General features: G+C 38.0%; 3 protein-coding genes across 9 annotated transcripts; 2 read left to right on the top strand and 1 right to left on the bottom strand.

Moving 5' to 3' along the window:
- The first annotated feature begins 13446 nt into the window (after nt 1-13446).
- On the top strand, nt 13447-21126 carry csrnp1a (cysteine-serine-rich nuclear protein 1a). Of its 3 annotated transcripts, none has more exons than XM_051701068.1 (6): nt 13484-13609; nt 14393-14545; nt 15920-16106; nt 17883-18145; nt 18340-18636; nt 19245-21126. In XM_051701068.1, the coding sequence occupies exons 3-6, from the start codon at nt 15926-15928 to the stop codon at nt 20154-20156; spliced, it is 1653 nt and encodes a 550-aa protein (XP_051557028.1). In that variant the 5' UTR covers nt 13484-13609; nt 14393-14545; nt 15920-15925; the 3' UTR covers nt 20157-21126. The 3 variants fall into 3 exon arrangements, with proteins under 3 accessions (XP_051557027.1, XP_051557028.1, XP_051557029.1); XM_051701069.1 differs by having other exon boundaries at nt 13491-13609; nt 14416-14545; XM_051701067.1 differs by lacking the exon at nt 14393-14545 and having other exon boundaries at nt 13447-13609; nt 15916-16106; nt 19245-21124.
- A 2701-nt stretch (nt 21127-23827) lies between these two features.
- Nucleotides 23828-39373, top strand: LOC127442843 (Golgi reassembly-stacking protein 1-like). 4 transcript variants are annotated; one of them, XM_051701074.1, is made up of 9 exons: nt 23829-24019; nt 32736-32816; nt 32997-33200; nt 33318-33404; nt 33532-33662; nt 34302-34443; nt 36252-36387; nt 37126-37266; nt 37363-39373. In XM_051701074.1, the coding sequence occupies exons 1-9, from the start codon at nt 23957-23959 to the stop codon at nt 37842-37844; spliced, it is 1467 nt and encodes a 488-aa protein (XP_051557034.1). In that variant the 5' UTR covers nt 23829-23956; the 3' UTR covers nt 37845-39373. The 4 variants fall into 4 exon arrangements, with proteins under 4 accessions (XP_051557036.1, XP_051557034.1, XP_051557035.1 ...); XM_051701075.1 differs by having other exon boundaries at nt 36252-36342; XM_051701076.1 differs by lacking the exons at nt 33532-33662; nt 34302-34443 and having other exon boundaries at nt 23828-24019.
- A 12264-nt stretch (nt 39374-51637) lies between these two features.
- tgfbr1a (transforming growth factor, beta receptor 1 a) lies at nt 51638-120381 on the bottom strand. 2 transcript variants are annotated; one of them, XM_051701071.1, is made up of 9 exons: nt 120235-120381; nt 96002-96235; nt 82922-83161; nt 80038-80268; nt 65381-65548; nt 65070-65226; nt 61669-61793; nt 58717-58847; nt 51638-52949 (listed from the first exon to the last, which is right to left on the bottom strand). In XM_051701071.1, exons 1-9 carry the CDS (start codon nt 120308-120310, stop codon nt 52824-52826), a joined length of 1488 nt encoding a protein of 495 aa, XP_051557031.1. In that variant the 5' UTR covers nt 120311-120381; the 3' UTR covers nt 51638-52823. The 2 variants fall into 2 exon arrangements, with proteins under 2 accessions (XP_051557031.1, XP_051557032.1); XM_051701072.1 differs by lacking the exon at nt 120235-120381 and adding an exon at nt 97263-98031.
- Nucleotides 120382-127002: the final 6621 nt, after the last annotated feature.

The following is a 127002-nucleotide window of genomic DNA, read 5'->3' on the forward strand; positions in this document are numbered from 1 at the left end:
CCAGAAGCTGTGAGGTGTGTCAAGGTGTTGTCGGGCATATTGTAACCAGGCTTTTTTGTGGCATTGGCGCAGTAAAGGCTTCTTTCTGGCAACTCGACCATGCAGCTCATATTTGTTCAAGTATCGTCATATTGTGCTCTTTGAAACAACCACACCGTCTTTTTCCAGAACAGCCTGTAGTTCTCCTGAGGTTACCTGTGGGTTTTTCTTTGTATCCTGAACAATTCTTCTGGCAGTTGTGACTGAAATCTTTCTTGGTCTACCTGACCTTGGCTTGGTATCAAGAGATCCCTGAATTTTCCACTTCTTAATAAGTGATTGAACAGTACTGACTGGCATTTTCAAGGCTTTGGATATCTTTTTATATCCTTTTCCATCTTTATAAAGTTCCATTACCTTGTTACACAGGTCTTTTGACAGGTTTTTTTTTTTTCTGCTCCCCATGGCTCAGTATCTAGCCTGCTCAATGCATCCACGTGAGAGCTAACAAACTCATTGACTGTTTATACACAGACACTAATTGCAATTTAAAAAGCCACAGGTGTGGGAAATTAACCTTTAATTGCCATTTAAACCTGTGTGTGTCACCTTGTGTGTCTGTAACAAGGCCAAACATCCAAGGGTATGTAAACTTTTGATCAGGGCCATTTGGGTGATTTCTGTTATCATTATGATTTAAAAAGGAGCCAAACAACTATGTGATAATAAATGGCTTCATATGATCACTATCCTTAAATAAAAGACAGATTATTTGCATGATCAGTCATATTTTCAAGATCAATGCCAAAATTTCACAATTTCTGCCAGGGTATGCAAACTTTTGAGCACAACTGTATTTGTAATATTTCTTTTTGCACTGCCTTAGATAATACAAACTCAAAAAGCATGAAATTATAATAAGAAGGCTTCATAAAAAATATATACTGTATCCAGGAAGTAGCAAAATATTACCAGTACAGAATTGTGTCAATTTATGCATTACACAAGTACAAAGATCAAATGACCAAAAAAGTGTATATATAAAAAAAAATATCACAGTTAATGTGTTTCAGTTAATGTTTACTAAATGCTCAATAAATCCATCACCAGTAAATACTCTTCTAATTGCAAACTTTTATCAGCTACTTGATTATACTTTCAAACGTGTTATTTTGTAGGGCATGATCACAAATGCAATATTTGAGATAATTAAACCATACAAAATTATTTAAAAAGTATTTTAGAATGGAAAAATGGAAAATTATTGACAATCCAGGCTAACAAAGTACCACTAAAAAGTTGTTTAAATGGCTCCGGGCACATGACCCACCTGCTTGTCAGCAGTTCCCTCATCTGACTCAGTTAATGTTTATCATTCCTAAGCTCAGTTACATTACACATTGAAAGCTTTGCAGTATTGTGTCATTTTCACATAAAATGTGCAAAGGCAAAAAGTGGAGATCTGTTTTAATAACCATGCACACAGAAAAAGTACCAAAGTGAAAACATTAAATGTCAGGGAAAATAAATCACAGTCAGTATACATTATACATTACACAGTCACTGCAGTTCGCTCATGGTGACTAAATGGTCAATTAGTCATTAGTCTAAATTTGTGCAATTAGCATAAGCATGAATGCACTGCTTTAATTGCTTAAAAAAAATAACTGACAAAATATATCAATTAACCTTTAGTTGGAGAGTTACCTTAAGCGATCTGTCTTGCACTCCTCATTGCCTTCTGTAATGCTGTGCAATGTGAACTTGAGCATCACTCACAAGACACTGCTATTCACACTGGCCAAAGTCCTTTCATTTACAGCCTGAGCGCAGGTATGCAGAAAAGTACCTGATCACTTACATGTATTTCTCACCCAATCCTTCTAGATAAGGGTTGAATAAAAGGCAAAATAGTGTCTTTAAACATTGCAGTTACAGTGTTTATCATAGTGTTTATGATTTAGGATGCAAGAAAAAAAAAAAAGATTACTTCATCCTTTTATGTAAGCACATTCATACTCAACTTTGAGCTAATCATTCATTCCCTCATCAGGAAGGTTTTAAAATTATGGTCATCTGCTAGATGTTAACTAAAGTCTAAACAAAACACTTAAGGAATGTAAAGGTTAGCAAGCACTCACGAGGTCATGGAAGCTCTGGACACAATCGTACTATTTATAGATGCTGAATGAATGCATGCCAGACATTTTCAGCACGTTTCATGCATTATAGTTTTTAATGCATTGACAAGATGCATTAAAGTGCTATGCCCTGAGGAGTATGGTTAACCATTTATTATGTAATAATATGGAAGCCCATACACATCACATAGAAAAAAATTAATGCTTGTTAAGTCACAATTATAAGATACAATGTCATAATTTTGAGATAAAAAGCCATGGTTATGAGACACTAAATCATAATTATGAGAGGACTTTTATCTCATAATTCAGACTTTTTATCTCATAATTATGACTTATCATCTATTAATTTTGACTTATTATCTCAAAATGATAACTTTTTAATCTCATAATAATGACTTAGTATCTCATAAATTTGACTTTTTATTTCAACATAAAGACTTTTTATCTCATAATTTTGACTTTTTATTTCAACATAAAGACTTTTTATCTCATAATTTTGACTTAGTATCATAAACATATGGAAGCACATTTCTGCCACATAGACAAACAAAATCGTGCTTTGGTAAATGAAAATTATGAGAATAATTTTGAGATAAAAGTCAGAATTATGAGACTCAAAGTCAGAATTATGAGAAGACTTTTTATCTCAAAATTTTGACTTTTCAATCTCATAAATATGACTAAGCATTTCATAATTTTGACTTAGTATATCTTCACTTTGACTCGTTATCTCAAAATTATGACTTTGTATCTCATAATTGTGATTTACCATAGCACTTTTTATTTAGTATGCGGCGGAAATGGGCTTGTCTTTTTTATCTCATAATTATTTTCTTTTTTTTTATATCTCAGTCACATTGTATCTCATCATTTTGACTTTTTATTTCAATATAATTACTTTGTATCTCATAATTATGACTTTTTAATTTCTTAATTATGACATCATAAAATTATGACTTTCTATTTTGATTTACCAAAACACGATTTTTAAAGTGGCTAAAACGGGCTTCCATACTTTTACGTTTTATTAGATTGCCTTTTCCCCACAAGCCCTTAAGTCTTGGAGATCCTAAACTCCAAAAGCAGAATAGTAAACCAGTATATAGTGTGGATTATAGGCACGCTATGCAAAAACCACAATACTAACAAATACATTAATTTTATATTTACTATATAGCGCATTACATAAAGTTTTTTTTTTTTTTTTTTTACTTTGCTGTTGTGAGATCTACTATGCACCTTTACTCGTGTGGATATTGTTCATTAAACGTTTCTTCGTACGTAAGCCTTAAATAATTTACCACTGCTTTTCAAACTTTCTCCTTTCATGCATCTCTTCAAGCTTCTTTCTGTTTTCCTCGTGGTAACTTGCACTGCAAACTGCTCCTGAGTTTCTAGTGTCCCAATATAAATCAATACCTCTTATTCACCACTAGATGACGATATCGTTACCATAAACGTACGATTTATTTGTGTAAATGTTCTGTATCCAGAGACAATATGTGTCTTTGAATCATGTGCATATTTATTGGTTTGTTGACCTGAGATTAATGTATCTGTATAGGACAAATAAACAGTAAGCCTATATGACTGTGCTATCTGATGAAGAAAACGACACATTAGAGATGAGGTATGGTGGTGTTGTAGGAATGAAGCAAAACTACATTGTGATATAGTGAGTTTATTTGACTCTCTTTAAATATGACGTTGCATACGCCTACACGAAACTTCTTTTTGTGTACATTTATTTTTTGTTCTTTCTTACATTGAAATGTTGTCTCTCTGCTCTTTTTTTTTTTTTTTTTTTTTTTTCACAAAAACTCAAAATTCAGAATTTGTTTTCACACGTTTGGGTCTTCAGCATGTTTTTAAATTAGGACGTACATCCTGCATTTTCATTTAGCCCTTGTGGTGACGAGTCCTCCAGCATCAGCTGGTCGCTGTTCACATGGTGACGTCATAGTAGCGTCAAAGGATGAGTGCTTTAATATGACCCTTTTGTGTAGTGAATGATAAGGGGGGTGAAATAGCGAATGACGTTAAGTCATCGGTCTTGTTCCTATATGTGGTGCTTTTATGACTCACTATTGCAATTATTACTGATTTATCACTTATCATTTGGACCACTGTGCATTCAAATAAAAAAAATGTGATGTTACCTTTTAAAACCTGCATAAAGCAACTATGCATTATAAGTGCAATATGTAGGCATTTTGGATTCTATTAACAATTACCAATGAATACATTTGTTAGTTTGGAAACAAGGAGTTATTCGGTTTACATGTATCTTTTAAAACATATGTAATAACACCATTTGGTCTCTGTGCTATTTATCTGTTTTATTATATCATTGAATGTATGTCATTATACAACGTTTTAAATGGCAAGCTTTCTAAAATTTTTGCTGTCTGTCTTTGCTTGATCTTTCTTTGTCCACAGCTGTATGAAAACATCTTGGAATTGATTTTAACAAATTAAGTGAGAAACATGTTTTCTACTGCTTTCAAACGAGCATGTACAACAAACCTTTCATAGACAGATAGCTATACTTAGAAACAGAATAACCCCAGGAGAATCCTCAGTAGCCCAGTGGAAATTATTGTAGCTGAGATGTACAAATCAAATTGGACTTTGATCACTTAGAAGGGAACATATTAGTTTATTACTTGAGTTTTCCAAAGCTTTAAAACTGACATGATAAAAATGCCTAGTTAGTTATTTAAAAAAAGAAAAGAAAATGGCTTGGTTTCTATACCATTTTCTTACCATGTAAAGCAACACATCTGCCTCACTAAATTGCTATGGCAACACAAGAAAAAGCACAAACAGTCTTGCAAAAATCAACAGTTCAGTCTTTTCAGAATGATGGGTAAACACCATAGGATAGATGTATAAATAAATATGGCTGTTGAAATGCGCTGCCATTAGATTTGCATCTTGTATTTGCATTAAAACCAGCATCAGCCATCTGCTTAAAAGTCTTTATTCTCTGTTGCCCCAAGTCATAAACAAATATTAGCTATGGAAATTTGGTATGCAGTATTACATGCTAAATTAGAGTTAGGATGTCTAAAAGCAATGTAGCTGAACTGATTCGATTTTTATGAGTTATCTCCTAGTTAAAGATGCATTACCACAGAGCACAACTATATATTTCACAGTATATCCCCTCTCACTATGTCAGCAGAGAGTAGCTGAGCGGATGTGACTTTCTTGGACTGAATTCAGTAAAGGATGAGAAATTAGGCCAGTGTTTTTGTGCCAACAGCTTTGTAAAGTTTGTCAGAATCTCCTTGAATGTAGACCAGTTCTTGACGAAAACAAAATGGTCCTGACAAAAAAAATGACCACAAGTGCTAGTGGCAGCAACCTGAGAGCGAGAGGGAAAACGTCTAGGTTACTGTTGTAACCCCCGTTCCCTGATGGAGGGAACAAGACGTTGTGTCGATGTTGTGATACTGGGGGTTGCCCTAGGGAGCCCCAAACACCTCTGATGTTTGAGAAAAGGCCAATGAAAATTGGCGAGAGGAATTTGCATGCCACTCCCCCGGACATACGGGTATAAAAGGAGCTGGTGTGCAACCACTCATTCAGGTTTTTGATGAGGAGCCGAGACAGAGTCCCGGCGATCACAGCGGGTAGTTCAGTGTTGTGGCAGGAGGGACACAACGTCTTGTTCCCTCCATCAGGGAACGGGGGTTACAACATTAACCTAGACGTTCCCTATCTGTCACTCACTCGACGTTGTTTCGATGCAGTGACACTAGGGGTCCCTATACGAAACGCCACAACCAGCTGAACTGTGTTACGTGGATCGGCAGTGTAGGTGCAGGCAGGCAGGCCACTGCGTGCCAAGTAACAAGTGCACTGGCCCAATCGTAACCTTCCCAACGCCCCGTGCACGTTATATGGACCCTCGACCCCCGAAAGCATAAAAGGGGGGCTCAGACTTGCCCACAATGGGAACAGGCCACACCAACAGGCCTTTTCTCTTCTTTCTTCTCCCGGAGGGCCAACTCCAGCTGGGGCCAAAACATATTCGTATCGGGGTAGGTGTACTTGGAAAAAGACACTGCGGAGACTACACCCTGCCTGAAGGGGAGGTATTTGCGTGGAAATACATCACATGGGCTTACCGATTCTTTATCGGCAGTATCGCATGTAGAGGAAGTCCCCGTGGTAGGTCCTTCCTGGAGGGGACGGAGCTCTACAAACACGGCGACCGTGGCAGAGGGGACTCTGCCCAAGGGGAGACATGGGTCTACCATTAGCGAGACCGTACCGTGGAAGATTACGTCATATGGGGTTACCGACAGGGAATCAGCGCATATGGAGCACCTATCCCAGTACAGGGGCTGACCTGAACAGGGCATACTGACACACATACTGGGCCTGGTGTCAAATTCCTCCGCCAAATTTGCTTGCCGCAGGTGCTGAGGGAGGAATCCAGGGTTCACTGATCCCGGATGAAACGTGGATGAAAGAGCGCATATCTTCCCCTCAGAAGAGGAAAGGCGCTTGTGTGCCAGTGGTACACCCGGCCAGCTGCCTGCATCCTTTCCTGTTTGTACCTACCACCACACGGGACGAAACTGGCTCAACCCGGAGATTATAAAATCTCGCGAAAGTATTGGTTGTTGCCCTGCTCGCTGCCCTACAGATGTCTGTTAGAGAGGCGCTGTTGGCCAAGGCCCAGCAGGAGGCTACGCTCATGGTAGAGTGCGCTCATAGTACCAAAGGGGATAGTGCACCCTGGGCCTGGTATGCCAACACGATGGCAATCCTCTGTTTGGAGACAACGTTCCCCCGAAACAGACAAAGAGCTGCTTGTAGCGTCTAAAGCTCTCCGTGTGGTCCAAATAGATGCGCAAAGTGCCTACCGGACAAAGCAACAACAAGGCTGGGTCTGCCTCCTCCCGGGTCAGCGCTTGCAGGTTCACCACCTGATCTTTAAAGGGGGTAGTGGTAACCTTGGGCACATAGCCCCGGCTGTGGTCTCAGGATCACACGAGAGTACGCCAGGCTGAACTCTAGGCACGTATCGCTGACAGAGAATGCTTGCTGGTCCCCAACCCTCTTGATGGAGGTGAGCGCAGTCAGGAGGGCCGTCTTCAAGGAGAGGGCTTTCAGCTCAACTGACTCTAAGGGCTCGAAAGGGGCTCTCTGTAGGACCAGCAGGACCACAGAGAGGTTCCCATGAGGGAACGAGGTGCGGCTTAGGAGGATTCAACCTCCTGGTGCCTCTAAGGAACCTGATGATCAGGTCGTGCCTCTCTAAATACTTACCGTCCACTGCATCGTGGTGTGCCGCTATAGCGGCTACATACACCTTCAAGATGGAGGGGGACAGCCACCCTTCCAACCTCTCCTGCAGGAAGGAAAGTACCGACCCGACTGCACAACTCTGTGGGTCTTCGCCTCGGGAAGAACACCAATTTGCGAACAGGTGCCACTTCAAGGCATACAGTCACCTGGTAGAAGGGGCCCTGGCTTGAGTGATAGTGTCTACAACCATGGGTGGTAGGCCAATCAGATCTTCCGCGTCCCGTCCAAGGGCCAGACGTGGAGGTTCCATGGGTCTGGTCGCAGGTGCCAGATCGTGCCTCGTCCCTGAGAAAGAAGGTACTTCCTCAGGGGAATTTGCCAGGGAGGGGCTGTCGCGAGGAGCGTGAGTTCCGAGAACCAAGCCTGGGTGGGGCGCTACCAACAGGACCTGTTCCTCGTCCTCCCTGACCTTGCACAATGTCTGTACAAGTAGGCTGACTGGGGGAAACGCATATTTACACAGACCCCGGGGCCAGCTGTGTGCCAGTGCATCCATGCCAAGGTGGGCCTCGATCAGGGAATACCACAGCGGGCAATGGGAGGATTCCTGGGAGGCAAACAGGTCTGCCAAGGAAGGCAAACCGAAGGAACGGTCTGTGACGAGGCAGGATCGAGACATGAAAGTATGCATCTTCAGTGCTAACCGTCGTGGTCTTGTGCCCGTGGGCAGAAGAACTGGGGCGAGGAGCAGCTGGCGTGGCTTTCCCTCTGAGGAAGGAAAGCCGTGATCGCAACGTGGCCCTGGTCATGCTCTCGCAGTGCGGATATGAACCATCCACGAACGCTGTCTCAGCGTGTCTGGAGCCCAGACATGTAAGGCAGCGATCATGACCGTCAGAAGCGGAGAGATAACGACTGCAACCAGGAACTGCACATAACCGGAAAGGCATCTTTAAAAAGACACTTTCCGTCAGTGCCCACTCTTTTAGGGAATATATACACTTTTAGGGAGAAATATACTCTTTTAGCATTCAACGTGCGCTGTCGAAGTGCCCAGGGGCGTTCTCCGCACTTATCTGTTTTCTATGGGGGGAAACGGCAGCATGCCTCAGATCCTCGGCGGCTGGCAGTGATGTCTCTGACCCTGGGCGGACGGCCGCGGCTGCTCCTCGGTTGGCTGGTAGTGGCGAGGACTCCATGACAGCGCATCCCTCCTCCTTCCCGGGTTTCGGCACCAATGTAACAAGGTTACTAGCTTCATGGGAAAGGAGGAGGCGGGAGCTGGCTGAACCATCAAAATAATGGTTTAATGAAAACTTAAACAAAAAGACACAGAACACAAATGCACACACTGCAGCTGCGTGTGGCTCTCTCTCTCCTGAACTGCCGTATTCCGCTGCACTTATCCCTCTCCTTGGCTGATTAGCCCGATTGGGGGCCAGGCGTGTGTAGTCACGGCCCGGCCCCACCCTCCTCCTCATCACACTCCTCCCTCCTTTGCCTCAGGCTGGGGAAACCGGCAGGCTTTTCCTTGCCTCTCTAGGGTTGGGGAGGGGGATGAGGGGAGGGAAAAACAAAAAACAAAAAAGAGGAGAGGGAAAGGGAAAGGGAAAGGGGAAAGCGGAGCGAGAGAGAGAGAGGAGAGAGGAATAACCTGGTTCGCCGGCACCCAGATACGCTGTCGCCTGGCCCTCAGCCACTCCCCAACCTCTGGCAGACGACAGCTTGCTCCTCCCCCGGTGCATGGTAATGGGTCCTCTGGCCCCGGGCAGACAGTCATGCTCCTCCCCCTCTTTTCTCTCTTTTCTTTTTCCTCTATTCTTTTTTCTATGGGGGGAAACGGCAGCGTGCCTCAGATCCTCGGCGGCCGGCAGTGATGTCTCCGTCCCCGGGCGGACGGACACGGCTGCTCTTCGTTTGGCTGGTAGTGGCGAGGAATCCAAGACAGTGCATCCCTCCTCCTTCCCGGGTTTCGGCACCAATGTAACAAGGTTACTAGCTTCATGGGAAAGGAGGAGGCGGGAGCTGGCTGAACCATCAAAATAATGGTTTAATGAAAACTTAAACAAAAAGACACAGAACATAAATGCACACACTGCAGCTGCGTGTGGCTCTCTCTCTCTCCTGAACTGCCGTATTCCGCTGCACTTATCCCTTTCCTGGCTGATTAGCCCGATTGGGGGCTGGGTGTGCATAGTCAGGGCCCGGCCCCACCCTCCTCCTTGTCACATCCCTTTAAACACATCAAAAAAGAATGGAAATTTTGTTCTTCCAGTGCTTAATGCTCCAATGTGCAGTTTGTGAGATGCTTGTTGCCACCTCTCCATTCTACCCTTTTCACTGTGCAGACTAGAGTTTATGGTCTGTGCTTTAAATTGATTTGCTTATGTTGTGCAATATCTATGGTGTACAATAAAAATAAGTTGTGGAGAGACACTGGAGATCGCTCCCCTCACTGACATTCTTCACTTATTGTCACTAGTCTCTCAATACTGTTGCTAATCCTTAAAATAGCTAATGACCACAATATCTTTCAAATGAAAGACTGAACTCCTCAGCAAGTGGATGTGTTATGTTTAAGCTAATTCCGGTGTATTATTGGCATGTTTTAACCTGCTTTCTAGAGCTCTGTGGTTCTATTGAATGCCTGTCTTGCGACCAGGTAAGAAGGTGGGGTTGATATGTGCCCTGTGGGTTCATTACCAAACAGAAATAATTCAGGTGATATAGTCAGTGTGTGTGTGTGTGTGTGTGTGAGAGAGAGAGAGAGAGAGAGAGAGAGAGAGAGAGAGAGAGAGAGAGAGAGAGAGAGAGAGAGAGAGACAGACAGAGAGAGAGGAAGAGAAAAAAAAAGAGAGAAAGATGCACAATAATGTTACCATCTGCTTTTGAAACAGTGATGTACCTGAGTAGTCTCCTGTGATGGATGTTTCACAGTGTCATTGCCATGGAGAAGCTCTTTGGTATCCAGGGAGTGTTTCTCTAGTGATTGGCTGAGTGGCTGAAACAGCAGTCTTATGTTTTTTCCCTCTACCTTTTGTCTGACCCCTATCGCTGCCTTTTTTCTCATCCTCAACATAAGCTGGAAAAGATTTAATTAGAAGTAATCTACAGAAAGCTCTAGTGTAAAACCTGCTTCTGTTTGTATTTTGTTTTTGTGGCTTTCCCATTCCCAGATAGCACATGTACAGCAGATGTCTGTTTAAGAGGCTTTCATCTGGAAAGCATCACATTCTAATGAACATCTGCTAAACATCTTAAAAAGATCAGATTTACAAACATTCTAAATCATAAATGTCTTAAAGACATCTGCTGAATATCTTATTGACATCTGAGAGGAAACGTCTTATAGATGTGTTGCAGATGAGCAAACAACCTAAAAAATACATCTTCCAGATGCAAACACACACATCAAATAGACATCTTGGTAATATACAGTACATGTACTATCAGGGTTAAAGGGATAGTTCACCCAAAAATGAAAATTCTCTCATCATTTACTCACTCTCAGGCAGCATAAAAGACTCCAGTTGTTAAATCCATATCTTCAGAAGCAATATAATAGGTGTTGGTGAGAAACAGATCAATATTTATGCCCCCCCCCCTTTTTTTTTTTTTTTTTTACAATAAATCTCCACTTTCTCTTTCACATTCTGAATGTGAAAGTAAAAATGAGATACATAGTGAAAAGGATAGAAATATTAATCTGTCTCTAACCCAAAGTGATTGCATCACTTCAGAAGACATATATAAAACCACTGGAGATGTATGATTACTTTTATGCTGCCTTTATGTGATTTTTGGAGCTTGAAAGGTTTAGTCACCATTCACTTGCATTATATGGACCTACAGAGCTGAGATATTCTTCTAAAAATCTTTGTTTGTGTTCTGCAGAAGAAAGATATTCATACACATCTGGGATGTCATGAGGGTGAGCAAATGATCTGAAGTGGTTCATTTTGGGGTGAACTATCCCTTTAAGTATAACTTCCATTGCACAGTATTGCAGAAAGCATTAAATATGTCAACAAAGATCAAATAAATTCTGTTTAAGGACTCAGGCAACATTCATGACATTGTGTATTTCCCAAAATAAGCTCAGTTGCTTACACATTGCCTATGACATTTTTTTTTCCCCAAACCATGACACAGATGGCAACTTCTTCATTTTAGTAGTGTTCGTTGTGAGAAAAAAAAACAAAAAAAACAATCAATTCACAATATGATCTTATGATCAACTCATCCGCAGTTGTAATCACCATCTAGACATTAAAGAAATAGTTCACCCAAAAATGAATATTCTCATCATTTACTCACCCATCCCATATGTGTGATTTTCTTTCTTCTGCTGAACACAAACGAAGATTTTTTAGAAGAATATTTCAGATCTGTAGGTCCATACAATGCAAGTTAATGGTGACCAAAATTTTGAAGGTCCAAAAAGCATATAAAGGCAGCGCAAAAGTAATCCATAAGACTCCAGTGGTTTAATCCATATCTTCCGAAGCGATATGATAATGGGCCAAAATTCCAGCAACTTATTGTGAGAAGCTTGTGGAAGGCTACCCAAAACATTTGACCCTAGTTAAACAATATAAAGGCAATGCTACCAAATACTAACAGTGTATGTAAACTTCTGACCCACTGGGAATGTGATGAAAGAAATAAAAGCTGAAATAAAACATTCTCTCTATTATTATTCTGACATTTTACATTCTTAAAATAAAGTAGTGATCCTAACTGACCTAAGACAGGCAATGTTTTCTACGATTAAATGACAGGAATTGTGAAAAACTGAGTTTAAATGTATTTGGCTAAGATGTATGTGAACTTCTGACTTCAAATGTATGTGCTTTTTGGAGCTTCAAAGTTTTTGTTACATTTCAATTGTATGGACAGAGGGTGAGAAAATAATGAGAGAATTTTCCTTTTTGGGTAAACCAGCACAATCTCATGAAAATTCGTACATAATTTACGAGTTGGCTATTTCGTATGGTCTCATCTCGCACGATGCTGTTTGCATAAACTCGTACGACTTCATCACGTGCAAATTCCTGGATGTCTAATGCAGAAGTAAGAGTGAGTTCCGCACACGAGGCGTTAAGGACATACTTTCCTGTTAGCACACGAACATCACCCAGATGTCTAGTTGATGTGTGTTTACATCTGGAAGATGTATTTTTTAGGTTGTTTGCTCATCTGCAATATGTCTATAAGATATTTCCTAATGTTAATTCCTGATGTCAATAAGACATTCAGCAGATTTATCACGTTTATGATTTAGAATGTTTGTAAATCTGATCTTTTTAAGATGTTTAGCAGATGTTAATTAGACTGTGATGCTTTCCAGGTGAAAAGATCTAAAACAGACATCTCGGAGATGTACGTGTGCTATCTGAGTTATTAATATTATGCCCTTATCCAAACCCCTTATCTAAACTTAACCAATCAGTAGAGTGTGTAAACATGATAGGAAGCTGTTGTGTGTGACAGAATCAAGTAATTGTTGTGTATATTAAATGGAAACGATGTCCAGCGACGTCATTGGCTGTAGTGAAAGTCATAGGAGTTCAAAGGAGTGCAGGCAGGATATCATACGAATTAGCCAAATTTAGAAAAGTCGTACGAATTCTTACGATTTCGCCGTCAGAGTGTGTTGGGTAAACTATCCCTTTAAGGTGACATGACCCCAAATATTCTGATTAGTGGTTGAGCAATGAGTTTTTCAAGGACAGATCCCTTGAACACATCTAAAATATTGTGATGTTAAATGATAGAGAGAAATGTTTTAAGTTCCTAGAAGCCTCTGACCTCTGCACTTTGAACTGAGTAACCCAGTTTGAATGATACGTGTATACATATCAAAGGAAGTACGCTCAGTACATTAGAATTTTGGCACAATATGATTAAGTTGTGTATTTTCGTCATTAACACGTTTTTTGTTGTTGTTCCACTGTTCCAGCTAATTATTACTCTCTGGTTGGGTCACTCTCTGTGTGTGTGTCTGCGTGCACGCATAGAGTTGTGTTTTTGTCCTCATATTTCTGTTTACGTCATGCACTGTGGGGGGAGTTTTCCACTGACGAGCACACCACACACACCTCAACAACAGCTGATCGCAAAGATAGCGTTATGTGAATCGGAGGACGTTGGTTCTATCTTGATGACTTTTAAGAGTCGTATTCTCTTCCACTCATGATACACGGAAACACGATTACTGGGTGAGTTCACGTTTGTTTTCATTCAAGCTGCTTTGTAATGCTGTAAATCTCAACCAATGAAACACAATCTTTTAATAAACCGCCACAAAGGTAAACTCATTTTTTTATTATTATTACAATAAAAACTAGCATACTATGCGGTTCAATCCCTTATTGTTACTGTGGATGTTGTCGTTCTTGTTATCAAGTTGGTTGTGTTGTGGTCACTTAGGTCCGTAAATAAATGTAACTTGACCGCGACAAACTCCGCTACGGAAGTTAAACTTCTGCACGACTAAAAGTTACATTTTCATCGCGTTTTAAACAGTCGCCCGATGGTCAGACTTTCCAAGTGTCTCAAACATCTCTAAACCGAAACGAAGTACACTGAAGTAGATTTGTAAACTAGTATCGCTTTTGAATGGGAGTAAATTAGAAATATGTTTGGATATCTATTATGTTTGATTATTAAATAAGTGCGCTTCAGCTACAGTACTGTAACAGTGGATGTTATATGAAGGATTGTGACTGGCTGGCAATATTAACTGTACAGTAAGTGCACCTATATGTGTCACTGCATATTATCTTCACAAAACCTCTAATAATGGAGTGATGACTGTAATGGAAGGGACACATGCTTACTAAGGCCAAGAGAAAGTTACAGTGGGTGTGACTACTACTTTTCTATTTTCTATTTCGCATATACATTATGCAATATGTTTGTTGCATGGGAAAGGTAAGCAAAAGTCAGGTTGTTTTTGTGTGCTTAGGACAGGGTGATAACCTATTTTCCCCACCTGACAGCTGTCTGCTCCCTGCTCTCACAGTACACAAACCCCAACTCCTCCTCCTCCTGCCTACATGTAGGGAACACATGTGCAGTTGCATAGTTGGAGTCTGGCCAGGTGTCACTGACAGTCCATGTTGTGATCAAGTCTACTTGGGTTTCAGAGGAAAGTTGTGTTTGTTTTGCTTGTTTACAAAATGTTACATGCACTTGTAATCATTTGCTCTCCAGTCTTACTCCTACATTTCATAAACACACTCCCACGTCATCGCATACATACATAAAGGTTGCAATGAATATATTAATGGGCTTGAAGCAACTGTCTGTTGTTGATCTTTGTCACTTTTCGCACAGTTACAGGAAGCAGTAAGTCACACATGTCCCATTGAGAATATGTTATGAAATTATTTGCTATGCAGCTGTTAGATGTGAAAGTGAAACATATGCTTAATCTCTCATGCACATATGGGGAAAACAAAACAGTACTGAAATTAATGTGCAGCACTGCTTTCAGAGTCTCATTTACTTAATGCAGAATGTTCTAATTGCTGCAACCTTTCACATAGTTGATTATGAGGGTTTGCACTGTGTTTGTGGCATCTGGGATTACAGTGCAGGTGTTTACATAACACTATCCAAAGAAAGCCAAACCTGTGTGAAAAGAGGTGAGAGAGAGTTAAGGTCCAGGATACAGGTAGTGTGCACAGGGGCACATAGTGTTCTTGGCATGTGAGCCATTTGTGTGGGTTGGGCTTGACTGGATGCACTTGGAACAAGAACCAGGTGATCTGTGATGCAGATCGCTCCGTCCTGTGGTGTGAGGTACATGGTGTTGTTCTGTCATTCGAGGTACACAGAGTCCTCTGTGTGTGTGCATGTTTTTGTTTTTTTTTTTCCCATTGCACACCCACTCAAGCAGAACGACTTTAGTAAATTTTTTGTTTCCTCTTTTGTTTAGTTTTGCACAGTCTGTGCAAAGCTTTGATATGGAGTTTGACAAAAGGTATCATAAGCTTTCATGATTCTGAAATAAAAACAAGTATTGGGTTAAATATTTGGTCATGCATTGTAGCATGTTTGGGATGTTAAGCTGAGCTTGTTCTTGAAGAACTCAAAACATATCAGGAGGAATGTTAATTACTCAACTGAGAGATAGAAAGAACCAGTGATTCCCCACTGCTTGCATAATGCACACTTATGTGTATGCTTTGCATAACATGATTGATGACAATGACTATTTCACTCAGAAACAAGCAATGTTTAGTGTATAATTTCAAGTTTTGGTCTTGGTGGGAAGTTAGACCTGTTAAACATGATTTTGCCCAAAGTGAAGGTGTGAACCTGTTGTACTGATTGTCACAGAATAATGGCTACTGAACCTTCACAAAATCTTTTTTCAAACAGCCAAAATCATGACGTGTATTTCAAGTCAGTCATTATCTCTTTTAGACTATTACATGCCAGATTACAGCAATTGCTAGATACATTTCAATTGATTGATATTTATCTAATCTTATGCTTTAATTTCTCCTATTTTCAGACAGATCACCATGGCCACAATGCAATGTGGGGGTTTAAAGAGAAAATATCGGTTCTCAGACGAGGATGCCATTTACTCTTCCTCCTCCCCTTCATCACACTCTGAGTGGGACTCTGAAGAAGACAGTGCCCAAAGTGATACCGTGGACTTTGGCCCCATTGGTCCTTTCCCTTCCAGCCTTCACATGCCAAGTGAGTTTGTTTTGTAGATGTAAGTCATGCGTAGTGGCTGTGCATTTTTCAAAGCATGCAAACCAACAGCGTTTAAGCACACAGAAGGAGGTCCCTTTCTTATCTGCCCTAAGCATTATTGTGCAGTGCAACTGATAAGAAGAGAAACCATTATTGTTAGAAAAAAAGTCTCTTGGGTTATGGGTGTTTCTCTTTTGTTTGTCATTTACATAGCTTTGTGGTCCATATTAAAGTAAAGGGTTGGTCAAATCATTGTTTGTCACGAGAAGTTACAGTCATTTTAAACCTGAAAACCTCAATGTAAGCACAACAGTTATCAAGCTATAATCAGTTGCACTGTCCTGACCTGGAAAGAGCATATCTATTGTGTAAGTGTTTTCCTTTGCAGGTTGTGTTATTACATTGTTTTGTTTATGGAGGGATTTATGCTAAGAATAGCCTGGCTCACCATGTGTTTTTCATTGTTGATAAACAGTGAAAATTGCAAGTTTGCAATAGGAATGGGCACAAGTAATTGGCTAATCCAGTACTTGTTCTGCACCATCTAGATGACTATTAAAAACACTACTCGAATTGATTTTCCTTTATGTATTTGCTTGTCATGGGCAAAGCATACTGACCAGACGGCCAGATAAAAACGGGACAGTCATGATTTTACAAGCCGTGTCTTCTGTCCCGACGAGTTAAAGCCAGGAAACCTTTTGTCCAGTTAATTAGTCTTAGCTATAGTTTGATTACTTTAAATAAGCGTTTTAAATTGACATGGCTGTGCTTTGTGTGTTTTCTGTCATAAGAAAAAAGTGGAGAGTAATGAAAGAATCACTAATTCACGCAATTAGATTTCTATAGGGTAATTTTCTCTGTGCAGCGCCATGCGTAAAGCTTCTCTCACCTCCGCCCCTCCCACCACTGCCTCTATCCAAGGAAGTGTGGCAATACTTGTAATATTTTGATTCTTATTTAATTATACTGTATTGGTATTCAGTTCTTTTTAGAGTCATGCATACCAACGGACAAGGATCTACTTTTATGTTGGCTTTATGGAGTCTGCATGTCTACTAAGAGACTTCAGCAGAGTTTTTAAGCATGATGAGCATTTCCACGCAAATGAAATCAAAGCATATATTTCATAGTTGTGCATGACTATCAAGCTATAAAAAAAGACAACAATATTAGCCTAAAAATAATTACAGTTTTAATTATGTCCAACAATGCCTATGGGCTAGAGTACTCTACTACAAAATGCCTGTCACTAGTTTGCTTATTTACTAATAGCTACGACTGTGCAAACAGGCATGCATTTGCAACTGGTAGCAAGAAATCCCTTGTTAAGAAAACCCTTAGTGACAACTGCCTTAAATTATAACTAAGGGTTTTCTTAACTTTGGGGGTTTCTTGCAACTGGGCCCTGATGTAAAACCTTCGCCAGTTATCCTTATTCATAGATTGATACTGGCACTGCAGAAATAGAGGAAAGCATGCAGTACACTGATAACTCTAGACTTTTCTAAACTTTGCATTCTTAAAGAAACATTGTTCTTTGTATAACTGCATATGTAAAATTGCTAGGTCATTGAATTGATCACTGTTATTTTTTCCTCATTGTCTCATCAGTGCACTCTAGTGTTGAGTACAGTTTACTTATTGACAGAGCTGACTGAGGTACCCTCTAGTGGCAACTGGAACAATGACAGCTACCTTTAAAACAATACATTAGACACTTTTTGGAAAAGAACAACCTCTCAAATATTAAATATCTTCATCTTTTTCTTTCAGTTTCATCCATCCTGAAGAAGACGAAATATACTCAGTCTAAAGGCAGTGTTCACTTTGGCCTGGTTACAGTGTTCTTCTTCCAGCGGTGTCAAGGCTGCAGCAGTGTGCCCAGTCATGGTGGCTGCACACTGAGCATGGTTAAACGGCATGCTGCCTGTCAGCAGTTCACCCTGAGAGAGCATGCGGAGGAGCAGCAGCGCTTGCAATTGAAGAGACTCCGTGAGCGACACCAAGAGGACAGGCTGGAGGCCTTGAGACAGAGGGTGAGTTCATAAGTATCAAATATACAACTCCAGTATGATCTGTTTATATCGTATCAAGGGCCTTTAGCCCCGTTATTCGTTCCATTCATCCATCCATCCATCCAGTTTACATGAACACATTGTCAGGTTATTAAATTGGTGTAAGATTGTGCATGTAAATGCTCTCCATGTCTTCATATCTTCTCCTTTCGCAGTTGATCAGCAGTGGCACTCTCACAATGGCAGAAGCAGCCAGCTTGACATTGAAAGATGTCCCAGATGAGGATGATGACCTCAGCAATGCCAAGCTGAAGGATGGGGGATTCCTCCGTCCCTACTCATCCAAACGGAGACGTGCATTGCTGAAAGCTGCGGGTGTGGGGAGAATCGACCGAGAGGAGAAGAGGCAGCTGCAGGAGCTACGACGGTGGCGGGAAGACTGTGGCTGCCACTGCCAGGGCTTCTGTTATCCAGAGAGTTGTGCCTGCAGTCAGGCAGGCATCAAGTGCCAGGTAATGGATTCAAGTAATCGGTTGTCTATTAATTATGTTGCAGTTGTCATGTTATTTTTGTGGTCTCGCAGAGGAAATTTCTGTTGCGTAAAGATTGTTCTTTCATAGGTTCTTAGAATTAATGGAGTTCTCAGCTGTTTCATTTAGGTATCAACTTTGTCTCAGATGTTTCTCCTAAAACTTCTTAGGAGAACTAAAATATTCACAAATGAGACTATTGTTGATATACAGTAATGGGATAGAGCTATGAAATTAATGTAGATAGAATAGCTCAGATAACTTGGTTTTGTAATTATTTGAAATGTCCGGGTTCATATTGAAATTTGACTTTTGATTGCAGACCTTGGTATCTGCAAATTTGAGCACAGTTTGTGACATTGTTGAGATCTCTTCTAAAACTCCAGATGAGACACGTGAGATTACTGGGGTATTTTTCTAAGGAAAAGGTTTAGAAGTCTCCATGTGTTCTTTATTTAATCTTATACTTTAAAGGAAAAACAATTGAGATATTAAAGATAACTCAGCAGTTGAAATAATGAGAATTGAGGTATTGATGGTGCAGTATTTGTTGTTTGTTGTTGTTAAATGTCATCTGTTAATATTAACAGATGGATCGCACCAATTTTCCCTGTGGATGTTCAAAGGAAGGCTGTGGGAACCCAGCGGGCCGCATTGAGTTCAACTCCAGTCGTGTACAGAGCCACTATATACACACGCACATGAAGTTAGAGCTGGAAAAGAGGCTGCTGGATGAGGAGTTTGACCAAAAGCAGCTAATTACCTCTGAGCAGCAATCTGCAGAGGAGAATAGAGCTATTACATTTACTATAGAAAATGACACCTCCCCATTCCCTTTTCTGCCGCCCAGTCCAGCCTTTCAACTGAGTTTGGATCTCTGTAGGGAGGCAGAAAACAGCTCTAGCAGTGACATGACTGACACCTCTTGCTCCTCAACTCTGAGTCTGGACTCTGAGATGGATGGAAGCCCTCCATCAGTGCGACCCACACTAGATGTGGACGACAGAGGGCTGGCTCACATTCTCAGCTTTTCAGACTCTGATGGGGACGAATGCCCATACATCAAACAGTATAATCGCACCAATATGCAACAGTCATTTAGCAAGGATCTATCCACAGAACCTGCTGGCTGCGTATTGGGCCTATCCACAAAGGATAATACACAGTCTGAAAGCAACCCCAGTACATCTCAATTGAAATATCTGGATGAAAATGCTAATCAGGCCACACTGGAGTTTGTAAATGACTCCTTTGATATCCCCAATACACCTTCTCCATCCACTGATAATACAGCAGACTGTTACATAGACCTTAGTCTGTCCTCAGACTCTGACCTGGTCTTCTTTGACAGTTTCCATGAGTACAGTCCAAGTTACAACCATTTTAAAGTGTACAGTCATATGGACTACATGTCACACATTCAGTTTCCCAGCTGTCCCAGCCCTGCCCAAACAGAGGACTCTAGTGTTGGTCTTCTGGAATCTCTAATAGGTATTTCTTAGTTTGTATCAGAGCAGATCAGTATTTGTACTGATGTTTTAAATGAGCCTTGTTTATTTGGAATTTATACAGTATGAAATTTTCTTTGAGAAATAATGTAAATAGTTTCTGAATTTAAGGATATTCCTTAAAAATATATTTTGGATATTAATATAGACTGTAACAATTATTGGTCACAGTGTAAATACAGTTCAAAACCACTCATTGAAAATTATTGTGAAGTCGTATGCCAATTTCAAGTGCACACTTTGTTGCTAAAACTCACGGAGAGTTTGTGATTTCAGGTCCAATTTTATATTTATAATTTATAAGCTAAAGGTGTTCAGGTACTGGAATCTTGTCCCTCTTTTTTCAGAAAACTACACTGTCTTCTTCATTACATTATTAGGCCATAATTCTGATTTAAAATGAAATTTGACCTTTTTATAAGGTTACATGTAAGTAAATATTCATATTTAAGTGTTAAATGTGTTTTGCTTCAAATGATCATGCAAATCAAAGTTTTGTTTTTGTGTAGCATGTTAAATGTATTTGCTAAGAAGCATAATGGCTCTGCCATAGTGTTTCTTTTTTCATTTAAAAGAATTATATGTATGTATGTATGTGTGTGTGTGTGTGTGTGTGTGTGTGTATATATATATATATATATATATATATATATATATATATATATATATATATATATATATATATATATAAAAATCCAGGCTACATTTGCTTTGAGAATATTTCACTCTGTCAGTGGTAGGCCACTCTATATTTATGTTTTTGGACTTTTATAATGTGTACAATTAGTTTTTTCTTTGTTGAATAACTTCAATAAATTTTATTTCACAAAACTAATGAGAAATACTTATTTGAAGAAGAAGAAGAAGAAAAAAAGATTCTGGAAGAGCTATTGTAATTCAAAGAATACACAGCAAAATCTTGAAAATGGATAATAAAATCTTGTGGAGGATAAAATCTATTTTATTAAAGCATTATTAAACTCTTAAACTTATCCAGTACTCTTAACCTATTGATTTAGGTACTCATTATTTGGATTTTTTAATGTTTCTAAAAATGGACACAAATTTGGGATCAAGAGGGTATTATTAGGTTTCATACTCCATATTACAACGTACAGTACATGATTGCTGTTTAGGCTTTCTAATTGTTCACAACCTGGCATCAAGGCCTGAAAATAATTTAAAGTTATCAATAAATTGCTTTATTCCAAATACAAGGACAAGTGCATTAATGTTTTTAGTAACACTTTACAATAAGGTTCTATTTGTTAACAGTATATAATGTATTAGGTATCATGAAGTAACATTGAACTATATATTTTATACAGCATTTATTAATTTCTGTTAACCCTAGTTAACAAAAAAATACTATTGTTCATTGTTAGTTCATGTTAATTTATAATGCATTAACTAATGTTATCATATACAACTTTTGATTTTAAAAATGTATTAATATATGTTGAAATTAACATTAACCAAGATTAATAAATGCTGTAAAAGAATTGCTCATTGTTAGTTCATCTTAACTAATGTAGTTAACTAATGTTAAAGGTGCACTCAGTAACTTTTGTCTTTGTGTCATCTTGGACTTACACTGACACCTAGTGGCTTGGATGCAGCATCATTTAAAATCAATAGTTTGCAGTTTCAGATGCCATTGTAGAAATGTAGTATTCACAGTCAGCCATGATTATTTTAATCAGTGAGTGAATGTGTCAAATAACAGGACGGTAACTGAGATTAAGTGAGTAGTGTTCGGCTCGTCATGTGATTCTAACATGGCAGCCCCCATGTGCGGATCATCTCCATGTAGAATAAAACAGCTTTTATAAGGTTACTGATATGACTGGAGTCTTCATTTTAATGTGAGTGGTCATGATTTCCTACATATATTGCAAACTTAGAATTCATGTATTTTGGAGTTAAACTGTCTTAATGAGGAAAATGTTTTGAGTGCACCTTTAACAAATGGAAATTTATTGTATATTGTTACTGATTTTTTCATAGAAAAAAAAAAAGAAACCAAACAAAATTGTTAAGCACAGAATGAAGGTACCTATGTTTGAACACAAAAATAGCTTTTGTTTTGCGTTAAAGGAACCATCAGCAGTCTCATTGGTGATCCTGATTTCAAGCTCGATTACATTTCTTAGCGCCATCTAGCGCTGTGCACATGCGTCATACACTAGGAAGTGTAATCAAACTTGAAATCATGATCGTGCTCAGAGACTGCAATAGCAAGATGCACAGTAAAAAAAATATTTTGTTCTGTTCTCACCCAAAACCCATTGGATCGCTTCAGAAGACATTGATTAAACCACATTGATTACATGTATGCTGCTTTTATGTGCTTCTTAGAGCTTCAAAGTTTGGTCACCATTCACTTGCATTATAAGGACCTATAGAGCTGAAATATTCTTCTAAAAATCTTCTGCAGAAGAAAGTTATATTAATCTGGGATGGCATGTGTGTGAGTAAGTGAAGATAGAAATGTAATTTTTGGGTGAACTATCCCTTTAAACATTTTGTATTATAATTAAGCAGTTTAGTAATTAACAAAAATAGCCACAATATTTTAACAATAGTAGAATAGCAGGTGTATGTGTAGAGGGGTCCATATTAGTTATTTTCTGTGGGACACATGGGACCTCACAGGAATATGACAATCTAAACATTGGCAGTGTTGGGGAGTAACGGAATACATGTAATGGGATTACGTATTTAAAATACAAAATATAAGTAACTGTATTCCACTGCAGTTACAATTTAAATAATTGGTATTTAGAATACAGTTACATTCAAAAAGTATTTTGATTACTGAAGAGATTACTTTGCATTTTATTGTCATTTGTTTCATTTAATATTTAGTCCTTTCAGAACATTTATACATACAAATGATGCGATCCAAAGTGCATCTGAACAGCAGTGAAACACTTTCTTATGATGTGTTACATTCATACGAGTCGACAGAGAAGTACGTTTGGAGCAGAAGAAATAGAAATAAACCTTGTGTAAATTGTCAGTTTTACGCTAAGCTAAAATGCTATTTCTAGCCATTTTACATGCACGTTACCAGGTACGATATATTTTTCATATTTTTTTATCAAGAAAATTCACATTGGATCATAATTTCATTTTTTCTAGTAAGACTTTTGATATTAGGGCAAAAATCATATTTTTCATAATTTTTGTATTGTTTTCCTGTAAAAATATCTAAAAATCCTTAAAACAAGATCAATTTGATTTATCTTGTTTTAGAAACAACACTGCATAAGATATTTATGTTTTTCAGAGAATGTATTTTTAACGTGTATTTTGTCTTACTGTACTGGCAGTGTTTTTATAGTCAAAACAAGTGAAAAAATCTACCAGTGCTGAAGAAGTAATCCAAAGTATTTAGAATACGTTACTGACCTTGAATAATCTAATGGAATATGTTACAAATGACATTTTACAGCATGTATTCTGTAATCTGTAGTGGAATACATTTCAAAAGTAACCCTCCCAACCCTGAACATTGGTATAACAAGTTTTCAAATAAGATTACATTTAGAGTTAAATAAGAGTAACTGTTACACTGGCTGTCAAGACTGAGGTTCGAGTTTTAGACATAAGAGTGGGTTTAGGTGACAAACTTAAAAGAAGACAAACTGGCATCATGTTCGATTGCTCATGCCTGCCTCCAGGCACGCATAATGGACAACATGGCCACGATGTGATGAGTAATATCTGTTGTTTCGGATAGCAAAACATTACAAAATTACAATACATTAAGGTATTCAAGAGAAAGAGCAATGGGTTTATCGCAGAGCAACGGTGCACCTGAGGGTGGTACAGAAGGCTATCATGTTCATGGGGTAAATAACTTAAATTTAGCTGGCTTTGGTTTTGACAACGAGCAGATTTGCTTGCTAGCTATTGTTTCAATGATACATTTTTCATGTCCGCATAGCTTTAGAATTTGAAAGATTTACCGTAAGAGAATACATAGTCTATCAGACTGTTCAGACTTGTTTTTTAAACCACGGTAAAAATAGTTTGTGGTTTGAAATTCAGACTTTGATTGGATATAAACCCGCTATGCGCTGTCCTAGACATGTAAATAATGTCGCATTTTATTCTTTATGATTTGTGAATTCAGATGACATAATCCTTTGCTCTGCAATCAGTCGTTTACATTTTACAACTTCATTTTCTAATGCAAATAGCTCCAAAAGTTGAACTCCTAGAAGAATGAAAACACTCTCACCTGATTTGTGAATTTTTTTCACAGCAGTTTGTTTTCCTGTCAACACTTTTTAAGTCCATGAGTCCGGACGGTGACAAATAAGCGCTCTTCAATTTTCGCTCTTAACTTTAACATTTCTAGCAAACACGCAGTCTGGGTTCATGCAAATGTACTTGTTTTCGATAGAGCCTGATTTGTGAAAACTTTCACAATCACATTTGGCGACGTTTGATTGCGTCTTATTGCTCTACCCCCATTGCCTTGAGTAATAATAGGAAATCAGCTTATAATTCTAAAAACTGACCATCTTCAGAGGTCACAGTAGGCTCAAAAAGACCTTGATGATTTGTGAATTTTTTCACAGATCAGTTTTTGTGTCTCAACCATTTTTTGGGTTCTGGAGTCAACAGTTTACATAAATAAAAATAAAAATCAGTGTTAAATCACTATAATAATTTTTTTTTATTTATCACACATATACAGTGAAATTCTTCTTTTTCACATATCCCAGCTAGGCTGGGGTCAGAGTCAGCCATGATACAGCACCCCTGGAGCAGATAGGGTCAAGGGCCTTGCTCAAGGGCCCAACAGTGGCATCTTGGTGGTGCTGGGGCTTGAACCCCTGACCTTCTGATCAGTAACCCAGAGCCTTAACTGCTGAGCTACCACTGCCCCTTAGAATTTAGGGAGTTCTAATGGTTCCACAAAATTTCTAATTTCACTAGTTTCACACAGAACTGGATTTGTGAAAACTTTCACATATTGATTTTACTCAGTTTGATGGCTTCATGCATATTGGCATTTTGAATCATTCATAAACTAAGCCGTAAAACCAATGAACTTCTAACAATTCTAAAAAATGTTCAACTAGATGGGTCACACTAGGTTTAAATAGACAATCCTGATTTGTGAAATTTTTTCACAGATCAGTTTTTGTCATTTAACCCTTTTTTGAATCCACGTCTTCGTGTACTGATGAAGATATTAGAAACTTTGTGGAACCATTAGAACTCCCTAAATTCTAAATTCTGAGATAACCTTCGAGGAGCTTGACAAGGTAATTAAGGCCCTGCCTACAGGCACACTATTTTGAGTCAGCATTTTACCTGAAAAATCAGAGTTATAGGCTTAGTGTTGTAATTGCTCTGTTTTTTAGTCTTTCCCATTTATTTCCTATGGTGGGTCAGAAATGACCTGGAACACCACGAGTGTTAGTTTTTTGTCACGTGTCCTAAACTCATTGAATACAGTCCAATTTTTGTGTGTGTTCAGATGGCAAATGTAGGAAAAGTAACCAAGCCTTGACCCAGCGAGATGAAGGATACCATTTTTATTAAAGAAACTAAATCAAGAGAGGTTACGTGACGCCATGCAAGAAGCAGACGTGTGAGCGACGAGCTCTGCGCACTTTGCTAATTTTTTATTATTCTCATGTTATAATCTGGTGAAATTCGATACACCCAGTTACACATTTGCTCTTTGAGGTAAAACATGGCAAAGAAGTCAAAATCCTCGGGCTCTGGAGACATTAAAAGACACTTATGTGTTCAGGATGAAAGCCCTGACAGGCCTATAGACCGGGGACTCGATTTAGATGGCGCGGCAGGAGAGGAGATCCAGCGTCAGTTGTCCAACATGTCAGTGATGCTGACGAAGGTTCTTGCTGACTTGGAGGATCTCATTGTAATATGTCGATCGATTACGGTGGTGGAAATAAAATTCTCTGAGTTAGTTACAAGAGTGACTGATGTTGAGTGACAAATCGATTGTCTGGAATCTTTGGAGAGGGAATCATCCGCTAATCCGCCCGTGACCAAAGTTGATTTGGGACGGGTTCTTGAAAAGCTTGAAGATCTTGAGAATAGAAGCCGCAGGAATAACGTTTGAATAGTTGGAATTCCTGAGCATGAGTTGGGCAGAGATATGGTGAAATTCCTGGATGAGCTCTTCCCGAGTCTGCTCGACATAACAGGCCACAAGCTGGAAATCGAGCGAGCTCACAGAGGCCCTGCTCGCAGATCTGCTGAGGGAGACAGGCCCCGATCAATCCTAGCCAGATTTCTGAGATCATCCGATAAAGATCTTGTGTTGCGCCAGGCGAGGAGCAAAGGAAAGCTTTCTTGGAAGAATCATAATATTTTCTTGTTCCCGGACTTTGCAAGTTTGACGAGCGAAACGCGATCGGTTCAGGGAATGGAAGAAACACTTACATCAACGTAAGATCACTTTTGCATTGATGTTTCCGGCCAAGCTGAGAATAGAAGCGAAGGAGGGTCACAAAGTATTTACATGTCCCAATCAGGCAATGTCAGGCAAAGTATTTTCTGTTATGTAATTTTGCCTCACAAATTTGGTCGGATCATACAGTATGCCTCATTCATCAAAAAATCCAAAGCACGAGAATTTGTGGAGTTGGAAGGAAATATTAAAAGTGCAGAGGCAGAGCTGAAGTGCCATTTGTCATCTGAAGGCCTCAATTGACCCGATTGAAATATAGATATAATACTATTTTGTTGTGGAAAGTGGAGTTTTGGTTATTCAGGGCAAGACAGTCATACTTTGAGTTGGGGAACAAAGCAGGAAAACTTTTGGCTAGATATATAAAGCAGAGAGAGTCTTTTTCTACCATTCCCTCAGTGAAGTCTACTGGTGGTGAAATATTTACCTTGGCCATTGATATTAATAATGCTTTTAAAGAATTGTACCTTGATCTCTATAGTTCCACGTCTTCGTCTACTGATGAAGATATTAGAAACTTTGTGGAACCATTAGAACTCCCTAAATTCTAAATTCTGAGATAACCTTGGAGGAGCTTGATGAGGTAATTAAGGCCCTGCCTACAGGCAAGGCTCCGGGGCCTGACGGCTTTGCCGCTGAGTTTTTCAAAACTTATGCTACGGAACTGGCTACACTTTTGTTAGAAGTTTATACGGAATCATTAAAGAATGGAAAGCTCCCGCCAACCATGACACAAGCCCGGATCAGTCTGATTCTTAAAAAGGACAAAGATCCAAGCGAGTGTAAAAGTTACTGTCCAATTTCCCTGATCCAGTTAGATGTAAAAATGTTGTCAAAAATTCTGGTTAACCGATTAAGTAAAGTTATGACATCACTTATACATATAGATCAGTTGGGGTTTATTTGGGGCCGTAGCTCTTCTGATAACAGTAGGCGTTTCATCAATATCATGTGGTCAGTAGCGAATGATCAATCTCCGGTCGCTGCCATCTCACTTGATGCCGAAAAGGCGTTTGATATGGTAGAATGGGATTATCTTTTTAAGATTTTGGAAATGTATGGGTTTGGGAGTACTTTTATTGGTTGGATTAAGTTACTTTATAGTCACCCTGTAGCAGCGGAACTAACAAATGGACTCATTTCAGATTATTTTACTCTGGATAGGGGCACCCGGCAGGGTTGCCCTCTTTCCCCATTATTGTTCTGTCTTGCCCTGGAACCATTAGCAGCCACGATAAGAAAGGATGATGATTTTTCAGGGGTGATTATGGGAGGTGTGGCGCATAAGCTTCTGCTTTACGCAGATGATATTTTATTATTCGTCTCCGACCCCACTAGATCTATGCCTTGCCTCCACAGAATTGTTAATTCCATTTCCAAGTTCTCAGGATACAAAATCAGTTGGTCTAAATCCGAAGCTTTAGCTTTGACAGCGTACTGTCCAGTAATGGCCTTCCAGTCGGGCGCCTTCCAATGGCCCAAACAGGGCATTAAGTATTTGGGAATTTTATTCCCAGCAAATTTGTCTAATTTAGTCAGAGTTAATTTTGATCCCTTAATAAAAAGGTTTTCGAATGATGTGGACAGGTGGGCTTCATTACACTTATCGATGATTGGGAAGGTTAATGTAATTAAAATGAATTGTATTCCAAAATTCAACTACCTGTTACAATCTCTCCCTATAGATGTCCCCCTCTCTTATTTCAGGCAATTTGATAGCATAGCGAAGTCCTTCATTTGGAATGGTAAGCATGCCAGGTTAAATTTCAATAAGTTACATAGGCCGATGGACAAAGGTGGGCTAGGCCTACCCAAGATTTTGTTTTATTATTATGCATTCGATCTCAGACATTTGGCTCATTGGTCGCTTCCACCTGAAAGAGCCCCTTCCTGGTTATGCATTGAACAAGAACTTCTTGCCCCTATTTTGCCATTGCAAAGCCTTTCCATCAAACTAACCAGAGAAGTTAAATCACACCTCATTATTTCAATATTTGCACTCAGTATGGACAAAAGTGTCCAGAGTGTTTAATTCAGATATTTCTCTAAATGTTGCCTCGAGCCTATGCCTAAACCCCAAACTATGCATTAATAAGACCCGTTTATGTTGGTCTGAGTGGATTGCGAGGGGGGTTAATACACTCGGTGATCTTTATGAGAGTGGTGTGATGAGATCCTTTGAAAATTTGGTTCAATATTTTGGGATCCCCAGATCTCAGTTTTTTAGGTATCTTCAGCTACGACACTTGCTCTGTACTATTTTTGGGAATAGCATACACCCCCCCCAAAAGTGGCAGATACTCTGGGAGAGGTGATTTCTGCTTTTGGAAAAGGCCACGAGGCATCAGTGTATTACTCCTTATTAATTCAGAGTCTGGGGGATGGAGTCTCAACCACTCTCAAAAGATTATGGGAGAGGGATTTAGACCTGGAATTGGAGGAGGGAGAATGGGCTAGGATTTAAAAAAAAAAAAAAAAGCATAAAACTGCATCTAGAGATGCAAGGGTGCGCCTTATACAATTCAAGATTTTACATCGGTTCTGTTGGACCCCCTCTTAATTGTATAGGCTTGGTCTTAAAGACACACCCATCTGCTGGAGATGCCAATCAGAGAATGGAGATTTAACCCATGTCTTTTGGGGGTGTGTTGAAATTCAAAAGTTTTGGTTAAAGGTGCAGAGTCTGGTATGCGAGGTGTTAGGTATTCAGGTATTATTCTGCCCCAGACTCTGTATCTTGGATGATGGGGTGGTCATTGACATTGTAAGTAGACACATAAAGAATTGGGTCTTAACCAGTGTCATGATCACCAGGCAGATCATTTTGAGGGGCTGGAGGTTGGCTGGAGCACCCTCTTTTCAGGAGTGTTGCTCGGAGATGGGAAGGGTGGCGGCCTTTGAGGAAGTTACATTCAGAGGAACGGGGAGGTATAAAGTGTTCGTGGAGAAATGGGGCAGGTATTTGTCATTTGTGGATGTGTGATTATTGTTGTTGTGTTTTTTTATTTTTTATTTGTTTATTTATTTTTTATGTATTTATATTTTATTAAATTTTTTATGTGTGTGCATGTGTGTCTATGTCATTTAAGACCACTGTTATGTTGCTGGGGTTAGGGTGGGATTGGGAGGGGGAGGAGTAATAGTTGGGGTTAAGTTCGATTCTATGTATATATGTTTTGTTCTATGAGGTACATTTATGTGAATCAATAAATATTGTTAATCAGAAAAATAAACTAAATCAAAATGGGTCAAAACACCGCACAAGGGTTAAACAAAATGACTAGCTAGTTGACGTATCATCCATATCAAAATTGAATTTGTCAACAACAAACCAAAGCCATCAAACTGAGTCAAATCAATCTGTGAAAGTTTTCACAAATCCAGTTTTGTGTGAAACTAGTGTATTTTCATCATAATTACCATGTGTTTCAAGAATGTGACCCCTCTAAGACTATAACACTGATTTTTCAGGGAAACTGTTGCCCCATAAAAATAAAAAAAAAAAAGGGTTAAATGACAAAAACGGATTTGTGAAAAAATTCACATCATGACGGTCAATATGTTTCTAGAGTAACCCGTCAACATGCTCCGTTTTTAGAATCTTCAGCCTTTTATTACTTTTAGGCTTACATCCTTCATTTTTCACAATGCCAATATGCATGAAGCCATTAACAGGACTAAAATCAATCTGAAAGTTTTCAGAAATCCAGTTTTGTGTGAAATTAGTGTTTTTCCATCATCGTTATCATGTGTTTCCAGAATGTGACCTCTCAAATCCTATAACACCTATAATTTTTCAGGTAAACTGTTGACTCATGCAATCAAACAATGATTGAGAGATAAAAATCCAAATCCAGTTTTGTCTGAAACAAGTGTTTTTCCCTGATTATAAGCAGTATGCTTTATAAAATGGCCTCCCAAGGCCTAAATAATAATTTTTCTGATGAATTGTTGACTCAGAAACTTAAACAATTAGTTAACTGATATTAACTGAACTGTGAATTCACATCATAAAAGTCATTTTGAGCCAACTATGACCCATCTAGGTTTCACTTTTTAAAATTACAAGCCTTTTATTACTTTTTTGGCTTACATACTTAATTTTTCACAATGCCAATGTGCATTAAGCCATCAAACTGAGTCAAATCAATCTGTGAAAGTTTTCACAAATCCAGTTTTGTGTGAAACTAGAGTTTTTCCATCATAATTCTTATGTTTCAACCTCTCAAAGCCTATAACACAGATTTTTTTTAGGTAAACTGTTGACTCCAGAAAAATGGTTGAGACACAAAAACTGATCTGTGAAAAAAAATAACAAATCATCAAATGGTAGAGCAATAAGACGCAATCAAATGTGACAAATGTGATTGTGAAAGTTTGATGAATAATATTTGTCATTATTTACATGTCTACGACAGCGCATAGCGGGTTTATAGCCAATCATAGTCTGAATTTCAAACAGCAAACTATCTTTACCGCTGTGTTTTTAAATGTATTAATTTACTTTTTATTCATTATTGTTTGCATGTGTTGACAAATTTTGGATTAAAGTTAACAACTGTGTCTGATTTGGAATACATGTAATTCATCTGTGCACCTTTTTAAAGATTTGACAATTGTGTTTGATAAGCAGCGACTGTCAGGAAGTTAGATTTTGTCAGTTCTTCTTTGCTATAAATCTGACAGCTCGGAAAACATCTTGTCAATTACAACATTTACAATTTCTTGTTTAATAATAACACGTTATACCTCAATCTTTACTGTTTAAAAGTGCTTGTATAGTTAGTCTAATGTGTCTTAGGTTAAATGTAGTGGCCAGTCTATCACTATGGAGGAAGTGTGTTTAGAAACAGCTTTTGGATTTAAGCTTCAGCACAGGCGCCATGTCAGTGAAGAAAGAATGAAGCCGCATGAATAAAGGAACATTGTGTAATATTTATATCCAGAGACCACAAATTCCCACAGTTAGCACATGTACGTCTCTGAGAACTCTGTTTAAAAGCGTTTCATCTGGAAAGCATCACATTCTAATTAGTGGTAGACCGATATATTGGTTTTACAGATTAATCGGTGGTGATTGTTGCTTTTTGGAACTATCGGTTATCGGGAAAAATGTATGTTGATAGTTGCCAAAATAAGAGTCCCTGGTGTGTTTCGGGCTTGTTTGTATTTAAAAGTCCTGTGTTATGCACCAAATCTTAATTTTGTCTGGTTAGTATTGGGATTTTGGTTGAACAGAAAACTGCATCTGGGATTTTATTCGTTTTGGACTCTTTGTCTTTGCCCAGCATATTAAAGAAAGATTTTTTATTTTTATTTTTTATTTTTTATTTTTTTACATTCTATAAATTGATTTTAAAAACTATCGGCCAGTGAATCGGTTATCAGCCTTTCCCACTACCTTAGTTATCGGTATCGGCAAAATCCACTATCGGTCGACCTCTAATTCTAATGAACATCTTCTAAACATCTTAGAAAGATCAGATTTACAAACATTCTAAATCATAAATGTCTCAAAGACATCTGCTGAATGTCTTGTTGACATCCAAGAGGAAATATCTCATAGACGTATTGCAGATGACGAAACAACCTAAAAAATAAGTCTTCCAGATGTGAACACACACATCAAATATACACATCAGACGTTTGGGTGATGTACATGTTCAATCAGATATTACTTCAAAATTACTTATTACATCACCCATATGTCTATTTGACATGTGTTTACATCTGGAAGACGTCTTTTTTCATTGTTTGCTCATCTGCAATACGTCTATAAGACGTATGACAATAAGTAGGTCTCGTATGTCAATAAGACATCAGATGTTAATTTACATTCATCAGATGTGATTTAGTTTGCAAATCTGATCTTTCTAAGATGTTTTGCAGACATTAATTAGATTGTGATGCTTTCCAGATGCAAAGATCTAAAACAGACATTTCGGAGATGTATGTATGCTATCTGGGATATTCCCCAGTCGTTAAACTCCCTAAGATGCACAATAATGTGTAAAACAGCACTGAGTAGGAATTTAAATACATTTGAATATAGAGCTTATAAATCTGTATGAAATGAATTTTCATGAATGAAGATCTGTCTTTTATAGATCCAAGAGAATTCACCTGCAGAGAGAGCTGGTCTGGATCCCTTTTTTGATTTCATCATATCCATTGGCAATAATCGCCTTGTAAGTTTGTATTTATAGAACTCTGTTGGGTATTTCTTGTAATCTGGAAAAAAAAATAGTGTCCTGTTATCCAGACATTTAACTCTTTGTCTCACAAAGTAATAACAGTTATCAGTAACAATGTTTCTTTAAATGTGAAGAGCTAATGAGAGTTCAATGCTGTGTATGCCATCGGAACAGAACCAGGAGAATGATATGCTGAAGGACCTCCTCAAGGCTAATGTGGAGAAATCGGTGAAGATGGAGGTTTATAGTACAAAGACCATGAGGCTGCGGGAATTGGAGGTGGTTCCTAGCAACATGTGGGGGGGCCAGGGACTTCTGGGGGCCAGTGTCCGCTTCTGCAGCTTTCAAGGAGCCAATGAAAATGTCTGGCATGTTCTAGTAAGTGATCTTTGTGTTTAGGGTATCTTGTTTGTTTCCATTAATTACTTTGGCTTTTTCAAAACCAGGCTACTTTGTTTATTCTTTGTATTATTATTTTGCCTTCGTAATTTTTAGGATGTGGAGCCAAGTTCACCTGCAGCATTGGCCGGATTCAGGGAACATGCAGATTTTATTGTCGGAGCTGACCAAGTTCTGCAAGATGTAAGGAGGGAATTATATTTTTTTGTGAATGCTTGATTGTTATTTTCAGAGGAAGAAAAAGCTGTGCAGTACATTTTAGTTATATTAAAGGGATATCACTTCAAGCAATGATTTAATTTCCCAACAGTCAGAGGACTTCTTCTCACTTATTGAAGCACATGAGGGGAAGCCACTGAAGCTTCTGGTCTATAATACAGAGACGGATAAATGCAGGGAGGTGGTTGTGACACCAAATGGTGCCTGGGGGGGAGAAGGCAGGTAATAACCCTGTTACTAAGGATATTATACCTTAAAGGGATAGTTCACCCACAAATGAAAATTCTCTCATTATTTATGCACCCTCATGCCATCCCAGATGTGTATGACTTTCTATCTTTTGCAGAACACAAACAAAGACTTTTAGAAGAATATCTCAGCTCTGTAGGTCCATACAATGTAAGTGAATGGTGACCAGAACTTTGAAGCTCCAAAAGGCACACAAAGGCAGCATAAAATTAATCTATATGAGTGCAGTGTTTAAATTTATGACCAAAGTCAACCCTGACTCTTATATAGGTTTTTAATGACTCTACCTTTTAACATATTTTTACTTGTTTTTCGCCATGAAAATAGCCATGGAAGCTGGCATGGCATAAAATCAATAACTAACTAACCATTCACTTACATTGTATGGACCTACAGAGCTGAGATATTCTTCCAAAAATCTTTGTTTATGTTCTGCAGAAGAAAGAAAGTCATACACATCTGGGAGGCATGAGGGTGAGTAAATGATGAGAGAATTTTCATTTTTGGGTGAACTAAGTCCTGACCCAGCCCTTATTGTGCACTTTTGAGTAATAATTCAAGGAACTGTCTCCTCCAGAGCTTTTGATAAACTTTATTTGTTTTTGCCTCAAGTCTTGGTTGTGGCATTGGATATGGCTACTTGCACCGAATCCCTGCACGACCTGACAGCCCAAAATCGGAAAATGTCAGTCATCATATTTCTCCTGTGGCAGGGACCCCAGAGCAAGAACCTCCTACAAATGGATTCACAGAGGTAGTTTATTTATTTGTATATAAGACTGTGGTATTCTGCATCCAATGTTTGGGTACATTCATAAATTGGGACAACATGTTTGGTAAATACTTAGCAGTGTACAGTACATTCAGAAAGTATTCAGACCCCTTAATTTTAGCAGCATTAATCTAAAATGCTTTAAATTATTTAAAAAAAAATTCACGTCAATCTACACACCATACCCCATAATGGCAAAGCAAAAACCAGATTTTTTATTAAAAAGAGAAAACTGAAATATCACATTGACATAAGTATTCAGACCCTTAACTCAGTACTTTCACTGGTGGCCAAAAGTTTGGAATAATGTAAAAATTTGCTGTTTCGGAAGGAAATTGGCACTTTAATTCACCATAGTGGCATTCAACTGATCACAAAGTATAGTCAGGACTTTTGGCCGCCAGTGTAGTTGAAGCACCTTTGGCAGCGATTACAGCCTCAAGTCTTTTTGGGTATGATGCGACAAGCTTTGCACACCTGGATTTGGGGATTTTCTGCCATTCTTCTCTGCAGATCCTCTCAAGCTCTGTCAGGTTGGATGGGGACCGTCGGTAGACAGCCATTTTCATGTCTCTCCAGAGGCTGGGCTCTGGGCTCTGGCTGGGCCACTCAATGACATTCACAGAGTTGTCCCGTAGCCACTCTTGCATTGTCTTGGCTGTATGCTTAGGGTCATTGTCCTGTTGGAAGGTGAGCCTTTGGCACAGTCTGAGGTCCTGAACGCTCTGGGCCAGGTTTTTATTAAGGATATCTCTGTATTTTGCTGCATTCAGCTTTCTTTCAACCCTGACCAGTCCCCCAGTCCCTGCCTCTGAAAAACACCCCCACAGCGTGATGCTACCACCACCATGCTTCACCGTTGGGATGGTATTGCGCAGGTGATGAGCGGTGCCTGGTTTCCTCCAGACATGATGTTTGGAATTGAGTCCAAACAATTCAATCTTTGTTCCATCAGACCAGAGAATCTTGTTTCTCACAGTCTGAGAGTCCTTTAGGTGCTTTTTATGTGTCTTGCACTGAGGAGAGGCTTTCGTCTGGTCACTCTGCCATAAAGCCCAGATCGGTGGAGTGTTGCAGTGATGGTTGTCCTTATGCAAGTTTCTCCTATCTCCACACATGTTCTCTGGAGCTCAACCAGTGTGACCATTGGGTTCTTGGTCACCTCTCTTACCAAGGCCCTTCTCTCCCGACTGCTCAGTTTGGCTGGGCAGCCAGCTCTAGGAAGAGTCCTGGTTATTCCAAACGTCTTCCATTTAAGAATTATGGAGGACACTGTGCTCTTGGGACCTTTCAGTGCAGCCGAATTGTTTTTTTTGTTGCCTTCCCCAGATCTGTGCTTCAACACAATCCTGTCTCCGAGCTCTGCAGGCAGTTCTTTTGACCTCATAGCTTGGTTTTTGCTCTGATATGCATTTTCAGCTGTGAAACCTTGTATAGACAGGTGTGTGCCTTTCCAAATCATGTCCAATCAATTGAATTTTCCACAGGTGGACTCCAATCAAAGTGTAGAAACATCTCAAAGATGATCCAGAGAAATTTGATGCACCTGAGCAACATTTCTAGTGTCATAGCAAAGGGTCTGAATACTTGCAGTATGTCAATGTGATATTTAAGTTTTTTCTTTTTAATAAATTTGCAAAGTTATCATATATCTGGGTTTTCCTTTATCATTATGGGGCATGAAGTGTAGATTGATGTGATCTTTTTAATTTTATTTATTTATTTTAAAGCATTTTAGCATTTATCTGAATAATTTCTGAATGCACTGTAAATGATATGGACATCCCCAGGTGTCCCTAATGGCAGCATCCCGTCAGGCTGTGAGTGGTTTGGATCTTGACACACCACTGCCACCTCCTATTCAAAGAGTCATGGACCCTGGTAAGGCAGCAAAATATAGACTTCATTTTCCTGAAGGTTCTGAAAGTAAACATATCTAAACACCTTTTTAACAAGATATATTTAAGTGAATAAATGTGCCAGTGCAGTAAGATAAAATAAATTTATTTTCTAAATATCTTATGCAGTGTTGCTTTAGTATATGTATCTTGTTTTAAGGATTTTTAGCCATTGTTTTGTAAAACAAGAGTCATTTAAAACTTATTAAGAACCTAAAGTAAGGTGCCTGGGTAGCTCAGCAAGTATTGACGCTGACTACCACCCCTGGAGTCATGAGTTTGAATCCAGGGCGTGCTGAGTGATTCCAGCCAGGTCTCCTAAGCAACCAAATTGGCCCGTTGCTAGGGAGGGTAGAGTCACATGGGGTAACCTCCTCGTGGTCGTGATTAATGGTTCTTGCTCTCAGTGGGGCACGTGGTAAATTGTGCATGGATCGCAGAGAGTAGCATGAGCCTCCACATACTGTGAGTCTCCATGGTGTCATGCACAGCGAGCCATGTGATAAGATGCGTGGATTGACTGTCTCAGAAATGGAGGCAACTGAGACTTGTCCTCTGCCACCCTGATTAAGGTGAGTAACCACGCCACCACGAGGACCTACTAAGTAGTGGGAATTGGGCATTCCAAATTGGGGAGGAAAAGGGGATAAAAAAAAGAACAACAAAAAAGAACCTAAAGTAAATTTTTGGGTTATAGTGTACGTTTTCTGTAGAACAAGAATCATTATAAAGTCATCGTAATGTACCAGAGCACTGTTTCCTCCAGGTTTCTCAGATCAGTCTGAAGTGGCTATGATGAATTCTGAGATGTCAGACATGGCAGACCGACTCGACCTATCTGTTTCTTCCATTGACATGACAAGCACATCCCTGGCTGTTCGAGAGGACATTGACATATCAGGTGTCGGTAAGGCAGCCTTACTAATTTGATCAACAGAATTCAGCCTGTGAAGTCACTGAATTGAGTGAATGAAATTTGCAAAACATGTCTCATATTTTGCAGAAGAGCTACATGACAGTGAGATTCCTTACAGTGATCCTAAGGAGATTACAGAGGAATCTCCTTCTGCAGATTTGATCTCCTCAGTTGTAGAAGAGCCTTCACCACCACCTTCACATGTTTATCTCTCGCACCCTCAATTCCCTAATACACTACTTGATCATAATATGCCGATAGACATGTCATCTTTGGTGAATTCTTCAATTCCATCTTTTGACTCTGTGCCTCCTATAGACATCTCTTCCCTGCATATTGACCGTGCTGCCCTTCGCCTCCAGTCTTCTGCCCTGCCTGCAAAATATCCCTTACAACCCAATGAGTTCTCAAGTCTTCCCTCAAAAACTGATGGTTTCAATCAGGGCTTTTCTGAAGAGACACAGTCTCTGAAGATTAGCTTATTTGAAAGTGAAGTGGAGAGGGTATCCTCTGATCTGTTGTCTCCTGATTCCTGTGCAGAAATCAAAGACGGAGCTGCTCTTCAGTAGTGACACTACTACTAAGTACCATGTTGTATCACTATCTTGTTTACAAAATTGCTTAACAATCATTGGTAGAATCAGGTCTTGGGCTGTTGTGTGCTTTTTGAACAGTTGGGTGTTGTTCATCTTACCTTTTTATTTTACATTTGCGTGCAAGTAGCCAGGATGCCTGTAGGATATTTGAATGTGAGTAGGCCATTGTTTTACATTTTGTAGATCATAATTTAGAAGATAATATTTTTATGTAACTAATTTGGAAATTTTACTTTAGCTTGATTGATTAAACTCCACAAATAGTTTGGAAGCAGCATACCAAAAACTTAACTTTATTGACAGTTTTAACCATGTTAAAATTTGTAGTCACGCTACTACCCAATCATTCATGGACTGCTGTCTTAAACTCATCACTCAGTATAGATCATCTCGTGTTATATTTAGCTAATGCCCCATTTGGTCAGCAATCTGCACAGAGGATCTATAGAACACTAACACAGAATAGATATATTGCATATAGACATATTTTTTTTAGGTACAGCATTACATTGTTTTGGCTTCCTTTGTTACATTTTTATCATTTACCTTTTAGAAGGACTCCATATATTTGCTTTTATTGCTTTTTTTTCTGTATTGTGGGAACGTTTGTTAAGGATAGTGCAAATTGTTATACTGGTCAAGGGTTTTGTATTTGTTTAGTGCTTTAAACCAAAATCTTTCTCTACTGGCCAAATAGAGTTTGATCATCATTTTTATGTGATTTTAGAATCTTTTCATCACAAATATTTTATTTTAGTTTTTGTTACATAGTCTTCATCTGTATTGGAGTGATCGCTTATATGTGCTTTAGGTTGTAAAGAGTAAAATTGTATTTGTTTAGCATTTCGGTTGCCTGGTTAGGAAGTCAGTATAAGTAAAATGATCACTGAACTAAATCAACACTAAAGAAATGTTGTCATAGTAAAATATGCTTTGACTATATATTGAGACATGGACTATTGCTGTTCACTTGTGGTTGGTAATTTATTGATCTGTGCAAATATGGAATAATGTCAGTAGAATGTATGTGTTGTTATGATTGAGTTGAATCATTAATGCCATATTCAATAAGAGTAGTGTCATACCCAGGTGTTTATTTTTATTAGCATTAGTAAAGGGAGTGCAAACTCAGAGAATACCTCATAGATCTTAAGTTCTTTGTGAAAACAAATTCTGAAACAGTTTCAGCAGTGAGTGAAGACTTTATATGTGTCTATATATAAGTGAATCCAGCGAATATGAAGACAACAGTAATGGTATGTCACGAGGGAGAAGAGACAATGTTGGTTTGAATTTTCCTTCTTTTATATAAAAAAAATAAAATAAATGGTAGAATATCCTGTGTGTGAACACAAATGTATATTTTTGCAATTATTGTGATTAAGGAAAAAAAACAGAAAATGGTGTACCTACTCGAACTAAATTGTTGGTTTGTTTTGGAAAATATCAAATTGCAAAACCCCAGAACCCTACAGCAATAAAATCCGAAATAGGCCCATAAATTGTTAGTGGTGGTTTTTTTTCTTTTCTTTGTGTACTGTGGGTGTTGAAGGATATTGAATAAATGTTATGGCAGTGATATTTTGTTAAAGGAATATTCCGAGTTCAATACAAGTTAAGCTTAATCGGCACAAAACTGATTACCACAAAAATAAATTTTGACTCTGCCGTCCTTTTCTTTAAAAAAAGCTCAAATCTGAGTTACAGTGAGGAACTTACGGTGGAAGTCAATGGGGGCCAATCTGTAAATGTTAAAATACAATTTCAAAAGTAGCCACAAGACTTAATATGTGTGTTAACATGATTATAGTGTGATAAAATCACTTACTAACCTTTTCTGTGTGAAGTTATAACAGTTTTACAAATTCATTGCCATGACGATGTAATGTCAACAATTTAACCCTCCTATTGTGTTCAGAATCTGCATACACCTTTTGTATTCGCAGGTCAATTTTGACCCGTTGGAATTCAAGTTATGAATCATTAATAAGCCGATGGTTTTCATCTAAATCTATAGTGTAAATCATTAATAGGTTCTTAACTGTTCAAATGTAAGAATATTGATATTTTTGGCATGTTAACAGACAAATATAAAAATGTATTTATTTAATTAATTTTATATAATATTTAGAAATTCTTTGACATTTCAAAATATACATTAACTACAGCAAAACCAGTGTGATAGTTGTGAAGACATCTTTTTTATCAACATTTCTGTGAAATGTTATCTACAAAGTATCATAATATACAATTTATATTAACATCTAATTTGATAATTACTAGTAATTTGAATGAATTTCCTATTACTCATAACTGCTCAATACAACTTGGTGGTCAAAAGTTATGAAACCAATTATATTCTTTTTCAACTTATCAAAACAACTGTACAACTTAAGTATACAACAGTAATATTTCTTTACTATGTTTTTAAGCAAAATCAATTTTATTTACTTGCATTCCGAATTTTGATGTGTGTGTGTATGCTTCAAACTGGTTTGGCATCAGTTGGCTGCAGAGTAAAATGTGGACAATTTCCTCTTTCAAGCCCTATTTAGACTAATGTGTGCATAAACTTTTGCTCTAGCCACCAGGGGTGTAAAGTAATAGAGTAAAAATACTTATGTATAATACTTAGGTATTATTTTTGGGGATTTGTACTTTACTCAAGTGCAATTTAAACCGAATACTTGTACTTTTACTTAATTACATTTCCAAAGAAAAAATAGTACTTTTTACTACAATTTTATCTCAACTTGAAAAGTATTCATTACAGTCTTACTGGACTGAAGCCACCTATTCACTGTATCTGTCAAATGACAGATGACAGACCAGAGGTTAGTCGTTTCAAATGCAGTGTCGCACAGCGGCTGTGTGGAGTTCTGACTATCTGCAGAGGCAGAATTTCAGATCTGATTTGAGCTTCGGATACACTGAAATATTAGTGCGACTACATAGACCATAAATGACCTCCCAAATGAATGTGATGTATTCATTCACAATTATGAGCACAAAGCTAGAAACACTGACTGTTTTTGTCCTAAACTTTAATCAAAACACCTGCTACTTCAACAGATTTGAAATGTTCAGTTATGAAATGATCATTAACTGCAAATATATTGTATATAAAAAAAAAGTCTTTTGTAATTAAATGTGTACATGCCATTTATTTCTACACGGCTTCATATTTATACCATATCTATGAATTTCTACTCCTATTTACTAAATTATTATTGTTGCTGTTGTTGTTAGTCAACTATTAATCATAATAATAACAACTGTAAAATCAGCAATGATAATGATGATAATGATGGAATCTAAGTAATTAATAATTATGAATTTAATTGAATTCATCCATCTGCTCAACAGCAATATTTGGTAGCAAACCTCAGAAAACAATTCACGAAACCAACAATATTACTAACTTTCTTCAAAGCTTCATTTGATTTTTCTTTTTATCTTTCTCTATGTCTCAAGGGTCTGGGTTTATTGCAATTCATGAGTGCTTTCTCCCATGCAATGAACATTGTGTGACTGTGGCAACTTTTTGCTAAATAAAATTATGTGGTTCATTACACGTCTCAGGGCAGTTCCGAAGTCAAATGATATCCGGAACAGACAAGGTTTTTAAGGTTAATGTTCTATCTAGATTTAAATCAACAAAACCTACCTCCCTATACCCTAAACCTAAACCTAACAGATAGTGTCAGAAAAAGCAAATGTGACATGAAAAACTATTTCTGAAGCAACCACATCATTTTGTGGTACTTCTATGACACTTTCAGCTCACGTGTCGACTCGTGTGCACTTCAGGACTTGTACCCCTGTCCTTTGTATCTCATATGCAACACTCTTATCAGTTTGATAGCTACCACACAGTTTGATCACACTTAAACAACCTTGTAAATGTAGTTGGTTATGTAATGCAAACATTAAAATGAGTCATGCGCTATAGTAAAAGTTTATATGTCATAAGATAGCATTGTGTTAGGAACAGAGCGAAAAGTGTTTATGAACTGATAATCTGCCATTTTACTCATGATTTGAGTGAAAGGGGGATAAATGTAATTGTTGTTTTAGCACCTCCAGTGTTCATTCCACCAGGAAATTGCTGTGTTATGTACAATAGGCCACATAAAAATGTAGTTATTGTAAGATGATTCTATGACCAGGTTGAGAATGCCACTGGAGGAGAATTATAAAACAGTTTGATAAGAAGACTGAACTGTTTGAACCTCACCTCCAGTAGCTTAGTATGTCAGGGGCTGGGTATCCAGGACCACTTGTGATAAATTGCTCTTATTGAAACCAGTAAAAGAGAGAAAGTTCCTTGTCTGAGCTCATGAATTCTCTGTTTTCAGTGTGCATGTGAATGAATCCTTTAACCGCTTTTGTGTTTAAACTTTAGCATTTAAGTATCAACGGGAAAAGTTTGAGGTTAGTAAAGATTGAGGAACTTAAATCTCAAAGAGAATGTGCTGGTTTCCTAGCTCCATGTTTCTCTCCTAAGGGCCACAACTGTCCATTTCAGTATTTCAGCATCTACATTTTTTTTTATTATTATTTGTTATAGGCAGGGTTTGAGAGCAACGAAATACAAGTAACAGGATTACGTATTTAAAATACAAAATATAAGTAACTGTATTCCACTACAGTTACAATTTAAATCATTAGTATTTAAAATAGTTACATTCAAAAAGTATTTTGATTACTGAAGAGATTATTTACATTTTATTGTCATTTGTTTCATTTAATATTTAGTCCTTTCAGATGGAAAACATTTATACATACAAATGATGCGATCCAAAGTGCATTTGAACAGCGGTGAAACACTTTCTTATGATGTGTTACATTCATACGAGCAGACAGAGAAGTAAGTTTGAAGTAAGTTTGGAGCAGAAGAAATAGAAATAAACCTTGTGTAAATTGTCAGTTTTAAGCTAAGCTAAAATGCTATTTCTAGCCATTTTACATGCACGTTACCAGGCACGATCATATTTTTTTATCAAGAAAATTCACGTTGGATCATAATTTCTTTTTTCTAGTAAGACCTTTGATATTAGGGCAAAAATCATATTCTTGATAATAATTTTTTTTATTGTTTTCCTGTAAAAAATATCTGAAAATCCTTAAAACAAGATCAATTTGATTTATCTTGTTTTAGAAACAACACTGCATAAGATATTTAGGTTTTTCAGAGAATGTATTTTTAACATGTATTTTGTCTTACTGTACTGGCAGAGTTTTTATAGTCAAAACAAGTGAAAAAATCTACCAGTGCTGAAGAAGTAATCCAAAGTATTTAGAATACGTTACTGACCTTGAGTAATCTAACGGAATACATTACAAATTACATTTTACAGCATGTATTCTGTAATCTGTAGTGGAATACATTTCAAAAGTAACCCTCCCAACCCTGGTTATAGGCTACTTACTGTACATGACGTACACAGGATAACCTTCTTCAAAGTACCAACAGTACTTTTTTCTGCAGTTGTCTGCAAAAAATAAATAATAAAAAAGTTATTAAATCTCAAGTTTAACAAATTTCCAACAAAACAAAAAGTATATTCCGAAAAGAGGAAACAATATCAACATTTATAGACTATAGTAGTAGCCTATAGTAAATATATTTATGGTGAAACCTACACAAATGCAACTATTGCAAAATAACCCAAAATAAATGATTGTGAAAATGGTAATCTAAAAAAAAAACAAAAAAAAAACAAAACAAAAAAAAACTGTTAAAAAAACTATTATTTTTGCCATTGTTTCTCTTAGGGATTGTTTCTTTTTCTTTAGCATGTCAACAATGGGGATATTTCAGTTTGTGCCTGTAACCAATTTTCAGCGGAGCTGGGGATCGTACACAATAGCTCATGGAAAATTAACTACAAAGAACTTATTTTCTATTTCCTGACAAAGAACAGTAAACATTGTTGAATGCTGAATGGACAGCATGTCTCTGTGTGAAAATTAATGTAGGGTGTTTGTGTCTGAGCAAGAGATGTATTACACTAAAATAGATTATAAAAATAAATCAAAGACTTGCAACATTATTAAAAACATATATTTACGTATATTTTTGAAAGCTGTAAATCTTAATGAAAGGTATTCTACATATGTTTTTATCATAATATTTCTCACCTCAGCAATTAAACAAAGTGTGTTCAGGATGCTGCATAACTCACATTCTGTATTTCAGCCTCTCAGCGCCAGTAGAGCCTATTTTATTTTAACATCGATAATTGAGATAATACAAGAGACATGCAGAAGTTACTGAAGCTGCCCTTAAGTGCACATTTTCGCAGTTGGATTGTTGATCCACATTTCCTGTACTTGTGCATTATTCAAGTGTTAGCACTCTTGTAGTGTCATCTTTCACATCCCTGCGACATCTACAACAGTCTCCTAACTTCTACTTTACACAGTGTGTGAAGGATTACATCACATGACTTCATATCACAATGACACGTTTGTGTAGCTCTCCATTAAAAAAGCCTCTGAAATATAGCATAGCCTAAAAATTTGGCTTATAAACTAGAATTAAAAAGACTCATTGAAATTAATTTAATGGCCATAAAAACTATTTTATTAACTTTTGCCTATTTCCCATACTCACTTTTTTTTTGTCTCTCACTGGCACTGCATCTTTTTACACACTCCTGTACAAAACAGACATGACAGATGTAACAAACATAACACATCTCTGGCCTCTGAAACAGACAAGACAAATTTTGCTTGACTTCAGCTCCTCTGCACTTATTTATAATGCAGACTTCATAAAAGTTTGAGCACACCTGAGCCAGCAGATGTCACAGGTCCAGAATGTGGATGAGGAAAATCTCTTCATTTCAAAACAGAGCACAATATGAAGAGAGCTCTGAGAGCACAGAATTATACATCTTGAAGAAAACAGAGGAAAAATCTACAAAAACAGCAAGAACATTTTTTAGAAATATGTGTTCAATGCATTATCCAGGTTTGCTTTTTATTCATGTGAAAAAAGAAATGTTGAATTAACAAACATGGATAGTTAGATGTCGTTATGTATATAATCACCAAGCACAAATTTAGACAGTTTAGTGTGTGGAAGTGAATGCTCTTAGTTTGTGGAACATGAGGCAGCATCAAAGACAAGCACACAGTTAAATATCTGGTGGCCCCAGGGATTAAATAGATTTGACTAGATGTTTCCATAATAGCCTATATTTTTCTGAGATGAATCAACTGTTAAGGGCAACATATGAGGGAGTTTAAAAAGAATCTTTCTTGTGAAAAAAATTAAATAAGGTTTCATTTTACCAACAATTAATAGTACTTTTAAACCATTTACTAATCTTAGTTAATGTTAATTTCAACAAGTAGTATACTATTACATTTTTTAAATCAAAAGTTGTATTAGTTAACATTAGTTAATGCACTATGAACTAATATGAACTAACAATTAACAACTGTATTTTTTTTATTTTTTATTAACTAGCATTAACAAAGATTAATAAATTCTGTAAATAGATATTATAAATTGTTTGTTCATGATATCTAATGCATTAACTAATGTTAACAAATGGAACCTTACTAAGTTTGATCATGATTTGCCTTTTCATCTGTGTGGCTCCCTTTTTCTGCATATACACATCTCACACTTAAATGCCTTGAAATGACAAAAGTAGTTGAGTCGAAATTATCTTTTTTGTGGTAATTAGCATTGTCACAAATACTGCATTGATCTTAACTTGAAATTGAACCCAGAATATTCCTTTAACCAAGATTGTAGGGATATAGAATTAGGTTTAAGGTTTGGCTTAGAGATGGGGGTTGTGGTTCAAACACCATTCATTTCCCTCTGATTTTAGGGATATTTTATAGATAGTGCTGTGGTTAGAGATAGGGTTAGGACTAAGATTCTATTGCAGGAATGCTGTTCCAGGAACAACAAAAGATGTTTATCCAGGAGCATGTCTTACTTGTCTAAATCATGGTGACACAGATGACTCAAACTTGAGAGATATACAGCTACTAGGGATGTCATAAAATATTGATATGTCGATTATTGATCAGCAAGTTATTTTATCAATACATTTTTGAGGCATCGATATATTAACATCAACTGACATTTAAAATAGAAGCCTAATTTGTATGCTTTCCAGTTCACTCAGTTCCATTCCATTCAATGTTGTCTCACGTATTAGCTTTGGGAGACCACAAGGGGGTGATATAACATTTACTGAAGCCGGTCTCGGTATGTCACATACGCATTACGAGCCGATGCAGAGACGAGCCACTTCTATTAAAATGAATGGGAGAAACTGGAACACCCAACAGCAGCCAATGGTCAACAGATGTAGAAAAGTAAGTCCCACCTTACAGGTAAAAGATCTAATCTCCTTTTAGATACAGACATTGGCTGTCAATGAACTTGAGAACGTGTATGCGCATTAGCTTATACAAGCCAGGAAATGTTCGTTTTTTAGCATAATCTGAGGTAAAGAAGCACAATTTATGATACGAGTGTTGTCAGATTTGACTGTCGTTTTGAAATTTGTTCTTTTATCATAATCTTGACCAACCGTTTTGTAGATTTCGGTCTTTCCCCTCATTGCCTCCAAAATTTTTGGGAGACCACACACTTTGTAAAAACTCTGTGAATTGAAAAGCCAGAAATAATAGCCACAGAATTTAGAAGGATTGGCACTCCTAAGAACATGTAAGATTTATTTTTTATCCATTGTCGTTTTCACATAAATGGGGAAAAAACAGTTTTACGGATGTGACATCTCTTCATTACGGAAGTGACAGTTGTGAAAAGAGCACTTACATCTTGAGGGGAAACCATTCAAAATGCTTTGAAACCTGCAGAATTTGACCTCTGAGATATATTATATTGCGTTATAATACCCATCAATGCTGCAGGTGAATTGAAATAAGTTTGAATAAAATTGAAATCGCTATTTTTCATGGTATGGTTGACATTTTCGTGGAATTGCCCAGAAGTGGGTTTAAAGTTTGGCTTGGAGATGGGGGTTGTGGTTCAAACACCATTCATTTCCCTCTGATTATAGGGATATTTTATAGATAGGGCTGTGATTAGAGGCAGGGTTAAGACTAAGATTCTATTGCAGGAATGCTGTTCCAGGAACAACAAAAGATGTTTATCCAGGAGCATGTCTTATGTTCTTTGATCGGAATCTTGACAATCCATTTTGTATATTTCTGTCTTTCCCCCATTCATGACTGGAAATAGCCTCCCAATGGTAGCCCAAAGTTAAGTTTTTTGATTCTCTTTAAGAATTAACAAAGTAACGTTGATGAGTTTGCAGGTTAGTGTATGAAACTGGTGTAACTGTGCAAACTGAACGATTAAAAATGGCAATGTTTATTATGCAATTTCCCTGTATGTAGCCTTGAATAGGTCTTTTAAGTGGTCAAACCACAGAAGACATACTTGTAACTGAAAATACATTGTGTAGGCTCTATGAAAGATACTTAAAACAATATATCATCCAGTAATGACTAGAGTAAATAATCTATGTCCTTTGATAACGATATGGGTCGAATTTAATGGAAAACTATACGAGTTGAGCTTCGTGGCACTGCGGAATTTTTAACAGCTGAGCAGGAGGTCGGTGTATAAGTACCTTAATAGAAAATAATTGTTTCTTAATTTTAGGACAAGTCATGATGTCTGCTAGATTCGTCCGCTGCGCGACCACTTTATCAAAGTTGTGTTGAGAAATATCTTTGAAAGACAAAGATTATTGTGCAATGATCAGCCCTATTTATATATCAAAAAATCCCCCATATATTGATAATCATCTGGAAAATCTTCAGATTTTCGATGCGTGAAAATGGCATAGATCCCAACCCTAACAGCTACATACCATACAAGAACAGTGAGGAGGCAATGTGCTCACGATAAAGTGCGAACCAGCAAAGACTGCACCACATTCTCAAAGGCAAAATAAAGTACCCATTTATTAACATGAAATCCAAATTTGTAATGTTAACAGACAAAAGAACCACATCCAGTACAATTCTTTGAGCATTCCTAGTCTCACCCAGTAACAGGCTCTTCCTCATTTTGACCTGTGGAAATGGCAGTCTTAAGCACATTACCCTGAATGACAACATGATGTAGGCAAAAAAAAAAAAAAAAAGATCAACGTTGAGAGAAAGAATATGAGACCCAAAAGCAAATAACATTCTCATTTATAAGGACTGCCAAGTGTTTTAAGTATAAGGGAGAGAACAAGAATACCATCCTTGAACACAATTTTTCAAAAGAAAAAAAAAAACAACCTCAATTGTGCATTTTTGACACTTTGTACAAATAAAACATCAAATCTACAGAAATTAACAAATCTTTATGTACACTGAGGTAAATGATAAACATTGGTCAAAAGAGAGGTATTATGCTTTGACATGAATTGTTTTTGTGCTTTGCACTAAAACTTGTTTTTTTAATGATATCTTCATTTGTAAGACTTCAATCTCACAGAAACAACAAAGGATAAACATTTACACCGACTTTAAAGTAGTCACTAAATATAAAAAAGGCTTTCTTTCAGCTTTTGTAGAATGACTATACAGAGGAAATACTAGAACAACATCAAGCAAATGAACTCTGTACATAAACTACAACCTTGGAATGAACAAAGAAGAAAAAAGTCCCAAGTACATCCATCCAATATGAGGAAATAGTTAGAGATATGTAAAAACATTTTCTATGTGTTTTGGGGCTTCAGAATACTAATAGCTTATGACTTCACAGAGAGCACAAATGTTTATAAAATATAGGCACTTTTATTGCATCATGCACTGGAAAGCACAGTGAGTTTGAAATTCAGCTTGCCTATCACAGAATATATATTCCTGTCTGCATCCCACATCATTTCCTCCCCTTTGTGCTAATCAGCCTGGAGCTCTCATTTACATAGTCATCAGAGCATTCATTCACTGACATTGTTAAAGACAGGTTCAAGTTACCGGAAAGTGGCAGCACTCATCATATGGGCTGTGGTGCTACCACCTTCCAAACTCACAATCAAAATACTGCATGTTCAAAGTGACTATGTACTCACAGGAAAGTTTCCTATTTTATATATATAAAAATATGTACACTGACTCTGTAACACATAAATAAGTCTCTGTATATTAACATTAATGCATTAGGTATCTGGAAATAACAATTAACTACGTCTTTTAAAGCATTTATTAATTTTGGTTAATGTGAATGTATAAATATGCTGTTGTATTGTTAGTTCAGAATTATGGTTCCCACTTTTTGACCAATGAATTTCTATAAACATAGTGATTACTGCATAAGGATATTTAGAAATCATTGTATAGCGATTGCACTGACAAAGAGCGATTTCTTATAGACTTTTCCATGACTATTTTTATTTTTTTTTTATTAATTCCCATGGCCAGATTTTAAAATTCCCTGATATTTCCAGTTGTTCTATGACTGTGGCAACCCTGCATAATGTTAACATTCATATACTGTATGTTAACTAATGTTAACACATCTTTAATGTTAAAAATGCATCCATATATGTAGAAACAAACAAAGATTAATAAATGCTATTGTTTACTATTGCGTTAACTAATTTTAACATATACAACCTTATTGTAAAGTGTAACTACTGACTCTTCAGACACCTTAGAAGACAGAAAATAAAACCTATGAAAATAGAATCGAAAGATAATATACAGAGTCTGAGCTGGTGAGTTTGTGGATATCTGATATCTCTTGGGGGGGTTGCAAAAAAGAAAAACAAACATCAGATTTGTTTCATTCTTTGTTGAACATACTGAAGGCTGCTAGTGATTGTTGGCATGTATTTATAATGAGAGTCCAGAGTGATGGAGGTTCATAACCATTCACATCCTCGAACTTCAAAAGAGTCTTTTTGGTTCACAAAATGTGAGATTTCTACTACACATTTCACAGCCAATGACGCTGAACGGCCCTTAATATTTGGCTGTCTGAATAAATACTAATTTCTCAAAAGACTATCTAAACAATTTTTACAGATCAAAGCGACATTCTATTCTCCACTATTCAAACAAAAAGTTGTTTAAGAGACATAATATTCACTGATTCTCGGCACTCTCATTCTCCATATATGCCCAAATATGCAACAAAAACACTTATTGCTTAACTTGACCAAACACAGACATACATAAAGTTACACAACCACTTTGCGGCTAAATGAGTTTTGCTCGACGATGTGTGACGTCACATTAAAACAATCGAAAAGCTTCATCTTGTGCTGATCGGAATTAAAACCACACCTTAACAGTAGTATGTACAGCAAAACTAGAAATTGTTTGTTTTTTTCAACCCATTCAGCTCACAGTCTAATGACTATGCACAGTGCAAAATATAAAATGTCATAGTTAGCATCTTAAAGGAATAGTTCACAAAAAATGTAAATTCTTTCATCATTTACTCACCCTCATGTCACTCCAAACTTGTATGACCTTCAGCTAAACATAAAATTCGATATTTTAACAAAGGCATGATTGCTTCCATAAAATACAAGCATACTGTATAGTGACTCACTTAAGCTTGAAAAATCACCCAAAAGAGTCATAAAAGTAGTTAATGCAACTTGTGTCATTTCCCAAGTCTTCTGAAGACATACGACCAGTTTATAATGGTGAACAGATAGAAATGTAAGTCATTATTTACGCTCAAATAAAATAAAATAAAACCCCTGTTTTTTAAGCTATAAAGGGAGTTACTACAAACTGCTATTGTATTAAAACCTTTAAAATATCTCCTGTGTTCTGCAGAAGAAAGTCAATACAGGTTTGGAATGAAATGAGGGTGGGTAAATAATCCCTGCATTCCAAACGGCATAAAAGATGGCTTCAGAGGGCACTATGAAGGGAGAACAATCATGATGGCCATACTGCAAGGTTGTTCAAAACAGAATTTCAAATAAAAATGAATTTAAAAGTGCATTCCAAATGACCGTTATTTTTAACCCCCACACATTTTAGCACTCCAAAGCTCTCACAGTGGATGGTAAAGTCTTTGAAGGCAATAGGGCTTAGGGATGATCACTTCTGAATGGAACACACCTAATGACAGAAATTTCATGTTGTGTGAACTATTCCTTTAAGGAAAGCTTATAAAAAGTTCTACATCTTTCCATGTTCTCTTAAAGCCTCTAATTGCTCGACTGAAAACCGTGTGCAGCAGAGAAAGAGTGAGGCAAACATAGTTAGATAATACCTTATCGGACAGATAATGCCTTATCTGATTATGACAGCATCATACTTTTAATACAAAGAGCACACTACCACTGCAAAACTATATTACATAAATTGTAGTATCCTTTCTACAGCAATACAGAGACACACTATAGTTAAAGGAAAATTAAGATTTTTCAGCTCTGTAGGCCCATACAATGCAAGTGAATGGTGACCAAAACTTTGAATCTCCAAAAGCACATAAAGGCAGCACAAAAGTAATCCATCAGACTCCAGTGGTTAAATCCATATCTTCAGAAGCGATGTGGTTAAGGGTGGGTGAGAAACAGATCAATATTTAAGTCGTTTTTTTACTATAAATCTCCACTTTTACTTCCACATTCTTCTTTTGTTTTTGGTGATTCACATTTTTCGTGCATATTGCCACCTACAGGGCAGGAAGGAGAATTTATAGTACGAAAGGACTTAAATATGGATCAGTTTCTCATCCACCTTGATCACATCGCCTCTGAAGATATAGATTTAACTAATGGAGTCTTATGGATTACTTTTATGCTGCCTTTATATGCTTTTTAAACATTTGGTACCCATTCACTTGCATTGAAAGGACCTACAGAGCTGAAATATTCTTCTAAAACTTTGTGTTCAGCAGAAGAAAGTCATACACATGCATGAGGGCGAGTAAATGATGAGAGAATTTTCATGTTTGGGTGAAATATTCCTTTAAATTGGCCTTTGTAAAAGTGGCTCACTTTTCTGATAGATTCTTTAAGGACTGGTCCCTCCAGGCAGCTCTCTGGGCTGCTTCTAACGTGCATTATCATTGAATGCACTGCCTTTGCTTGAAGTTGCAAGCAGCTTGAAGTTATAAGCAGCATGATGAAGTAGCCAGTCAAATTTCGAAACCATTTCCAAACAATCAGGCAAGGCTTTGGATCCTGTGTTCGAGCAATCAGAAGAATATGCTGTAACTTTATGCTGAAACAGCCGTAACTTTTTTTAATTTGTTCTACTGCTTCCATATACAGACAAGTACATGTGGTGCCAGTAACCCAAACACAGTGTAAATAGACATAGTGTCTCAAACTACAGAGGTCCTTGTTACCAAATATGGTAAACATGATTAATTCAGAGAAGTGGCACTTCCTGGGATCACAAAGTCAAAGAACTCTGCAGTGATAAAATATGGAGCACACACACACAAAGTGCCTTGGTAAACCTACACATAAATATACACAAGCAACATTAGTCAAATATGTACATCTATAGACAACAGGCTATATACAAAAATAAAGACCATACAGAGCATCCTTATATCAGCAAATCAAAACAGGGTCAAGCCCAGCTTGCAAAGCACATCAATGACACTGAATGGCTGTCTATGGTTAGTTGTCCGGTCAGTCACCAAACAACTGAAAAGAAAAATCTGAGTATGGTAAACTGATATCCCAGAGGACTGATGTATAGCTTTGAGCACTGGTTTGTTTGTGAAATCCTGCAGTAGCTGAAAAGTTTGTTTGAGGTGATCTTGGATGAGGATGCATCTTTCCATGGACAGAGCGGAGTTTTAAATTTCAATACACTGGTCCCTCAATTGCTGTCCATTTCCCATAATTGGAGTGTTGAAGTAAACCTCCACAGCATTCTCACAAAATTTGTTTTGCTCTCTTTCATAACCTCCCAAGATCAGTGGAGGAAGTGGATAGGCAATGTGAAGATGACGAGTTGTATCTATATTTTGATGCCCTCTTGTTGGCTGAGCTGGGACAGAGACTTCTTCACGCGTAGCGCAGTGAGGCGAGCTGCTCCGTTGGCGTACCAGCATTCCCTCATGATCTTAGCCATCACACGCAGGGCCTGCAGGCAGGGAAATTTAGATGCCATCAGAGACAAACTTGCCATGTTACACTCTTCACTACACAGTAATGATGTAAAAATCTGGGGTGGGTATCAGTGCAGATTCTGATTCACAAGCTCTAGATTAGGTAAGTTTTAGATTAATTTGGGTATAATTCAGTAATAAAGTCTATTTTGCTTAAATACGAAGCAATTTGATTATTCTCAATTCCAATACAAGAAAATACCAACTATTTAGAGAGTAAACAGTCAGTAATGAAGAACAAAGAAACAAATTACAAGCAATAGCAGCAACAATAGAACAAAGTAACAAAACTACTTAAATTACGGGTCTTTACAGGGTGTTAATGGATTATTTTTTTAAAAGCTATTTTGAAGGATCTAAGATTCTCGTTATTTGTGTAGTTTTTCTCTCTCAACTCTCCTTTCCTTTTGGTCTGTTTACTAGATCACTTAGTGGTTGTCTTGCGTTCGATCTTTCGATTTTGAGAATCGATATCAGGATCATTCAAATGAAGATTGCGATTAATCGGGAAATCCTTTTTCCCCAGCCCTACACAAAACTACATATTTTCTAAATCAAATATTCGATGTGTTGCCTGAATGACCAGTCAACCTGTTGGTCTTAAAGAAGTCCTGTATGATTAGCATGGTGAACTCTGAACTCGAATCTGGATAACGAGAAGGCGCGTGACCAATTGAAGATGGAAACATCACATTAACCTTTTGGTTTAACACAAAGAATACATATTTTTCAGCTGCATGTTTTTATTGCAGCAGGAAAGTGAGTAGACGGTATTTTAAAATGTTTAATATAATATTATTGGGTATTTTATAATTTTTAGTATAATATTATTTGTGTTTTATTATTTGTTAAAACTAGAAGACGCTTTGAGCTGTTGAGAGCTGCGCGCGCAGAACGTGCTGCGGTGCCAGGCGAAAGTTTAAACGAGGCAGGAGAAAAGGCAGAGGAATAGAAATTGCGTACATCGGTTCTTGTGTATTTTCACTATTTTTGTTGAATGTGTGAAAGTGAATGAGATTTGAGGATGGGTCCGTCTTCTGAGATGCTATTCTTCTCACCACAATTGTACAGAGCGGTTATATGAGTTACCATAGACTTTGTCAGTTCGAAACAGTCTGGCCATTCTCTGTTGACGTTTCTCATCAACAAGGTGTTTCCATACACAGAACTGCCGCTCACTGAATGTTTTTTCTTTTTGGCACCATTCGGAGTAAATTCTAGCACTGTTGTGCTTGAAAATCCCAGAAGATCAGCAGTTACAGAAATACTCAAACCAGCCAATCTGGCACTAATAATCATGCCACGGTCTAAATCACTGACATTTTCCCCCATTCTGATGGTTGATGTTAACATTAACTGAAGCTCCTGACCCATATCTGCATTATTTTATGCACTGCACAGCTGCCACACGATTGGCTGATTAAATAATCGCATGGATGATTGTTGGTGCCAGATGGGCTGGTTTGAGTACTGACTATTCTGAGTATTGAGTTTACTCAGAATGGTGCCAAAAACAAAAAACATTCAGTGAGTGGCAGTTCTGTGGATGGAAATGCCTGTTGATGTGAGAAGTCAACAGAGAATGGACAGACTGGGTCGAACTGACAAAGTCTACGGTAACTCAGATAACAGCTCTGAACAATTGTGGTGAGAAGAATATAATCTCAGAATGCTATTCTGAGATGCGGGTTGGCGCTGTTTTGGCGGCACGAGAGGGACCTACACAATATTTGGCAGGTGGTTTTAATGTTGTGGCTAATCGGTGTGTGTGTATGTATATATATATATATATACAGGTGCATCTCAATAAATTAGAATGTCATGGAAAAGTTCATTTATTTCAGTAATTCAACTCAAATTGTGAAACTCGTGTATTAAATAATTTCAATGCACACAGACTGAAGTAGTTTAAGTCTTTGGTTCTTTTAACTGTGATGATTTTGGCTCACATTTAACAAAAACCCACCAATTCACTATCTCAAAAAATTAGAATATGGTGACATGCCAATCAGCTAATCAACTCAAAACACCTGCAAAGGTTTCGTGAGCCTTCAAAATGGTCTCTCAGTTTGGTTCACTAGGCTACACAATCATGGGGAAGACTGCTGATCTGACAGTTGTCCAGAAGACAATCATTGACACCCTTCACAAGGAGGGTAAGCCACAAACATTCATTGCCAAAGAAGCTGGCTGTTCACAGAGTGCTGTATCCAAGCATGTTAACAGAAAGTTGAATGGAAGGAAAAAGTGTGGAAGAAAAAGATGCACAACCAACCGAGAGAACCGCAGCCTTATGAGGATTGTCAAGCAAAATCGATTCAAGAATTTGGGTGAACTTCACAAGGAATGGACTGAGGCTGGGGTCAAGGCATCAAGAGCCACCACACACAGACGTATCAAGGAATTTGGCTACAGTTGTCGTATTCCTCTTGTTAAGCCTATATATATATATATATATATATAGACACACACACACACACACACACACACACACACACACACACACACACACACAGTATATAAAAAAGGGAGTATGTTACAACCCCTTTAAAAAACAAAACAATGCAAGACATGATGCTATAGCGGCTGTGCTTTAAAGGGCATGAATTTGCTAGCATACTAATTAAAGCACCACCAATACAAATATTATATATATATATACACACATACATACACAGTGCATCCGGAAAGTATTCACAGCGCTTCACTTTTTCCACATTTTGTTATGTTACAGCCTTATTCCAAAATGGATTAAATTCATTATTTTCCTCAAAATTCTACAAACAATACAAACAATACCCCATAATGACAATGTGAAAGAAGTTTCTTTGAAATCTTTGCAAATTTATTAAAAAAAAAAATAAATAAATAAAAAAAAAAAAAAAAAAAAAAAAAAAAATCACATGTACATAAGTATTCACAGCCTTTGCCATGACAATCAAAATTGAGCTCAGGTGCATCCTGTTTCCACTGATCATCCTCGAGATGTTTCTACAATTTGATTGGAGCCCACCTGTGGTAAATTCAGTTGATTGGACATGATTTGGAAAGGCACACACCTGTCTATATAAGGTCCCAGAGTTAACAGTGCATGTCAGAGCACAAACCAAGCCATGAAGTCCAAGGAATTGTCTGTAGACCTCGAGACAGGATTGTATTGAGACACAGATCTGGGGAAGGGTACAGAAAATTTCTGCAGCATTGAAGGTCCCAATGAGCACAGTGGCATCCATCATCCGTAAATGGAAGAAGTTTGGAACCACCAGGACTCTTCCTAGAGCTGGCTGCCTAGCCAAACTGAGCGATCAGGGGTGAAGGGCCTTAGTCAGGGAGGTGACCAAGAACCCGATGGTCACTCTGACAGAGCTCCAGCATTTCTCTGTGGAGAGAGGAGAACCTTCCACAAGAACAACCATCTCTGTAGCACTCCACCAATCAGGCCTGTATGGTAGAGTGGCCAGACGGAAGCCACTCCTCAGTAAAAGGCACATGACAGCCTGCCTGGAGTTTGCCAAAAGGCACCTGAAGGACTCTCAGACCATGAGAAACAAAGATTGAACTCTTTGCCCTGAATGGCAAGCGTCATGTCTGGAGGAAACCAGGCAACGCTCATCACCTGGCCAATACCATCCCTACATTGAAGCATGGTGGTGGCAGCATCATGCTGTGGGGGTGTTTTTCAGCGGCAGGAACTGGGAGACTAGTCAGGATCGAGGGAAAGATGAATGCAGCAATGTACAGAGACATCCTTGATGAAAACCTGCTCCAGAGCGCTCTGGACCTCAGACTAGGGCGAAGGTTCATCTTCCAACAGGACAACGACCCTAAGCACACAGCCAAGATAACAAAGGAGTGGCTCCGGGACAACTCTGTGAATGTCCTTGAGTGGCCCAGACTTGAACCCGATTGAACATCTCTGGAGAGATCTGAAAATGGCTGTGCACCGACGCTCCCCATCCAACCTGATGGAGCTTGAGAGGTCCTGCAAAGAAGAATGGGAGAAACTGCCCCAAAATAGGTGTGCCAAGCTTGTAGCATCATACTCAAAAAGATTTGAGGCTGTAATTGGTACCAAAGGTGCTTCAACAAAGTATTGAGCAAAGGCTGTGAATACTTATGTACATGTAATTTGTTTCGTTTTTTTATTTTTAATAAATTTGCAAAGATTTCAAAGAAACTTCTTTCACATTGTCATTATGGGGTATTGTTTGTAGAATTTTGAGGAAAATAATGAATTTAATCCATTTTGGAATAAGGCTATAACATAACAAAATGTGGAAAAAGTGAAGCGCTGTGAATACTTTCCGGATGCACTGTGTATGTATATATATATATATATATATATATATATATATAAAATGACCTCACTAACCAACTATTCAGTGTTGTCTAACGTGATAACTCACCCTCTTTCATTACTATCGGTGGCAGTTTTGATAACCCTACTTTTATAACTTTAGCAAGCTTCTGCAAAGTGTTTTATTTCATAAAGAAATCACTGTAAAGCCCAGACTTGAAAGAACTCCTAGTATTCATTCGCTTGTAACAAAAAAAAAAAAAAAAAAGAAACAAAAAAAACAAAACAAAAAAAAAAAAAAAAACATTTAGGTTTGTTTAATAGACATTCAAAGGATTGGAGGATCTTTATTACAGAGAGCATGAAACATTTGCTGTGGCCTTCTCGCCTCCTTTTCAAAGATCACTGTCTAGACAGCTCATTCTATTACACCCTACACCCATGCATACAGTACATACAAACTTTGAAAATGTCAACTCAAGTGAACTCAGTTCACCTAGCAAAAAAACTAAATCTTTTTGCAAAGTGAAAATAATATACAGTAGGTTAATGTATAGCTCTTTGAGAAAGTGAGGTTTACTAGTTCTTCAGGTCACATAGGAATTCCACTGTTGAGTGGCAGGGGATGATAATAGATCTCATTTCCACTTTATCTGTGTTTTTAATAGGGATTCCCTGGAGTTCGAGTACTCGTAAATGACAGCAAATGATCTATCATGAAAATACAATATTTGTGTGACGACTTTTATTTAGCCATTTTTCACCTTTATTATATAGGAAAGTGGAGAGAGACAAGAAAATGGCAGGAAAGAAGAAGGGGGAAGAATCTTGAGCCGGGACACAGACTCGGGTCACCCGTGACGCTACCGCACCATATGTCGGACTCGAAGCACTGTCCACAAGGCAATGACTCCAACAAGACTTTTTTTTATAACTTCAAAACATTTCACATCAATAAAAATTTAGTAACAACTACACAAAAATGTGTCAAAAAGGGGCCTTTATTTGTCGAGTAAAGTAGACAAATTGACCGAAATGCCCATCACAAGTATTTAATCTGGCATTCAGCTTGTTCTCTGCTCCTCCTCCCGCAAATAACTTGCTTCAAAAGGGTGCAAAAATCACAGAACAGCCATTTAATATTGGCCAGCATGATCATAAAAAGTCTCTTTTACTTTGGCATGCTGTGCTTGCTCTGCAGAGGGATAGTTAAATTAGGGGCTTTTTATGACTGCAAATTGGGTGTAATCTAATTCTTCCTCCACAGCAGTGAAAGGCATATCAAGAAAATTTTGCTTAAGCTTATAGAGTAGAATGAACAAATAAAGAAATGATGGAGAGCATGAATAGAGGAAATACAATGGAGATCAAGAAAATAAAAAAGAGTGGTTTCGGGGGAATGAATCATCTACAAACAAAGATGTCTACAGAAAAAGAATGCATACCTCACAGCTCTGCCACCTATTAGGGATGTTGGCACGAAGCTTCTGGTCACAAACCACTCGCTTCATGTCCTCTACTGATGGGTCAGATGGAACAAGGTCATAGTAGGGAAGTTGGTAGTCCTCATGGATGCCTGTGTGGAGAATTGATCCCACCAGAGCACACATTTCATGGCCATGTATTTTTGATACACACTGTTAAATGTATGTTGTTCCAATATATTTCCATAATACATATCCATACAGTGGGGTCCATAAGTCTGTGACCACACTGAAAATCTGGGATTCAAAATCTAATTAAATCCTGGAAATAAGAAAGCCTTAGGATTTAAAAAAAAGAAAAAAAATATTCCTAATATTTAAGATACTGCACTATTTCTAGGTCACTAATAAAATACAAGAAAATTAGTTACACTGACCATATTAACTTAGGTCTATAGATTTCCTTTATACAGAGTTCCTTGCTTACATTAAAGCACACAAGATGCTCTTTGGAACATTCTCAAATCATGCAGTGATAACATCCATCATCAGGTTTTGCACAAACTTATGGAGTCCATGCCAGCTCGAGTGCATGCTGCCATTAAATCAAAAGGGGACAAACAGTTGAAGTCAAAAGTTTATGTACACTTAGGTTGAAGTCAATAAAACTAATTTTGTAACCACTCCACAGCTTTAATATTAGCAAACTATAGTAAGTAAATCTACTTTGTGCATGAGTAATTTTTCAAACAATTGTTTACAGACAGATTGTTTCACTTTTAATTGACTATATCACAATTCCAGTGGGTCAGACATTTATACATACACCAAGTTAACTGTGCCTTTAAACAGCTTGGAAAATTCCAGAAAATGATATCAAGCCTTTAGACAATTAGCTTTTGATAGGAGGTGTACTGAATTGGAGGTGAACCTGTGGATGTATTTTAAGGTTTACCTTCAAACTCAGTGCCTCTTTGCTTGACATCATGTGAAAATCAAAAGAAATCAGCCAAGACCTCAGAAAAAAAAAAAAATGTGGACCTCCACAAGTCTGGTTCATCCTTGGGAGCGATTTCCAAATGCCTGAAGGTACCACATTAATCTGTACAAACAATAGTATGCAAGTATATACAATACTGTGCAAAAGTTTTAGGCACTTGTGAAAAATGTTGCATAGTGAGGATGTCTTCAAAAATAATGCCATAAAAAATTTTCATTTATCAATTAACGTCATACAAAGTCCAGTAAACATAAAAAAAGCTACATCAATATTTTGTGTGAAAACCTTTGCCTTCAAAACAGCACTAATTCTCCTAGGTCACCTGGACCTTTCTTGGTTGTTGGCAGACAGGATGTTCCAATCTTCTTGGAGAATTTGCAACAGTTCTTCTATCTATTTAAGCTGTCTTAACTGCTTCGGTCTCTTCATGTAATCCCAGACTGACTATGTTCAGTGGGGGGCAATGCTATCTGTTGCAGAGCTCCTTCTATTCTATTCTATTTGCAAAAGGAATGCTCGGGAATTTAAAATGTACATTTCTTATTGACACACTAAATCTGAAGATATATATAACCATCTTAAGATATATTATTTTGTGAAACATCTTATGTGCCTAAGAATTTTGCACAGTGCTGTACACCATGGGTCCAAGCAGCCATCACACTGCTCAGGAAGGAGATGCATTCTGTCTCCTAGAGATGAACGTAGTTCGGAGCAAAAAGTGCAAATCAATCCCAGAACAACAGCAAAGGACCTTGTAAATATGCTGGAGGAAACAGGTAGACAAGTATCTATATCCACAGTAAAACGAGTCCTATATTGACATAACCTGAGAGGCTGCTCAGCAAGGAAGAATCTACTGCTCCAAAACCTCCATAAAAAAAATCCAGACTATAGTTTGCAAGTGCACATGTTTGCAAAGATCTTACTTTTTGGAGAAATGTCCTCTGGTCTAATGAAACAAAATTTTTACTGTTTGGCCATTATTACCATTGTTATGTTTGGAGGAAAAAGGGTGAGGCTTGCAAGCCGAAGAACATTATCCCAACCGTAAAACATGGGGGTGGCAGCATCATGTTGTGGGGGTGCTTTGCTGCAGGAGGGACTGGTGCACTTCACAAAACAGATGGCATGATGAGGAAGGAAAATGATGTGGATATATTGAAGAAACATCTCAAGACATCAGCCAGGAAGTTAAAGCTCGGTCGCAAATGGGTCTTCCAAATGGACAATGACCCCAAGCATACCTCCAAAGTTGTGGCAAAAAGGCTTAAAACAACAAAGTCAAGGTATTGGAATGGCCATCACAAAGCCCTGACCTCAATCCGATAGAAAATTTGTGGGCAAAACTGAAAAAGCGTTTGCGAGCAAGGAGGCCTAGAAATCTGACTCAGTTTCACCAGTTCTGTATGGAGGAATGGGCCAAAATTCCAGCAACTTATTGTGAGAAGCTTGTGGAAGGCTACCCGTAACCTTTGACCCAAGTTAAACCATTTAAAGGCAATGCTACCAAATACTAACAAAGTGCATGTAAACTTCTGACCCACTGGGAATGTGATGAAAAAAATAAAAGCTCTCTACTATTATTATGATATTTCACATTTTTTAAATAAAGTAGTGATCCTAACTGACCTAAGACAGGGAATGTTTTCGATGATTAAATGTCAGGAATTGTGAAAAACTGAATTTAAATGTATTTGGCTAAGTTGTATGTAAACTTCTGACTTCAACTGTACAAAATACTGAAAATTCTGAACTTTATCTTAATCTCAATTCAACTTCTCACTTAAAGTACGTTGATAATAGACATAATTTGTAATGAAAAACATGTATTAAAGTACTGTATAAAAATGCTAAATGACTTTTGACCCCACTGCATATAACATATTGTTGTCATATCATCATGCAACTGAACAAAAAATGAATCTTTTAATATAGTCATTATCACAATGTTGGGGCTACCAATGTCTTACCTCCAATTGAACACCTGCGAGCAATCTCCCAAAATACCAGACCCAAGGCATAGATGTCTGCCCTTTTAAAGGACTCGAAATGCTTCATGTTAATAGTGTCATCCAGTACCTCAGGTGCCATATACCTGTGAACATGAGAACACATTAGATGTGTCTGACGATGACATTTATTCAGCTCTGGGCCTCTTGGTGGCATGCAGTGGTGGCCGATTTGGGGCATGGAGGTCTTGTGGTTTGTATAGTGGCCTAGACATGTAGGTGTATTTTGGAAAAATAAGACAGAGCAAGCCAACCTCATTCCAGAAAGCACTAGAGGGACGGAAAGGCACTTTGACATTCAGAAGTCTGTTGTTTATCACAGCAGGGGAAGGCAGCGGGTGCAGAGGTTGCGTTAACCAAAAATTCTCCTTTATTTACAGATTTTTTTAAAGATTGACAGAAAATTTCAAATGCTGTCAGTCATTTTGACAGATAAAAAAAATTGACTGCATATATCAGTCATTACATTAGTGTGTTATTGCATGATCAGTGTGCCACTTTATTATAATAAAGCACAAAAAAGTATAGTAACAAAATGACCGTTTCAAAAATAATCGTTTCTGCCAATTACTTGCATTTAATCTAAGTGCAAACATTAGCTTACGTTTAGAGCAGAATTGTCAGTTATTTTAGAGTAGGTGGCCTACCTGCATTAGAGCTTCAGAGATGCGTGTGCTTCTCATCTGTGACTTTATTGTTATAGGCTATTAGGCACACTGAAGAAGTTCCGTGAACCTGTGCATTTTCCGATCGGACGTTTATTTCATTTAAACGCCGCACATATGGGTAAAGTTTAAAAATCTTGTTTTAGTGCAGTGGCTGATTGACAGTAAGCTACTTTCACACAAGAATTCATTGGTTTCATCAGACTTGCGCTTGGGGAGTCAAAAATATCATTAAGCCTATCCACTGTTATGTATATACCATTATAAATGGAAGCTACGCCCTTGACTGTAGTACTTACAAAATTAAAACAAGTATGACGGATAAAAATAGACCATGACGGAAATTTTACAACTCAGTCTGTCAGAGTGACAGATAAATATTTTTTCTAGCGCAACATCTGATTGGGTGTATACACATGAATGTACATGAACGTCAGAATGTAGGTGTCACAGTCTGTCACTCTGCCAGCCCAGGAGCAGTGTAGGCAACAAAGTGAGTGTGTGTGTGTGTGTGTATGTGTGAGTGTGTGTGGTGTCCAGGGGGCACAGAGGAGGGTGGGCGCACCATTGAGAGCCTCTCACTGTAGATCAAATTTGATCCTCTCCTGTGGTGACAACACTGGAAGTGGTGTCCTTGCAGCACTGTCCTTCTCACCATATGCTACTTCAAATCACCATCAACACACACATCACACTCAGCCAGTACTTGTTAGTAGGGGTATGGGAAAATAATTGCTTCCTATATGCATCGCAGTCCTTTCTCAAATGATTCTGATTGAAAAGCATACGTATTACAAAACATTACAAATACAGAGTGATATGCGCGTGCAACACTGCAAAAACGGCAAGGAGGGCACATCTGCAGAGGCATTTATATCATGAGTTGGTGTAATAATATTGTGGCATTAGTGTAAGAAGTCAGAGTCTTCTGACATGTTTAAGAGCCAAGGAAAAAGGGGGCCTGGGAAGCTCAGCAAGTAAAGACGCTAACTACCACCCCTGGAGTCGCGAGTTCGAATCCAGGGTGTGCTAATGGACTCCAGCCAGGTCTCCAAAGCAACCAAAGCCCGGTTGCTAGGGAGGGTAGAGTGGGGCGTGTGGTGACTTGTGCATGGAACAGCGTGAAGCCTACACACGCGCTATGTCTCCGTGGTAATGTGCTCAACAAGCCACGTGATAGGATGTGCGGATTGACGGTCTCAGACATGGAGGCAACTGAGATTAGTCCTCCTCCACCCGGATTGAGGCGAGTCACTATGCCACCGCGAGGACCTAGAGCACATTGGGAATTGGGCATTCCAAATTGGGGAGAAAATCAAAAAATAGCCAAGAAAAAAATGGACTGAATAACGGTAAGCTTTATATTATGACATCTTAAAGGACTGTTCACCCAATTCTCTCATCATTTACTCACCCTCTTGCCATCCCATATGTGTATGGCTTTCTTCCTTCTGCTGAACACAAACTAAGATTTTTAGGAGAATATTTTAGCTCTGCAGGTCCATACAATGCAAGTTAATGGTGACCAGACCTTTCAAGCTCCAAAAATCAAATAAAGGCGGCATTAAAATAATCCATAAGACTCCAGTGGTTTAGCATATGTCTTATGAAGCAATGCAATTGCTTTGGGTGAGAAACAGACCAATAATTAAATCCTTTTTTACTATAAATATCCACTTTCACTTTCAAAATGAGACAGAGCGGAGATATTCTTCACACACATCTGGGATGGCATGAAATAATAGAACTTAAATGTTTGGGTGAACTATCCCTTCAAAAGCAATAAGTGCTTTGCCTCTGATGCTATGTTATTATATTTCTACTAGTCCATCATATTTCTACTAGTGAGTCAGAGCAGACATGTTTAAGTCAACGTCATTCTAGCCTATTTTTAATGGCTCTAGAAAAGCACTTCCATTGTGTTTGAAAATATCATTTATATCAACAGATCTCATCAAGTGACCAAGAAGCGTCTTCTCAGTTCAGTCTATTACAATTGTTTATGTTCACACGGTACCCCTATTGTTAAAGGGTCATGAAACCCCAAAACAATTATTATAATTTTTTTTTACGTTCACACTTTTTTTTTTTTTTTTTACCATGATTGATTTACAGCAAAGTACCTCAAAACTCTCTTGTTTTTGTCTCTACTCACATTTAGATGTTTAGCCATCTGTATCATTAGTGTGTTGTAAGACTGGAAGTGAGTGAGTTTATTTATCTTAATTTCTTTTTTTTGCTTTTTTTTGCTTTGGTTGCAACAAGCCATATGAATTTGCCAGAGATCTGCAGAAAAATTGAGATACATCAAGAATCACTTTGGAATCGGATCGTGACTCGGAGTTTGATGTTTCTGGCAGTTTCTGTCTGGTTGTGCTCTGAGTGTGTCGAATGGGTGAGGAATCATACTGTGCTTGTTATTTCACTTCTAAACAACAATACCAGGCCATCTTATGAAACCACTATCATTTGCGTCTGTCTCCCGTAGCCTCGGTCATAGCACTCATCTCACAAAAAGTTTCAATCGTTGGGAGTGTCGCAACACTAATATTCACAGGCACACAATGCTCCGAGCTCAGGCAAGCAATCATCAGTCATATGGTTCTGTTCTGGCATACAAACATAGGTGAGTGCATGTCTGCCGACTGGCTCTAGATGTCTTTCACCGTGAATGGTGCTAAGGAATGAGTTATTAACCTTTTGGTGCCCACTCTGTGGTTGGGTGCGATATCGATGGTGTCTGTGGAAGAGTCGTGGCGCACGGCCAGGCCGAGGTCAGCGATGCAGCTTGTTCCATTCTTCTTCACCAGGATGTTTTTGGATTTCAGATCACGATGGGCAATGGCAGGCTTACCTGAGGAACAGGTCGGACAGAGTAAAGAATGGAACAAGACAGATACATCAAATACATTTTTGAAAGCTTATTGCTCAGATTATGAAAATGACCCCATTTGCAAAGCTGCTCAAACAAAGTAAAAAACAAAAGTGATATCTGTATTGTGACTCACCCTGAGTGCCCACAATCTCCATATGCAGATGAGCCAGGCCACTAGCGGTGGAGAGAGAGAGCTTGATCATGCCCTCCACGGTGACTGTGTACCTGTTCAGGTAGTCAAATAGTGAGCCGTGCTCATGGTAATCAGAAACCAACCACAGCTGCGTCCATGTGCCGTTATCTGAGATGCAGAGAAAGAAACCAATGACTGCCTTATGGTTTGATGTATAATAGGGTTTAAATGCCAACAATATTCTGAACCATGACTCTGCTTTAAAGTTTTAAACTTAAAACGTTTGGCAGCTTTTTAACAAAATTTCTGGCTAAATCAGGGTTCCCACTCTTTTAAAGGCACAATTTTCCAGGATGTTTCATGTACCCATGGGGTGTAATATTTAAGCAAAAACACATAAGAGATCATCGTGGTTGGATAGTTATTTTTTTCTGAATTATGTATTCAACAGTTCAATAAAATTTGATTATCAAAAAGGTAAAAATATAATGAATTACATTTTTCAACATAAAACTACATAATTTTTTATCGAATGAAGTGCTTTTATACAAAATCCTCACAGCACAATCCGAAACAACCCTGGGATATGTGTCAAATGAATTTCTGCACAACAGAACATCACAGATGTGATTATTATTCATTACAGTAAGCATTACACTACTATACAGTAGTAATATATTTGTTTTATGCTTGATACCTAATTTATCCTACTATGGTATAGGATGGGGAAGTCCCTGTCATGTGGGCACTGAGGTATGCATGATGTCATAACTTCCTCTTTATCGTCACCATATTTGGACAGAGAAATTAACTTGTGCGCCTTCTAGGTTCGTGGAGGTTTGGAAATCAACTTCCGAAAGAATTACAGCATGTCAGCGGATCATATCGCATAATTTAGCAGAACATTTACATTAATAATTCTTTATGAAGTAAATATGAAAATGTATCAAAAATTTCTGTAAATGTGCACACTGCTGGACTAAATGTTCTATTGGATGTTGTTCTCTGAAGCCTGCTATTGACAACTCATATGGAGATTACATCATTGAATAGGTACGTGCGTCTTTATAATGGTTACATTTTTATAACTCTCGCTTTGATATTTTGATATGTTGACAAATTAAGAAATTACTCCGGCAGTAACATTTCTATTGTGAAACATTGGCCAAATATCAAAGCTGAAGTATTAGACCTTTTGTCGCTTTTGTAACATTATAAATGTCTTTACTGTCACTTATCAATATAATGCATCCCTGCTGAATAAAAGTATTAATTTCTTTCCAAAAAAAAGAAAATTCTTACTGACCCCAAACTTTTGAACTGTAGTGTATAATGTTACAAAAGCTTTCTATTTCAGATAAATGCTGTTATCTTGAACATTCTATTCATCAAAGAATCCTGAAAAAAATTTACACAACTGTTTTCAACATTGATAATAATAATAAATGTTTCTTGAGCAGCAAATCAGCATTTTAGAATGATTTCTGAAGGATCATGTGACACTGAAGACTGGAGTAATGATGCTGAAAATTCAGCTTTACATCACAGAAATAAATAGCATTTTAAATTTATATATATATATATATATATATAACTTGCCTCGGGGCCGTTTACCATTTGCATTGATCGCCTCAGCACATTACCGTATGAATGGCACCCTCTGCGCGTGGATGTGATCACATTAGGGATAATTAGCTGAGCCAGGAGAAACTGTACATCACTTTGTTTCATACAGATTACATTGCAGGAGAATATTTGTTTTAAATTTGAATTGTTTTACTTAAAAGTAGACATTTTAAGCTTTCTTAAGACATATGTTTCATGTTTGTGTGATAAGTATTCGCTGAGTTTCAGTTCATTTTTGTGATGTGTTTCAGAAGGATGCTCGCAGAGACAGAGACGGCTGAAAGCACACCCTGTTTATTTTCATTATTTTTACAAGGTTTTGTTGTTATTGTGAGTGTACACAAATAAAAGTAGACCCTTTATAGTTTCTAATGATGACTTACACTTATCTATATGTCCAAAAATGACGGAGTATTTTAAGTTATTTCCGCTGTTATGAGGAAAAAATCCAGCAGGATGCGCCGGCGTGTCCGTCGACCCCTGAGGGTTAATGCAAACAAAACCGATTGTAAGATCGCCGGCGATACCTGCCAGTGAATGAGTAAAAGCTGTGATACTAATATTCATGTTAAGATAAATTATAATCATTTCTAAAACTCCAACACACCACAGAATACACATTTTCTTTCAGGAAAAACTTGGGATTATTGGAATTAATACAAATGTAATTTGGCGTAAGCCCCGTCCTACGGTTCGGAGCTCAGGTACTTGCTCGAACCGCCAGATCCTGCCAGAAGGCGAAGATGGCAGGGGATAGGAGCTTACCCCTATGGCAGGACGGGACCTAAATTTTGGTGATGGGGTGGAGGGGGGTGAAACCAACAAGGCATTACAAGTGATGAAGGCAGCGGTGTCAGCTTATAAAGCAGAGGCTGGATTGTGATTGGATGAGATGCCTGACCGTATGAAAGTGTAAAGACCATGAGTCTTCTGCTAGAACTACCACTTACACTTCCATTTCTTATTTCCTACTTTGTAATAAACACTAATATACTATACTATAATACAAATAAATGTATTAGCATGCATTGCACTAGTTTGAGAATAGATAATTGAGAAACCCTTATCTTTTGACCACTAATATAAATAGCCTTTTAGAGGAAAGCATTGCATGGTGTTTTCTTTCTGGATAACTTTTTCCTGAGTCAAAAGCTCACCATCTTTAAGCTTGTTCTCGATAAGTCAAGCATCTAGATACTCGCAGACTTAAAGGCAAACAGAATAATATCTCGCATTTTAATGATCGCTTCTCAGTTTCTGCTGCTCTTGTTTTTGTTGTGGTTCTTGAGCAAGGCTGCACACGCAGCGCAAAAGGGAACATTACCTAAGCCTGAATATTAATCTTTTCAGATTAACATTTTTATAGGTTGCTCCTCAAGCATGATACATAACACAACAAAACATTAATGTACGGAGTCAACCATTATCCCCCTTAAACCCCATTATTTCCCTTCCCCCCTCCCAATCCCCAACCCCACCCCGACCCCCAACAAACATCCCTGTGGCCAAACCAAATGAAATGAGTGGTGCACAGCCGACTTCCATCCCCTAAGGATGACCTGTCTGCTGATCATAACACCGGCTAGGACCCAATTTTTAATGTACTTCTCCCCTATATTATTGACCGCCCCATCACCTAAAATACAGAGTCTGGGGCAAAATAAAATTTGAGTGCCCAACACATCACACATAAAACTCTGAACCCTCAACCAAAATTCTTGGATCTTAACACACCACAAAGAACATGGGTTGTTTCCCCATCTTCTGATTGGCATTGCCAGCAGGTGGGTGTGTCTTTAAGACCAAGCCTATCCAATCTAGAGGCGGTCCAATAGAATCGATGTTTCATCGCACCCATGCATCTCTAGATGTAGACTTGATGTTTTTTAGAATCCTAGCCCACACTCCCTCCTCCAATACAAAGTTTAAATCTTTCTCCCATAATCTCCTGAGAGAAGTTGAAGCTCCATCCCCCAGACTCTGAATTAGCAGGGAGTAATACACATATGCCTCATGACCTTTTTCATAAGCAGTAATCATCACTCCCATAGTATCTGCCACTTTAGGGGGGTGTATGCTACTCCCAAATATAGTACAAAGCAGGTGGCGCAGCTGTAAATACCTAAAGAATTGAGACCTGGGAATCCCAAAAAGTTGAACCATATTTTCAAAGGATCTCAACATTCCACTCTCATATAGGTCACCGAGCGTATTAACTAGTGCCCGACCGATATATCAGCCAGCCGATATTAGCCTTACACGATATATCGGTATCGGCGTATATTTTACAGATATGAAAACTTTATTTCAGAACATATAACGCAGAAAACAATGCTTTAGAATTGGTGTCATAGCGTAGTTTGTCCAGCAGAGTGCGCTCCAACTCCACTGTTTACAGAGCTGACTCTGACAGTGGCTCTGCAGACAGGGTGGAGTTAAGCGGTGTCTCAGTAAGTTAACTAGTTTGTGAAATACATACTGGAAACTTAATAAACAATGACCCCATCATTTTCCCATTTCAATATAACTAATATAACATTAACCTTGTCCCTGACAACCATGTCACTCATGTCTGTTTGCTGTTAGCCAGCTATAGCTTGTCAGTGCATTAAGTAATGTAGCAGATTGAAAGGTAAACATCAGAGCATCTTTTTGCAGCTCAGCAGACAACGGTGCAGTGGCGGATTGTGTCTGATGAATGTTGATTTCATGCTCTGTTGTTACGTAGTTGGTGAGACACAATGCTGGAAAGTAAAATAAACAACGTCCGTCTTTTACTCTCCGTGACAACGAGCTTATAGCTAACTAGCTAATCACGTAATTACTTTCAGTAATATTTTTCCGTTTAACTCTTGCACATAAACTCCATGTCGATACATCAAATGTCGTGAAAAACTGGTTTGGAAACACTTTTTGTTGAGAAAATTGGCATTAACGCAAAAATGTAGTGTCACATGACAGAATTTACCCCAATCGTTAGCCTGTGTTAATCATGACGACAAGGTATAGGATCCCTGAAAGCCAATTTATTGTACGTGATTATGGATTGATCTGAACGGCATAAAGATCCGATCACTGCAAACATGACACTCCCAGGAGTGCCAACACAAATATCTCATCTCATGCACATCGACAAGTGCACGGAGAACAAATGAATGGCCACTGTTTGTGATCAATTTAATCGTGGTAGACATCCGTTTATTTATTAAAGTTGCTTTTCCACACCATTCAAAATAATAGACGGCAGTCACGGAATTAGCCCACAATACAAAAACACATCATTTCTGTGCACAAAGAGGTTTTAAATAAAAAATAAATAAACAATACAACAAGAAAAGCTTTTTTTTTGTGTTTGCTTTTTTGGAAAACTAATATAGCCCAATTATATTAAATTATTGTTTAGCTTACTTTTGAAAAAATGCTGACAAAATTCCCTGTATTAAATTAAATAAATTACCAAACGAAAAACGCATAAAATTAAAAAAAAAAAAATTACCAAACGAAAAAAATATATATTTTTAGACCTATATATGCCTTTTCTTTACACAAACTTAAATTAGCCGTACCCTGTTCTGTAGACGAATAAAGTCGGCTGAATGACATTTTCTACACTTTAAGACTATAAACTATCAGGACTATTTGTCCAATGAGGGATCACTTTCAGAAAACAAGCTTTTGAACCTTTTAAAACTTTTAAATATTTTAAATCTAACCCTCTTTACCTCAGATCACATTTGCTGAGCTTCTTCAGAAAATGTAAATTGCTTTATGATGCTAAAATTTATTTTAGATGATAATCAAGTTCAGCTGGTCATTAAAAGTTGTGGAACAAAGATACGGGACATAATGCAGTTGTGATGGCAATGCTTTAGATTAGATGATTGTTCAAAATAGCCTATTGAATATCAGGAATGTATCATATGTAAACCCTGATATTACACCTCTTCAATTTTTCTTTAATAGCTGTGCACACAGCATATACACATCGATGGATGGTCCTTACACTAAGACCGAAAATTTCCCCACTACTTGGTGCAGGTTGCCAGCTTGAACAGGGCCATGAAGATTCGCTTTCGGGTCAGAATCAGTGACAACCTGCGATAGGCACAACATCACTACCAATATTACAGTCCTATCAGAAGGGCAACAGCTCCCTTTTGATTGCAATTCCTCCTCTTCTGATTGTTTTTATTTGTGAAATTAAAATGACAGTTATCTGGTTAATTTCAATGAATTGTCTCAATACTCTCCCCATTTTACAAAAACTTCAGAGGAAAAAATTTAGGGACACCTGGGAGGTGAATTAGTAATAAACACACATTTCAGTAAGGAAACTGCTTAAGGGCAGATTTCTTTTGCAATGAACCAAAACTTATGCGACTAAGTGTTTTTTTAGGCATGAAGTCATCACGCACAATTTCGGCAAAATTTTTTTTACGCATTTTCACTTTGTCGATAACAAAATAGCGCGAAAAGTGGATGGAAACTAGGCTATTGTTGTCAGCTGAGTGGAAGCAAATGAGTAAACATGTATTCACCAAACTGTTTTGTTCAGGATTCACAGTTTGGTACCCCCTTCAACCGAACAATTCCAGTCGTTGCATTTATAAAAATGTAAAAGTCTAGTTTTCCACCGTTGAAAGTTTCCCCTGAACTTGTATAGCAGAATACGGTGTAACACTACTGCTTATCTGTTTATCTTGACTCGGCAGTATTAATATAGTCAGCATTTGACTGATACTAAACAGTAATACTGATGTTTATTTAGCTATTTATTGTATTTTTATTTATTCTTTATTTTAATGGTCAACATTTGACTGATACTAAACAGTACTGATGTTTATTTAGCTATTTATTTTATTTTTATTTATTCTTTATTTTCTCAGTGTTCATTTCTAGAATTTGTTGACAATGTATAATAATGTCAAATATTCTTTGATAAAAAATAGATGTTTAAGAAAGCAGCCTTCTGAGTACCTTTGCTTAGTCATATCCGTGCAAAATCGATGAAAAATCCACATAGAAAAGCTCTGTTTTCATTCCAGCTCAAAAATTAAATATATCGGCCACCATATCGGTAATCGGTGAATTTTCCCTCTCTAAAATCGGTATCGGTCTCAATTCCCATAGCGGTCGGGCTCTAGTATTAACATTCCTCACAATCCACTCTGCCCAACAGAAAGGGGACCTATTAATACATCATTTTGGGTTCAGCCATATGCTCGAAGCAACATTTAAATAAATGTCAGAATTAAACACTCTGGACACTTTTGTCCATACCATGTGCAAATGCGAGATAACGGTGTAACTTCTCCGGTTAGCTTGATAGAAAGGCTTTGCAATGGCGAAATAGGGGCAAGAACTTCCTGTTCAATACAAAACCAGGGAGGGTTCTCTCAGGTGGAAGTGACCAATGAGCCAAATGTCTGAGACCGAATGCATAATAATAAAACAAAATCTTGTGTAGATCTAGCCCACCTTTGTCAATCGGCCTATGCAACCTACTGAAATGTAATCTGGGATGTTTACCATTCCAAATGAAGGACTTCACTATGCTATCAAACTGCTTGAAATAAAAGAGGGGGACATCTATAGGGAGAGATTGTAGCAGGTAGCTGAATTTTGGAATACAATTAATTTTAATAACATTAACCTTCCCAATCATAGATAAACGTAATGAAGCCCACCTGCCCACATTGCTCGAAAAACCTTTTTATAAAAGGGTCAAAATTAATGAACTAAATCAAACAAATTTGCTGGGAATAAAATGCCCAAATACTTAATGCCCTGTTTGGGCCACTGGAAGGTGCCCAGCTGAAAAGCCGTTACCGGGCAGTACACTGTAAGAGCCAAAGCTTCGGATTTAGACTAATTAACTCTGTATCTTGAGAACTTAGAAAAGGAATTAATAATTCTGTGGAGGCAAGGCATAGATCTAGAAAGGTCAGAGACAAATAATAAAATATCATCTGCGTAAAGCAAAAGCTTATGCATCACACGTCCTGCCATCATGCCCCGGAGCCTTGCCTGTAGGCAAGGTCTTGATTACCTCGACAAGCTCCTCCAAGGTTATCTTAATATCAATGACCGAGGTAAATATTTCACCACCAGCAGATTTCACTGAGGGAATGGTAGAAAAAGACTCTCTCTGATTTATATATCTAGCCAGCTGTTTCCCTGCCTTGTCACTGGACTCAAAGTATGACTGTCTTGCCCTGAATAGCCAAAACTCCACCTTCTGCGACAAAATAGTATTATATCTGTATTTCAATCTGGTTAATTCCCTAAGGCCATTAGACAACATTCGGCACTTCAGCTCTGCCTCGGCACTTTTAATCTTCCCTTTCAATTCCATGAGTTCTTGTGCTTTGGATTTTTTAGTGAATGAGGCATACTGTATGATCCGGTCCCTAAGAACCGCCTTAAGTGCCTCCCAAGCCACGCCCACGGAGGATACTGAGGACCAGTTGGTCTCCATATAGACATCGATTTCAGCCTTTAGCATTTGTTGGAATTCAGGATTTTGCAAAAGGGATACATTAAAGCGCCATGTAAGGGAGTTACAGTGAAAGGAGAACACAGGGAAGCGGGTTTTCCAGGCTCAGGTAAGACTTTTAATCAGCCACCTCAGTGCTTTACAACTTCACAAACTCATCAGCTTCACAGGCAAGTAGTAACTTAAGCACATCAGCTTCACAGACACGTAGTAACTTAAGCACATCAGCTTCACAAACATAACAGAATAAATGTAACAGCTTCAGGAGCACCGTGGCCTTCCTTGTGCCAGACTCTCTCCCTCCCTTCTGCTGGTGACGTGGCTGCTTATATGCCGCTCTCCCCATGCTCACTGGAATTAGAAACAGGTGTTAAACATAATCTAGCTCCGGTGCAAGCGCCCTTACCGCTTTCTCTCTCCGGATGGGTGCTTGACCATGCCCCCGCTGCCACACGCCAACTATATGATTTCTTTTTCTCCGTATGTGGCAACACCTCTAAACACACCAGGGCATGATCAGAGACTAAAATGTTTCCAATTGAGCAAATCAACAACAGATGAAATGAGGGACTTTGAGATATATATATATATATATATACACTATATTGCCAAAAGTATTCGCTCATCTGCCTTTAGACGCATATGAACTTAAGTAACATCCCATTCTTAATCCATAGGGTTTAATATGACGTCGGCCCACCCTTTGCAGCTATAACAGCTTCAACTCTTCTGGGAAGGCTTTCCACAAGGTTTAGGAGTGTGTTTATGGGAATTTTTGACCATTCTTCCAGAAGCGCATTTGTGAGGTCAGACACTGATGTTGGACGAGAAGGCCTGGCTCGCAGTCTTCACTCTAATTCATCCCAAAGGTGCTCTGTCGGGTTGAGGTCAGGACTCTGTGCAGGCCAGTCAAGTTCTTCCACACCAAACTCGCTCATCCATGTCTTTATGGACCTTGCTTTGTGCACTGGTGCGCAGTCATGTTGGAACAGGAAGGGGCCATCCCCAAAATGTTCCCACAAAGTTGGGAGCATGGAATTGTCCAAAATCTCTTGGTATGCTGAAGCATTCAGAGTTCCTTTCACTGGAACTAAGGGGCCAAGCCCAGCTCCTGAAAAACAACCCCACACCATAATCCCCCCTCCACCAAACTTCACAGTTGGCACAATGCAGTCAGACAAGTACCGTTCTCCTGGCAACCACCAAACCCAGACTCATCCATCAGATAGCCAGATGGAGAAGCGTGATTCGTCACTCCAGAGAACGCGTTTCCACTGCTCTAGAATCCAGTGGCGGCGTGCTTTACACCACTGCATCCGACGCTTTGCATTGCACTTGGTGATGTATGGCTTGGATGCAGCTGCTCGGTCAGGCAAACCCATTCCATGAAGCTCTCTATGCACTGTTCTTGAGCTAATCTGAAGGCAACATGAACTTTGGAGGTCTGTAGCGATTGACTCTGCAGAAAGTTGGCGACCTCTGCGCACTATGCACCTCAGCATCCGCTGACCCCGCTCTGTCATTTTACGTGGCCTACCACTTCGTGGCTGAGTTGCTGTCATTCCCAATCGCTTCCACTTTGTTATAATACCACTGACAGTTGACTGTGGAATATTTAGTAGCGAGGAAATTTCACAACTGGACTTGTTGCACAGGTGGCATCCTATCACAGTACCGTGCTGGAATTCACTGAGCTCCTGAGAGCGGCCCATTCTTTCACAAATGTTTGTAGAAGCAGACTGCATGCCTAGGTGCTTCATTTTATACACCTGTGGCCATGGAAGTGATTGGAACACCTGAATTCAATTATTTGGATGGGTGAGCGAATACTTTTGGCAATATAGTGTATATATATATATATATATATATATATATATATATATATATATATATATATATATATATATATAATCTATTCTAGAGTAAATCTTATGGACTGATTAAAACAAATTTATTGTCCCTACCAGATGGGTTCAAAAGTCTCCAAATATCTGCAAGACCAAGAGTTTTATACATCCTGTGAAGCGTCAATGTTGCTTTACGGGGCTTGCACACTTTTGCTTCACTATCATCAAGGACTGGGTCCATCAATAGATTAAAGTCTCCTCCCAATTTTATATCATGAGGGGTGCCAGAGGCTTGCAACATTCCTTCAAGATCTATAAAAATGCCCTGATCATCAACATTAGGTGCATAAATATTAGCCAAAATAAGACTTTGTCCCTGAATTTCAGCTAATACAATAATGACTCTTCCTAATTTATCTTTACTCTGTTTGAGGCATTTGAATTGTAGAGGTTTACATAGAGTAATAACTTCCCTGCACTTACTCGAGCCAGCACTATATAAAAAAAAAATGCCCACCTCATATCTTCCCAACTTTTTCAGCTTCCTGTGGAGAAAGGTGCATTTCTTGAAGAAACACTATATCATATTATATCATATATATCATATATCATTTCCTTCTTTTTATGGGGTGCTCCAATCCATTCACATTCCACATAGAGAGAGACAATCCACTCATATTAACATTTGATATTTTTACATATAAGAAAAAATAGATTGTGTGTCAAAACAAGATTATAAAGACCACATTCCAACATTAGTGCAACAAATCCACCAAACTTCACAGTTGGCACAATGCAGTCAGACAAGTACCGTTCTCCTGGCAACCACCAAACCCAGACTCATCCATCAGATAGCCAGATGGAGAAGCGTGATTCGTCACTCCAGAGAACGCGTTTCCACTGCTCTAGAATCCAGTGGCGGCGTGCTTTACACCACTGCATCCGACGCTTTGCATTGCACTTGGTGATGTATGGCTTGGATGCAGCTGCTCGGTCATGCAAACCCATTCCATGAAGCTCTCTATGCACTGTTCTTGAGCTAATCTGAAGGCAACATGAACTTTGGAGGTCTGTAGCGATTGACTCTGCAGAAAGTTGGCGACCTCTGCGCACTATGCGCCTCAGCATCCGCTGACCCCGCTCTGTCATTTTACGTGGCCTACCACTTCGTGGCTGAGTTGCTGTCATTCCCAATCGCTTCCACTTTGTTATAATACCACTGACAGTTGACTGTGGAATATTTAGTAGCGAGGAAATTTCACAACTGGACTTGTTGCACAGGTGGCATCCTATCACAGTACCGTGCTGGAATTCACTGAGCTCCTGAGAGCGGCCCATTCTTTCACAAATGTTTGTAGAAGCAGACTGCATGCCTAGGTGCTTCATTTTATACACCTGTGGCCATGGAAGTGATTGGAACACCTGAATTCAATTATTTGGATGGGTGAGCGAATACTTTTGGCAATATAGTGTATATATATATATATATATATATATATATATATATATATATATATATATATATATATATAAAATCTATTCTAGAGTAAATCTTATGGACTGATTAAAACAAATTTATTGTCCCTACCAGATGGGTTCAAAAGTCTCCAAATATCTGCAAGACCAAGAGTTTTATACATCCTGTGAAGCGTCAATGTTGATCCTTCTTTTTATGGGGTGCTCCAACCCATTCACATTCCACATAGAGAGAGACAATCCACTCATATTAACATTTGATATTTTTACATATAAGAAAAAATAGATTGTGTGTCAAAAACAAGATTATAAAGACCACATTCCAACATTAGTGCAACAAATCAAACCCTGAACATCCCCTAGAAAAAAAAAAAAAGTGCGCGCATTAACAGCACCGTGCATGACAGCGCCAACTGGCACCCATCCCTTCAATCTCAAACAGTCCATGCACGCCTACGAGAATCCCCGCGACAGCCTTGCTGTCGGAATACTCAAGTCCGGTGTTTCTATACAGATTTTGTGCGAAAAATTGCACAGCAAAAGATAATCTATAGTAGATAGAGTAGATAATCTACTCCAGCCAACAGGCGGAATAAGCACAAAGAGCATGTAGATGCATCCATTGAACTGTCCTGAAGGTGTATTTCTCTACAAAATTAACTCCAGCTGATAGGTGGAACCGGCACAGAAAGCATGCAGATTCCTCAACAGTCAAGCAAATGTTCAGTGAGCCGGTTCACTCGGCTGCAACATGAGTGCGAACAAATGACTTACTCCAATGACTCGCAAGAAATACTCCACGAAACAAACTCCAGCCAATAGGCGGAATACGCACAAAGAGCATGTAGATGCATCCATTGAACTGTCCTGAAGGTGTGTTCCTCTACACAATAAACTCAGCCGATAGGCAGAACCAGCACAGAAAGCGTGCAGATTCCTCAACAGTCAAGCAAATGTTCAGGGAGCCGGTTCACTCGGCTGCAACGTGAGATGACTTTCTCACTCCAATGACTTTATGAAGGACATCGCTTGCTGTGGGCATATAAATGTTTTACGTCCATTCTTAGCATCTATTCTCAATTTGGCCAAGGATATCAGTGCAAAAGTGAACTTCCATTGATATAAAAGTTTCCTGCATTCCTTAAATCAATCACGTTTCTCTCGTCGAATTCGCAAAGTCTGGGAACAAAAAAATGCTGTGGTTCTTCCAAGAAAGCCTTCCTTTACTCCTCGCCTTGCGTAACAAGATCTTTATTGGATGATTTCAGAAATTTGGCCAGAATTGATCGGGACCTGTCTCCCTCCACGGATCGCCGAGCAGGAACCCTGTGAGCTCGCTCTATTTCCAGCTTATGGCCTGCTATGTTGAGCAGATTCGGAAAGAGACCATCCAAGAACTTCAACATATCCTGTCCCTCTGCTCCTTCAGGAACTCCAACGATACGGACGTTATTCTGCCGGCTACGGTTCTCCATGTCTTTCAACTTCTCCCAGACATGCTCCAAATCCACCTTGATTGTTAGCGAATTAGCAGATAATTCCCTCTCCGATGACTTCAGGAAAACGATCTGTTTCTCGACATCCCCCACTCTTGTAACCACATCAGTGAACTTCGCCTCCATGGCAGTGATCAATCAACGTATCACAGCAAGATCCTCCAAGTCAGCAACGACCTACATCAGCATTGCTGACATGTTCAGCACCTCTCACCGCATTTCCTGCACTTCCCCGACTAAATCGATTCCCAGGCTTGCGGCCTGCTCGGGGACGTCAGCATGAGCACGTAAGTATCTTCAATGTCTCCAGAGCCAGAGGATTTTGAATTCTTTGAAATATTGTCCTCCTAGAACAGTTATGGAACAGATTGTATCAAATCTCATCGGTTTATTTCATTAAAAGTATTAAAACTAGCAAAGTGCGTAGAGCTCACTGTCACACGTCAGATCCCAGCATGGCATCACGTGACTCTGTATAAGCAGACTCTAAACATTAAATTATTGAAAACTGACTCATGTGTAAAGGCTGCATCAATCAGCGTTCTTACCATCGTCAATGACTAAAGTTTACAACTCAAATGTTTGTGTAGGTAGTAACACAACAGCAAAGCTGGAGCAAACAAAATCATATTTTGCACTTTATCAATACTTACTTAAACTATTATGCTGGAGCAAATCAGGGATGACAGCAGATAAGCAGAGAATGTATGTGACAGGGTTTTGTTCATGACAGTCAAACGTTTAAGTTTTTTCACAATGCGCAGCTGCTAGCAGTGAAAAAGCTATACGAATCTGGGTATTTGACACCTATCCCAAGTCCCAATCATTACCATGTTTTTTACATGTAACAAAAACCTTTAGTGACACAGTCAAACAGTTTTATTATACTAAAATATTTTCCAAGACATTTATGTATTTTTCTAAATTTTCATGACCAGAAAATTGCGTTGCAAAATTCCAGATTTTCCAGGACATGTGGGAACACTGTAAATATAACTTCATAAATCTTTCTGAATGTTGGCATACGAAGAGACAATCTTGTTTAGGACAAATGTAAGATGTAAAATAATGGTTGACTGATACTTAGAAAGCAGGGTGGCCGATGGCTGATATTTGTGACCTGCTTCATCATTTTGAGTCATTTAAACCCAGAAACAGTTTCAGTTTCATGCACTAAATAAAAAAATAAGAGAAACTTTCAGCTTCCTAATGATGCAATTATAAATCGTTACTGAGATATAATCATTTAAATGTTAGCTGAGACTTTTCTTTTTACTTTAGTGCATACATTTGTTTTTTGTTTCTGGGTCAAAATAAGTTTCAGTATATGATAAAATATAGTTCAATTTAAGTGAATGACATGTACATAAAACTGCTGAAATTAATTGAAAACTTACTTTACACAATATTTTCTAAACATACACCAAAAGTGTGTATTATCCATTGTCACTATTTTCACTTATACTACATCTGTTAATTGGCCAAGCAGGGATGGTTAACAGCTGATGCCAATAAATCTTGACCTAGCCAAATATTGGCCAATTCCTGGCAGATTTATCGGTCTATCACTAATGTAAAACATTTGAGACTGTTCACTGGCTAATGACATTATGTGAAATAACAGTCTCCTACACATACTGTTTCTTTATGGAGGGCAAATGAAGTTCTATCAAACTTAACAGCACTGAACTGCTTTCACTGACTTTGTGGTCCGACCTTTGTTATCTGCAGCAATAAAACCCAGGATGTTTTCATGACGGAGCATGACGGTCTGGTAAATCTCTGCCTCCCGGAACCAAGACCGCTCCTCTCTGGAGGAGAAAATCTTCACTGCCACCTCCTCTCCACGCCAGCGACCCCTCCACACCTCTCCAAAACGGCCCTTCCCTATACTCTCCTGCAGGATGATGGTCCTGGCAATGGTCCTCTGTACTAGCAGTGGCAAACCTGTACAGACAAGAAGCTATTTAAACTATGCACAAGATTTAAAACGAGATCACGACAGACATTTAGGAGCAGAAAAATATCCATGCCATCTGATGCACTGCCAAGTACAGCTTTTCTTGGCATAGACAAAGCAATGCTGTCATGACAGCATCTTTTAAGTCCTGGATTGTAGACAAAGCCTACAGTGACTCAGAGCAAAGCTCATAATGTATGGAAACATTGAATGGACAACTTCACATTTACACATCCTGCAATGTTCCCAAGGTCTTTTGAAAACAAAGTTATGAAAATGAAATTGGCTTGAGCTTTCTCTGGGTTCATGATAGGTATTAGAGAAAAAACTGCCTGCAAATACATTCAAATGAATTTATGAACAGAGAGCAGTTAAGGTAATTTGATTAACTGCATAATAAATGATATTAAAGGGGTCATGTCATGAGGAATCACATTTTCCTTGATATTTTGACATATAAAAGAGGTCTTTTTACAATAAAAACATACTGTAAATTTCAGAACTCAAAACTTAATCCCCAAAGCAATAAAAAGCATTTATTGAAACCAAACTGCCAAAACACCTTGTTCTTTACTTCCGTATAGGCTATTAGTGATGTCACAAAGGGTACTCATTAATTCATGACTACCTCAGCAACATCATCAATGCCTACTTTAAAATCATTGCACCCATGGCCCACCAACTGGTGCTCACTTTGTAAAAAGAGAGAAAGAGCAAAGGACAAAAGGCCTACTGTGGCCTCACTACTCCTGAACGCCAAATGGGACCCATCTGGACTATTTTGATTTATTATGCTATTTAAGCATGCCCTACACAGACGTCTTTGATGGTTGTCATGTCTCTGGCACACTTTTAAAAGATGCAATGTCATATTTCAACTCTGAAGAGAAGATAAGGTTTCATCAGCTGCTGCAACTTGTTTTGTTGCTTAAACTGCCCAACACACTGTTCTTTCGCCCATCAGTGCGATTTTTCATTCTTGGTGTAAACAAACTAAATGGACGTCTTTGACCGTTTTGATTTGTTTCCGGTGATGTGCACCTCAGTGCAGGATGATACTGGAAACTGGATGTGTGCGTCTTTTGAAGCAGTCATAAAACAAACAAGTCAAGTTTCAAGCTTTGCCAAGGAATTGTCACTGAAGGATATGGGGAAGGTAAAAACACTACTGGACCCGATCAAAAACATAAGTAAACAGTTCTATTCATTAATATTTCAAATGTCATGGTTGTTTAATTGTTTATGATGCTGACACGCTGTCAACACCAGGCGCATCCGTTGACGCGACGGCTTGAGGCTGTCTACACCAGGCGTGTCGACACGAACTTTCTAAAACGTTTCTTTGTGTTGTTGGCAACGGCAGTAGTAGCACCAGCGCAAAATGGAACGGGACACCAGTTTACTGTTGCCTTGACTCGCCGCAAAAGATGCTTCAATGGTAGACAGCATCATTGATTATAATGGGTTCTTCTATTGCTTTTGACCTGACGCGCCTCTCACGTCCGGTGTAGACAGGGTGTGAGTGTTAACAGTTGTGATTGAGATGAACAGTTTAATATATTTGGATGCAATGTGTTGGATGTGTGTTACATGTAAACCGTGAAATTTATGTTTTCGTGCTTGTTCTTTTTCTTCTGACTGAGTTTAAAAATGGCTGATTTCGAGGGGCTGCACACTGTTAGCCAATCAGAACAGGGGGTGTTTACACTGAAGTTTAAAGTAGGAGCTGAGGCAAAAATCAAGCTTTTTAGAAATATGGCCTGAGACAGGGTGGAAAATGATCCTACATTACTAAATTATGACTGTTTTGGTAAAAAAACACACACACACAAAAAAAAACACCTTACTAACATTATCAGTGGACCTCAGGGAAGATAATGAAACTACATTTCATGACCCCTTTAAAACCAGTGCTGCTGGAGAATTTAAAAAGTAGAAATGTTGTGCTAGTCATTATGCATCACTTTAATGGACTGGGTTGTACATTGTCCATTATGCTCCATTTTTATCTGTCAGTAACATATTGTAACACTTAGCATTTTAATTTGACATCACAAGAACAAGTTCAAGCTCTTTAAGTCTTAGTCTTTCAATGTCGTGTTGCAGATTCTTGGCTTTTTCTTACTATTCTGCACTCACAATGTGAAAAAGTCACACACAGCTGTCACCTAATTTAATAAACAATATCCAATCTATTAAACCGGATTACACTTGAATTTTCTCGTTTCTCTCCCCAAAGCCACAGTCAGATCACTAGATGCTTTTATCCAAAGGGACTTTGTGGATTCAAGTTGTGTGATCTCTAGAAATCGAACCCATGACCCCTGGCACTGCTACTGCCAAGTTCTACCAGTTGTGGTAAACTCTCTCCCTGCCTATTTTCGTGGGGGTGCTTTTAAACTTCATATTTCCCTTTATCTTCTCTTCTAATTTATATCTGAATCCTTAACTATGGGAATGTTTCTAAAGTAAGGAAATGCAATAGGCCAGTTAGCATATATTTTAAACTGTCAAAATGACCAAAAGCATTTTGAATTATCTGTCAATGTTTTAAAAATTATTGGAAACAATATCAGTAAATAAAAGTGTTTGGTTTACGCAACCGGTGAGTATGATCTGTAAAATATGTGTTAGCTTTACCTGAGCCTGATCCAGAAGTGGTCATGTCATAGATGAGGTCCTTCAGTGTGGTGCCATCAGCGAGGAAGGGGTGATCCACAGTGGGCTCTTCCTCACCTGGCACACGGTGATGGATGATGGAGCCTTTATGGCACATGTAGAGGAGCAGCACCAGCACAAAGCTCAGCACGCAGATGGGTATCGTGATCATTGCGGCTAGGGCCACGGGACTCAGAGACTGGGGTTCACTGTCAGGGAGCTCTAAGACAGCAAAGTAGAAACAGCAAAATATAACCTTTAGGATGTGAACATACTTTCATGAACAAAATGTCCTGATAAACAGTTGAATTCACACTCAGTCACAGAGCCTTGGCAAAGCTAAAAAATAACAAGTATCTCAACTCTTTTCTAGCCTAAGTGGATACACGGTATAGACTTTTATAAGTCTGGGCAAAAACAACACAAAAAGGGACCTTGCTAAATTTTCCAAAAAACACAGCAGGAAATTCATACTTTAAAAGTTTATAGTCTAACTGGGTTTAAAAAAAATAAAAAATTATTTTGGTAGATGAAGCTAAAATGGAAACCATACAAAATGGATTATGATCTGTTAGAGAGAAACAAAACTGGCCACATTCTTTTGCATTTAACACGCCCACAGCAAACAAAAGTTTCAAGACAATGGCATGTGACTAACGTGTTGATGTGAAATGACTATCAATTTACAGCACCTTCCTTCCTGTCTGTCTGCGTTCATCAAGTCATACTAATGCTAGCCACTGAAAGTCATCATTTCAATTTGAATTAACACTAAGATATTAAAAGCTGAATTATTTTCACTCCAGCCAGGTCTCCTAAGCAACCAAATTAGCCCGGTTGCTAGGAAGGGTAGAGTCACATGGGGTAACCTCCTCGTGGTCGATATAATGTGGTTCGCTCTCAGTGTGGCGCATGGTGAGTTGTGCATGGATACGGCAGAAAATAGCGTGAAGCCTCAACACGCACTGTGTCTACTCCACGGTAACGCGCTGAACAAGCCACGTGGTAAGATGCACGGTTTGACGGTCTCAGATGTGGAGGTAACTGAGATTCGTCCTCCACCACCCAGATTGAGATGAGTCACTACGCCACCACGAGGACCTACAGCGCATTGGGAATTGGGCATTCCAAATTGGGGAGAAAAAAAAAAATAATAATAAAAATAACAGAACAAAAAATACAAAAGAAAATTCTGTGCTTTTTAACAGCAGTAGGCTATCAAGTATTCGGTGGCGCTAATGACACAGAAATTACACACCACAGCTTTATAGGAATAGTTCACCTAAAAATGGGAAAAAAAGTAAAAAGGTGCTGCACTCAGTGCCACTCACAAAGTGTCATAAAAGTAGTCCATGCAACTTGTGTGTGTGATATTTCAAGTCTTTCAAAAGGAATACGATCACTTTTAATGGTGAACAGACCACTCATGTATATAGAGCTCAAATTAAATACAGCGATACGACAACAGCAGCAAACCTCATTCATTTTTGCATGTCTTGTGACCAAACATCATGGCAACAAAAACAAAAAAAAACCAGAGAGGTTTGATGTTATTGGTATTTCACCATATTTGATTTGGGCTCTGTATGAGTTTTATGACTCTTTTAGGTGTTTTTTCAAGCTTTAAAATGAGTCACTATCAACTGCTATTGTATGGAAAACAGCAATCGCAACATTTTTAAAAATATTTCCTTTTGTGTTCCTCAGCAGAAAGAAAGTCATATGGGTTTGGAACGACAGGAGGGTGAGTAAATGAGGTGAAGTACTATAAACTATATATAAAAAAACAAATTTGTTCAAAAGAAGTGAAAGCGAAAACTCTGTAGAGTGCAATTCCTGATACAATGGTACATGAAATTCCCCTACCTCTGATTGTTACGGAGTTATTTTCCTTTGTTAGCTTTTTGTGAGCATTTTGAAGCTCCTGTAGTGAAAAATGATGGAGTCATTCATTTATGTTGACTCATTTTTAATCTGTCACCCAAACAAATTGAGTATTTCACCACACAAGGCACTTTTCTGCAATGTTGTCTAGAAAACATGCTGAATGTTGTCTGAGAATCGGTAGGGCCATTAAAGGAAAAGTTCACCTAAAATTGAAAACTCTAATAGTTTACTGACCCTCATATACAATAGTTCTAAACCTGCATGACTTTCTTTATTCCACTGAACACAAAATGAGATGTTAGGCACAAGGACAGCCTCAGTCACCTTTCATTTCCATTTTATGATTAAATTAGCAATAAAAATGAACGGTGACTGAGGCTCACATTCTGTTTCACGGAAGAAAGTCAGTCATATGGGTTTGGAACAACATGAGAATGAGTAAATGATAGAATTTTCATTTTTGGGTGAACTATCCCTTTAATTCAGCAGGGAATGGAGTCACTGCTGGGGCTGTTAATGCCCCCCCCCCCACACTCTCATTCCTGAAAAATTATGTAAACGAGGCTATATACAGAACTCAAATGATGTGTGGTCACAGTTGTGTGTATATTGGCTATTTTTAAACAGCTTCAAATGTGGCTCATCCAATCAGAATTTAGAGTCAAAACTAACCGTTTTACATAAAAAGGACAATTAAAAAAAATGAGCAACTTTAGGGGGCCTCCAGGAGCAGGATTGAGAAACATGGATATAAACAAGTTCCATACAAAATGTTACTCATTTAGCCATCTATCTCTAGTGCATTACTGCAGATTACATCAAAGTCAATCTCAATTCACTCCTTTTCCTTCACCTGGAACATCTGGCTCGACCAAAAGTAGAGAACAATGCTGGCTTTAAACTGTCACTGTGAAATGCAGAGTATGAAAGCTATGTATTTGTTATACAACTGCCCTATCTGTGACGTAAGAGGCTGTGCTCACTCCAAGGTTTACAGACTAGCGTAGGACACGATGCATCTATTTTTTATATACAAAAGAGACATGGAAATGCATTGACAGGATGGTTTGTGTTTCTGTGCTGAAGGTCACCACCAAAACTGATTTAATCAAACTGATGTACAGCCAAAGTAAACTCAGGATCTGGGTGCCTGCCGATGCTAGAACCTATTATAAATTTGAGCTAGAAGCCATTTGAAAAGCACGCATATTAGATGCCACACAATATTTCCCAAGTGCAAATGCATACTCTTTGATATACAGTACAGCGCTACAGTCGGGATTCCGAAGTAAAGATCCCATTCATTGTCTCCAATGAGTTTTAATGAAGAGTGTATGTAAACATCTGACTCAGGGCTCTAGACTAAAAAAAATGACTAAGGAGCCATTGGCTCCTAAACTGAAACATTTACAAGTTTCAAAAGCCAAACAAGATCGAAAGCCAAAGAAAAGAGTTGATAGCTCATTAATCAGGTGTTTAATTTTATATATATATATATATATATATATATATATATATATATATATATATATATATATATATATATATATATACACAGGTGCATCTCAATAAATTAGAATGTCATGGAAAAGTTCATTTATTTCAGTAATTCAACTCAAATTGTGAAACTCGTGTATTAAATAAATTCAATGCACACAGACTGAAGTAGTTTAAGTCTTTGGTTCTTTTAATTGTGATGATTTTGGCTCACATTTAACAAAAACCCACCAATTCACTATCTCAAAAAATTAGAATACATCATAAGACCAATAAAAAAACATTTTTAGTGAATTGTTGGCCTTCTGGAAAGTATGTTCATTTACTGTATATGTACTCAATACTTGGTAGGGGCTCCTTTTGCTTTAATTACTGCCTCAATTTGGCGTGGCATGGAGGTGATCAGTTTGTGGCACTGCCGAGGTGGGATGGAAGCCCAGGTTTCTTTGACAGTGGCCTTCAGCTCATCTGCATTTTTTGGTCTCTTGTTTCTCATTTTCCTCTTGACAATACCCCATAGATTCTCTATGGGGTTCAGGTCTGGTAAGTTTGCTGGCCAGTCAAGCACACCAACACCATGGTCATTTAACCAACTTTTGGTGCTTTTGGCAGTGTGGGCAGGTGCCAAATCCTGCTGGAAAATGAAATCAGCATCTTTAAAAAGCTGGTCAGCAGAAGGAAGCATGAAGTGCTCCAGAATTTCTTGGTAAACGGGTGCAGTGACTTTGGTTTTCAAAAAACACAATGGACCAACACCAGCAGATGACATTGCACCCCAAATCATCACAGACTGTGGAAACTTAACACTGGACTTCAAGCAACTTGGGCTATGAGCTTCTCCACCCTTCCTCCAGACTCTAGGACACTGGTTTCCAAATGAAATACAAAACTTGCTCTCATCTGAAAAGAGGACTTTGGACCACTGGGCAACAGTCCAGTTCTTCTTCTCCTTAGCCCAGGTAAGACGCCTCTGACGTTGTCTGTGGTTCAGGAGTGGCTTAACAAGAGGAATAGCCAAATTCCTTGACACGTCTGTGTGTGGTGGCTCTTGATGCCTTGACCCCAGCCTCAGTCCATTCCTTGTGAAGTTCACCCAAATTCTTGAATCGATTTTGCTTGACAATCCTCATAAGGCTGCGGTTCTCTCTGTTGGTTGTGCATCTTTTTCTTCCACACTTTTTCCTTCCACTCAACTTTCTGATAACATGCTTGGATACAGCACTCTGTGAACAGCCAGCTTCTTTGGCAATGAATGTTTGTGGCTTACCCTCCTTGTGAAGGGTGTCAATGATTGTCTTCTGGACAACTGTCAGATCAGCAGTCTTCCCCATGACTGTGTAGCCTAGTGAACCAAACTGAGAGACCATTTTGAAGGCTCAGGAAATCTTTGCAGGTGTTTTGAGTTGATTAGCTGATTGGCATGTCACCATATTCTAATTTTTTGAGATAGTGAATTGGTGGGTTTTTGTTAAATGTGAGCCAAAATCATCACAATTAAAAGAACCAAAGACTTAAACTACTTCAGTCTGTGTGCATTGAATTTATTTAATACACGAGTTTCACAATTTGAGTTGAATTACTGAAATAAATGAACTTTTCCACGACATTCTAATTTATTGAGATGCACCTGTATATATATATATATATATATATATATATATATATATATATATATATATATATATATATACTGTATAGTTGAGGGCACAAATTTGCATTCCCCTTTTGTCTCATAAGTTTTCACATCCCTTTCAGAATTTATACAAATTTAAGAGATAAAAGATTTTTTTTATTTAGCACTACCCTTCAGAATCTACTTAACAGGTATTTACATGAAGTATAATATGCATATAGTAGTGTGTTGTCTTCTTGAGCATCAGTGAATGTTTGCACCTTGTGTAATAGTTGTGTATGAGTCCCTCAATGGTCCTAAGTATCAAAAGCTGGATCTCACATCACAAATAAATAAAATATATATATATATGGGAGCGAATATATGTTAAATTGACACACACACACACACACACACACACACACAAAAGTTTGGAATAATGTACAGATTTTGCCATTTCGGAACGAAATTGATACTTTAATTCTCCAAGTGGCATTCAACTGATCACAAATTCAGGACATTACTGATCTAAGAAACAACACCATCACTATTTGAAAAAAATAAATAAATAAATAAAAAAAAATTCCCCATTTCTAGCAGCATCACTCCAACACCTTATCCTTGAGTAACCATGCTAAATTGCTAATTTGGTACTAGAAAATCACTTGCCATTATATCAAACACTGCTGAAAGCTATTTGGTTAGTTAAAAGAAGCTTAACATTGTCTTCGTGTTTGTTTCTGAGTTGCCAATAGACTGGCATGTCTTAAGGTCAATATTAGGTTTAAAAAAAAAAAAAAAAAACACCTCAGTCAATCATTATTTTGAGGAATGAAGGCTATACAATGCTTGAAAAAAACTGAAGATTTCATACAAAAGGTGAACACTACATTCTTCAAAGACAAAGGACAACTGGCTCTAACAAGGACAGAAAGAGATGTGGAAGGCCAGATGTACAACTAAACAAAAAGGATAAGTACATTTGAGTCTCTAGTTTGAGAAATAGATGCCTCACATGTCCTCAGCTGACAGCTTCATTGAATTCTACCAGCTCAACACCAGTTTCATGTACAACAGTAAAGAGAAGACTCAGGGGTGCAGGCCTTATGGGAAGAATTGCAAAGAAAAAGCCACTTTTGAAACAGAAAAACAAAAAGAAAAAGTTAGAATGGGAAAAGAAACAAACATTGGACAACAGATAATTGGAAAAGAGTGTTATGGATCTTAACCCAATTGAGCTTTTGTGGGATCAGCTAGACCGTATGGTGCGTGAGAAGTGCCCGATCAGACAGACACATCTATGGCAAGTGCTACAGGAAGCGTGGGGTGAAATGTCACCTGAGTATCTGGACAAACTGACAGCTAGAATGACAAAGATCTGCAAAACTGTCATTGCTGCACATGGAGGATTTTTTTGATGAGAACTCTTTGAAGAAGTTTAAGTTCTGAAATTTTTCTTCAAATTGTAATAGTAATTTTTCACATTATTAATGTCCTGACTATACATTGTGATCACTTGAATGCCACTTTGGTGAATAAAAGTACCAATTTCTTTCCGTAAGAGCAAAATCTTTATTCCAAACTTTTGGCCGCCAGTGTATATACAGTTGAAGTCACAGCGCTCAAGACTGCAACGAAAATGGTCGCAAATGTGACCAAAAATAATTGATTGCAACAATAATTTAAAATCTAGTCTCCTTTGGTGACAGTCGGGTTGTGTGCATTCATATGCAGTTTCGTCAGATATCTTGTGAGTTACTGAATACACCTTTAGAGCGCGCACCAGTGTCTTGTGCCGCTTTTCATGTGTTCTGTTTCTGACGAGCTCGCTGCACCGCACGCAACAACAAACCCTTCATGAGAGTCGTGAACAAATTATTTTCATTAATCACCCGAAAAGAACTGAGGGTTTAAACTCAGGAGCTTTAATCAGATTCAATTTCTCAGCGTATCAGCCTTCAGTGAACTCAACTGGGAGTGCAGACATTTCAAAATAAGAGTTCCAAGTGTATTTCGGGCTTCTTTATAATGAAAAGTTCCATATTGTGTACCACTTTTTTTTCTTCAGGTAATTATTGATTGGTATTGGAGTAACACAATAAACTGCATCTGGGATTTCTTTCAATTTGCACTCTTGTACTCTCTGTGTGTATATCAAGTTTTTGACACTCTGGACAATTGAGGGGCTCATACACAACTATTACACAAGGTGCAAACATTCATTGATGCTCAAGAAGACAACACACTAATATATGCATAATATACTTTATGTAAATATCTGAAATGTAGATTCTGAAGAGCAGTACTAAAAAAAAAAATATGTATCTGTTATATTTGTATAACTTATGAAAGGGGTGTAAACATTTATGAGACAAAAGGAAATGCAAACTTATCTTCTCAACTACATATACTGTTATTAAACCTCTGATTAATGGGTTATCAGCCGTCTTCCTTTTCTTTTGCTTTCTATCTTGTTTCTGAACAGCAATCTAAATCAAGCAATTCTGTGATTTGGTGACTAAAAACAGCCATTTGACTCCTTAATGTTTCAGTTTAGGAGCCAATGGCTCCCAAGTCATTTTTTTTATTCTGGAGCCCTGAGTCAGAAGACTTAGGTTGAAGTCATTAAAACTAATTTTTTAACCAATCCACAGATTTAATATTAGCAAACTATAGTTTTGGCAAGTCACTTAGGACATCTACTTTGTGCATGGAGATTTTTCCAACAATTGTTTACAGACAGATTGTTTCACTTTTAATTGACTATAGATCACAATTCCAGTGGGTCAGAAGTTAACTGTAGAAAATGATGTCAAGCCTTTAGACAATTAGCTTCTGATAGGTGGTGTACTTGTGGATGTATTTTAAGGTCTACCTTCAAACTCAGTGCCTCTTTGCTTGACATCATGGAAAAATCAAAAGAAATCAGCAAAGACCTCAGAAAAAGTCTGGTTCATCCTTGGGAGCAATTTCCAAATGCCTAAAGGTACCACGTTCGTCTGTACAAACAATAGTACGCAAGTATAAACACCATGGGACCACGCAGCCATCATACCGCTCAGGAAGGAGACGCACAGAACGTAGTTTGGTGCGAAAAGTGCAAATCAATCCCAGAACAACAGCAAAGGACCTTGTGAAGATGCTGGAGGAAACAGGTAGACAAGTATCTATATCCACAGTAAAACGAGTCCTATATCGACATAACCTAAAAGGCTGTTCAGCAAAGAAGAAGCCGCTGCTGCAAAACTACCATAAAAAAGCCAGACTACAGTTTGCAAGTGTACATGGGGACAAAGATCTTACCTTTTGGAGAAATGTCCTCTGGTCTAATGAAACAAAAATTGAACTATTTGGCCATTATGACTATTGTTATGTTTGGAGGAGAAAGGGTGAGGCTTGCAAGCCGAAGAACACCATCCCAACCGTGAAGCATGGGGGTGGCAGCATCATGTTGTGGGGGTGCTTTGCAGCAGGAGGGACTGGTGCACTTCACAAAATAGATGGCATTGTGAGGAAGGAAAATTATGTGGATATATTGAAGAAACATCTCAAGACGTCAACCAGGAAGTTAAAGCTCGATCGCAAATGGGCCTTCCAAATGGACAATGACCACAAGCATACCTCCAAAGTTGTGGCAAAATGGCTTAAGATCAACAAAATCAAGGTACTGGAGTGGCCATCACGAAGCCCTGACCTCAATCTGATAGAAAATTTGTGGGCAGAACTGAAAAAGTGTGTGCGAGCAAGGAGGCCTACAAACCTGACTCAGTTACACCAGTTCAGTCTGGAGGAATGGGCCAAAATTCCAGCAACTTATTGTGAGAAGTTTGTGGAAGGCTACCCAAAATGTTTTGACCCAATTACAAACAATTTAAAGGCAATGCTACCAAATACTAACAAAGTATTTGTAAACTTCTGACTTCAACTGTGTGTATACATACATACATATACATATATACACACACACGCACACACACACACACACACACACACACAGCCTTGCAAAAGTATTCAGACCCCTGACCAATTCTCTCATATTTCTGAATTACAAATTGTGCAATGAATTTTCGTTCTGTTTGATATTGTATTTTAAAACACTGGAACTCAAAATCAATTATTGTTAGGTGACATTTGTTTTATGTTGGGAAATATATAAAAATAAAATAAAATAAAAACACTTAAATATCTTGCTTGCATAAGTATTCAACCCCTGTGCTGTGGAAGCTGCCAGGTTACACCGATGAAAGAAATTGCCCTAAAGAGGACATAATTACTTTGCAACATGTGGATGCCAATGGTAATCACATTTTCTGGATAAAAAACCCACTGTTGAAGGATCATTGGTCAGGCTGTAAATCTAAAGGAAAATGAAGACCAAAGTGCATTCCACAGAAGTTAGAGATAAAGTAATAAAATGCATAGACTAGGTAAAGGGTACAAAATAATATCCAAATGTTTGGATATCCCAGTGAGCACAGTTGGATCAATAATCAGGAAGTGGAAGCTGCACCACACCACCCAGGCACTGCCAAGAGAAGGCCGTCCCTCAAAACTCAGCGCTCTAACAAAAAGGAGACTTGTGAGAGAAGCCACAGAGAGGCTAACAATCAATTTGAAGGAGCTACAGAGTTCAGTGGCTGGGAGTGGAGTAATGGTGCACCAGTCAACCATATCAAGAGCACTGCATAATGCTGGCCTGTATAGGAGGGTGGCAAGGAAGAAGCAGTTACTCAAAAAGTACCATCTGAAAGCATTTCTGGAGTTTGCCAGAAAGCTTGTGAGTGACCCAGCTGCAATGTGGGAGAAGGTTTTGTGGTCAGATTAGACCAAGATAGAGCTTTTTGGCCAAAACTCAAAGTGCTATGTGTGGCGCAAACCTAACATTACTATGCCTCAAGACACACCATCCCTACAGTGAAGTATGGTGGTGGCAGCATCATGCTGTGGGGATGCTTCTCATCAGCAGGGACTGGGCATCTTGTTAGAATTGAAGGAAGAGAACCTGCTTCAGTCCGTTAGAAAAACTGAAGCTTGGGAGGAAATTCATCTTTCAGCATGACAATGATCCCAAGCACAAGGCCAAAGCAACATTGGAATGGCTCAAGAACAAAAAGATAAATGCCCTACAGTGGCCCAGTCAAAGTCCTGATCTCAATCCTAATGAGAATCTGTGGCACTATTTGAAAATTGCAGTCCACAAGCGTCACCCAACCAACCTGAACAACCTGGAGCAAATCTGCCAAGAAGAATGGGCCAAAATCACTTCGTCACTGTGTGCAAAGCTGGTACATATGTACCCCAAAAGATTAAAGTAGTTATTGCAGCAAAAGGTGGCTCGACCAAATATTAATGTGTGGGGGTTGAATACTTATGCAAGATATTTCCCAACAAAAAAACGTCACCTTACAATAATTGATTGAGTTTCAGTGTTTTAAAATAAAATATCAATCAGAATGAAATTTCAGTGTATCATTTGTAATTCGGTAATATGAGAGAATTGGTCAGGGGTCTGAATACTTTTGCAAGGCACTGTGTGTAATTATATATATATATATACACACACACACACACACACACACATACAGGTGCATCTCAATAAATTAGAATGTCGTGGAAAAGTTCATTTATTTCAGTAATTCAACTCAAATTGTGAAACTCGTGTATTAAATAAATTCAATGCACACAGACTGAAGTAGTTTAAGTCTTTGGTTCTTTTAATTGTGATGATTTTGGCTCACATTTAACAAAAACCCACCAATTCACCATCTCAAAAAATTAGAATACATCATAAGACCAATAAAAAAAACATTTTTAGTGAATTGTTGGCCTTCTGGAAAGTATGTTCATTTACTGTATATGTACTCAATACTTGGTAGGGGCTCCTTTTGCTTTAATTACTGCCTCAATTCGGCGTGGCATGGAGGTGATCAGTTTGTGGCACTGCCGAGGTGGTATGGAAGCCCAGGTTTCTTTGACAGTGGCCTTCAGCTCATCTGCATTTTTTGGTCTCTTGTTTCTCATTTTCCTCTTGACAATACCCCATAGATTCTCTATGGGGTTCAGGTCTGGTGAGTTTGCTGGCCAGTCAAGCACACCAACACCATGGTCATTTAACCAACTTTTGGTGCTTTTGGCAGTGTGGGCAGGTGCCAAATCCTGCTGGAAAATGAAATCAGCATCTTTAAAAAGCTGGTCAGCAGAAGGAAGCATGAAGTGCTCCAAAATTTCTTGGTAAACGGGTGCAGTGACTTTGGTTTTCAAAAAACACAATGGACCAACACCAGCAGATGACATTGCACCCCAAATCATCACAGACTGTGGAAACTTAACACTGGACTTCAAGCAACTTGGGCTATGAGCTTCTCCACCCTTCCTCCAGACTCTAGGACCTTGGTTTCCAAATGAAATACAAAACTTGCTCTCATCTGAAAGGAGGACTTTGGACCACTGGGCAACAGTCCAGTTCTTCTTCTCCTTAGCCCAGGTAAGACGCCTCTGACGTTGTCTGTGGTTCAGGAGTGGCTTAACAAGAGGAATACGACAACTGTAGCCAAATTCCTTGACACATCTGTGTGTGGTGGCTCTTGATGCCTTGACCCCAGCCTCAGTCCATTCCTTGTGAAGTTCACCCAAATTCTTGAATCGATTTTGCTTGACAATCCTCATAAGGCTACGGTTCTCTCTGTTGGTTGTGCATCTTTTTCTTCCACACTTTTTCCTTCCACTCAACTTTCTGTTAACATGCTTAGATACAGCACTCTGTGAACAGCCAGCTTCTTTGGCAATGAATGTTTGTGGCCTACCCTCCTTGTGAAGGGTGTCAATTATTGATCTGTCAGATCAGCAGTCTTCCCCATGATTGTGTAGCCTAGTGAACCAAACTGAGAGACCATTTTGAAGGCTCAGGAAACCTTTGCAGGTGTTTTGAGTTGATTAGCTGATTGGCATGTCACCATATTCTAATTTTTTGAGATAGTGAATTGGTGGGTTTTTGTTAAATGTGAGCCAAAATCATCACAATTAAAAGAACCAAAAGACTTAAACTACTTCAGTCTGTGTGCATTGAATTTATTTAATACACGAGTTTCACAATTTGAGTTGAATTACTGAAATAAATGAACTTTTCCACGACATTCTAATTTATTGAGATGCACCTGTGATATATATATATATATATATATATATATATATATATATATATATATAAAAATATATATAAATCTTAGTCTTTCTTTACTAGATGGACACAAAGACTACAAGAGTGGAAATTGAATGAAATCCCAGATGCAGTTTATTATGCTACTCCAATCCCAATCAATAATAACCAGGAAAAAAAAATATATTTGGTACATGACACGGGACTTAATTATAAACAAGCCTGAAATACACATGGGACTACTATTTTGAAATGTCTGTGCTCCTAGTTGTGAACTCACGGACGACTGATTTGCTGATAAAGCGACTCGAATTCAAACTGCTAAACTGAGCTCCTGAGTTCAAACAAGCTCTTTTCGGGCGATTCATTATAAAGACCCGGTTCAAAAGAGTAATTTGTTCACAAATCGGATATCATGGCTCGCCCTGTGTTTGTTGTTGTGTGAAACCAGCGAGCTCATATCATCAACAGAACGGGTGAAAAGCGGCTCGAGACACACTGGCGCTGTAAAGATGTATCAATAACTCACAAGATGATATCTGACAAAACCGTATATGAAAGCACACATCCCGACTGTCGTCAATGGTGACTAGATTTTAAAAGATTGTCGCAATCACTTATTTTAGGTCGCATTTGCGAACATTTAAGTCGCAATCTGGAGCCCTGGAGGTTGTAAATCGTGGTGAGTGCTTCTGTTGAAGTGATCAGTCCATGTTATTTCAACTTAATTAAAAACTAAAACAACAACAAAAAGACAGCTAAGAAAGTAGGCGGGCACTGTTACGCTCTATTGTGCTCTAAGCTTTTACAAAGTAAAAGACAGACTCAAACACAAACTCTCTTGACAAACAAGTCCACTCAAAAGTCATGGCAATTGTATTCTCTCACATGAAGGCGATGAGTCACTTACCTGGGATGACTTTTGGGTTCTTGTTGCACATGTGGGTCTTGCAACAATATGGATGCCTGCCGTTGTTGGAGGGGGCGCACTGGAAAGGCCTGTCCGGAGGGAGGAGATCATCCTGCTCAATGCACTGAGCCTCCTGTGTCACAATCTGTCCGGCAGACTTCAAGACCGATACAAAGCACATGCCAGTTGTGTTGCACGTCCTATTTACACATCGCTCACAATAACACAGCAATCCTGAAGCAGAAGAGAGATTTGATGTTAGGCTAATAACACTTCTTAAAAGGAATAGTTCACCCAAAAATGAAAATTCTGACATCACTTACTCACCCTCTTGCTGTTCAAAACCTTCCCTGGAACACAAAAGGAGATTTTAGGCAGAATTTTGGTCTCGGTCACCAGTCACTTCTATTATATGGTAAAAAAAGATGCAATGAAAGTGACTGATGACTGAGGCTTACATTTTGCTTAACATCTACTTTTATGTTCCACGGAAGGAAGTCGGACAGATTTGGAACAACATGAGGGTTAATGATGACAGATTTTTGAATTCATTTTTGAGTGAACTATCCATTTAAGAGTGTAGTGACAGGAAATAAATAAACGTACAGACTCTGGACTGTGATAAGTCTCTTAATCTTTAACAAATGCACAGCATTGACTAGGCAGATTCATTTATCACTACTGACTACGTGCATCCGTAAGTATGCGCAGGCACTGGAATGTAACATAAGTTCTTTCAGTTATCCAAAATGGGCAATGGCTTAACATACACCATTAGAATCTTACAAGCACATTTAAACACTTATTAAATTAAGTTACTAAATTCGAGCCTGGTGGCCACACAATACTCTGATTAGGGGTGTAAATCCCACGTTTCATCACGACACAATCTTATATCGATTCTCTTGGCCTACGATCCGATATTTGCCGATACTTCAAAGTCTGCCGCAAAATGATTTCGATTTGATTTGATTCAGGGCCCTGCGATCGATATTCCGATATTATGTGCCTATTTTACCCCATCAATTAAAAATGTTTTGCCCTCAAATGCAACCAAAATATAATTGGAATATTTTATTGAGCTCTCTGAAAGTGCAAATGTAGAATCCAAATTGAGACATCCACAACAAAATAAGGTACTTCAGATGTTGAAATAAATTATACAGATAATAATATAAAAAAATAAGGTCATACACAAGTGATCATCACTCGTTTGATTACAGCTTATTTTTCAGTTTAGTCCAATTCAAAGTATACATACCCATGACTTGTTTCCAACTATTCGTGCAATTCGTGCGGTTTTCTTGGCTACAACTTCCACAGTTGTAATGAAAAATTCTGTTAGGTAACTGGGATAAATGTTAGTAAGGGTGCTGATGTGTAGATGTGTAAAGTCTTATAACTGATGCTGGAACTGAGCAGGTGATTTCTCTTTCCCTCATTAGTGCTGTTCAGGATGTCAACGTTGTCAAGATGTTTCACATGATGGTTGAACTTCTCCATGGTACTTTTAAATAGCAAATTCTCATGTAAATTTCAAATGGGTCACATGCACAACGATATCGATGGAAGCCCGAGTTAATCGTGCATGTGAGCCGCTCTGCGTTTGTCACGAGAGCTCGCATTTTAAGGAGCGCCCGGTTGATGTGCTCGCACTGATCCTGTCACTGGTCTAGAGCTCGCATTTCGCGGAAATGCGTGCACGGATAGCAGATCGCAATTTGGCTTTACAGACCCTGCGCACATCCTTGTCCCACATGAAAAGCGTATTTAGCACTCAAAGTGAAATTAATGTAATAAGGTTGTTTCATCGCCTGACAGAAATGGGTACGGACATGGCTGACATGAGTATTAAAATAAAAGGTGCATCTTGATAAATTTCTATATCGATATTTACACGTCGTATCGATAATATTAGATCGTTGGTTATTGGATCGATGGATCGTTACACCCCTAACTCTGATGCTGTCAAAACTGTTTACAGTCAAAAAGACCTAAACTCAACAGTTAAAATTACAACTAGAGCTCTCAATTCATTATTAATTTTAATACAATTAATGACGTGCTGATTAATTAATTGAATTAAATCGCATATTAATATTTACTGAGAAATGCCCCCAAATGAATATAATTTTGTAAAAAAAAAAAAAAAAAAATACATAAAATTATTTATAATTCTAAAATAATATATTTATATACAGTATATTTGCTAGTTTTCATTATCTCTAGGCATAAGTGTTGTGTTTTTAGGATGCTGCGTCATGTTAAATATAGTTTGAAACATTTAAAAACACATCTCTAAATCCCTGCACTATTGTGCTCAGTCCAGCAGTGATGCAAACTTATGAGTGGTGAAAAAGGTTAAAGTTAAAGCAGGTGTTCCAGAAGTGTAATTTCTGGTGATTTGTTAGTTGTGTTTAAAGCTTTTTGTTGTATTTAAAGTTTTTTTTTTTGTTTTTTTTGTTTTTTTGTTTTTTTTTAAGTGTTTATGCTTAAAAGTAACCCTTTCAAGTGATTTTAATACGGAAAACGTTGAAAATTTGAATCGGCAAATTAGCATCAGAAAAGGTGACTTTAGCTGAAAGGTGAGTAGTTTGCAACCCTGAGCTGTCATTGAGCGAAAAAGCGCATCTGTGGGTGATCCCTATGCCCTATTCACTCCAAAGGGCAGAGCCCTTGAAGTGGGAACTCTGGAGGGAGCATGGCACTTGCGTCTCACATGTGGCCATTTGGAACACCCTTGATGAAGAGAGTAATGAAAGACATACCTCACTTCCTCTCCATCTTCGCGTGAAATGTTATCATGATGACGCAATGCAGCGTCCATCATCCCATTAACTGTTCTAACAAATGGAATCACTTAATGCTGTTAATTTGTTGTTGCAAGTAAATATACCTTTTTCAAACATTGGCTTTTGTGTCTTATTTTAAATTGCTTGCTCTCTCCCACATGCTGGATTTATAATAATAATAATAATAATAATATTATTATTATTATTGTTATTATGAAATTATTCAACCCCCCCCCTCCCCCCAAGACAGTAAGGATTTGCAAAGGTAAGCTTTTCTGATGACCCAGAATTTTTAACCTTTACATCTATATCAGTTGAGTGACACATTCAAAGTCATAGTGTGAATATATAACCTAATATTTGTAAATAGCAGGATTTTTTTAAAAATACAGCCATGTCATAATTATTCAACCACTATTGCATGTAGCTGTTTCTTACATATATAAGGCTACACAAGTAACTGTTTTAAAACAAAAGTCATCAATCTGCAATGGCACTTATTTAAGTTTTAATATTTAAGTATAGCGTTGTAAGCAAAACTTTATTTTTATGCAAAAAAATGCATAGAATATAAGAAATAGAAAATAAGCTGTCTCAAAAGCTTATAGAGGTGATTATTTCATTACACAAGAAAGGTCATGGCTAAAAGTACATTTCCAAGGCACTTCAATTTCCAATAGAAAAAGTTGGCAGCACCATTCATACATTTTTTTAAATATGGTACAACAGCAACATTCTTGGGGTGTGGAACAAAGCAAATCTACACCAAGGGAAATGTTGACTTGAATATTCAAGAAGTAATAGGAAAGAAGTAGGAAAGACCTGTGGAGTCCTGGAAGAAGGTTTTATAGACGTATGACACTAAACTGAAAATGAGTTTTAGACCCATGGGTCAGCAGTACATCTGGAGTAAGATGACAAGGTGATGACAAGAACGACACCATCCCCACAGTCAAGCATGGAGGTGGGTCACTCCTGTTATGGGGGTGTTTTGCGGCTGCAGGAAATGGCTATCCTGACTATGTGACTGACACCATGGATTCTTTCAGGTATCAGGCCATTTTGGCATGAAATAAATGTGATGCCTTCAGTGTGTAAATTGAAGCTCGGTGATCACTGGACTTTCCAGCAAGAAAATAACACCAAGAATACATCCAAGTTGTCCAAAATCTGGTTCAGGGATAGGTCGTGGAATGTCCTTAAATGGCCCTATCAGTCCATCATTAAAATCCCATTGCAAACCTTTGTTGGGATTTCAAGGAAGCAGTGGCAGCACAGAAACCAAAGAATGTCAATGAGCTGGAAGCTTTTGCTCAGGAGAAATGTGTAAAAATTCTAATAGAGGTGCCCAAAGCCTGAGAACACTTACCTGAAACATGTATTTGCTGTTATTAAGGATAAAGGATGCTCCACAAATGATTGACTTTGGGGGTTGAATATTTTTGACATGACATTTGTGGAGAGAATTAGTTATTTTTTATTTTTAAATTTAGGTAAAATGAACTCTTTGTTCTCAAAATCACTCAAATGTGTATTAAAAACGTACTTTGACTGTTTACTGAGGTTTTAGTTGATGTGTTTTAAATCACATCACCAGAATGTATTGCTGGTCAGGGGGGTTGAATAATTTTGATTGCAACTGTAAATGTATATATAAAAATACATTAATGAATATTTCCCACCAAAAGTTATTTGGTGCATGCACGAGAGGTGTTAATAATTAGGTTACCTCAGGGTTTAGAGGAAAAATGGACCTGGTTTTTGGAGTCTCTGCTTACTGCTGTCTGCCATCTTATGTACGAGGATGAATGTACACTGCACAGGAGGAGATATATCTGCTACAAAAGGTCTATAGCACTTGCCCTAGCGTTTAAACATGTAATGTGTTCTTACTCACAACATTGCTTCAAAATATATTGTAAGGACATGCCACACAGGGTCACGTGATCATCCATCCATCCATTCATCATCCATCCATCCATCCATCCAATCCATCCATCCATAGCTGCTTATCCTATGCAGAGTCACGAGTAATGCTGAAGCCTATCCCAGCAGTCTCAGTTGGCCAGTCCATCAGAGGGCTCACACACACAGTGACAAAGACATTCACACTCTCACCTATGGGCAATTAAGAGTCTCCAATTCACTTGACCTGCATGTCTTGGGACTGTGGGGGCATTGCACCTGGAGGAAACACACGCGAACACGGGGAGAACATGCAAACTCCACAAAGAAAGGCCCAGGTTGAGCCAGGACTTGAACTGGACACCTTCTTGCTGTGAGGCTACCCACTGAGCCACCGTGCCTCCTGTCACGTGATCATAAACAGTAAAATGATTTCCTTGAAGTGACCATTGCATGTACCCTTTGCTAACAGCCTTGTGGAAGGGCCCTTCGTGGAGAGGTTGAGTTGCTCACTTTCTTTTTGAATGCCCCTTTGTGTGGCCTTTCCTGAAGTGCTTTTATGGGCGCAAAAACGCAGTTTGAACTTCGCTCACTGTAAGGATTGTCTGCCTGTTGCTCTAGTTGGTTTGATGAGGTGTGTAGCCTGTACAGCTTTAGTGCTGACTGCCCCCTACTGCCACAACAAGGTGGTACATCAAGCTTCAATTGTTCCGATGGTGACGTTCCTTATTACAGAATTTATACATGGATCAGGGGGATGATTAATTGCATTCATTTTAACACATTATTTTTCATTAAAAAATAATAATAATTACAAAAAAATAAAAAGATAAATAAAATCACACCTGATTAACGTGTTAAATTGACAGCCTTAATTACAACTCAAAATGCCCTGGTCTCACAAACAAACTAGTGGACTGCCTGTATATACAGTATCTGGAATTTGGCAGTCTGTGGTTATACTTCTCAACTGGTAATAAAGAAGTGGCAATTAGACCGGTAAAGATGAGGTGTAGTGGGTGAACTGTGTAGGATTAAAGATTCTCTTTGTGGGAGTTCAGGTTACACAGGAAGGAGAGACGGGCTGCATAGCTCCCAGTCGGGCTGAGCAATACCAGACTCGGTCTGAAACCTACTCCAGCTGAGATGCAAAAAGAGCAAACATGGTGAGACAGCAGAGATCCAACCCCTTCCAGCCACTAAACCACAGGCCACAATTAAGTGACTGTGGGAATTCAGGGTGTCTAGACAACTCTGAACTGAAATAAAACCTGAGAGATGCAGTAAACTTGTTTGCCTCAGGGAAAACAACTCACATTCTTTCAGGGTGAGACAGGGAGGGAGATAAATACACAGACAGGGAGAAAGAGAATGAAGTATAATTATGAAAACAATAGAGTATGCCAACAAAGCAAATATTTCATTAAGCCCAATCTAACACTTTAAGAATGGTACTGCATCATCACTGCCTGCATGTGTGTAGATTTGAGTGAAAGCACCATGATAGTAGCCCATTGAAGGGATAGTTCACCCAAAAGTGAAAAATCTGTAATTATTTACTTATCCTCATGTTCCAAAGTTCTTCTGTGGAACACAAAATGAGATAAACTGAGACAGTCTCAGTTACCAATCACTTTTACTGTGTGGAAAAAAGATGCAATGAAAGTGAATGGTGACTGATGGCAACATTCTCCTTAACATCTCCTTTTGTGTTCCATAATAAAGTTGTAAAGGTTTGGAACAATATGAGGGTGAGTAATGATCAAACAATTTTGTGGGTGAACTATAACTTCAACTACAGTACTTTTACTCTATTTACCAATGGGTTTCAATCATTCATGTCTACCCCTCACCTCCCCAACAGAAGCACTGCTTTCATCAGGTGTCTTTATTTTCTGTTGCATTTCTTTTACGCTGCTGCATTTCATGAAATGACTGACAAGTTCTTTAACTCAGAGGAATAAAGACCATGTAGATGAAAACCAGAGTCAGGGTTGAATATAATAACAAAAACAATGTTAAACAGTTAAAATCAATGATACAGGCCCACACGTATTTGCACAGGCTTTACATTTTTCTTGACATTTTATATTCCCTGTGATAACTGACTAAATGTATTCTGTTGCCGTAAACTAACATGCTTGAGCGATCTTGAGCTACTTTTGCAGCCTTCCCTGAATGTAAGAAAGTATATTCTTTCTTGGTGTATCCTAAAGGACATTTGAAAGTTTGATAAACCTACTTTCGAGCACAAGAAGTAGAGCCACTGGTGCAGTAGAGCCACCGAGTCACGTACACTGAACTCTTGTGAGCTCATGTTTCAATGGTACCTTAGAGTCTGTCCTTGTAATAGGCTTTTTCAATAGACATTTCTTCCTACCAATGAGAAAGGACCCTGTTTAACAATATTTTCAAGGTTTTGTGGACTGTCCTGAACTTGTTTTCTTCCCCAGCTCTTTACAAAACTACTAATTACTTTGCAATTCTGTGATCACTCAACCGTTTCTCTTGAGGTCAAACGAAAAGGACAACAGGCCACAGAAAATAATCAAGGATTCAGTTATGTGTTTAGAAAGTAAAAAATACTCTCCCATACCATTGCAATAAGACCACCCTAAAAACAATTCAATGGAAAAAAGATGGAGGTAACAATTTGGAAAAAGAGATGGAGGTATCACAACAGCCCCTCATTTGTCTTTGTGTGAGGATGTGTACAAGTAAAATGAGCAAAACTTTCAATGAACATAAACAGCTTCTTAAACTTTCTAAGTGCAAACTCTTAAGACAGGCAGTTCTTAGTGTGGTCAGATTCACTTCTGAGCGAGAGAGATTGAAACTAAATCCGTAGTTTCACTCTTTAGGCTCTTTCCCACGGCAGGACTAAAGCCCATTTTAGGTACTTTTACCCGGAACTACTTTCCGTAGTTTTCGCAAATAAGGAGCTATAGTTGCTCTTAGCCGTTTAGAGGGACTTTTTAGTGCTTTAGGTGTTCCTACCCCAGAAGAGGGACTGTGGGAGGTGCTACAATCTGTGATCGGTCAAACAGGTATGATGCACAAAAGCAATGAGAAACGCGAGTCGGCAGTTGCCATGAGTAAACAAACCTGTAGCTGCTAGCCTGCTACTCAGATTGCACTAAATTTCTAATTCCCTTAACAGAAATAACATAAAACCAACAAAGTATTCAAAGAGTATTGCCTATTTCACATATGTTTGTGTGAGGGGTGAGCAGAACTGCTACGTGACATCATCGGGAGATGCACTTTGAGTTTTCATCGCATCTGTACAGTGTATACAGAAATAAAGTGACTTCTGTATTACTACATAGTTTTTTTTTCCCCTGGGATAAATGGACATAAAGAGTTTTATCGAGAGTGGTTAAATGAAATCTATTATAAACATAACAGTCAGGAAATCTAATTTACATGAGGAAAGTGTTGCGAGCCTGTTAATGCATAGTTAACTTGCATCAAGATGTCTTTTTTTCAGTCAATGAATGAGTAGTTCAGTACAGTATTTTATGTTGAGTTATTAAAGCCTTTATTGTAAAAGACTGTTAATAAATAGGTTTAAAGTGCCATTTCAACATGTTTTCCGCTGAGTTCAGCATGTGCTTCATGATTAAAATAGGCTAAGAGTGCTAAATCTCTCCTCTCATTTGCAGCTACAGGGACACAGCACCGCAGGATGGCTCAGTGTAAAGACTGTAACCTGAAGACACAGGCTGCATCCAAAAACTGGAAAATGCTGCCATCGGAGGCTGTTTAAGGAGGTAGGATGAAAATAGGGTTCTTTTCAAACTGTTCTTAGACCAGTTTCCTTAAGAGTTCTATTCATTCAAAAACACTGTCATTTAAGGCATTAACTGATTAGGCAGCAGCAAGGCAGTTGCGTAAGTTTTCGGATGTAGCCACAGTTTGTGTAAAACAGCTCTAATTAAAACGTAGCTCTGATCCTGGTGTCCTCCGTCAGTGTTGTTGATTTTGTTTTTGCTATTGAATGACATGTGCAAACAACATCAGAAGAAAAATGGTTGACACTAGATGATGTCACTACAGGGTTAATTTTGAGCATGCTAATGCAAAAGGGAAAAGTCTCCTCGGACGTGCCATTCCTTTTAATGCCGGATTCACACATACTCCGTGAGCGGGGCGTGAGCAACGCATTCCATTTGGGCTTTCACATCAGCCACGTCTCTTTTCTAGGTTCCTACTGCAACAGTGGGCAGTCATGTGCACTTGTTTATCAGCGTACTTGGTCGTGATTGGTTAAAAGTCCCTTTCAAGGCAAGTGAGTCCACTCAGTAGTCATCTTTAGAAAGCTCTCAGGCAGGCTGAGCAGCTGTTTTCTTTGTAAACAAGTGACATAAAAGTACAGCAGGACCATAGTGTTCCTAATAAACTGCTCAGAATATATGTATATCGCAAAATACACATCATGATGACTTTCGGTTAAAGTAATTCTAAAGAAGCTTCCTTGGAAATGTGAAAATGTTTTTGCTGGTCATCTTGGTCAACAGTCTTCAACTAACAAGGTTGCTCTTATCATAAATCCTCTAACTTTGAACATAACACACAATTAGTTGTATAGTTTTTTCTGGAAAGTTTGAGAAAGAAAATGAATGAATGCCAATTGTGCTACTTGGTCTCATAACATGATACTATGAAAAATAAGAGATGAACAGCCAGGATTTTTGCATCACACAGATTGTGCCTACAGCATTGAAGATACAGCTATGGAAGTCACAAATTCCATTTATGTAGGACCTCACAGTCTGGCATGCAAGAGTTGAAATTAGGTGAGAGAATTTACAATCAAGCAATGTTTCAATTAATTTATGTTCTCTGAGAATAGAAAAGGAGCAGCAAGTGTGAACAAAGTGCCTCACTCTGTGCCAACTGGGGTCATTATGTATGCACTATGTATTGCGGTTTTTCATTCAAAGTCTCTCCTTTGAATTAAGTTCTCTGCATGTGATGGATGAGAATTTATGACTAAGCAATTTCAAAAGGTTTAATCAATGGTTGCCATTAATAATTGCCAAAACATTTCTGAAATGACTAAGGAGGCCTTAGATTCCACATTAGATTCAGAAAAGGGAATTGGTAGCTTTAAAATTAATGATTTAATACAAATTAGTATCGTAATAAAGGGTCATGAAACACTAAACTACATTTTCTGAGATGTTATCACATGATAGAAGACAAGCATCCATTAATTTTAAGAGGAAAGTGGTTAATTTAGGGATTTAAAGGTTTAAAATCAACACTGAGTCAACGTCACACAATGTGACGTTTCCATGTACTATAGTGCATTGTCGCATCATAAGTGTCTCATAATTATTAATGAGACTCCATGGCCTTATCCTATGAGAAAGCGCCATCTCATGATTATTCATTAAACCATGTGACCAGTTAACGATGCAATATTAAATCAAAACAACACGTTTAAATAAAAAGTGTTAGTGTAGTTTGTTAGTGAGCACCCAAACTGTAAAGTACTGGTAGAAGTTTACATTAAAACCTTAATTCTATTTTCTGACAGAAAGCCCATAACATGAGAATCACTTCCATCCACATCCCTAAAATCAATTACTTCTGTCACTTAGCAAATGTCATTGCAATACACCGCTGAACCCTATGCCTTCAGTTACCTTTAAAAATCCCTTTAATCACTCTCAATCCCCCCCAACCCAAATACAAATCAGCACATGCACAAACATACCCACTCAACATGATCACACAGGAACTCAACCACATTTTGCCGAATTACTTAAACATCCCCATCAGACATTTTTGCATCAATTCAAACAAGTTCACATTTCTCAGGGTGCTACTGATAGCACGTTGTGCGCACAATTTCTGAGACATGGGTTTCGGTCTCACAGTAACCAATAAGTTATCGCGTTCATTCCAAAAATGTGATGGGTTTGGGTCCTGTGAAAACCAGGAAGTTTGCATAAACTATGGTGAGAGTGATTCTGAGGTTGCATTTTTACTCTAAAATGTTTATTTTTTCCCCACTGACGGTTAGGTTTGGGTCATGGAGTAGAATTAATCAAATATGCATTCCTGTTGACTGTATTATGTAATTTACAACTAAAAATAAAACTCGCTTTTGGTGCCACCCTGTGGACATTTCACCTCAACACCACTTTCAGCTTTGGCCACTGGGGGCAGTGGTTTAAATTTCAGTAAGCAAAGACCGATTTAAGCCTTGTGTACACTACACGACTTGCGCCCTGTGACTCACAGTCTTGTTTTACGTTGTGCTGGTGTGCACACTACAGAACTGATCGCAGACTGGGTGTATCAGCTACATGACCATTCATCTCCGACTTAGGCCTTGTGTACATGGTATTAATATACGTTTTGGGCGATCCGATCACAAGTGAATAAGCGAGGCACATCACAGTTACACCTAGTCATCTCTTTTGCCAACTTCTGTTTGGATTTCGAAGAGAGTCTCTTTGAGAAAAAAAAAGAAAACAGCTGAAAATAATACAGACAGCAGGTAGGGAGATATGGGTGGTTTAATTTTCAAATAATTTTTTTTGTCTCCTAGCGATCTAGATATCAAGCTGGTTTGAAATCTGTTGTAGCGTCGGCGACTTGTCGCAGGAGTGACAGATTCTTTAACATTCTTTAGTATAAAAATTGTCATAGCCACATGTACTAAAGGAGACAGCACAAGATAAAGAAGGCCATGTTATGGCTGGGTGTCTCCTAACTCACTGCAATAGGATCAGAAATTCAACAGCCTGCAAAAAGGAAGTGAGCGCATCTAGACAGTGTGGACTAAACTACAGTCAAGCCAAAACAATGAGTAATAACAGGGTGCAGGCACTTACATCAATACTTGCCTTAATTTAAACAGGAAAGGAGCAATCACAAACCATTCTTTTAATAGCACAGGAAATGGTAAGAAACTAAACAAAACAAAAGTATAAACAGGGAGATTTAAAGCAGGCAGTATTCAAATAACCCAGCTATAACACTGGAGGTACCCAACCTGCCTAACACTCATACACATCTTGTTTTGGGTTTTTCGAAATGTGGCTATAACAATGAATACCTGTATCAGCTTGACTTACTCCCTCTGTCCTAATGGCATGACCACATCGGTGGAATCAGCACTGGCACGTAGTTTAATTTAAAACTTGTTTTATAATACATTTTGTGTAGTGGTGAAAACCGTGATGAAGACCAAGATCAATAATAATCAATTTATAATCCAAAATGGGGAGTCTAGGACTTGAGCAGGGTATATGCACACCCTTATTTGTAATCTGGCCTTTTAGTCAGTACTATCCCTAATCATGTGACTACCTACCATCCTAACACCGCATAACCATCACCAAACAATATGTGTCCACGTGTGTCCAACAGAGCACAGGCACAACCTGAAAGGCCACTTGTCTAATGGCTATGGCCAGTGATGGACTGGCTATCTATCGCACCAGGTCTTTCCCGGTGGGCCGGTCGTGTATTGGGCCGGTTAATCACCCCACTCTTATTTATTAAGCACTGCCATTTACTTCTATGCATTGAAAACACCAAATACTCAAAGTATGCTGCTACCAGATTAAACTGCACAGCACGAGAGCTGGGCAATGTGTCATTCACAAAGGTAATTATTGGTGTTTTGGCAGAAATATTGTAGCCTGTATATGTATATATATTCATATATGTGTATATTTGTGTATGTATATGTGTGTGTGTGTGTGTTTATATATATATATATATATATATATATATATATATATATATATATATATATACACATACACACACACACACACACTTATTTATTTTGTGTATTCTATATATACTTTTTTTCTTTTCAATATTTATCTATTTTTTTATTCAATTGTAATTATTTTTTAAAAGTCTTGTTTTTGTTTTTGTATTGTTGTGTGCTGGAAGCTCCTGTCACCAAGACAAATTCCATGTATGTGTAAGCTCATTCTGATTCTGATTGGAAATATATGTCACTATAATTATTATTATATAAAATATTGTATATTTGGGGAAAATAAGTGACTTTTATGACAGTTGTTTTTTTATAGTCTCTACATGGATATTGTTATTCATAATTTTTGATTTTTTCAAGAAACCATATTACATCTGGTAATAAGGAGCATGGTTTTACCTGTGATCACCATGTTCTTACTAATACCACAGTTAAACTCTGGGTATTATGCAAGAACTGTGGTACATTTTCATAAGGGCAAGTAAAAAGGAGAATTTAACAAGAGTTTAAAAGCCTGTGAAATAAGGATGAAGCTATGAGTTTTTCCTCTGTACATATGTTCAGTTCTAATGAACTTTAATGGAAAAAGTTAATTCAATAGTTAAGATCCTGATGAAAAAGAGATGCCCTACTGCCATAGCCTTACATAGATTACCATTTACAGATTTTACTGTTGTTAATATCAGTAAATTCAAATTTGCCTCCCAACTGAATGCTTGACAGTCAAATATACATTTATATGCAACAGAAAATATGCAGTATTAATATTGATAAATGCATTTGCAATTCAATAATAATATATACAATATTATCAATTGTGGGGTACGCATGGGCTAGTTGGGCTGAATAGATCCAGGGCTGATTTTTGGTCCCAGTCCAGCCCTGGCTATGGCATATTGTATTTGCATGGAAACATGCAATTCTGTTATTATTATCTCATAATTACAAATGATTCTTATTACTCAGACTTCCCACTCATATACTTCACAATAATGCGATGACAGAAAAAGTAAAGATTTTTTGACACTAAAAAAAACTTGTGTCTTTTCCACCCCTCAGGAGGATAGACTAAGGCCTTACTCTAGCTCTAAATGCATTTTCTTAGTCATACACACATTCATCTTGCCCGGAGGAAAGAGTCTGACATCCTAAACTGCCGAATTTGGAGAACACTACACAGTCAAGGCTCTGCTTCCAAATCAGTCGCCTGCTGTGAGTCACACTCAGGAGAGTGTGGATAAGGAAGCAGCACAACACCAATTTAATCTAGATTACCAAAACAAACAGACACTAAATCCTTAACCATACGACAGACAAACAATCAAGAGGAAAATGCGATTCTAAAGAAATTTTCAGGGCCCTATGAAATTATCAAATTTCACAGCTTTAATTCGATTTGTGCAGTCAAAAAATTGTTTTAGTCCCAAATATGTCAAATTCCGAGACACACCGCATATTGTAGCTAAAGCCATTTTTGTGACTGGATTCAGTGATTCCGACTGGGCTTTCCACATCATGGAAATCACCGGGCCCTACATGTGTTAACCGCAGTATAAGCGGACTCGGATTGTTAATTTACTATTACAAATAATTCACAACCTGAGGTGTAAAAGCCGCATCATCACGCTACAGGGCTCGACATTAAGCATCGTCACGTGCTTGTCCTCTGGACAAGTAAATTAGTCATCCACTTGTCTGAGAAAAAAAGTTACTTGTCTGGAGAGAAAAAAGGACATTTAAGTAACATGTCAAAGTTTATGCTGTATATTTTTCTAAAATTATGACCGATACCCAACCTAATTGTGTCCCTATTTAACTCAGTTCTCTATGACAGAAATGTAAACTGCACTGGGTAGGGGAGGAGGCTATTGACATATGGTAATTATTTTATGTTACGAATGGTTGTCAAATAAAGAAAAGCCTCCATCGCCACCATTAACAGATTAACAAATCCACTTTTTTCTCCTCTGTTTCAGTTCACTTTAGACATCACTCTCTGTGTTTACAGAAATACCTCACCAAGACGGGCATTTTGGCGGAATTTTGAAATGTATTTGACCATTCAGCACACACATGCTGCCTGTCAATCAAACAGGGCGCAGCTGTTACTAGATCACTTACAAATTATAAAATTACATTCTCAGGGTTACTTTCAACAACAGAATAAGAAAAATGAATTTTCTAATAAGTTACACAGGCCTAGGCTCTCTCAAATATTGCTGGATATTTTTTTGTTATTGATGTTTTAATCACTCTGCTTGTCCGGTCAAGCAAGTACAATTCTCTTTCACTTGCCCCTTCATCTTTCTTTCTTTCTTTCCTTTTTTTACGCCATGCCAGCTTCTATGGCTATATTCATGGCAGAAGCCAGGTTTAGTTATTCGAAATAGAGCTAAATAAGGTGTTTAAGATTTTTCCTAAAAATCTTAAAACTAAATTTGGATTCACTTGGTTAAAAACCTTTTCAAAAGTATCAACAGAATAATACAGGTTCCTCAGATGTGTAGAAGTATGACAGTCCAGTAAAATATGTTTAATGGATAGTTCTGACAAGATGAACACTTTGGTGAATTTTCTCCTGATAGTAACAATTGGTGTGCGAGTCTTGTATGTCCTATCCGGCGTAACTTTGGTCAGGGATCCAGATACCCTGACACAATTGGTTTGTTGCACAAGCTCACTTCCCCCTTCAAAAATCCACTTGTCCCAGCCAAGCGTTAATGTCGAGCCCTGCGCTACCATCTTGGGTTGTGAACTTGTTTTCAAAACAATCAACAGTCTGACTGATGACAGTTGTCTAAGGTTTACAACTCAAATGATTTGGTAGTTAACACAACAGCAATGTCAGAATGGAAAATAATATTTTTCACTGTATCAACACAAACTGCTTTGTCAAAGAAAAGCAGAGATGACAGAGAATGTATGTGACAGGGTTTAGATCATGATAGACAACCGCTAATGTCGTTTCAAAATGTGCAGCCGTCGTGGCAGTGACAAACAATACAAATGTGTACTGACCTTTCCCGAGTTCTGATCGTTACCAAGTTTTTGTACATGTAAGAAAAAAACATGTTAGCCACACAGTCAAACAGTTTTATTATTTTTAAATATTTTCCAGGACATTCAGATATTTCTCATTTTCCATGACTGAAAAACTGCATAACAAAATTCCAGGTTTTCCAGGATGCGTGGGCACCATGATTCAGTATAAAACAGCTAGTAAGATTGCTTAAAAATGATTATTATAAGTAGTAGTAGTCACAGTACAAGTACATTGAATATTACTATATAGTAATATATTTCTGTCATAATTTCTTTAATTTCTGTAACATGTTCTCACTCCAAAGCGTCAAATTCAGCCACCAGCCCATGTATCTGTCAAGCAGGGGGGGGGGGTGTCACTGTCACTGTCAATCTTTGGATATTATCGCTTATATAACTGAAATATGTTTATTATACTTATAAATATATTAATGTAGTTAGGCTACATTATGCAATCATATAGATATTTTTGATCCCCTAACTGAAACCAATTCCTAAACCCTACCAATTATCAACAATACAAAACATGTAACAGACAGATGTATTTAGTCACAGTAATTTGATTTACATTACAATATTATATAGATATTTCTGAGTACACCATCTCTACCAAATTATACAAAAGCACTATAAAAATATTCCAAACCATACAATAGCATTGTGTGAGGAACAGAGTGAAACTTAAGTGTTTAAAATCGCATAAAATCTTCTCCCTACGTGAATGCAGTGAAATCCTGATCCTATTTAGCAGATCTATGGGTCACATCTCATTCAAAAGATGCATCCGAACCGGAGCTCAATCACAACTGGTCACTAGAGCCAATGATGTCTGATATCATTGACAACAAACCGGTGTCATAATGCTTCTTAAGGCAGCAATTTTTGAATGTGTTTTGAACGAGTCAAGAACGGAATGTTACGGCGGACATTGGGAACCATGATCGTTCAATAAAATTTGTAATTTGGGTCCGTTCTTCACACAAAGGGATCAGAAAACATGGAATACACCCGGAACAAAACAGTTAACTTCAGCAGAGCAGAACGTGTACAGCAAACAACATATTAAACATTAACCACTGCAAACTAATAAATGCTGCAGATTAAACATTTACTACAGTGAATAAATGTTGCTCAGTTCAAATTAGGGCTGCACCTAGCGATTTTTTTTTATTTTTTTTTATCGATTAATCTAACGATTCTTTTTCCGATTAGTCGATTAATCTAACAGCTAATTTGCCGATTATCCTAAAGATTTTTTTATAATTATTACTTGATTAATATAATAATTAACCCAAAATAAATATACAAAACTTGTCTCATTAATATTTATATATTTTTTAAAATCATCTTCTCTTAAACACAAACAAATGTACAAGAAACAAACTGTGCACTGCAGGGCATTATTCTGCAACAAAAAACAGTGTTACTATGAATGCAAACTTTAATACAGTGAAAAAGACACTATTAGCATAACATAAATATTTATATATATATATATATATATATAAAACAATTTCCTACATTATTTTGAATGTCCATGTACTAAAATAAAATATTTAATGCCATGCGTGTACCTTCATTTACTATTACTATTATTTTGAATGGCCATGGAAAATGAAGCAATGTGATAATTTTACCTGGTCACAAAAAGTAGTCAGTTAATTTAAAAAGTTAATTTACCTGATGAACTTTCACCTTTTGCTGACCCTTTATGCTTCACAGAGCTAATGTGTGCCTCTAAATCACTTGCACCTTTATTAGCAACTGACACATAAGTGCCAGCTTTACATGTCATACATTCTGCTTCCCACAGATCTCGACCTGGACGAAAGCATGGGAATTTTTTTGCAAATCTTCTGTAAATTTGCACTTTCGTTTGGGCATTGTTTCCACTCAGCTGTCATTTGCTGCTACTGTCAAGCAACTGTTTGATGCCAAACACAACAGCGCTTCGCGTGTTCACGGAGAGATTGACAGGCAGGAATTTGGCCAATAGTTGCTGCAAGCCTCTTATAATTGACCAAATGGTGTGCCAGAAGACGGGACTTACTAAAAGGAGCAATGCAAATATGCGCGCACACACAATGAAGTATTAGACCAGATGCACATTATAATGCAACAAGCCGAATCCCGGACATTTTCGCAAATTTAGAAATCCCGGCCGAATGCTTTTTTAAGGTCCGAAAAAGAGGACATGTTCAGGAAAAAGAGGACGTATGGTCACCCTACATTAGCAGCGGTGCAGAAATTACTTTTAACATGGGGGCGATGAGGAAACATTTAGAAAATCAATTTAAAGTGACTACTACTAACAGAAACACGTGTTGTAATACTAATATGTCATGCTTGGGTGGGGACAAAAAGTAAACAGGACTTACGGTGCTGCCTTGCTGCCATCTTGACAAAGTGCTCTGGGATGCTTTCGCTTCAAGTGTTCGTTCATGGCGGTTGTACTGCTGTGATATGCCATTTCCAATTTGCATAGCTTACACACCACATCGTTGGGTCTCTGGCTAAAATACTCCCACGCTTTAGATGACCGTAGGCGAGTTTTTTTTAGCTGCAGCTTGTTCTTCGGGGGAATCCATACTTAAACCGGGCGCTGCCATTTTAATTACTCCATTGCGACGCACCGACGTGTTATGCAAATCGACGTATTTCTGTAATCAATGACGTCGATGAATCGTCCCAGCCCTAGTTCAAATGAAAAGAAAATCTCAAAATATACTATGTCACAGTGTCATAATTGGACCCCAACATATAAATTCACGATGACAAAATTCAGATACTCCTTGTATCAGTCTATTGACACCAAAGGATTCTCATTGAAGGATTGCTTCGCTTGCGGGATGTATAGGTAACAGAAGCTAGAAGGTGTGAGGCTCTTGCACAACGGCAGTATTTAACGCCTTGGGAGTGAAAAGGCCTTGTTTTAGAGAGTGAACGGAATACAAGTTTAGTCCTCAGGCTGACTCAGAAGTGTTCAGTCTAGGACAGGAATCTCAGAAAATATGCATTAATGAATATATGTGCTGACCCACATTTGAGAGCAAACAAATCCACAGCCTGACAGAAATTGTTCATTACTGTAGATTGCCCTAATGTTGTTGTAGATTTATCCATCTTTGCTACCTCTGCTAGGATCTGGTACTCACAATACTTACTCTATTGAATGATGTACTCTGCAAGGTCAGTCACATACATAGATGTAAAATAAATTATTTGTGTAGTTCCCTCATGTGAGACCTTAAAGGAATATCCTGGGTTTGATTTAAGTTGAGCTCAGTCGACAGCATTAGTGGCAAAATGTTGTTTTTCACAAAAAAATAATTTTGACTCGTCCTTTGTTTGAAAAAACAAAAAAACTAAATCAGGGTTTACAGTAAGAAAAATACAAAAGAAGTGAACTGGGCCTTGCCATAAACGGCAAGAAAGTTGCCTGTGACTTGAAATCGATGTACACGTTTACATGCACTGTGTTGTCAGCTTTCTCTTTACGCCCATATACATGAGGCTCGGTCAGAATGCAGCTTTCTACACAGCAGTGTAATTTCCCCACGACGCTTGTGTAAATAACAACATGGGATCAGAAGAAGACTCTCTAGTTTATTCTCTGTTGCTTTGCTTTATTCTCAGATATTCCAGAGTTGTTGCTGTGTTTCCTTAACTTTCCATCACAACCTGCAACAGAATTTTACATAAAACTCCAGGATTTCCCCAATGTAATTCAGCGCATATACAGACGTGAGGGACAGTAGGTGATATTTTAGTGTCTAAATGGGTATATTTTACGTATGTGATTTTCCCATTCCCCACTGTACTCCCAGAAATGTGGAATTCTTTTTCACTGTGCTGACTTGTTGATATGTATGGTTACATCCTATGATGTTAGTTGTCCGGTCTGTTCCACGAACATGCACACTCTTCAAAAACCTGTAAGAGAGCTGCTTATGCATTTACATGCTCACATAAGCCATGTTCTCTGGAAGAAACCTGGGTGTTTTAAACCACTTTCTCTTAATCCCTTAAACATCATAAAAATGGTGTAAAAGTGCATGTAAACGTGGTTACGGTTTCAAATGTATAGACACAAGATGTAAACAATGTAATCAATATGCATGTTAACATGATTTTAGTGTGAAAATCGCTTGCTAAGCTTTTCTGTGTTAAGTTATATCCAATTTTACAAGTTCATTGCCATTATGACATAATTCCTAAAACAACGGTATTAACGACTAAGCAACTTTACAGCTCAAATAATACGTTTCAACAGAAGAATTAATGTACAGTAAGTGCTTTTATAAAACACAAGCTTCAGATTTCTGCCTTTAAACCCTCCAAAAATTGGCCCCATTCACTTCTATTGTAAGTGCCTCACTGTTACCAGATTTTTGCTCTTTTTTTTTTTTTTTTAAGAAAAGGGACGAGTCAAAATAATTTTTTGTGGTAATTTACATTATGCCACAAATGCTATCGATTTAGCGTAACTTGTATTGAACCTGAAATATTCCTTTAATTTTACAAACATCAAAAATGCCATTGGCTTGATCCAATCAAGATATTTACAAAAATTTGAAGTTTTTAAACAATTGAATCAAAGTTCAAATCAGACGTTTTCATTCCAAAGCACACAAATGTTGCAATGAATAGATTGGCTCTCAGGATCAACCAAATGTAACGTACGTATCACATACAGTATTTAGAAATAAGCTGATTCCACACATTCAATCCTTCCACTCGAAAACTACTGTGTGCTGGAACAGTGAAAGGTGGTTCAAAAAACGTATCCATGTAGTACTGCTAGGACAAAATCTACGTGAAGAGATATGTAGTTTTCTCAAAACTAGGTCTTGCACAAAGACAAATATTTAGATGTTTATGATGTAATGTGGTACAGCATACACTTCACCACACAAAATGATTACACCTACACAGAAATTGTTCAATATTAATTTGTATTACACAGGTCGATCCGGTCAACTATCAACATGTGTAAATGAAATGAAAAAATGGCTTAACTCCAACTTCCTAAAATTGAACATGGATAAAACTGAGATCATTATTATTGAATCACCAACACTTATGGAAAAAAAATTCCTTATGACTTTGGTTGTGATACTGATGGCACTTTCATTAAACCTGTAAAAAATGTAGGTATCATCTTTGATCCCTCCCTCACTTTTGAAGCTCATATTAAATCTGTATCTAAAATTGCCTTCTTTCACCTTCGCCGCATTGCTTGCCTTCGTCTCTTTATCAGTCTCAAAGATGCCAAAACACTGGTTCATGCATTTATATCCTCATGTCTTGACTATTGCAATGCACTCTTAATTGGTTTACCTGCTAACTCTATTGCTAGGTTGCAATATATTCAAAATTCTGCTGCTAAAATTCTTACACATACCAAGCTCATATTACTCCATTCCTGTTTGAACTTCACTGGTTACCAGTTTTGTTTCGCATCAAATATAAACTAATCCTGCTTACATTTAAATTACTTCATGGTCTGGCACCTCACTATCTTAGTGAATTGCTTCTCCCCTACAACCCGATCCGCTCGCTTAGGTCGTCTGGGTCCGGACTCCTTTCTGTCCCTAGATCTCGCCTCTCTACTATGGGTGGCAGGTCATTCAGCATAGTAGCACCCAATATTTGGAATTCACTCCCCCTGACTGTTCGCAGCATCTCTTCTATCTCTGAGTTTAAATCTCAACTTAAATCTTTTTTGTTTTCTCAGTGTTATTTATCTTAATGTGTTATGTATTCACTCTCAATGACTGTGCTATCTGAACTGTTCACAACACTACGTGTTTTACAAGGGGAGGCCAAAATAAGTGTGCAGCTGAGATTTTATAACGATCATAATAGTTTATTCAATATTACTTTTGGCATGATTTTAGATTAAATATGTTAGCCCCAATTTCTATAGGTCAAGTAAGCCTTAATTCTGCAGCGTCATCTCTGTAAATGCACGTTTTTCTCTTTCTCAGAGACAGTGTGCCCACAAGGTGGTCTTACATTGAATAATAAAACTACCCTTGCAGGAAGCATAAGACAGCTAGTCAAATTTTGTCTTACACCAGGCCAGGTTTTACCGCCATACACTGAGAAACGGTTTCTTCTAATGACTGTAGCAGATGGGGAAGAATAATGCTTTCACCACAATGTTGGGACTATCAGTCTGTTCTTATCAGTCCTGCACACTAAAAATAATCTACATAAAAGGAAGTAGGTAAAAGATTTTGACAAAAGACATATACTATCTGAAACTAGACAGAACACCTCAAGACCACAGTACTGTACAATCAACAAAAATTGTTTGCGTCAAAGGTAGGGATGCACTGATCCGATACCTGGATCGGTCTCGGCTCCGATACTGAAGCTTTTAGATGGATCGGGTATTGGTCCGACAAGCCCGATCCAAATCCAATACTGTGTGTTAGTCATGTTCTTTACTGTCAAGCTCCAAAAATGACATAAAAGAACCATAAAAACACCACTAAAGTTCATATGACTCGTGTATTTTATTCAAAGCCACTTTAAGACGTGTGATAGCTCTGTGAATCACAAAAGGTTGTGTTTAATAAGTAAAGATATAGTATGCGCAGCACCAGCATGCCTTTTAGCCTTCACGTGGTGCGCAATATTTGAGTGCTACTCACGAACAACATCTCAGATGTAGATGCTCAATAGTTCAGTTCACTTATAATATGCATTTAGAACGGCACCGGAGGTGCATTTTACCAGAATTTGAATAAGAAATTAATTAAACTACTGTGAACTTTCCTACAAACAGACACATACACAACTTCCTGGAGAGTTTAGAATGTCAAAATAAAAGCGTGAGGGTTTAAAAAGTGCACGATTTAAATATATTACTGTTGTGTTTTAAAATTAAGTAAATAATAATAATATTAATAAAAATTTATTATTATTATTATTATTGTCATCATTAGTATTTGTTTACAATTTATAACAATATATAAATTGAATGGGTTCCAAAAAATTACTGTGTGAATGAAAAGTGGACTAATATCTAACAACTAAATTAAACAAAAAAAGAGATCTGAATCCTTTAAAGTCCAGATGCAAGTTGAAATATATAAATAAATAAATAAATAAAAAGGCAAAAATAAAACACTGGTTTCTTTTCTACTGAAGACTGGAATTACTGTTAATTTTGCTGCTACATTATCCAGGATACTAATTAATAATAAAGTGTTTCTTAATAAGCTATACAGTTATATTGAAATAATGTGTAGTTAGAGGTTTGTGTTTCTTTACATATTAATGAGTACTCCCAATTCCACACAATAATGTAATGATATTCTAAATCGATTATGCAAAGAAACAACAACACTGGTATCGGCCAATACTGAGATTTCCGATATCGGAAGAGAAAAAGTGGTATCGGTGCATCCCTAGTCAGAGGAAGCTCACTGGGTGCTACTGTACATTGATGGGGAAGAGGAAATAGAAACGTGAATAAAGAGGTTTCGCAGCATGTGAATTGACAGCACAAGAATGAACAGGAAATCCATTAATCCATTATGGCTTGTGAAATGTAATAAATAGTATTAGGTAAATGTGTTTGTCTGCACAAAGGAATGTCACTGCAATCAGACACACCCACAAACACACCAAGCAAACAGTCCAAATACAAACTACAAGTCTCATCTTGTTGTCTCATGTTAGAACAGAATGCATTTGATTGAGTATTGTTCTACATGAATTAATTGCTGCAAGGTTTAAAAGATAATGCATTAAGAATGTTTCTCCTAAATATATGTGATTACACTGCTGGAAAAAAACAACAACAAAAAAACAAAAACTAACAATAGAAACCCTCGGAAATTCTAATGGTTTTAATGCTAATTGTATTTTATTGCAAACTATAATGGTCTGAACTGGTAATGTGTTGGCTTCTATTGGTGGCATGTTATGTCTAGTGGATACCATTAGGTATCTATAATGGAAACCAATACATACCATTAAATCCTAAATGGAACACAGCGCAGATATTCTGATACATAAAAAATAGCCTGTACTGGTATTTGTAATGAACAGAAATAGTCTGATTTTATATTAAACTTCACGTGACATAGAAAACACGTTTCCTGTCAGTTCACATAACTTCACAGAATAACAGATACCAGTATCGACCTGAAGCCTCTGATGTGGATCTGACGTTACAAATAATCTTGCTGTGCTTTCCCGTTAGAATAATGAAAGAATCTGCGGTGCTTTGATAGGAGAGTATTTAATGTCAGATCACGAAAACAAACATGTCCATCACCAAGCACGTGCCTTTGTAAAGCAGGAGTTGATTGATGGTAAACTGCATCGACACGGTTCAGGTTCGATAATGAAAGCCAAGGCTCGTCAACTGTTTTAGATGACTGAACATTTGATCCAGAGGTTGTTATAAATTAACAGGAGCTTAAGTATTATAAATAAATACTGGCTCGCGATATCCAAACTCCGATGCTCCGATTGCATGCGCGAGCCACTCCCTCTCTCTGTCCGAAAAACACACTCTTCCAAACTGTTGTGCGATGTGACAAATGCAACGGCATGAATATCGCTTAATATTAGACACTTTTGTCAGCGCGGCTTCCTATTACCTGCGCCATATTTGAACACCCCCTGGGTAGACTTATTCTGACAAAAGGAAACGCGCAGATAAAACTTGAGAAATGTAGACGGGGAAACTACAAAGCGTCACAGTCCCACGTACTTACCTCGCGCTTCCGTAGTTACTGTGTATATTAATAAAGCCAACAGTAGTGAACGACAAAACAACGTCCCCACGTCCATCGTGGCAGAGACTATTCTTTTTAGACTTGTCAGTTTTTTCTCTCACATTTCAACTTGTCGAGTCTGCTTCGAGGAGGGGAGCGTTCTGATTAGTCAGCACTAAGAAAATGCCCCGCCCACATTGATAAGTCTAGTTTTCGCCAGTGAGTTCAGTCGTGCCTCAAAACTACTCCAAATATGTCCTGTGAACCATTATTGTCTGTATTTCAAAAATAATTCTGGAGTTACTGTAAATCCTTAAAATATGAAAAATAAAAAATCCCATATATATATATATATATATATATATATATATATATATATATATATATATATATATATATATAGATATATATACACTACCGGTCAAAAGTTTTGAAACACTTGACTGAAATGTTTCTCATGATCTTAAATATCTTTTAATATGAAGGCCTATGCTTAAATGTTTGAAATTAGTTTTGTAGACAAAAATATAATTGTGCCACCATATTAATTTATTTAATTATAAAACTAAAAATAAATAAATAAATAAATAAATAAAAAAGATTTTGAAATTGATGACTTGGACCAAATAATAAAGAAAAGCAGCCAATAAGTGCCCAACATAGATGGGAACTCCTTCAATACTGTTTAAAAAGCATCCCAGGGTGATATCTCAAGAAGTTGGTTGAGAACATGTCAAGAGTACATGTCTGCAAATTCTAGGCAAAGGGTGACTACTCTGAAGATGCTAAAATATCACACAGTTTTGATTTATTTTGATTTTGTTTAGTCACAACATAATTCCCATTGTTTCATTTATGTTATTCCATAGTTTTGATGACTTTACTATTATTCTAAATGTGAAAAGTGTTTCAAAACTTTTGACCAGTAGTGTATATGAAAAATAAATTGTTTTACTTTTCATATTTTAAGGATTTACAGTAACTCCAGAATTATTTTTGAAATACAGATTATCTGTTTGATTTACACAAGACTCCTTCAAATGCTCACACATGATTATATATGTGTATATATATATATATATATATATATATATATATATATATATATATATATATATTCATGATGAAATTGATGTGCAATTCTAGTGTGCTCCCTTAAAACGCACTTCGCTTTCCCACAAAAGTGAATAACTGGGTCTGTAAACAGTAGTCCATATGACTCATGTGCTGTGTTTCATGTTTTCTAAAGTCACACAGCAGATTTATGTGAGGAACTGAACGAAATTGCAAATGGGTCATTCTCAAAAAATTTTGACTTTCCAACTTACAAAATATTGAAATTTTCCATTCAGTTTAGTTTTTGCCCATAAACGCTGAGGATAAACCTTTTGTAACATGTTGACATTAATTTGAATTTATAAAGGACAACTTGGCTGTTGTTCTGTCTTTTATTATTTAATTCTGTTTCATGAACGAAGCAAGTTAACAAAGTTAACACTAATGAGGGTTAAATGGGTTACAACACCACATTTTGGGGGTTCAATGGGGTACAACACCAAATATTTTTGTGTGATAATATAAGTTAAAATGTGAATTAATAACTTTTTAACATGCTGGAAAAATCACTATACGCATATTTAAGCAGCCTCTGAAATTTGACCTTAAAAACTATTTTCCGCAACTTTTTGCATTTATCTAAATTGTTAATAATAATTTAGTTTAGCTTTTTTGCACATTTGTTCGGTCTTGCACTAATGCTTGTATTAAAAATAAGTACTAAATAAACACAAAAAGAACTCTAAATGTCATAGAAGTGGTGTACCAGATGATTTTTTCAGGCAATTGATAATTTCAAATATATTTTCTAAAACATTTGCAAAACAGAGTCAAGCCATTTCATATCATTAAAGGTTAGGTTATAGAATGATACCTTTTATTTATTTTTTGCTATTTAAAAGCTTTTTCATGACTAAAAAAAGTCAAGGGACCTGTTTTCAACATATTTTCATATTGACTCAAATGTTGTCAGAAATAACCTATTTTGTGGGACACAAAGTCTTCTTTAAACAAGGGGGTGCTAGATGGCTCACAAAACTGAATCCTCCATTGATCTGCATTCAAATCTCAGAACATTTTACATCTCATAATTTCTTCAGTCTGGCAAGTAATTTTTTTTATTAAAACTGATAGTTGCAAGGATTCATACTTGTTAAATCCGCCACAGCGGTATCTATAAAATATATATTTTTAAATCCTCCAGTAACAATTGATTGTGACTGGCTCATTCTGAACAGTACTGCCAAAAGTAACAGGTGCCAGGTGACAGCGCCGTCTACGCGCTGCCTGCTTCAGCAGTCGTCTAGTGGTCTGTCATCGTGTTTTTCCGAAAATAAATACATTCTATTTATTAAATGATTTAAGCAACGTATTTTACGATTTTCTATAATTCAAGAACTTTTAAAGCACCTCTTGGTAAAAATAGCAGTTTTCAAGGGTTTTCCAGGACTTAAATTTTAAAAAGCCAAATTCAAGCGCTTCAGGCACCTTGTACAAACCCTGCACATGACCTTTTTCCATTGCTCCACAGTCCAATCTTTATGCTCCCTAGCAAATTGAAGTCGTTTTTTCCAATTAGTATCACTAACAAGTGGCTTTCTTGTGGCCACACAGCAGTTTAGTCCCAGTCCTGTAAGTTCTCATCGCATTGTGTTTGGAAATGCTCTTACTTTCACTATTAAACATAGCCATGAGTTCTACTGTCGATTTTTGACAATGTGACTTCAAGCGTTTTAGTGATCCATCACGATCATTCAAGATTTTTGTTTCTTCTGCGAAGCTGATGGTTCACCACTATCCTTCCATGTTTTAATAATGTGTTGGACAGTTCTTAACCCAATTCCAGTGATTTCAGCAATCTCTTTAGTTGTTTTATTTTCTTGATGCAAGCCAATAATTTGCCCCTTCTGAAACATAGTAATATATTTTCCAAAACCACGGGATACATCTTCCAACATGGTTGTTTAAGAAATGAGAAGCAACACACTGCATCAGTTAGGGTTAAAAGAATTGTTTCCAGCTGAAACATACTGTATTAATCACTGCAATGATGATCCAATCATAGGCTCTTAAGTATCTGCATATTTAAATCCAAACGGTATATTTTTTTTTGGCCAGGCAGTGTATATATACAGTATATATAAACTCAGCAAAAAAAGAAATGTCCCTTTTTCAGGACACTGTATTTTAAAGATAATTTTGTAAAAATCCAAATAACTTTACAGATCTTTATTGTAAAGGATTTTCCATGCTTGTTCAATGAACCATAAACAATGAATGAACATGCACCTGTGAAATGGTCATTAAGACACTAACAGCTTATAACAGCTTAAGGTCACAGTTATAAAAACTTAGGACACTAAAGAGACCTTTCTACTGACTCAAAAGGAAACAACCAAAAGAAAGATGCCCAGGGTCCCTGCTCATCTGCGTGGATGTGCCTTGGCATGTTGCATGGAGGCACGAGGACTACAGATGTGGCCAGGGCAAGAAATTGCAATGTCCACACTGTGAGACGCCTAAGACAGTGCTACAGGGAGACAGGAAGGACAGCTGATCATCCTCGCAGCTGCAGACCACGTGTAATACCTGCACAGGATCGGTACATCCGAATATCACACCTGTGTACGGTACAGGATGGCAACAACAACTGCCTGAGTTACACCAGGCTGGACTGAGGGCTTGTAGGCCTGTTGTAAGGCAGGTCCTTACCAGACATCACTGGCAACAACGTCGCCTATGGGCACAAACCCACCTTCACTGGACTAGACAGGACTGGCAAAAAGTGCTCTTCACTGACGAGTCGCGGTTTTGTCTCATCAGGGGTGATGGTCAGACTCTCGTTTATCGTTGAAGGTATGAGCATTACACCGAGGCATGTACTCTGGAGCGGGATCGATTTGGAGGTGGAGGGTCCGTCATGGTCTGGGGCGGTGTGTCACAGCATCATCGGACTGAGCTTGTTGTAATTGCAGGCAATCTCAATGCTGTGCATTACAGGGAAGACATCCTCCTCCCTCATGTGGTACCCTTCCTGCAGGCTCATCTTGACACGACCCTCCAGCATGACAATGCCACCAACCAAACTGCTCGTTCTGTGCATGATTTCCTGCTAGACGGGAATGTCAGTGTTCTGCCATGGCCAGCGAAGAGCCCGGATCTCAATCCCATTGAGCACATCTGGGACCTGTTGGATCAGAGGGTGAGGGCTAAGGCCATTCCCTCCAGAAATGTCCGGGAACTTGCAAGTGCCATGGTGGAAGAGTGGGCTAACATCTCACAGCAAGAACTGGCAAATCTGGTGCAGTCCATGAGGAGGAGATGCACTGAAGTACTTAATGCAGCTGGTGGCCACACCAAAATACTTGTAATGATGTAGGTGATGTCTGATTGTAGTTTTGGAGACTTTCTGACCCCAAGACCCAACTAATTCTAGCAATTCTCCAGCTGTGATTCTCGGAGAATTTTTGGCCACTTGAACCATCCTCCTCACCGTGGTTGGAGACAACATAGACACATGTCCTCTTTCAGGACGATTCTTAACATCTCCAGTTGATTGGCAATTCTTAATTATTGCTCTGATGGTGGAAATGCTTCAGTGCTTTAGCTATTTTCTTTTAGCCACTTCCCATTTTGTGAAGCTCAGTAACCTTTTGCTGCACATCATAACTTTATTCTTTGGTCTTACCCATTGTGATGGATGACTAAGGCTGCGTTCCTCTTCACTTTAAACATCCACTCATTAACTCCCCTAAGCACTTCCCCTCGGGGGAATCCCTGCCGCCATTTTGGAAGTCTGTTTCACTTCGTTAAGTGAGCGAGGGAAGTTTCTGTTGACAGGCCCTCAACCCCTCGATTTTGACTGAGGGAGCGAGCCTACTCTGATGTACGCATCAGGCAGCTCCATATCCCACAATGCAACTCGATTGTGATGTGACAGCAGATTGCACTTCATAAACCCCACCCACACACAACTCTAATGTATGATGGAAGTGAAGTTAGGTCAATAAGCAGTTTAGAAAAGTTATATACTACTTATAGCTACCTTAAGCTGTTTATCACACAATTATAGCCTATGTGTTCATTGTTATGTTAACATTTTTGTTTGTGTAAATCTTGATTAATCCTTTCTAACAATTCATTCTAATGAAAAAAAAAAAACAAAAAAAAACATACAAGATTTATACATGAGCCTCTGAAATCAATCTCCGAAAACATTGTTTTCTCAGCTGCAAAAATCACTAAATAATTCCACAAATTGACATCAGCCTTCAACATGCTTCAAGTGGTTAACTGTGTTCCGGTTGCAGGTCTTCCACCAGTAGTGGACACTCATGCAATGTAAGCAGTGGCGTACATCCGAGTCCATGAGACAGAGTGAAGTTTGCGAGGGAAGGGGATACAAATTTGAAATGGAACGCAGCCTAAGAGAATTTGGCCTGTGTGTTACCTCATATTCATATCCATGTGAAACAGGAAGTCATGGCTGAACAGTTTCATGTTCCTTGTCACCCAGGTGTTCTAAATTTTTTTAAATATTAATGGGAATATACTTCAGATATATTTTACTCATGAGAATTTCTAGGGGTGCCAGTAATTGTGGCAAATGTATTTTGGAGAAAAAAATATTCATTTAATTCTGAGATTTTACCCTTTCAATTAGTTTACTTCAATTAAAGGTTAGATTTTTGTGAATATTTTGAATGAAAGATCAAAAGGATAAACAATGAAGACATATTTTTCACAGCCTTCTTTGCTCATATTTACCAAGGGTGCCAATATTTCTGTCCACCACTATATATATATATATATACATATATATATATATATATATATATATATATATATATATATATATATATATATATATATAATTTTGTAACTACACTATATTGAGATAGATAGATGTTTTGACTCATTAATGTGAATGGGGTGGGACTAGGTATGTCAAAAAAAAAAAAAAAAAAAAAAAAAAAAAAAGATGTCACGATACCAGTATTTATGCAATACCGGTAGAACCAAATACAGACTTAATTCGATACCCGTGCGCTGTCTGACTGACAGACTCCTTCAAATACTCACATCAATTTGATATATTTGGTATACGATTTAATTTAAATCGTGACGGATCCTAGTGTGAGTATTAAATGGCATAAGGGTGCGATTTAAATAAATAAATATACTGTCTGCTTGTGCTGCATGCTTTACAGTAAATGTGTGAAGCCGCTTGTATACTAAAATCACCACATTAAAAGCATTACGTGCGCTGTACATGTTGCAATTGGTGACAAAACAGAGTACTTATTCACTGTGAAGCACGTAGTGCCTGCAGATGTTTATATCATTATATCGCAGCATTTTGTGCTTTAATAATCACACTGAGCGTTTGTGTTATTTAGTTTTTATGCTCATGTACAGTTTGTATAATGTATTCTCAGTATTAACAATTCCTGACATTTAATCGTAGAAAACATTCCCTGTCTTAGGTCAGTTAGGATCACTACTTTATTTTAAGAATGTGAAATGTCAGAATAATAGTAGAGAGCAGGGGCACTTACAGGATTTAATTTGAGGGTACACACAGAAATCCACCTATCAGTGGAGTGATTAAAAAATGAGTTATAATGACTCCAACCTAAGTGTATGTAAACTTCTGAGAGAGAGAGAGAGAGAGAGAGAGAGAGAGAGAGAGAGAGAGAGAGAGAGAGGCCA

Source organism: Myxocyprinus asiaticus, chromosome 6, assembly GCF_019703515.2.
Source record: "Myxocyprinus asiaticus isolate MX2 ecotype Aquarium Trade chromosome 6, UBuf_Myxa_2, whole genome shotgun sequence".
In the NCBI taxonomy this organism is placed as follows: domain Eukaryota; kingdom Metazoa; phylum Chordata; class Actinopteri; order Cypriniformes; family Catostomidae; genus Myxocyprinus; species Myxocyprinus asiaticus.

Coding starts and splice junctions, on each gene's coding strand:
- csrnp1a (XM_051701067.1), top strand. CDS start 13,584: ATGATACACGGAAACACGATTACTGG. Junction 13,610..15,915: donor CACGGAAACACGATTACTGG/GTGAGTTCACGT, acceptor TCCTATTTTCAG/ACAGATCACCATGGCCACAA. Junction 18,146..18,339: donor TGGAGGCCTTGAGACAGAGG/GTGAGTTCATAA, acceptor CTCCTTTCGCAG/TTGATCAGCAGTGGCACTCT.
- LOC127442843 (XM_051701074.1), top strand. CDS start 23,957: ATGGGTTTATCGCAGAGCAACGGTGCACCTGAGGGTGGTACAGAAGGC. Junction 33,201..33,317: donor AAAATGTCTGGCATGTTCTA/GTAAGTGATCTT, acceptor CGTAATTTTTAG/GATGTGGAGCCAAGTTCACC. Junction 33,405..33,531: donor CTGACCAAGTTCTGCAAGAT/GTAAGGAGGGAA, acceptor ATTTCCCAACAG/TCAGAGGACTTCTTCTCACT.
- tgfbr1a (XM_051701071.1), bottom strand. CDS start 120,310: ATGGACGTGGGGACGTTGTTTTGTCGTTCACTACTGTTGGCTTTATTA. Junction 65,549..80,037: donor TATTGCTGCAGATAACAAAG/GTCGGACCACAA, acceptor TCTGCATCTCAG/ATAACGGCACATGGACGCAG. Junction 61,794..65,069: donor CACAGAGTGGGCACCAAAAG/GTTAATAACTCA, acceptor TCATGTTCACAG/GTATATGGCACCTGAGGTAC.